Genomic DNA, 141880 nt, shown 5'->3' with positions numbered 1-141880 from the left:
ATTGCTGCTATGAACATTTGGGGTACAGATGGCCCTTCTTTTCACTACATCTATATCTTTGGGGTAAATACCCAGTAGGGCAATTGCAGGCATAAGGAAGCTCTATTTTTAATTTCTTAAGGAATCTCCACACTGTTCTCCAAAGAGGAGAACTTGCATTCCCACTAACAGTGTAAGAGGGTTCCCCTTTCTCCACATCCTCTCCAACACACGTTGTTTACTGTCTTGTTAATTTTGTCCATTCTAACTGGTGTAAGGTGATATTTCAATATGGTTTTAATTTGAATCTCCCTGATGGCCAGTGATAATAAACCTTCTTTCATGTGTCTGATAGCCATTTGTATGTCTTCATTGGGTAAGTGTCTCTTCATGTCTTCTGCCCTTTTTTTTTAAAGATTTTATTTATTTATTTGACAGAGAAATCACAAGCAGGCAGAGAGGCAGGCAGAGAGAGAGAGGAGGAAGCAGGCTCCCCGCCAAGCAGAGAGCCCAATGCTGAACTCTATCCCAGGACCCTGAGACCATAACCTGAGCCAAAGGCAGAGACTGAACCCACGGAGCCACCCAGGCGCCCCTTCTGCCCATTTTTTTATATGATTGTCTGTTTTGTGTGTGATGAGTTTGAGAAGTTCTTTATAGATCCTGGATATCAGCCTTTTGTCTACTATCCTTTGCGAATATCTTCTCCCATTCTTTGGGTTGCCTCTTTGTTTTGTCGACTGTTTCCTTTGCTGTGAAGAAGTTTTGAATCTTGATGAAGTCCCCCAAATTTATTTTTTTTTATTCTTCTATATATTTTTATTTTTATTTTTTATAAACATATAATATATTTTTATCCCCAGGGGTACAGGTCTGTGAATCTCCAGGTTTACACACTTCACAGCACTCACCATAGCACATACCCTCCCCAATGTCCATAACCCCACCCCCCTTCTCCCAACCACCCTCCCCCAAGCAACCCTCAGTTTGTTTTATGAGATTAAGAGTCACTTATGGTTTGTCTCCCTCCCAATCCCATCTTGTTTCATTTATTCTTCTCCTACGCCCTTAACACCCCATGTAGCATCTCCACTTCCTCCAAATTGATTTTTGATTTTGTTTCCTTTGCCTTTGGAGACATATCTTTTTAAAAAAATTTTTTTAATTTGGGCGCCTGGGTGGCTCAGTGGGTTAAGCCGCTGCCTTTGGCTCAGGTCATGATCTCAGGGTCCTGGGATTGAGTCCCACATTGGGCTCTCTGCTCAGCAGGGAGCCTGCTTCCCTCTCTCTCTCTCTCTGCCTGCCTCTCTGCCTACTTGTGATCTCTGTCTGTCAAATAAATAAATAAAACCTTTAAAAAAATAAAATAAAATAAATTTTTTTAATTTCTTTTCAGCATAACAGTATTCATTGTTTTTGCACCACACCCAGTGCTCCATGCAACCCTTGCCCTCTCTAATACCCACCACCTGGTTCCCCCAACCTCCCACCCCCCGGGCCTACAAAACCCTCAGATTGTTTTTCAGAGTCCATGGTCTCTCATAGTTCACTTCCCCTTCCAATTTCCCCCAACTCCCTTCTCCTCTCCATCTCCTCATGTCTTCCATCCTATTTGTTATGCTCCACAAATAAGTGAAACCATATGACAATTGACTCTCTCTGCCTGACTTATTTCAGTCCATGTTGCTACAAAAGTTGGGTATTCATCCTTTCTGATGGAGGCATAATACCCCATAGCGTATATGGACTACATCTTCCTTATCCATTCATCCATTGAAGGGCATCTTGGTTCTTTCCACAGTTTGGTGACTGTGGCCATTGCTGCTATAAAGATTGGGGTACAGATGGCCCTTCTTTTCACGACATCTGTATCTTTGGGGTAAATACCCAATAGGGTGATTGCAGGGTCATAGGGAAGCTCTATTTTTAATTTCTTGAGGAATCTCAACACTGTTCTCCAAAGAGGCTGCACCAACTTACATTCCCACCAACAGTGGAAGACGGTTCCCCTTTCTCCACATCCTCTCCAACATTTGTTTTCTGTCTTGCTAATTTTGGCCATTCTAACTGGTGTAAGGTGGTATCTCAATGTGGTTTTAATTTGAATCTCCCTGAGGGCTAGTGATGATGAACATTTTTTTCATGTGTCTGATAGCCATTTGTATGTCTTCACTGGAGAAGTGTCAGTTCATATCTTCTGCCCATTTTTTTAACATGATTGTCTGTTTTGTGTGTGTTGAGTTTGAGGAGTTCTTTATAGATCCTGGATATCAACCTTTTGTCTCTACTGTCATTTGCAAATATCTTCTCCCATTCTGTGGGTGGCCTCTTTGTTTTGTTGACTTTTTCCTTTGCTGTGCAGAAGCTTTTGATCTTGATGAAGTCCCAAAAGTTCATCTTCGCTTTTGTTTCTTTTGCCTTTGGAGACATATCTTGGAAGAAGTTGCTCTGGATGATATCGAAAAGGTTACTGCCTATGTTCTCCTCTAGGATTCTGATGGATTCCTGTCTCACGTTGAGGTCTTTTATCCATTTTGAGTTTATCTTTGTGTACGGTAAGAGAATGGTGGAGTTCCATTCTTCTACATATATCTGTCCAATTTTCTTAGCACCACTGATTGAAGAGACTGTCTTTTTTCCACTGTATATTTTTCCTGCTTTGTCAAAGATTATTTGGCCATAGAGTTGAGGGTCCATATCTGGGCCCTCTACCTGTTCTGCTGGTTTATGTGTCTGTTTTTATGACAGTTCCATGCTGTCTTGGTGATCACAGCTTTGTAATAAAGCTTGAAATCAGGTAACGTGATGCCCTCTGTTTTGTTTTTCTTTTTCAACATTTCCTTAGCAATTCAGGGTCTCTTCTGATTCCATACAAATTTTAGGATTATTTGCTCCAGCTCTTTGAAGAATACCGGTGGAATTTTGATCGGAATGGCATTAAAAGTATAGATTGCTCTAGGCAGTATAGACATTTTAACAATGTTTATTCTTCTGATCCAAGAGCATGGAATGGTCTTCCATCTTTTTGTGTCTTCTTCAATTTCTTTCATGGGTATTCTGTAGTTCCTCAAGTACAGATCCTTTACCTCTTTTTTTAGGTTTATTCCCAGGTATCTTATGGTTCTTGGTGCTATAGTAAATGGAATCGATTCTCTAATTTCCCTTTCTGTATTTTCATTGTTAGTGTATAAGAAAGCCACTGATTTCTGTACATTGACTTTGTATCCTGCCACATAACTGAATTGCTGTATGAGTTCTAGTAGTTTGGGAGTGGATTCGTTGGGTTTTTCTTAAAAGGTATTATGTCACCTGCGAAGAGAGAGAGTTTGGCTTTTTGATTGCCAATTTGAATACCTTTTATTTCTCTCTTGTCTGATTGCTGTTGCTAGAACTTCTAATACTATGTTGAACAAGAGTGGTAAGAGTGGGCATCCTTGTTGTGTTCCTGATCCCAAAGGGAAGGCTGTCAGCTTTTTCCCATTGAGGATGATATTCACTATGGGTTTCTCATAGATGGATTTTATCAAGTTGAGGAATGTTCCCTCTATCTCCATACTTTGAAGCGTTTTAATCAGGAACGAATGCTAGAATTTGTCAAATGCTTTTTTTGCATCGGTTGAGAGGACCTTGTGGTTCTTCTCTCTTTTCTCATTGATTTGTTCTATCACATTGATTTGGGAATGTTGAACCATCCTTGCAACCCAGGGATGAATCCCACCTGGTCATGGTGGATCATCTTTGTAATATGCTATTAGATCCTATTAGCGAGGATCTTGTTGAGAATCATTGCATCCATATTGGTCTGAAATTCTCCTTTTTGGTGGGGTCTTTGCCTCATTTGGGGATCACTATAATGCTGACTTAATAAAAAGAGTCTTGAAGTTTTCCTTCTGCTTTAATGTTTTGAAACAGCTTCAGGAGAATAGGTGTTATTTTTTCTTTGTAAGTTTGGTAGAATTCCCCAGGCAATCCGTCCTGACCTGGGCTCTTGTTTTGGGGGAGGTTTTTGATTACTGCTTCAATCTCATTACTAGGTATTGGTCTATTCAGGTTGTCAATTTCTTCCTGGTTCAATTTTGAAAGTTTATGGTTTTCCAGGAGTGCATCCATTTCATCTAGGTTGCTTAACTTATTGGCATATAACTGTTGGTAATAATTTCTGATGATTGTTTCTATTTCCTTGGCATTATTTGTGATCTCTCCCTTCATATTCATAATTTTATTAATTTGGGCCTTCTGTCTTTTCTTTTGGATTAGTTTGGCCAATGGTTTCTCGATTTTATTCTTTCAAAACAACAGCTTCTGGGTTCATTGATGTGTTCTACTGTATCTCTAGTTTCTATCTCATTGATCTCTGCTCTAATCTTGATGATTTCCCTTCTTGTGTGTGGAGTTGGCTTAATTTGTTGTTGATTCTCCAGCTCTTTAAGGTGTAGAGACAGCTGGTGTATTCTGGATACAGTGGCCTCCACTGCCCATGGCCTTGGAGGAAGGGATGACGGTCAAGGCCAGTGCCACAAGGGAAGGATGTAATGCAAACATTTCCTGGGAAAGTAAACCCCGCCTTCTCTAGCCCTGAGTTTTCTAGGCTGAGTCCCCCATTGGCTCCAAAGCTGGGCAGAGGAGGCTGTAGACACCCAAGGGGTCGCCCTGTGCCTGACTCCAGGAGGAGCAAGTCACATAGTGTTCTTTGTGGAAAGTGTCCCTGGAGGGTTCACCAGTCAGGTGTGGCCCTCTGAAGGTGAACAGGGGCAGCTCAGCCAATCCATGTGGGGAGATAACACGGGTTGGACTTGATGTTGTCCAGCTCAGGCTCCTGAAGAAAGCGAGGAGGACAGAGGCCCTGGGAGTTCCTCCCATGCCAATAGGGTGGCGCAGCTGGCCCACCATGTGTCCCTGAGGGCATATGGCATCCCGGACTCAAGTCAACAAGGTAGCATCCAACCCCAGCTGGGAGAGGCCCAAGTCCCCGGGGGCCCCTCAGCCTCTGCGGAGACCCATGGACAGCCAGGCTCACCTCATGTCACCATGTCACAGGTTCTATATATTTTCATACATACAGGATAACCAAACAAATCACAAGAATGTGAAGGAAATTGAGTGCAGTGCTCATTTGGAATATGTTAAAGAGTTAGGATTAGAAATTGTGCACAATTCAGGGACACCTGGATGGCTCAGTCAGTTATGCATCTGCCTCCAAATCAGGTCATGATCCCAGGGTCCTGGGATTGAGACCGTGGCAAACCCGGTGTCGGGCTCCTGGCTCTGCAGGGATCCTGCTCTCCCTCTCCCTCTGCCTGCTGTTCCCCCTGCTTGAGCTATCTCTCTGTGTCACATCAATACAATCTTTTTTTTCTAAGATTTTTTATTTATTTATTTGACAGAGAGAGATCAGAAGTATGCAGAGAGGCAGGCAGAGAGAGGAGAGGAGGAAGCAGGCACCCCGCTGAGCAGAGAGCCCGATGCGGGACTCGTTCCCAGGACCCTGAGATCATGACCCGAGCGGAAGGCAGTGGCCTAACCCACTGAGCCACCCAGGCGCCCATCAATACAATCTTTAAAAAAAGAAATTGTGTACATTTCACTTTCCACTTTTGTAAATAAAACAAATATAACTTCTATGATCAGAAGCAATGTCTTCTGTCATATTACATTGTTGGAATATACTAAAGCCATAAAATTAATTATTTTATTAGTTGTTACAAGATTTTCTTTTGACTTATTCATTTGAGAAAGATACAGAGACAGGGACAGAGAGAGAGCACAAGCAGGGGGCGAGGCCAAGGAAACAGAGAAGCAGACTCCCTGCTGAGCTGGGAGTACAACAGGGGGCTCGATCCCAAGACCTGGAGATCACCACCTGAGCCAAAGACAGATGCTTAACCATCTGAACCACCCAGGTCCTCCTCCCATTTCTTTTTAATTTTTAAATTTTTTAATTAACATATAATGTATTATTTGCCACAGGGGTACAGTTCTGTGAATCGTCAGGCTTACACACTTCACAGACTCACCATAGCACGTACACTCCTCAATGTCCATAATCCAACCACATTCTCCATTACCCCACCCCCCGCCATGATCCTGTTTGTTTTGTGAGATTAAGAGTCTCTTAAGCTTTCTTTCCCTCCTGACCCCATCTTGTTTCATTTTTTCCTTCCCTACTCTCTAAACCCCCACTTTGCCTCTCAAATTCCTCATATTAGGGAGATCATATGATAATTGTCTTTCTCTGATTGACTTATATCACTCCACATAATACTCTCTAGTTCTAACCACGTCACTGCGAACTGCAAGATTTTCTTTTGAGGGCTGCATATTATTTCATTGTATATATATACCACATCTTCTTTTAACCTTTCATCTGTTGATGGACATCTAGGTTCTTCCCCTGGTTAGGCTGTTATGCACACTGCTGCTATAAGCATTCGGGTGCACGTGCTCCTTAGGATCACTGCATTTGTATCTTTAGGGTAAACACCCAGTAGTGCCATTGCTGGGTCATAGGGTAGCTCTATTTTCAACTTTTAGAGGAACATCCCTACTGTTTTCCAGAGTGGCTGCACCAGCTTGTATTCCCACCAACAGTGTAGGAGGGTTTGCCTTTCTCCGCATCCTCGCCAGAATTTGTCGATTACTGACTTGTTAATTCTAGCCATTCTGACTGGTGTGAGGTAGTATCTCACTGTGCTTTTGGTTTGTATTTCCCTGATGCCCAGTAAGGTGGAGCAATTTTTTTTTATAATTTTTTTATTTTTTATAAACATATATTTTTATCCCCAGGGGTACAGGTCTGTGAATCGCCAGATTTACACACTTCACAGCACTCACTAAAGCACATACCCTCCCCAATGTCCATAACCCCACCCCCCTTCTCTCAACACCCCTCCCCCCAGCAACGCTCAGTTTGTTTTGTGAGATTAAGAGTCACTTATTGTCTCTTTCCCAATCCCATCATGTTTCATTGATTCTTCTCCTACCCACTTAAGCCCCCATGTTGCATAACCACTTCCTCATATCAGGGAGGTCATATGATAGTTGTCTTTCTTTGCTTGACTTATTTCGCTAAGCATGATACGCTCTAGTTCCATGTTGTTGCAAATGGCAAGATTTCATTTCTTTTGATGGCTGCATAGTATTCCATTGTGTATATATACCAATCTTCTTGATCCATTCATCTGTTGATGGACATCTAGGTTCATTCCATAGTTTGGCTATTGTGGACATTGCTGCTATAAACATTCAGGTGCACATGCCCCTTTGGATCACTACATTTGTATCTTTAGGGTAAATACCCAGTAGTGCAATTGCTGGGTCATAGGGCAGTTCTATTTTCAACATTTTGAGCAATTTTTAATGGGTCTGTTGGCCACCTGGATGTCTTCCTTGGAGAGATGCCTGTTCATGTCCTCTGCCCATTTCTTGATTGGATCAGTTGTTCTTTGGGTGTTGAGTTTGCTAAGATCTTTATAAATTTTTGGATACTAGCCCTTTATCTGACATGGCGTTTGCAAATATCTTCTCCCATCCTGTCAGTTGTCTTTATACCGATTGTCTTTTAACTGAAAGCCATAGGCAGGGTTTGATGGTGTGTTAGGGAGAAGAAGGAATATGAGCAAGGGAATGGGGCAGTTTTGCTCTCTGTCCACTGTTCCAGGGCAGGTGTCACGATGGGTTGTATTGCACGGGGGGCAGGGTCCCCTCCCTTGGCCTCTGTCTTCAGACCTCCCACTCCTCACAGGGCCCAGAGGGTGGGACTTGGCCTTTTCTCCTGCAGTTACTTACATGAATTTCCCCAGTGGCAGCTTTGCATTGAGAGGAGCTTGCCTGCCTTCCCCTGGGGCAGTGCTAAAGCTTTCCTAGCGTGCAGCAAAGTTTCTGCACGGTAAGGTTTGACTGGATGCTGTGTTTCAGCATCTCACTTTGCAGGGCCCAATTCCTTCCTCTTGTCCCTGGGCATGTGTCACAGAACACAGGACAAACCAGTGGCCTCACCCTGGAACTTCGCAACCTGAGTTAAAGTGGAGGAGGGTTCCCGTCAGGCCTCCAGGTCCCTGATCTTGGACACCAGCTCCCCCAGCTGAACACTTGTCTTGATCTCACTCTTCTGAGGGACCACAGAGCAGAACAGACACAATAAACCTTCCCCACCGGGCTGCTTCTGCCCTGAATTGGTGCACTTATGGCAGCAGACAGAAGCACAATTTTGGTACATGGGTTTCTCAAGATAACCCAGGCAGATGAGACATCTACTTCCTTCTTTAAAATGTTCAGCCAGACCCACTCTCTGCAGAAAAATGTGTAGACTGGAGTTTCCTAATGATAAACGACCTTGATTGCTTGGGTTCTTTTTTTTTTTTTTTTTTTACTTTTCTTTTAAATTTTTTTTTCAGCATAACAGTATTCCTTGTTTTTGCACCACACCCACTGCTCCATGCAATCCGTGCCCTCCCTAATACCCACCACCTGTCTTGGGTTCTTAATCTTCTTTGCTTGCATAGACATGTTATGTAGCTACTACATGTCATCCCTCTACTAGGAAATGACACACAATATAGCAACAAGTGAGTGACTCTTGGCCCAAACTTCTAATATTTGAGATGCTAATGAGAATAAAAAACTCGATTGGTCATTCAGCCTTGACCTGAGCTGGTGAATTGAACCAGATCGTGGGTGTCTAATCCTGTAGCCACCAACCACCTGTGGCCATCGAGCACCTGGAGTTCAGCTCCTCTGAGTTGAGATGTGCTCTGAGGATAAAATGCACACTGGATTCTGAAACCGGAAGAAGGAAGAGTTAAATTATCTTATTGAGATCTTTAAAACAATACTCATTAACATAAAAACATGTGGAGGGGATACCATTTTTCCAATTATAATTATTTTGACTTATTTCCTTTTACTGTCTGTAATGTGCCTGCTAGAAAATTTGTAACTGACATGGGCGGGACACATTAGATTTCTGCCAGGCATTGCCAGACTCAACTCCTGAGAGTCTCCAACTTGGGGAACTGGTCCCACTGGCCGCGACTCAGAACCACAGCAGCCACTGAGGGGTGGAATCAGTCAGTCCGGAAACTCAGTGCAGCATCTCGTAGAGCAGTCTGAGCTATGATCTGGTTAAGGAATAGAAAGACTTGGTCCTCTCTCCAGTGTGGGTATTGAAAATCTAGTCCTGCCCACAACTCCTAGAGCAGAGAGCCCGAGTGTACCCATTGTCTCTAGGTGCAGACCCTGTGTTTGGAACTGAGCTGGCCTCCAAAACACTCATTGTATTAGGAAAATACTTCATTCCCCAGACTTGTGGTCTCATATTTGCTTTTGTGAAACCCTGAGGGTTAAATAAAAAAAAAGTTTCACAATCTTGGATGTGTCCTCTATGAGAGTCTTCTCCAGCCTTCCACTCCCTCTGAAGGTGATTCAGTTCTGGAATGAGATTGATCAAGAAGGGATCTCTGTTAAAGGGTTCTTCTCACACTCTACCATAGCAGCAATCGCCTCTTATATTTGAGTCCTTTTAATTTAATTCTAGGAGAAAAGCGATTTACTGATGAAAGAAAGGTGGCCACAAATGTTTGCATTCAACATTCACCCAAAATTGAACAGGGTGCTACACTTTCAAGAAATTTGAAGTCGAGTATTTACAAATCTCAAGAATGGCCCATGGCCATTATAATTTTTCTCATTGTTTAGACAAAGTCAGACATGTGTATTTGACTTCATCAATATTTCTCCATATAGATTCTTCCATATCCATTTGGAAAAAAATCATGCTTCATGTGGAAACCACACCCTCGGAGGTAAAATTCCCATTTCAATTTGACTCCTATTTTCTTAAGATTAAGACCTCAGTTTTACTAACCAATACTCACCCTTCACTAATATCTGTATAAATTATCTTTCACTTTAGCTCAAGTGTTTAGAGAATGTGGGCCAGGGTGATGGCCATACCACCTATTTGGGGAACCAAGCCAAGGGGGATGGCATTTTACTCTGCTTCGTTCCCATCCTATGAGATAGAGGCTTCATGTTTGTTGATTTTATTGCCAATCGGTGACTAGAAGAAGAAATCCCTTATTCCTACCACGTTTTGATGCACAGTGAAATATGAAAATATAGGCATATCAAAACCATGAAGCAAATTTTAAATACATTTGAATTCAAAACACGGGAAGGTCTGATGAACATCTCATGAATTATAACTGTTTTAAATATCCTTGTTAGCAGTCCCTCAGTGAAATTTGAGGTGTTTTGCTGTTGCACCTCCCTTATTTTGCCTTTATTCCTCAAATATGGAAAGTCCTGTGGATTTGATTTCTTGAGTGACTGTGGCAGACACGTGGAACTTTTGGTGAATGGAGCAATGGTAAACGCAGCTGGCCACTAGGTGGAGCGATGTCACCGACTGTGCAAGCTCTTCTGGCTGGTTCCTGTCAGAATTGAATGGAATTGTTGGACAACCTGGAGAGTTGCGGTGGTTGGTGTCAGCAAATAGGACACACCCATGTACTTGAAACAGGAACACATCTGCTACCACCACGGCAGCAACAGCTGCATAAAGAGCCCCATGGGGGTCCTCTGTGCTCTGTGGTCTTGGAAGAATGGAATCAGGTTCATCTGGCAGTGGGGGGAGTTGGTTTCCAAGATCAAGGATCTGGAGCCCTAGGCAAGAGCTATACTCTGGGTGAACCCGTGGATGCTGACATAACCCCCCCCCCGGCCCCCTACCTCACTAAGGACTCAGAAATCATGATATCACTGCTGGTTCTCCAGGAATGGCAGGAATTATCTGATCTTAGGCATTCTATGTGCCTATGCCCCTCAGTCCCGAGTGCACAGTAGAATGACCTGGCAGGTCCCTGATAAAGACTGATGCTTGAGTCCTGCTCTGGACACAAGTGAGTCACCTGACAGAGCCTGTTCTCGCTACAGGTTGGTTTCTTGTGAGACTTCTATGCTTTGGAAGGGTACCCACCCATACACTCTTGCTACCATTGCTTCTCCACTCCTCTAGGCTCTTGATTGGTGCCCTTGTGGAAGGTCTCCTTGTCATGCCAAACCTCAGGGGGAATCTCTATTACACAGAGGAAGCACCTGTCTCAATTCTTGATTTCCCTCACAAGACATGTAACACAATCTTGTCATTGTTGTTAGCTTTGTAGGGGGGAAATGATAATAATAACATGTGTCTTAACTCTTACAGGCTAAAGGATGTGGGTAGCCTAGAGTACAAATTAATGAAGGCTTCAAAAAAATCATAGTGCCAGGGCACCTGGGTGGTTCAGTGGGTTGGGCCTTTGCCTTCAGCTCAGGTCATGATACCAGGGTCCTGGGATTGGGCCGGGCATCGGGCTCTCTGCTCAGTGGGAAGCCTGCTTCCTCCTCTCTCTCTCTGCCTGCCTCTCTCTATGCCTACTATGATCTCTGTCTGTCAAATAAATAAATAAAATCTTTTTTAAAAATTATAGTGCCCCCTCTGTCTAGTATTGCTTATTTCCCTCATTAAATCCTTTTTTTTTAAATAGATCTTATTTATTTAGACACAGAGAGAGAGAGAGAACACAAGCAAGGGGAGTGGAGGGAGCAGGCTCCCCGCTGAGCAGGTAGCCTGGTACAGGACTGGATCCCAGGACCCAGGGAAGATGACCTGAGCTGAAGGCAGATGCTTAACTACTGAGGCACCCAGGTGCCCTCGTTAACCTCTTTTCCTGGTTGCCTGCTTAACGTCCATGAGACAAGATTGGTGTTAATATGCATCCTTAATTTTAGACCTGAGGTGGGAGTTCAGGGAAGATTTCTGTGGAAAGGTTTACTGACTGTGGAAAGAGCAGAGATAAGCCACTTAAATGCAAAAGGAGTATGTGGGCCTCTTCTAGGTTCAGGCTGTGCATTCTGACCAGTTGTTGATTTGGGTTCCTTCTCTCCAATGGCTATGACCTCAGATGTAGATACACCCAAGGAGAACCTCATGACTTCTGCTACTCTGAAGGGTGTCCAACATGGACATTCATTTCAAATAGAATCAGAAAGAGGTTCTGAGAGGTTCAGCAACTCCATCTGCACCCTGGACTCCCCTTGCTTGCCCTCTGGGCACCCTACTGGGAAATAGATGTTGGAACAATCAAAGAATAGGATCTGGGCATTTGCAAAGAATCTCTTCACCAACACAGGAGGCACCCAGTGCCTGCAAAATGTGGATTCTGGACTGTGGATTTGAGAAATGGAAAGCACTCATACATTGATTGGCACTGGGCCTCGGGCTGCTCTCTTCATGGACCCCACATTCTACTTAAAGAGGTTCTCCCTGGGTGTGGATATTTGAAACCTTTCATTTTCTAGCAACAGCACTGTGTCCTGGCTGAATTCCCAACCCCATGACCATGAGCAGAATAATGTGGTTGTTTTATGCCATTCCTTTGGGGGGAATACCTACTCAAAGGAACCCCCCCAGGAATACAAACATGAATGCATAAATGGTTTTTTATTTATCTGTTTTGTACAAAATTCTAATGCTTTTGCATTTTCTCCTCCTATTTGACACGCAGAGGTGTGAACTTGTTTTCCAGTTGTTTCCTATTTCTGTACATATCTACTGATATGTTTAAGAAGTTTCCCATCACAGTGGGGCCAAAATTCTCCATTTTTAATGCTCCAGTGTACCATTGCCTGTTTCCTCCATACTGGTTCAACTACCTGGATATTCTATGGAGAAAATGTGGCCCTAACCATATTAATGCGATTTTTTCTGTCTCCTGAAGAGCTTATTTGATTGACTATGTCTAGAAAGTTGCAGTGAATCAGCAACGATGGGCACTGGTGCCGTGTGGATTTTATCTTCTTCTTTTGAAAGATGTTATTATTTGCAGAGAGAAAGGCCATGGGCATGCACATGAGCGCGTGTGTAATCGTGGCACAGGGAGATGCAGAGAGAGGATTTCAAGTACACCCACACTTAGCGCTAAGCCTCGCGTGGGGTTGGATCTCATGAACCCGAGTCAAGCCCTGAGCTGACATTCAGAGTCCCAGGATAACCAGGCACCTGGAATATACGCAATTTTTTTTTTTTACCATGTATTGCAATTACTTCATTTTAACCATGCCATGTCTCTTGGTTTTGTTCTAAAAGTTTTCCTTGTTTCATGTATTTGGGGGCTGGTTCCTTCCCTTTCCATTGCTCCTTTTCGTAAACAGAACAAGATCATGTATTACCCATCTATGTACCAGAACACACACTGAACCCTACCTTTTGGGGGGTATTTAAAATACATCATTTAGAAAAGTATTCATTGTATGTATTTCCTCCACCCGTCCACTCATACAGAAATGCTGTGTTGAAAATACAGTGATTTGTTTCTCATAATTACTCATGAAGAGCCTGTTTTTTCCACACATAGTGACCAAGAAATTGGTCAGTGAGCTCACAAAGATCAAGAGATAACAAAGTACCTAGCCTTAGCTACACACAGAGAAAAAGCAGATCAAATACATAGATGCTGAGAGAATGACATAATTGGATTAGTTTGTGCATAGAGAAATACGACTCTGGAAAATGGAATTGGGGGTTAACACTGCTTTTGATTTCACCTGGGACCCATGTTAAACTTTGTTCTAGAAATGTCTGGTGACTCTGGATGGTAGAGATGGAGAGGGATGGTGTTTTCAATCAAGAATGGGACCTCTATAAATGGTGCTGGGAAAACTGGGCAGCTATATGTAGAAGAATGAAATTCGACCATTCTCTTACACCGTACACAAAGATAAACTCAAAATGGATAAAAGACCTCAACATGAGGCAGGAATCCATCAGAATCCTAGAGGAGAACATAGGCAGTAATCTCTTCAATATCAGCCACAGCAACTTCTTTCAAGATATGTCTCCAAAGGCAAAGGAAACAAATGCGAAAATAAACTTTTGGGACTTCATCAAAATCAAAAGCTTCTGCACAGCAAAGGAAACAGTCAAGAAAACAGACAACCGATGGAATGGGAGAAGATATTTGCAAATGACAGTACAGACAAAAGGCTGATATCCAGGATCTATAAAGAACTCCTCAAACTCAACACACACACAACAGACAATCATATCAAAAAATGGGCTGAAGATATGAACTGACAAATCTCCAGTGAAGACATACAAATGGCTATCAGACACATGAAAAAAATGTTCATCATCACTAGCCCTCAGGGAGATTCAAATTAAAACCACATTGAGATACCACCTTACACCAGTTAGAATGGCCAAAATGAGCAAGACAGGAAACAACATGTGTTGGAGGGGATGTGGAGAATGGGGAACCGTCTTCCACTGTTGGTGGGAATGTAAGTTGGTGCAGCCTCTTTGGAGAACAGTGTTGAGATTCCTCAAGAAATTAAAAATAGAGCTTCCCTATGACCCTGCCTTTGCACTACTGGGTATTTACCCCAAGGATACAGATGTCGTGAAAAGAAGGGCCATCTGTACCCCAATGTTGATAGCAGCAATGGCCACAGTCGCCAAACTGTGGAGAGAACCAAGATGCCCTTCAACGGACAAATGGATAAGAAAGATGTGGTCCATATACACTATGGAGTATTATGCCTCCATCAGAAAGGATGAATACCCAACTTTTGTAACAACATGGATGGGACTGGAAGAGATTATGCTGAGTGAAATAAGTCAGGCAGAGAGAGTCAATTGTCATATGGTTTCACTTATTTGTGGAGCATAACAAATAGGATGGAAGACATGAGGAGATGGAGAGGAGTTGGGGGAAATTGGAAGGGGAAGTGAACTATGAGAGACCATGGACTCTGAAAAACAATCTGAGGGTTTTTAATGGGCCGGGGGTGGGAGGTCGGGGTACCAGGTGGTGGGTATTATAGAGGGCATGGGTTGCATGGAGCACTGGGTGTGGTGCATAAACAATGAATACTGTTATGCTGAAAATAAACAAAAAATAAATTTAAAAAACATTTTAAAAAAAGAATGGGACCTCTATTCTCAATATGCATTTCTTTTCCTCTCTTTACCCTAAAGATGGGCTAGTGACTCTATTTGGGGGGCATGTCACCTCCCCTCATGTCATTTCTTTTCAAAAACAGAGGGATAATGTGTGAGACCAGACTTCAACTTTGGAAAGGAAGTGTTTCCTCTCACATGAGACCCTGGTCTGTGAAGAGCCACCTGTCTGGACAGCAGGAGTTGGCCGCTGTGCAGCTGCAGTGACTCTGAAAGGTCTATGATGACACTATCACCATGGCGACAAGAGATACACCTCTGCTGTCCTGTCCAACGGCCCCTCTTTGAGCTTAGTGAGTCGGTGAGACAAGTACAGCTCTCAACATGGGAAACAAGATTGGATTATGTGGCTGCTGTTGCGTTATGTTCTTACAGATCTCCTGACTGCTGTTTGCTGCTAACCAGATAGTTCCCCCTTCCTCCAACTATTCTCTCATCATTAAAAATTTTCTCTAACTTGTCATTCAGAGTTATACAAATGTTTTACATTTTAGTTTTATCCCTTGATTTTTATTTTTGGTTATTCTACCAAGCTAGCTGCCTTGACTTTTGTCCTCCGTTGTGAAAAATGTACTCCTCTCTTTGATATCCTGCACCTCACCCTTGACACACTAGGTTCCCCTACGGGAGAAAATACGGCAATGTCTATTTTCATTTACCCTTTTTTAATGTCCAAAATTATACTTTCCCATTTCTTCTTTCTGAAAGTGAGAGTGAACCCAGAAAGGTCGATATGGAGGATATTTATGATTGTTTTATTCGTGTTTTACAATGTCTTCCTGTACCGTTTATCCCAAAATGGGTATGGACTTCAGGATTTGGGGGACATATTGGTTGGTTCCTAGAAACAGGTGCCCCAAAGAGATCCAAAGAATAGGAGAGTCTACATTTCACTTATGACACCCAAGCAGATGTTCCCTTTCTTCTTTGGCTGTTATCCAAAATTACTTTTTCTAGGTGATATGCTGTCTAGGTCATATGCTATCCCCCATCCCTTTCAGTTCCCCAGAAGTAAGTATAGTGAAACTATAAGGACATTTTGTCCTCAGTTACACAATGAATAGCTAGTTTTTCAACATATGGTGAAAGATGGCTAATTGGTTAATGAATTGAGTTAATGAGGGATCGATACCCAAGCACATAGATTGTTAGGAATGCACAAAGAACAATGGGAGATGGAGACCATGAGTAGAGACAAACCATACATGTAAGTGGATAAACATGTACACTTGTCCATAGGATGGTAGCTCGAAAGCAGAGAGAGTCTTCATTAGAGTGGTTTCGATGGAACGTGTTTCTTAGTTCTCTTAACCTTTCCTCCAGATCTCTTTCCAACAGCTAAGCTATGGTTTTCTTCTGTGACAAGGGCCTCAGGAACTCATATGTTGTTTGGAGGCACTTATGTTTGTGTGAGGAATACATAATGCAAGGTGGCATTGTTTCACATGCTTTAAAACACTAGACTTTGCAATAGTGACCCTGCCATCCTTTACCCTGGGATTCCTCTCATTTGGCCTGCGGACCCTGAGTCAGGCAACTGGAACAATCTAGAGAATAATCATGACTATTTCGGACCAAGGGTCCCAGAGAGTGTATTCAGGGAATCAGCAATTGGTTGTTTTTTCCTTATTAACTTCTTGATGCCTCTGACCCATCCAAACGAAATTGTCTTGGGGTAAAACACTTGTATTTAGGCAAAGCAGCTGTGTCATAAAGCAATGAATGTGACCTGGTTCATGATCTCCTATGTAAAGGAGCCAGGAGGTGAATCAAGGCCTGTAGTCCCAGGGCTCATGCTCTAACTACTGAACCGCACTGATTACTCAGACATGGGATCATTAGTGTCTGTGCATAGAGCTGTAGTCTCAGTGTGTACGTCAGGAATTACCTGAGCCAAGGGAAATCCCAAGTGCTGTTTAGCATTATGAGGTCATCTCAGGGGTCACATAGGCCACTGAAACTCCTGAGCCCCACAAGTACAGACCTTGCCATAGTCTACTAGGAAAGGGACATAGAAAGCCTGGTCAGTTCAAAGATTTTGAGGGTTTGGAGGCACCCTTTAGGACAACCCAGTCAAACTCTGTTTTAATGATGGGCTACTCCTAAGTCCAGTCAGAACTGAGGAGAACCTTTCACCGTATTTGATGGCATTGCCAGTATGAGTAAGTCCTAGTAATGCAGAAATGCTGTGAGCCAAGGGACACTCCTGGGACAATGAAAGGGACTCAGAGAACCGGTTCATGATTAGCCTTCTCTCCACCACTCTCATTGCCATTGCCTTGTAGAGCTGAGATAGAGAGTGGTCAGTGTCATGGCATGGTCCCTTTTCAGGGCATGGCACAAATGGAATAAGAATAGGAAGCATAATGGGCGGTTCCTGGCTTGAATCACTCGGGGGAGCATTTGACTCTTGATCTCAGGGTCATGAGTTCATTCCCCATGGACTGGGCATGGAGCCTACTAAAAAAAAGAAAGAAGAACTGGGGACCTAGTATAGTATATTGGATAACATTCTCCCCCATAAGCCTTACAAAAATTCTTGAATGCCGTGAATTACACACTTTAGGGACACTGACCAATAAGAAATCAAACGCTCATAACAGCCTGGTGTCCATCGTCCTTATTTTGACAGGCTTGTCCTGCAGGGTCAGGAAGTGTCCATGCTCCGGTGGGGACCTTGCCTCCTTAAAGAGCTCTCCCGTTGTTGGCTAGTAAGTGCAAGCATGGAGAGAGTCCATGCTCAATAAATATATACACCTGGCATCACACAGCAAGACCAGAAGGAAATCAACATAGAACTAAGAATGGTGTTTGGTTTTCAATGATAGGACTTCATTATTTACAAATTGTCAACAACTGGTGAGCTTCCTCACCAAGGACCAAGAAATTTCATTGCTTCCTAACCAAGCAACAGAATGTCATGCCTAGATTTGATTCTAGTCTCTCAATGAAAGGTCACTCATTATCAGGTGCCAACGAGTATAGAGCAGAGGAGAGATAAATGCAAAACCAGGTCTGGGTGATCCTCAGGGAGTGTCATGAGAGGGGGAGCTTCGCAGGGGGGTGGGTTTAGAAGGGTCCCTCCCTATGGGTCCTTTGTATATTCCCTGCTTTTTTTAAAGGATTTTATTAGAGGGGGAGAGAGAGAGAACCAGAGCACTGAGTATGAGGAAAGTGGGGAGGAGAAGATGGACAAGCAGGCACCAAGCTGAGTGCAGAAGCAGAGGATGGGCTCAATCCCTGCATCCCGAGATCATGACATGACCCTACGTGAGACACTCAACCCACTGAGCCACACAGGTGCCCCAGAGGGGTTCCCCTCAAAGGAGGTAGGACTTGGTCCCCTGCCACTGCAGGGTGTAGAGAAGAATGAGGAGTCTATAGAGACTGGATCTGGGGGATGGAGGAAGGAAGGAACAGGGAAGGTGCGCACTGAGACCCTGTTCACTCTGAACCAGCCAGCCCTTTGTCCAGGCTGTTCGGAGACTTACTCAAATCAATAACCAAGGAGACACTGAAGGTCCCAGGCTTGATTTATTCAACCACCAAAGCACTAAGCCAGGTGGCCATTTTCCCAGTTAACTGGCAGGAACAGCTCAGCCAGGCTGAGTCCTTTGAAGGGAAGCAGATTCTTGGGAGAGCCATATTGGGACAGTTGGTTTGGAATGTCCTGGCTTCTGAATGAGCTTGGGAGCCCAGCAGACAACTGGTCCCTGAGTGTGGTCCACTGGTCACAGGGAAGGCTCCACATGAGAGAGCTAGGAGTATGAATGCTGTGGGTGGATGGCCCTTGGGTTCCCCTGGCCCTTCAGAGGGGTTTCTCACGGGGCCATCTGCATTGTGTTCCAAGTTGGGGATTGAAACTTCAGTGGTGGGGGGGCTGAGTTAGGATTTGGACTGTTCCGTTGGCTCAGGCACCTCCTCCAGGGCATCAAGTGTCTCCCACACCCCACTTGGGGCAGGAGGCTTTGAGAATGAGACTGAACTGAGGAAGCCCTGGTTCAGGACTGCAGGGCATGATCTCAGGTGCCCTGGGCAGATCTCAGGTATTGAGGGACCTCTCTCCCCAAGGATTCGACTCCATTCCTGTCCCAGATTTCCCACTCCCCAGTATAGTCACTCTTGGCAAGTCACCAACCCCACACTCTCAATGACAGTGTCGTTCTGTCTTTCTCTATGGTCTCATGCAGTGTCTGCTAGAGCTTTTCCCCATCTTTTCATGTGGTAGTAAAGGACACTTAAGCTACACTTAACCTACATTCCAACATTTTACTGATTTTCAAGCCTGGAATAGAGTTGTTAATCCCAGGCCCCATGTGGCAAGGTCCATTTCCAGAAATCGTTTCTTCCATACCATTGAAACTTTGTTCTATCATCAACATTCCCCTCTTTGCTCCTCCTCCAAGCCCCTATTCTATTCTCTGCTTCTACGTATTGGACTATTGGAGGTGCCCCATATAAGTGACATGGTGCCATATTTGTCTCACTGGGTCTGGCTTATTTCACTTAAGATGATGTCCTCCAGGGCCAACAGGTTGTCACAAATGTTGACAATTCCTTCCTTTGCAGGTGGAAAATTGACCCAGATATGGGCCCGACGATGGAGATGTCGTACAAAAATAGAACTGTCCAATGGATCCAATCAAGGTACCGTGGGAATTCGTTCATGAAGTGGATTTAAGAATAATTACTCTAGGACACAACCACTGTGTTCCATCTGGTTTCCTAAAGTCATTCAGAGAACTAAAGATCAGTGCAGGCAGACAAGTATACAGCACGACCAGAGCCTCATGGTGTCCTCTTTTCTGTACCTGCAGCCTCAGGAAACATCAGCAACAGAGGGAGGCAGCAACAGAGGGAGGTGGTACGTATTCTGGACTCAGTCTCTTCCTGGGGAAAAACTCTAGCTGGTAAGGCAGGTGGGGCCCCCTTGAAATCTTTAGTCTGGAAAGCCTCTCTGATTGGGGGTTCCTGGTAGGACTCTTGGGGATTTGGGGACAGGCATATTTTCAGGTGACAAAGTATGCTCTTCTGTCTGCAGGACTAGGAAGCCAGTGGGTTCCATGTGTGTGGGTTGAGCTTGTGTGCATGTGGTTTTGGGTTGGGGTGTTTTTTTGTGGCTCTATGTAGTGTGATTGTGAGTGGGTGTTTTTGTGTGGGAGACAGGGAGAGACAGAAAGATACAGAAAGACAGAGAGGGAGGAGGAGAGATGGATAGAGCAAGAGAGAGTGTATATTTCTGCAGGAGATAGATCCTACTGCCACTGCCGCTGGCCAAAGTCAACATTCTCAGAGAAAAGGAAAAAAACCTAATCACAAGGCACACACGTTCTAGCCCTATGACCACAGGAGACCCCACAGGGGCAGTTCAGCCCCTGCCAGCCAACCACATGACCCCACATGATCTAACCCCTGTTCATATCAAGCAATACTCTCCGAGCTATTCATTTTTCTTTTAAGTTTTTGTTTATCTGAGAGAGAGAGAGAGCGAGCCCACAGTCAGGCGGGAGCAGTGGAAGGAGAGAGAGAAGACCCTCGCTGAGCAGGGTGGCCTCCATGTGGGACTCGATCTCACAACCCTGAGATCATAACCTGAGCAGAAGGCTGATGCTGAAAGGATTGAGCCCTCTGGGTGCCCCTCCCCGAATTATCCTTGAGCAGCACCACCAATGTGCTGACAGGTACATTCTTGATGTCCGTCTAGATGTGGACATTAGCTCAGTCTGGGCGTGGCCTCACCAGAGCATGGAACTGCAGAAAGAACACAGTATTGCCAAGGTGAGCATACCTGTCTTTATCCAAGGAACAAGCATTGCTTTCTTGGTTTCTTTCATCAAATTCAGTTGGAAATCAGATAACATACTACATGTTGGTGAATTGAACATAAAAATTCATTTTCCTAATATAAATTCCTTGTATATGGAAATAAAATGTTTAAACTGTATGAGTATGTGAACATGTGTGAATGTGTGTATGTGTATGTATATATATGTGTGTGTGTGTGTGTGTATATCTATATATGTATATATGTATGTATATATCAATATATATTTCAACACATATAAATATATATATTGATATATACATACACACATACACATTTGAGAGGACATATATATAATTACCCTTTTGGGGAGAGTGCTGAGTGGTTGTCTCTTGCCAACCATTATCTGATTCAAGAGGACATTTACCACTGGCAACAGCAAACCTGGTTATAATCACTGTGGTAGGATCCTTTCCCTCAGCAAGAGTTTCTCCTGCTTGGATGAGAATTTTGTAGTCGCCATCCTGAGTGGACAGGGCAGACACATCCCCTAGGAAAAACAATTTCCTACAGGCATCCTGTTCGCTTACTGTGGGGGCCAACCACAGGGTTCCCTCTGGTTTCCTAATGTCACTGAGAGAACTAAAGATCATGCAGACAGACAGTGTACAACATGACCTGAGGCTCATCATGTCCTCTTTTCTGTACCTGCGGGTGCCGCCCAGAACAAGCAAAAGAGGTGTGTATTCTGGAATCAGTCTCTTGCTGTCTGTAGTCAGGGGCACCATCAGATCCCTGGGTTCCCATTGGAATGGGGATCAGAGGTGTGGTGAAACAATGGGTTTTCCACATGGATAACCATGGTCATGTGGCTGTGTAGCATTCACGTAGTGAGTTTGTGTGTGTGGAGGTGGTGTGTCTCTGTGTGAACTGACAAGGTGTGATTCTGAGTGGGCATGTAGTTTTGTGTGTATCTATGTGTGTGTGTGTTTCCCAGAATTTATGTCTCCCTAAATAGCACAGTTACTGATGTGAACTTTGCCATTTAGGAAAAGAAAAAGAAAATCCCATCCCCTTGCCTCATGGGTGTGTATGTTGGTCAGAACTTATGGCACTGTAAGAGTTAAATATCTGTGTAGTGTAACATATGCCAAATAGATCATCTGAAAAAATCCCATTACCACACAGGAAAATGTTCCCAGGGTCCTGAGAGGAAAAATACAGTTTTGGAATCCCCATGAGTCTGTCAGGATGACTTCAGTTAACGATGGGTCTCACCTCTGAGCAGACAGTGGGTCAATCATAACTAAAGAGAAGGACTCCTGTGGTATTCAGTTGGCCTCAGAAAAAAGGGAGGCTGGAGAGGGTGCTGAATGACAGTGGGGTCACAGTGCCTTGTGTTTGGGGAGCCCCACACTGAGATGAAGCCCTTTAACCCCAAATCTCATGAACTGTTTCCCACCTTTCCATTTCCAGGGGAAGACCCTACATTTCTACACTGAATTTGGTATCAGTAATGTAAGGGCCTATTTAGCCAGAATGATGCCATCCGGTTAAACAGTGATTTTGTTGTTTATGCAATAAAACTTAAACTGTCCCTCTCCCCCCTCCCCCCAAGGGACCTACTTAAAAACAAGTCCCAGAAACCAGTCCCAGGTAACAAAGCCCAAATACCAGGGTGGGTCAGGCCAGGTGGAAGTATCCAATCAGTGGGGGCACATACTGTCTCCCTAGCTACCAAGGAGTATGGGCCATGCCCTTTGGGTGCCTTTTGGGTGCCAATTCTGACCAAGGTGATAGGCTAGTTCAAATATCTACTAGGGTAAATTGTAATTCAATTGTCCACCCATGTGTGACCTAGCAGGACTGCGCAGCTTTCTCTGTGTGTTACAATCTCTTTGGCCACCTGTGCGTGGCCAGGCCCAACCACATGGCCCTTGCCCTTTAAAAGTTAGTCGGTAAGGCAGAGAGAAGTCTCCTCTTTGTAAGAGACGGCCCTGACCGGTCAGTTTGATTCTCGATGCTTGGTGCAAAATAAAGCTTTGCTTGACCTTCACTTTGTATCAGTCTCGCTCCTTTGACCATGGACCCAACAGTAATACTTTTACACCTTGTTCCCGATCCTCCTTCTGTGGGGGGCTCGCCAGTCCCGAGACTACAGTGATCCCAGGGTCCTTGCTCTTGTCACATACCTTAGCATTAAAAGGATAATTCCCCCAATGGATTATTCCCTTCTGCCCCTCTTCTGTTCCGACACCCTTTTGATGAAAGGAACCTGAGAAGGAATCCTCCCCCTCTTAGCGGAAGAGCTGGGGAAGGTGGCCCCAAGGGCAGATGGTTGCCACGCCCTGTTCTGAAGGGAATCTGAGAAATGGGAGGCTCCAGGTTCAGGAAATCCTTTTGTCTCTAGACCATGATCTCACGGTAGTGTGGAAGGGAATGCCTGCTGGGCGCGACCCAATAGAGAAGTGAGAGCAGCAGCTAGGCTCTAAGGAGTCCTGGCTCCATCAGATCCTTCCGCTTTGAAGGGTGAGGGCATGATCCAGGGGCTTGGACTAGATCTTCAGAGGGAAGATGTAGAGGGGATGCGGGGGGGGGGGGGGGGAGCAGAGGGACAGCACGAAGGACAGCCAGGCCATGTGAGAGAGGGAGGGGATGCCAAGATTGCAAGGTTAGGTGAATCAGTCCAGCATCAATGCCTGGGCCCAGCCTTGCCCACCCTGAGGATGCCACTCGGGCTCCTCCTGCGCAGGGACGAGGCAGGTCACACTGTCACGGCTGGTGTGAGCACTGTATGGAGGTCTTCCTAAATCCCCAGGGAAGGGGCTTGCTTCTCATTCCATCCTCTTCTCCGGCCACCTGTGCGACAAACCAGGCTCTTTCCATCATGGAAATTAGGGAGAGTCAGAGAATGCAGTCAGGTCTCCTGTTCCCCCACCCGAGACACATCAGTGCAGATGGAACAGGACCAGGCCAGACACACGGAGGTTCCCAGCCTGAACCACCCAGGGCCAGGAGGGACTAATTTTTACTTTTCACCTGCTTCCAGGAGTCACCTGACAACCAGTCCTGTCTACACACTGTTGGCTAAGGGTTATCTGGTCTGCAGACATATTTGTACTGAAGAAATCTCACACCATGTGGCCACAGCAGCTGTAGAACATTCTAGTTGCACAGGAGGTGAGAGGGACACAGACTCCAGTGCACGGTGAGCTTAGCAAAGTGGTTGACTGATCCCACAGTCAAGATGCTCCTTGCTGCTCCCTTTTATGGACCAGAGGACATCAGTTTGAGAGATTCTCTGAAATGGTCTGAGAATTCTCAGACCCAAACTCTGTGTCCTCCCGCTCATGGGGGCGGGAGTCCTGGGCCCCGGTAGTCACTGCAAGGGCACCAACAGCATCTCCCTCATTCCTTCTCCCCCAAATGGTCAGCTCTAAGCTGCCCCTCTTAATACACTCTTGGGCTGATTGGTCTTGCAGAAAAAGGAAAACATTTGGAAATCGAACATGGTTTTTAGGACAGAAATGTAAACATAAAACCCAACGAAGACACCTCAACCATTATAGTTAATATTGGAAATGTAATATCTCTTAGTTTATCTACCTAGTTTATGTGTGTCATACACAAAAGGTTCCATACGCTACTGCTGTAACTCTTTCGTGTGTGTGTACCAAGCAGAAATTATTTTAGCTGTGAGCACATAATGAGGGTCTTTCAATGTTTTTGTGGCCAAAGACCTATCAGCATTGCTCAGGGAAAATCAGCGGTACCCAAGACGACTTCCCTGAACACCACTCATTGGATTTACAGGAGCAAAAAAATGGAAGCGGTGACTCTACAGCAGAAATTTTTAGTGCATGTCAATATATGGGATCCATTGCTAATGTGATGGAGGGAGAGGATTCCCTTATCCATATCCAGGGAAACCCCTGAAAGGCACCTAAGCTGTCTGGTATTTTAGCCACCAAGCCCCCCCACCCCCGACCTGCTACCACCACCACCACCACCCCCACAACCACTCCCCCCACCCTCCAAGCCCCCCCTTGACAATCGAGCGCTTAACATGAGAATGAGCACTATCTCGTTTTAAGCTCTTTTCAATAATAATAACCCTTATCAAAATAACATTTTGCCCATTAAGATTATTTTGACTTGGTTCCTTTTACTGTATTTAATGGGGCTTCTAGAAAATGTACAATCACATTTTCATTTTCATCACGCTATATTTCTCCTGGACCTCACCAGCCTAGACTCTGATACTCTCCAGCTCCCCAGCTGGTCCAGCCTCACCCTGAGCCCTTAGCCACGAGGAAGGAAGCTGGGGGTAGGGGAAGGTTCTCACTTTGGAACTTCGGCCCCTTCACAGCAGCCCCGAGGGGTGGAATAAGCCAATGCCGGAACCTCCAGGCACCATCCCCTAGAATAGTCCAAGCCGTGGTCTAAGAGAAAGGAAGACTATGGCATCTCTCCAGCCTGGATCTTGAAAATCTAGCCCTGCCCACAACTCCTAGAGCAGAGAGCCCAAGTGTATGCTGTGTCTGAACTTGAGCTGATCTCAACAACGCTGTCTGTATGAATAAAGTACTCCGTTCCCAGACTTCACTCTGCCCTATTTACCTTCTGCAGAAACCCAAAAAGTAAAAAAGGAATCATGTAATTGGACTCACCTCTCCTCTACTAGATTCTTCTCTGGCCTCAGCTCCTCCCAACGGTGGCCCAGTTCTGGAGCGAGACTGATGCACCAGGGGCTCATTCTGATAAAGGTTTTTCTTCCCACCCTACCACACCTGGACTCCCCGCTTTAATCCGATTCTATTTTGGCTTAATTTGGGGAGAAATGAGATTTACTAAGGAGAGTTTACTACCAGCGTTTTTATGCAGCGTTTTTATGGCACCAAAATGCCAACAGGAAGAGCACTTTTCATTAATTAAAAACAATTTCATTGTTTGTATTTGATGCTGATTGGGTGGCAAGCCATCCAATGGTGACTAACATTCTCATTTTGACTTACACTTTTTAAAGATTAAAACCTTCAACTTTATTAATTAAAATTCCCCCTTCACCAATAACCAGTATAAATTTTCCCTCACTTCAGCTCAGCTATTTCTGTGAGGCCAAGTTAATGAACACACAGCCTAATTGCTATGGAGTCTTGGGGAGCCAGAGCGAGTAGAGATGGGAAAAGGTCTCATCCCAGGAGACAGATTCTTTACTTTGGTTTTTATTACCAATCAATGACTAGAAAGAAGAAATCTCAAACTGTTATCTTGTGTTACCATGCATTAAAGGATAAAAATAAAACTAACAAAAATCATGAAGCTTATTTCAATACACAGATATATTTTAAAATATGGAATGCTTCCAGAATCCGTGTGTCATCCTTGCACAGGGGAGGGGGGCCACGCTAATCCAGGACTGTCCCAATTTTATTATACGTACTGCCAAAGACAGCACTATTTCAGATGTTTTTAAGTTGAAAAGATGGGAAGGTCATAACACTTCATAAATTATACCTATTTTAAATATTCTTATTAGCGAACCCTCGGTGAGATTTGAGGGGATTTTTGTTGTTGTGCCTCATTCATTTTGGCCTTTAGTCCTCAAATAGAGAAAGTCCTGGTGGATTTTAGTTCTTGAGTGACTGTGGCAGACACTGGAGCTTTTGGTGAATGGAGCGGTCGTAAACGCAGCTGGCCACTAGGTGGAGCTATGTCACAGACTGTGCAAGCTCTTTCCTCTTCCCATCCGGGCTTTCCTCCTCCTCCATTTCACTTCCTGAAATGCCCACCAGAGGGCAAGGACCCATCTGATCCCGCAACTGCTCAGTGTAGTAAACATCGCTGATAACTAGGGGTGATCTTCACTACCTGCTGCTCACAAGACTATTCAAAGTTATAGCAGTTTAAATTCTGTTACGGGTCCCACCACCCTCCCAATTCATCTGCGAAAGTCCTAAGCTCCAGGACCCCAGAGGGAGACTGATTTGGGGATCCGTCCTACATCGTGCCTTCTACACTTCGCGGGTCTCTCAGAAGAATGGCATTGGACCCAGGTGCCAGCCACGGGCAGGTTGATTGTTTATGGCAAGGATCAGAGTCCCAGCTGAGAGAGGTTCTCCTGATGAACCCATGGGTGCTGAAGTTCCAGAGAAAGAGACTTTCCCGCTAAGGACCCAGACGTAATTGACACGGCAGTTCGTTCTTCTTATGATAAGTGGAAATTATCTGAATTGTGACATTTTACCCTCCTGTGCCCTTCCCGCACCCGTGGTCCTTGCAAAGTGAGTGCAAAGCAGACCACGGATATAGGCGCACGCCCAAGTCCCACTCTGGGCACAGGTGAGCCACCTGGCAGAATAGGTCACCAGGGCAGCTTGGTTTCCGCTGAGGCACCTGTTATTTGGGAACGTGATCCAACTCATGAAGCTCTCCCCGCCCAGTGCTCTCGCCCTGCCCCACACCACGACCTCCTCTGGGCTCTAAGTCGCTGCCAAAGCCCAGCATCTCCCCACCAGGCACAGGCCTGAAGTTGAATCGCTTTTAGACAAGGAAAGTGCCTGCCTCTGTTCTCGATTTCTCCACAAGATACTCCACATAAAACAGTCATTTTTCTTAAATTCGAGGAGGGAAAAATTGCAATACTAATGGGGTATCTGTCTGATTTGGGAAAGTACAATTAAAAAAAAGAAAGAAAGGTATTTCAAAATTTACAGTGCAGCATATGTCTTATATTGCTTATTTTGATCTTTCATGACTTTGTTGCAGGTTTATTGATTGGCTAGTTTTAAGAGAGGATCTACTGTAACACCAGTCTTCAGCCGATTCCCTATTCAGATCAGGAAAGATTTGTGTGGAAAAGTTGTATCCACAGTGGAGAGGACAGAAGTAAACCAACTTAAATGCAGAAGGGGGATGTAGGTCTCTTGTAAGACTGGACCATATATTCTGCCCATTCGCTAGTTTATTTTTCTCTCCACCGTGGCTGTGACCACAGACCTGGACACATTCACTAACAACCTGAAGATTTCTGATGACCTGAAGAGTGTCCAATGTCAGCATTTCAAACAGAATCAGAAAGAGAATCAGCTACTGGATTTGGGTCCAGGAGCGCCCCCAGGTTCACTTCGGGCTGTCATTACTGAGAAGTAGGAACATGAAAAGAATGGAATCTGGACATATGCAAAGAATCTGTTCACTGGCTGAGGAAGGTCAGTCTGTCTGCTGAACCTGGCTTAAGGACCATGACTTTGAGAAACAGAAAAGCACTGCTTTCCCAGCACAAGACCCAGGACTTCCCTGTGCATGGATGGACCTCGGATCCCACCTAGGAAGGTTTTAGATATTGGAAGTTGTTCCTTTTTCAATAGTAGCAATACATCTCACATTTTCTGTTCACCAAAATATCCACTTTTGAGCCACTGCATTTTATTCTTTTTTTCCTTTTCTTTTCTTTCGAGATTCACTGGATGCTTACCAAGGATCACTGACTGTCTTTACACTGAAGCATCTACAACAGCAATTTTTCTGGGAATATCCAGGGAGCAAATAGAACTATTTGTGCTAAAAATAATTTTTTTTAGAAAAGAACACATGGGGAAAAGAATGTGTCCTGTGGTGAATGAGATTTCTCTTGTTTTCACGCACTGTAAAATGTAGACGAGGAAAAAAACTGATTCCCTTGGGATCCTAGATCGAAATTTTCATAGTCAAAAGCTAATTTCATAGTCAAAAGCTAATGTGCTTGGTAGTACATATGGCAATAAACCTCTCTTTCAGTCTTTGGTTAATTTTTTTCTTTCTTGGACCTCTTCCTCAAATTTCGAATTAAACTTCTGCAATTTTTACTTCTTTGTTTTGCTCCTGAGTTCCTTAGGCAGTGCTGAGTTGAGGATTGAAAGAAACATTGTTTTTCTATTTAGGGTTTGTTTTTTTTTTAATTGACGAGCAGCAGACACACATGTTCCGTTAGTGTTCCATGAGTTTCAGGTGTGTGACACGGTGGTTTGACAGCTCTGTGCATTTTGGTGCATTCCCGCTGTCACCAAACATCACCACCATGACATCAAGGACTACTCCCCATGCTGTACCTTTCATCCCTACAACTTATTCATTCCTTCATTCCTTAACTAGAAGCCTATACCTCCCCCTCCCCTTCACCCATTTGGCTTCACCTTCCCCTTCCCTCCACCCTTCCCCTCCCCTAACCCCCCAGCAACCACCAGTTCATTTTCTGTGTTTATGGGCCAGTTCCTGCTTTTTTTTGTTTCTTTGCTTGTTTTGTTTTTTAGATTCCACCTACAAGTGAAACCATACATCTGACTTAGTTCATTTCCTGAAATCAAATCAACATGCCGAATGGATCCAACTGATTGTCTTGTTGACTAGACGTTAATAAGAGCGTAAAAAAAAAAAAAAAAAAAAAAAAAAAAAAAAAACGAATGGAAAGCAGAAGACAAATTTGAATGCATGCAACAAAAGATATAACCCAGGATAATTTCTGGAACTGGAATGATGGTGTGCTGTGATCGCTACTGCAAGAGTGTCTTTCCAGACGTCTCCCCCAGCCTGTTTCACCCAGCCTGTGCCTACCTAGGTCATCAACAGTGTGGTAAGTTCTGGCCACCCTTCATCTTCCAACCTCACAGTCACGCTCTTTTCCAAAACCATTTCTTTAGGCCACAGCTATGGTTAAGTCAGGTTGAGGTTTCTGTCACTGCAGGCAGCCTCAAAAGCCATGACATAGTACATACTCTGGAGTCACCCAGTTACTAAAGGAAGAAACATCTAGGGAATGAGAAGGACAGAGCTTTTTTATTTTTCACTGGCTTCGGTCTGGCGAGCCATCCTGATTCCAGCTTCTTGGGGACCAAGAGGACTTGAATGTGGTGAAAGAAATTTCCATTCCAGATAAAGAACTGTTACCATATTCTACAGTTCTGGAAAGAGCTGCGTTCCCTTTCAGTGGTGTGGATAGTGTGTACATAAGGTGGGTCTGGGTGGTGTGCGTGCGTGTGCACCAAGAGATACATCTCACTTATACATCACGTTGTAGTGTTAACTTGCTCAGATAGGTAGGAGGGAAGGAGGGAGGAGGCCAGAGATCACCGCTGCACACCTTACATGCATTAATTCATTCAACGCTCTCCATGCCAGTACATGGGAGATTGGTCCAATATCCCCACGCCTCAAATGGAGAAAGTGTGGCGCAGATTTGGATGAGTCCGAGTCCCAAGCTCTTAAGTGGATGAAACAAAATGTGAACCCGGCGTGTGTCCCCAGGGCTGATGGTCTGGACTACAGAACAGCACCCGTCACTCATCAACGGAACCATCGGTCCCCTTGCCAGAAGTTCCAGCATCTGTGTATGTGCCTACAAGTCCCCAAGCCCACAGAGATCCCAAATACGGTCGCCATTAAAAGGTAACCTCGACAGGTCCCAGGAAAAAAAGCAGCTGTCAAGCAGGAGGGCCCGGCATCCAGTGCCAGTTGAGTATTCCCAGTGCATGCAGGACAGCAAAGATGCTGATGATGCCAACCCCCAGAAGAATGAACCCACACACCTCAGCCCCCCTGAATCTGCTACGGGTTCAGAGTTGTCAAGGAGGCTCAATACACGTGGCATGGGTTAGAACACACTGCATTCACAGGAAGGAAAAGCAACACAACAAGATCAGGGTCTGTAGCATGCACTGGTGTCCTAACAGCCCGTGGGTCCCTCCCCCGAAGACCATCGCAGGGTGGTGGACTGCACACGCCCCATTCACACCACAAGTGCGAGTCCGTTCTCTTCCTGGGGGGGCCACATGTAACTGATGAAACTGACCAGGTACCATATGACCACATACTTCAACACAAGGAAAATCTTGGGGACCCAGGACAGGGGAAAGGTTCTCCGAAGATGGACGAAGAGTCTAGGGCCAAGGGAGAGCTGTGCACATGGCCTCTGTCCAGGAGAATGTTCCAGTCCTGGGGCACCGACTGGGCAATCCCTGAGGCCTCAGGTCTCACCATGTCTGCTTCTCCAACAGTAGCTCTAGGTATGCGTGTTACACATTGGTGTCATGTGTGTGAAAAGGGCGTAGAAAGACCACATGCTCCTGGGGGTCAGCTCACAGACCCTGAGCACTGAAAGCGCTACTTAGGATGACTGGGTCACCTTCTGCCAGGTCTCAGTCACTCCCCAGCAGCTGGCACAAAACCAGTAAGAATGCACGTGTGACTGTAGTGTATCTGGCCGCATCATACCAGGAGCCCTAAAACCCCTGAAATCCCGTGAGAGCTGCACACCCTGGGGATAGTGACAAGAAAGAACCCAGAGTGCCACTTTGGTTTTAGCCCCGTGCCCATCTCCCTCATTGCAGCGCTCATGCAGCAGGCTGAGCACGTCGGCCCTCGCTCCACTCCCTCTGTGCCACCAGAACGAGGACAGCCCTCTCCCCTCAGTGAATGCACACAAGAGGACTGGATGAAGAAAACACCATCTGATTAATAACGGCTATTGTTAAATCCAGGATTTCCACGCTCTCTCATCTTCTCCTCTGTCTCTTCGTGACAGAGGATTGGTAAATGAGTACAATGCAACGTGTGGGCCCATGATTCAATCTCTTCCACCAATACGAGTTTGCTTTTAATCAAGCATGAAATCTCACATGGAGAGGGCTCAGCAGCCTGTTTGCCTCCACAGAGGCTGAAAGGGTCTTGGAAGAGGTCGAGGAGGTAGGGACCACTGAAAGGAGCTGCAGATCGGGCAGGAGGAACACGGGGAAGGGGCCATCAAAACATGGGGCATAGTTTGGTCCTCTGGGTAGACTGGTGGGCCTGGCTTGAGGCTGCCTTCAGCTACAAAGCCAAGGACTCTGTTTCTCATTTCGTTCCATCTCCTCTGCTTTGCCTTCTTTCAACCACCAAGGAGAGTGGCCCAGCAGGAGCTCAGTCCATGCTTGTTACCCACCCACGACCACATGCTCTGGCCCCATGCTCCCATCAAGCGAAGCACCCTGAGTTAGTCCTGAACGACCCTGAAAATGACTGACAGTCCATCTGTGTCCTCCCTGATCCCCCTGAGCGCCTGGCGGGGGAGCAGGCAGCAGGGGAAGAGACCCCTTTGGTCCCTGAAGTGAGGTTGCTTTTCCTACCGTCTTGGTTTCTTTCCTTTATAATCTGATTTTCATATGAAATCTGACTATGTATATGAGGTTATGCATACATGTTCGGGGTATGTACAATTTCCATGGTGGGGAAAGTGTTGAGTGAGAGCCCTTAGCCAAGTGACCTGAGCCAAGAGGCCATTTACCAAGACAGCTTAAGCTGAAGAGTAGGGGGCTTTTACTCCACAGATGTTTTCCTCCTGGGATTAAGAATTTTGTCGTTCCAACCCGGAATAAGACACATCCTTCAGAAAAAGCTCGTGCCTTTCCCACAGGTGTCCTCTGCATGTGCTTTCGAGGCCTCTGAATCAACCACGGTTGCCCATCTGGTTTCCTAAGCTCATCAAGAGAACCAAAGACCTGTGTGACCAGTACACATGGAGATCCGCCCCTCGAAGTGTTTTCTGTAATGCAAATGACCCCTGGAGCAAGTGAAAGTGGGACGTAATCTGGAATCACTCACTTAGGAAAAAATATGCTGACTTTCGCATGGACAGCCACCTGGATTCTGGGTCCTAGTTGGGATTGGCCAAAATGTGGGTCAAAGGGATGAACCATATGGTCAGGCCTGAGAAAAGAAGGTTCCTAATCCTGATACGTGAGATCTAGAAGGACCGACTTATTTTTACTTTTCACCTGCTTCTGGGAGTCACCTGACGAGCCCTTGTCTACACGTTGTTGGCCAAGGGTTGTCTGTCCTTCAGACACATTTACACTGAAGAGATCTCACACCATGTGGCCAGGGAAGCTGTAGAACATTCTAGTTGCACAGGAGGTGAGAGGGGCATGGATTCCAAGCACAGTGAGCTTAGCAAAGTGATGGGAGCTGATCCCACGGTTGTGGTGCTTCCTGCTGCTCACTTTTATGGCCCAGAGGACATCAGTTTGAGGGTTTCTCTGAAATGACCTGAGAATTCTGACACTCAAACTCTGTGTCCTCCCACTCATGGGGACAGGAGCCCTGGCCCTTGGTAGCCACTGCAAGGGCACCAACAGCATCTCCCTCATTCCTCCTCACCCCAGTGCTTAGCCCAGAACAGCCCCTCTTGTAAATCCCGGGGCTGGGGTCCCGATCAGAGCTGGAAAGTTCCCTCATCAGCTTCTCTGGGCCTATTACCGCACCACCTCCCCCCAACCCAACCCACCCTCCCCCACCCCCTGCCAAGCTAGGTGCCTTCCCAGACTCTAGCCTGGATCAGGAATGGAAAGGCAGCCTCCTAAGGACAGTGAGGAGGCCCCCATCTGCTCTGCTGCCCTCAATACATCCAGCACAAATGTATGGGGTCCTGCTCGTCAGCTCTGCTTACAAGGGGGTCCCTGCTGGGATTCCTCTAGAACCTGGGTATTGACCTTCCTGTGTGAGTGTCCCCAGGGCTTCATGTCATGCCTGGCATGGGAGAAGGAGGCCAGGGAGAACCTGCAAAGGAATGATCAGATCAGGCCAGGAAACACCTCTGGAGCAACCCCCAGATCATGGAGGTCACATCTTCCTCATATTTCGATCCTAGAGCTAGGCTATCCAGGGGGCAGCAACTAGCCAGATGTGCATGCTCACGTTCAAATTAAATGAAGTTGAATATTCCCATGCCTCAACACACCAGTCCCATTTCAGGTACTCGTGGAGCATTGTTTACAACACAGAACATTTCCAACTTCACAGAAAGCTCCACTGGGCACCTGTTATGAGTCTGGCAGATGGGCTGCTCACGGACGCCATCTAACCGAGACTGTTTCAACCACAAATTGGGATCTCAGGTTGATCCATGTGCAGGAGACAGCGATCGTGATCCCATGGAGAAAGGGAAAGGTCAAGGGAAGGGGCATCCTTCCTCTCATTGAAGATTAGCAGCTGTGCTCAAGGTCTTGTTGAAGGGCTCTGACTCCAGGGAGTCCAGGGCAGGTCTGAGGATTGGGAGGAAGAGCAGGTGATGCTAGGCGAGCCAGCCTGGCCTCCGCTGGAGCAGCAGGCGCAAGGGAGCCCCTCTCTCTAACAACCCGCTGCTCATGCTTGTGTCTCTATAGAATGGAGCCTGGAGACTATATACGAGGTCAGCTCAGAGGAAGAAGACCCTCCAGGTAGGGAACTACACTCAGGTAGGAACCAAGGGGAGAGGGTTCCTGGGAACAGGCAGGTTACAGCAGCTACTTTGTAGACCGAGAGTGGGAGGTAGGAAATCAAAAAGATGAAGTATATGTATTAGAGGATTTCTTTCTGTTTTCCAGCCTTGGAGAGATTCTATTTTTTAGAAAGAGTGAAGGATTAGTGGGGAGGGGCCTTGGGAGAAAGAGAAGCGACTCCAGGCTGAGCCAGGAGACTAATGCAGGCCTGCAGGCACAAGGGAGACCCTCTCTCTAACAACCCACCACTCATGCTTGTCTCTCAATAGAACAGAGGCTGGAGACCATCTATGAGGTCAGTTCAGAAAGGGAAGACATGCCAGTTTGGGAACTACACTCAGGTAGGAATCAAAGGAATGGGTCCAGGAGCAGTCAGGTTCACTTGCTGCTTTGGAGACCGAGAGTGGGAGGTAGGAAATCAGAAAGATGAAGTATATGTATTAGAGGATTTCTTTCTGTTTTCCAGCCTTGGAGAGATTCTATTTTTTAGAAAGAGTGAAGGATTGGCGGGGAGGGGCCATGGGAGAGGGAGAAGCGACTCCAGGCTGAGCCAGGAGACTAATGCAGGCCTGCTCCCAGGGATCAGAAACCCAGCTGAAGGCAGACATTGAAACGACTGAGCCACCCAGATTCAGTCTCTGTTTTGTTCCTTTCCTGTAATGGTAGGTTCTTTTGAAATAAGAGTAAGTAGTCTGTCTCTGGGCTTTGAAGGTGCTCTGTTTGGAATCCTCTTTTCTGATTCGATATTTAAGATTTTCTTTCCTAAAGAGCAGTGAGGCTGCTCAAGGTCTTGTTGAAGGGCTCTGACTCCAGGGAGCCCAGGGCTGCTATGGGTCTGGAGGAAGAACAGGTGATGGCGGCCGAGCCAGCCTGGCCTCCGCTGGAGCCCCAGGCACAGGGTACCCCCTCTCTCTAACAACCCACTGCTCACGCTTGTGTCTCAATAGAATAGAGCCTGGAGACCATCTATGAGGTCAGTTCAGAGAGGGAAGACTTGCCAGGTTGGGAACTACACTCAGGTAGGAATCAATAGACAACGGTTCCAGGAGCATGGGTTCACTTGCTGCTTTGGAGACTGAGGCGAGGGAGGGGCCTTTGAAATCAGAGAAAAGAAATGAATATGTGTGATGGCTTGGCCTGCTTTCTTAATATCAATGACATAATAGTAGTAGATATTTTGTGGGTGGGTTTCAGTATGCTTTGCTGGTGAAGATTATCTTTCCCCAGACCTGCTCTTTTCTGCTCTGCTTCTGCCAAGCAGCAAAGCCTTGTTTATGTTTGAATCTCATGTGTTGAGAACTGAGCAGGGGAGCTCCTGGGTCAGGTTTGTGGGACCCGAGACAGAGGTGTGTATGATGGCTGTGGGGCTGTGTGCACACAGTGGCTCTCATGGTCTCGCTGAGCTGGCCTCCTGGGACCGACCAGGCCTAGGACAGAGGTTCTGAGCACCAGAGCCAGGGTTCTGAGCACCCTGCTCCTATTAGAACCTGCTGCCCCAGCCAGACAGCGATGGACCCGCTCCCCACATCACGGTCACGGCCCCCTGTGGGACCTTCCCTCAGGCCTGCCGGGGCCTCCCCCAGGCCTTCCAGGGCTCGGGTCTTGGAGCAAATGCTGGCAAGCACTGGTGTTCATATGGCTGCCTCTGCTGTAGATATCCTCTCACTTCACCTGTAGACTGGAGGACCTTGGAAAAGTTAGATGACCTCTAAGCTTGTGTTCATCTTTAGAATGCTATGCGGTTGTTGTGAGATTTAAATGTCTCCCTAGAACCTGGGGTTACCCCAGACATAGGGCGTTGGCTCTCACTGTCTCTATGGGCCCAGCACGACCTTGTGCCCATGGACAGTCCCCTCCTGAGTAGGATCGTGTGGCTGACTGGAGGTTGGCAGTACATCTTCCCATTTTGGAGAATCAGATCGGTGGGGATGGACAAAGAGAAGGGAAATGGGCTTTATTCAAGGGACAAAACAAGCAGGGAAGCTGGGAAGGGGGGGGAGGGGGGGCAATGTCCTGCCCAGAAAGTCATGGGGACAGTAACTGCACCTTGCAGGAATGGGATGACAGGTGCTCCTTGCTGGTCCCAGGTATGAATGTGAGGGCTGGGAAGGGTCCAGAGACCCTAGACTCCCTCCTCATCACAAAGGTGAAGGTCATGGTCCCGGGAGGACCGCAGAGCTGAGGACAGATTTGAGTTCTGGGGTCAGGGACATAATCCCCAGGGCAGTGAACATGAGTTCTCACTTCAGCCCTGACTGTCCCACGTCATTTCCCAAGGCCACCCCCTCTTCTGAGCCACTCCTGTCAAGCTCCATGCAGGGGGTTCCTTTGCAGATTTTGAAGACTGGACAGAGGGAGCAAAACTGAGTGGATAATTTATCTCCTCTGTCATCTCCTGTTCATTTTCTTGATTCCCTACCCATGAGCTCCCTCTGTGACTCTTCCCTGTTCCCTGATTGGATGATTGTCATCCAGAAGGACCTGGTCCTAACCAGGCTCAGAAGGTCCTTGCATCTCCAATGTCTATAAAATCCCCAGCCACTGCCTCCTTCACCTGCTCTCCTGCATCGCCCTGGCTCCTGACCCGGGTCTGTGCCGCTGAATGGTCCTGAGCAGCACCAAGTAGCGGACAGGGAGACAGGAGGGTGCAGTGAGAAGGGCTGGGCCACACACACACACAGCTCCCGGCAGGAGGGGTTCCAGAAGCCTGGCTCTGCCCTGGGCACCCCCCCATCTTTGTGCTCTCCTGTGCCAGGTACGAGGAGGGGGCTCTGAACATCCCCCTTCTTCTCTCCCCACCAGCTGTCAGGTCCTGCGGAAGTCTGGCACCAGAAGTTCTCTTGTCTTGGGCTCAAGAGAGGGGGTGCAGGACGTAAAAGCTGATAAAGTGGCAGAATAGGAGGAAATGTGAGTGTGGAGGAAGCGGGGGGTGGGGGAGAGAAGCAGGAGGCAAACAAGTCCCATGTTCTCCACTGCTTCCCTCACTCTCTCTTTGGCACATCAGGGTGAAAACAGCCCAGAGCGGAGGGCCAAGGTGGACCCTACTGCACGTGACACAGAAGTAGAAATGAGATGGTGGTAAAAATCTGTACAGGGAACTGCAGGATTCCCTGAGCACCTCTTCCGAGGGAGTGGGGACCCCCCCTCCAGCTTCCATAGAGGTCCCACAGTGGCTAGGCGGCAGCCTCCAGTGGCTCCTCATTGGGAGGGGCGTTCCATCAGTGCCCACAGGGCCACCAGGCGCTCAGCCCCAAGAGGTGTGGGTCACGCTGTGTTCTTTGTGAAGGGTGCCCTGGAGGTGTTCAGCATCTCACTCAGGGAGACCCACCCCGCCCTCCCAACTCCCCGAGGTTGATAGGGCGTATCTACAGCTAATCACTGGGGTGTGGGAGAGTCTTGCGGCAGGGGAGGGTGGGGAGTCCTGACTTTCCACAGCTCAGGCTCCCTGGGAACGTGAGGAGGACAGAGGCCCTGGGGCTCCCTCCCATGCCAGCAATGCAGCTCAGCCCAGCCCCACCATGTGTTCCAAGGGCACATGGCAGCTGGGGCTCAAGTAGACAAGGCAACATCCATCCCCAGCTGGGAGAGGTCCGAGCCCTGGGGGTCCCTCAGCCTCTACGGAGACCTGTGGACAGCCAAGATCACCTCATGGCACCGTTTCTCAGGCTGAGGTCCGGTCGATTTTTCGTGCATGTGTAAAAATTGAAAAAACAAAAATCGAAGGAAATTCTGTGCAATGCTAATTTCGGGTGAACTAAAGAGGTAGGATTGCAAGTTACTCGTGTTCTTATTATTATTCTGGCATTGTAATTAAATAGCTTAAATATAGCTGGTTTCATTACACTCCGGAAAAACGGTGTCTTCCATAAGGTTTTCATGTTTAAACATGGTATTACTTCTACTAGGACACTATAATGAAAAAAATGTTTAATTGAAAAGCACAGGCAAGTTTGGTAGGGATGCAACCGAAACACGGAGAAGAAGAGAAGCCTTCCAGATAACTGTCCCCCTTGACAGTGCTGGTGTCACACTGGGTCCTCCCACGGGAAGACAGCGTCAGACCTGTGTCACCAGACCTCCTGTTCTTCACAGGCCCAGGGTGGGACTCCGGCTCTCCACCCTGGAATTGAGAGCCTCCCCTTTCCACTGCTCCAGGTCACTCACTGTCCAGGGGACCAGTGGCTTAAGGGTCGGCTGGTCACAGGCCCAGGTTGAATCTCTCCTGGACGATACTTACAGATACTCTCAGCAGACATACATCACCCTCAGCCTGAGAGCTGCAAACAGACCCGGTGCCCTGTGGATCTGACTGACTGCTGGGGACCTGAGGGCCTAAGGTCACCTGTCTTTTATTTTTTTTTTCTTTTTTTTTTTTTTAATTTGACAGAGAGAGTGAGCACAAGCAGGGGGAATGGCAGGCAGGAGGAAAGGGAGAAGCAGGCTCTCTGCAAAGCAGGGGAAGCCCCCTATGGGACTTGATCCCAGTACTCTCGGATCATGACCTGAGTCACGAAGGCAGTGGCTTAACCAACTGAGCCACCCAGGTGTTAAGATCACCTTTCAAGACCTGAGGAGTCTTCTGGGACCCGCCCACACACCCTAGGCCGCTCTCCTCCCAGCCTCTGTGCTTCCCCGGGGGAGCCCAGCCCCCGTGTTTGTGCTGCAGATGCTGCTGAGATGCCTGGGAAGGAAGTGCCCTGCAGGAGTCAGCTGGGGCCTCAGAGCACCTGGGCTTGGAAAGTGTTTGGAAGCTTAACAGGACAGGAAGCCAAGGACCAAGGTCTGCCTCGCTGCGGCTCCTCTGGTCCCAGCCCGCTAACACAGGGCAGAGATACATTTTATAGTTAATGCTGGAGGTTTTCGCGTGAAGCAGAATTTATATCCTGCTAAAAGCAGAACAGCCCTGGAAGCAAAAGTAGCAGTCACTGAATTCGTGTGTGGGCACTGCACTCTGTTCACTCTGTGAAAGCCCAGATGCTTCGGAGAGGCTTCTCGCAGCTTCCTTGCCCTGCCCCCACACTTCCGCTGTGTGGAAATTGGATTCTCCCAGCTCTCCGCTGCTCCACTGCCATTCCAGTGTGCTGCCCCAAATATTTTTGTGCCAATTACATATAATTGTCATGCTTGGAATATTCATGGAGTGGTTGATTTCACACTTGTGTCCTAATAAATTAGTGACAACCTTGATGTCTTTCTACAGGAGGCTGTCAGGGGGCCAGAGCCGGTCAGCATGGCAGACTGGGGGTTGGCAGCAAGCACGTTTATGGGAAACCGTAAAGTGTACACTAAAGACGGTGCGCTGAACAGTATATAGAGTAAGCAGCAATTCAAAACAGGAAAAATAAAAAATAATCTTCACAGGAAGCAAACTTCAAGCCTCAGGGTGTTTTCTCTGATTTCAACCAAATATTGAAGATGGAAAGGATGCCAGTCTCTTCCACCGTCTCCCAGAGAAGAGACACGGAGGGCACATGCCCACATTGCTTTCATTATATCAGGAGACTCTTGATGCCATCCCAGCATGGACGTGGCAGGATAAGGGGAGAGCACGGGTCAGCTCTTCTGGATGTGGATGGCAAAATCCCAAACCCCATGTGAGCTGTGTAAATCTGGAGGTTTAGAAGTAACCCTGGGATCTCACTGGGTCACTGGCTGTTTGGGGGTTGCCTGGAAGAGCAGTTGAGAAGAGACAGGGCCATTGGGTTGGTGAAATGAGCATTTGGTGACAGAGGGAAGGAGGGTCCGGGTGACTCTCTGGGAGAGTCCTGGGGTGGATGTCACAGGCTATAGCTATGATGGAAACCCTCTAGAACAACATGGCACTCTCTCCTGCCATACAGGATCTAGAGAGGGATGAGGAGTCTGTGGAGACTTTGTCATATTAGGGGTAAGAAAGCACCTACTCAGAGACAGTGCAGCCCCTCTCCATCCTCAACCAGACCTTAAGCCAGGCTCACATAGTTGTTCAAATCAGTAGTGTAGACAAAAGGGGACATGCCAGCTTCCTCCATTAAACCACCAAACACAAGCGCAATGGGTCACTGTCCTCATTAATCAGCACTAACTGTTCATCCACGGTTGGAGGATAAAGGCCACGCTAATTTACTAGAGACCTGCCATGTGGGCAGTTGGCTGGGAAATTTGTGGACTCAGCCACGTGGGGGCCAAGTAGATGCCCAAGAGCTCACTTCGGGCAGCTGATATGTGAAGATGCTGAAGGAGGAGGGAGGGACACAGATTGGAACCCCCCGACCCTTCAGGGGCTTTCTTTCAGGAAAACGTCGGAGCTTTTGGGTCAGGGATTGAAATCTGTGGGAGGTGGCCGAGTCAGACATGTGCCCTTCTTTGTCACGGGCATGTCCTGTGTCCCCGCAGCAGAAAGAGTTTGGGGTACAGAGGGAGGGGAGCCCTTGGTCTGGAGTCCAGGACAGGATCTAGAGGATTTGAGGGGCATGGGGATCTCTGTCCGCAGGGAACCACCTGTATGCCTGTCCCAGATCTATCGACCATCAGTTATGACTCTGGACAAGTTACTTAAAATCTATGAATTCAGTGCCATGAACTAGGAAATACAGGTGTCTGCACCTGCCCTGTGTACCCCATGGGTGGCTGAGGGGACTCACAGGAGATGGTGGCAGAGCGGTAAAGCATCGTGCCCATGCGATGGCTGAAAGGTCACCATCCACCCTCCCCTGTCCCACAGCCATCCATGCTTCCACGCTGGAGGCAGCCACTCCCGCATTTCTTGATTATTCTTCCAGACATGTTCTATCCGATCAGTCATGTAGCCCTTCCGAGGTGCCAGTCATGGTCTTTCAGCATCATCTGGATTTTCTTATACTAAGCTTTCTAAGGTAATACTAGTAAGCAGACCCCATATCACAGAACAGGTAACCGAGGACAGAAGGGTTAAGAAATTTTCCCAGGCATGTGTGGCTTCTAGTATGATTGGATACCAGGCATCAGACACTCCCATTCTCCCGGTCACTGTCCTCTATATTGTCTTTTCTATACTGTCTCATCTCAATAAACTCGCGTCCCGCACATCAGTCTGCTGGAGGTGGTAAACACTCACCACACCACAATCCCCCCCTATGTGAGCCCAGCTTGTTCCCCAGGAACAGGTGATCAAAAACGGGAGTGTGACCTAGGAATGAATGAATGCACTCTCACGGTCTTCTCCCAGCCGCGTATCAACTAGTCTCTCTGTGGTTAGTGTACTTTCCAGGATCATGGCACAGGTTACAAAAAAAGATCATAAAGGATTCACAAGGAAATCATCTGTGCTTAAGAAAATCTAGTGGCCCTCCCCAGCATAGCCCCAGCAGCATCAAAATGGGCTTCCGGCCAAACAACAGGGCAGAGCTACAAATATCACCCCCACTGACCACTCCATTAAAGGTACTGTGGATATAAAATCAGTAAGTAGGTTGTAGAGAGATTGTAGTTTGTATGGCAGAGACTGGATGTTGGGGAGGAAGGAAGGAGCAGGAAAGGAGCTCGCTCAGAACAAGGGAGCCCATGCCTGCTCTCAGCCACGCCTTAGTTCTGGCTGCTCAGATGATGGGTCTGATCCTTGGTCACAGAGATACTCAGGGCTTGTAGACTTCATCCATTAAAGCCACCGGAGCACCAGCCTGGCAGACCCCTCTCTCAGTTAAAATGAACTGCTCATCGCCCAGGTATGGTCAGTTGAAGATGAATTCTTGGCGCAACTGCCAAAGTCGGCAGTTGGTTTAGAATGTCCTGGGTTCTGAGACAGTTGAGAGTCAAGCAGACCAGTGGTCATTCCGGGTGGTCACCTGACCACCAGCAAGGCAGCTGGTAGCATCAAGTGCTGGGGGCTGACGGACGAGGAGATGGAGACATGTTTGAATCACCCCCCCCCCACACACACACACCCTGTCCGTCATGGGGTCAGGGATTGAAACATAGAACCAGGAGTTAGGTCAGGTTTTGAGCCATTCTCTCAGACCAACACCTCCTTAGGGTGCCAGCTGTCTCCTCACAGCAACCTTGGGGCAGGAGGATATGTGCAAGGGAGAAGGAGAAAGGGTTTGGGCATAATCTCATACCCCCCGTGATCATGGATCTCATACCCTGGTGATCAGAGATCTTTATCCCCACGGAGACAACTGCATACCCTGCTTCAGAGCTGTCCCTCGTCAGTGCTGTGACTCTGAGTGAGTCACTTCATTTCTCTAAATGTCATGCACTGAGCCACTAAATATAGACCACAAGTCCCTACTCTGCCCACCCCACAGTGCAGATGTGAGCATCACAAGAAGTCAGACTTTTTCCCACGAGCACTAAAACATGTTCATGTAGTTTCCATTCTACTGTCTTGCAGCCTTCCAGGTGCCCTCTCTAGAGGAGACCAGACATCTATTTGAACACTTATGTCGGGAGAACTTGAAAAAGCATCGATCCTTTTTCTCCAGGTTTCGTATTTCCTTATTTTTGGTTTCATAACATAATACCAATAAACAGATCCTATTAACAGTTCCATATTCCAGAGCAGGAAACTGAGAAACAAACAAACAAACAAAAAAGCTAATAAGCCTCCCCAGACACACGTGTTTTTCAAATGGGATTTGACTTCAGGACATCAGGCCCCCACACCCATGCTCTGTCACTGTATTGTGCTGGCTTGCCACTTGCCTCATCTAAAGAAAGTTATTATTCCCATGTAGATTCAGTCTTTGGGGTATTTTAGGTTCACACCAAATGGCAAGCTCCATCTTCCTGAGACCTACTTGGATTCAGGGGGCTCCCCGGGCAGCTAGTGAAAAGGAGAGCCAAAGTTTGGTCTGGGAGTATGGTATGAATACTTCCGCCGGGAGGACCTAAATAACCATCCCTATTGTGCATACCGTACCTTGCTTTCCCCGTACCTTGCTTCAGGAATACAAAAAGATAATGAATTCAGGGGCGCCTGGGTGGCTCAGTGGGTTAAAGCCTCTGCCTTCGGCTCAACTCATGATCCCAGGGTCCTGGGATCGAGCCCCGCATCGGGCTCTCTGCTCAGCAGGGAGCCTGCTTCCTCCTCTCTCTCTGCCTGCCTCTCCACCTACTTGTGATCTCTGTCTGTCAAATAAATAAATAAAATATTTTAAAAAATGAAAAAGATAATGAATTCAAACAAAAGATACATGTGGGGAGTGATCTTCGGTGAAGAAAATACCTGCGGGCCCCTGTAGGCAAAAGGGCTCTGGCCACACAGGGTCCCCTACAAGCTACCCCACTGACTTCACTGTGGGAATCCCATCATTAAGCTCACTCAAGAAAAATTATTGTATGGTTGGCCATTGAACGACATAAGGGTTAGGGATGCCAAGCTCCCATGCAGTCAACAATCCAAGTGTAACTTTTGACTCTCCCAAAACTTAACTACTAATTAATATCCTACCGTTGCCCAGAAACCTTATCGTTGACATAAACAGTCAACTAAGACCTATTCTGTATGTTATTTGTATTAAATACCATATTCTTACAATAAAGTAAGCTAGAGAAAAAGTGTTCTTGAAAGAAATAAAGAGGAGAAAATATATTTACAGTACTGTACTGTATCAAAACAAAACAAAACTGGGGCACCTGGGTGGCTAAGTTCAGGGTATGATTCCGGAGTCCTGGGATGGAGCCCCACATTGGGCTCCCTACTCAGCAGGGAGGCTGCTTCTCTCTCTCTCTTTCTCTCTCTCTGCCCCTCCCCCTGCTTGTGCTCAAAAAACAAAACAAAATAAAAAAAGAAAACCATGAATAAATGGACCCTCACAGTTCAAATCTGTGTTGTTTAAGGGTCAACTGCAGTTTATTGATGAATCATGTTAAGAGACAAACTATACAAATGTTAAAAAAGAAAAAAAACTAGAAAAATGCTAAGTCCCATTCTTTTTTATCCAGATACAATTCACATCTCATAATTTGATCTTTTTTAATGTGTACAGTTTGGTGGGTATTTAGTATCTTTGGGGGGTTTTTTTAAGATTTTATTTATTTATTTATTTGTCAGAGAGATAGAGTACAGGCAGGCAGAGAAGCAGGCAGAGAGAGGGTTGGGAGGGAAGCAGGCTCCCTGCAGAGCAAGGATCTCAATGTGGGACTCGATCCCAGGACGCTGGGATCATGACCTGAGCCAAAGGAAGGCAGCCTCTCAACCGACTGAGCCACCCAGGCGTCCCAGTATCTTTGGGTTTTGCAATCATGTCTAATCCCAGTACATTTCTATCATCCCAAAAGGGAACCCCATACCTATTATCAGTCAATATCATTTTGTCTCCCCAATATCCCCCCAGCACTAGCTCATTCTGTCTCTGTGGATTTTCCTATTTTGGACATTTTATATAAATGTCATATGATGTGTTGCCTTTTGGGTCTTTTTTCAGTAAGCAAAATGTATCCAAGTTTCATCCAAGTTGTAGCATATATCCATGCTTCACCCTTGAAATGGCTAAATAATATCCACTGTATGGATAGAATACTTCTATTTCCACTCATCAGCTGATGGGCAGTTGGGTTGTTTCCACATTTTGGCTATTACGAGTAGTGCTGCCGTAACGCTCATATACAAGTTCTCTTATTTCTCCCAGGCACACACGCCTTCTGGGTCATATAGTAACTCTGTGTTTAACTCTTTGAGAAACTTGCAAACTATTTTCCTTTTTATATTTGCAAAGGTTTCAATTTTCCACATCATTGCCAAAATTTGGTTGGTTGGTTGGTTGTTTTTAATTACATCCATATTAGTGAGGTGTGTGGTATCTCATGTGTTTTTAATGTGCTTATCGAGAATTGCTCCCGTTTGAAGCAATACCCAAATCTTTCGTTCATTTAAAAAATTTGGTTATTTGACATTTTCTTGTTGAGTTGCCAATGTTCTTTATATATTCTGGGTAATAGGTCTTATCAGATACATGATCGGCAAATATTTCCTTCCATTCTGTAAGCTGTATTAGATCTTTCTTGATGGTATTCTTTGAAGCAAGAAAGAATTTAATTTTGGTAAAGTCCTATTATTTTTCCTTTTGTGGCTTGTGCTTTGGGCACCATATGTAAGAATTCACAGCCAAATCCAAGACCATGAGGATTTTTATCCCCACGAAGATTTATTTAACTCTTTTCTTTAAAGATTTACACAGTTTAGCTCTTACAAGTAAGTCTTTGATCTATTTTTGATCTAAAGTTTATTTGGTCTGATTCCAGCATAGCTATTCTTATTCTTAATATTTGCATAGAGTATCATTTTTCATCCTTTCATTTCAACCTGGATTGAATTCACTGATCCAAAGGCACAGAGTGGATGGATGAATTTAAAAACCAAGACGCAACCATATGCTGCCCAACGAAACACACAGTCTTAAACGAAGGAATGGAAAAAGATAGCCCATGGAAGTGGAAACCAAAAACAGTGGGGAGTGCTATATATTTACCAGACAAAATAGGCTTTAAACTGATGAAAACAGACACTACACTACATTCAGAGCCAAAAGGCTGAGAAGCAATAGACAAAATAAACTTGAAGCCAAAATGTTAACAAGAGACAGAGAGACATTATACAATGAATAAGCATCAATTGATAAAGAATATATAATAGTTCTAAATGTACACACAGACAACATCAGAGCACCTAAATATATTAAGCAAATATTAACAGATCTGAAGGGAGAAATAGACAATAAAAAAACTTCAGCAATGAATAGATTATCCAGACAAAAAAATCAAGGAAAAACTGGACTTGAACATACTTGACTAACAGCCATTTATAGAATATTCCATCCAACAGAAGCCCAATACACATTCTTCCCAAGTGGACACAGAGCATTATCCTAGAAAGACTACGGGATAAGATACAAACCAAGTCTTCAGACCAAAATCATACCAAGTATCCTTTCTGACCACAATGATGCAAAACTAGAAACCAACAAGAAGAAAGCAAGGGAAATCTGCAAATGTGCAGAACTGTAACGACACAGTCCTGAACAACCAATAGGTCAAAGAAGAAAGCAAGGGGTGCCTGGCTGGCTCAGTCTGAAGAGCAAGAAGTTCTTGATCTGAGGGTCATGAGTTTGAGCCCCGCCTTGGGTGTAGAGATTGTTTAAAATGAATAAATAAGGTGCACCTGGGTGGCTCAGTGGGTTAAACCCTCTGCCTTCGGATCCGGCCGTGGTCTCCGGGTCCTGGGACCGAACCCCGCATCCGGCTTTCTGCTTGGCGGTGGCCTGCTTCCTCCTCTCTCTCTCTGACTGCCTCTCTGCCTATTTGTGATCTCTGCCTGTCAAAATAAATAAAATCCTAAATAAATAAATAAATAAAAACCTAAGCACAGAAAATAATTTCAAACAACCTAACTTTATTATCTCAAGTGAACCAAGCCCAAAGTTAGCAGAAGGAAAGAAAGAATAAAGATCATAATGGAAATAAAAGAAATAGAGACCAGAAGAACAATAAAAAAGATCAATGAAACTAAGAGCTGGTTTGTTGAAAAGATAAAACAGGGACACCTGGCTGGCTCAGTCAGTAGAGCATTAGAGTGACTAATGATCTTGGGGTGCTGAGTTTGAGCTATATATGTAGAGATTACATATATAGACAAAGTTAAATATAATATATATATATATATATATATGTGTGTGTGTGTGTATATATGTGTGTGTGTGTGTGTGTGTTGTGTGTTTGTGTGTGTGTACCTCACTATATATATCATCACTGCTCACCCAGCAGTGAGACAGATGTGGTCCCATATACACACACACACATATATATGGAGACCTGGGTGGCACATTCAGTTAAGCATCTAACTCTTGGTTTTCGGCTCAGGTCGTGATCTCAGGGTGATCAGATCAAGCCCTGTGTCAGGCTCTGTGCCAGGCTGAGCTCAGCATAGAGTCTGCTTGAGATTCTCTCTCCCCTCTCTGCCCCTCCCATTTATGCTCTCTCTCTAAAAACAAATCTTTAAAATGTATATATATTTTTAAAAGATAAAACAAAACTGGAAAACCTTTAGCTATGCTGAACCAGATTTTTTTTAAATCTTTTTTTATTAAAAAGATTTCAATAAATAAAATCAGAAAGGAAAGATGAGACATTACAACTGACACTACAGAAATGCACGTGATCGGAAAATACTGCTGTCAACAATTACATGCCACCAAATTGGATAACCTCAAAGAAATAGATAAGTTTCCAGAAGCATACAACCTACCAAGGATGAATCAAAAGGAATAGAAATGGGGCACCTGGATGGCTCAGTGGGTTAAGTCTCTGCCTTTCGGCTCAGGTCATGATCTCAGTGTCCTGGGATCAAGCCCCGCATTGGGCTTTCTGCTCAGCAGGAACCCTGCTTCCCCCTTTCTCTCTCTGCCTGCCTCTCTGCCTACTTGTGATCTCTCTGTCAAATAAATAAAATCTTTAAAAAAAAAAAAAAAGGAATCGAGAAAGTAAATAGGCACCAACATGTTACACACTAATACTCTATAATGAACAGTGGGCACAGGCCCAAATGTCCCATACTGGTTGTCATCTTTGAGTCACTCCACATGTCTTACAGTGTCTGCCACTTCACAGCAATAGGTCTGGGCAAGTTTCTCAGGCTTGTTGATCTCAACTGTCTCACATATGGAATGGGAAACACAATGGTTGTAATGCTTACTTCATAAGGTCATCATGAAGATTAGATGATGTGTGAAAGCATCATATAAACTTTATAAACTGTAAAGTTCTGTGCCCACAGAACTTGTGACCTAAGAAAGTATAAAACAATGGATGCCATGAGGTTAAGACAGGGAGGGAACTTATAAGATAGAAATAACTGGTATGCAAAAATGGTAGATGTGATTTTTGTTCTATATTCTAGTGAGAGAAGCTTTATAAAAGGATAAATGAATTAATAGAGCAAAACTGGGGTAAGGGATAGTAAAGAAGATAATTAAGAATGGGAAGCCTGGACACCTTTGCATCCTCTGAAGTCTGGAGAGAGGAAAGTGCTTGTTTGTTACCCAGCAGAAACAAATTCCTGCAACTGGGCTAGGGCAACTTCTGCTTGACCCAGACAGATTCAAATCTTGCCTCTACCATTTTGACATTAGGACTCCGTTTTCTCACGTGTAAAGTGGGCCCAGGTACCCCTTCCTAAAGATTTCTTAATAACACGGCATTGGATTATAACCAAAGTATGAAATAAATATACATGAGTTTATATTGATATAAATAATGAACAAACATACAAATGAGGGGATAAGAGGCAAATTTTTCTTTAAAAGAATCCCATAGGGGTGCCTGGGAGGCTCAGTGGGTTAAAGCCTCTGCCTTCGGCTCTGGTCATGATCCCAGGGTCCTGGGATGGAGTCCTGCATCGGGCTCTCTGCTCAGCAGGGAGCCTCCTTCCCCTTCTCTCTCTCTGCCTGTCTCTCTGCCTACTTGTGATCTCTGTCCATCAAATAAGTAAATAAAATCTTTATAAAAAAATAATAATGGGGTGCCTGGGTGGTCAGTGGGTTAAGCCTCTGTTTTCGGCTCAGGTCATGATCCCAGGGTCCTGGGATGGAGCCCCATATTGGGCTCTCTGCTCATTGGGGAGCCTGCTTCCCCTGCTCTCTCTGCCTGCCTCTCTGCCTACTTGTGATATCTCTCTGTCAAATAAATAAATAAAATCTTTTTAAAATAAAATAAAATAAAAGAATTCCAGAAAACAGACTCCCCACTTCAGGAGGTGAAGTTGAATCCTTCCCACCCCCTACCTCAAGGGTGGACTGGGTTTAGAACACGCTTCCAAATAACAGAGGGGAACAGTGACTTAGTGCAGCAGACTGGCACCCACAACCTTAACTGAGTAACAAAAGTCAGCAGTAATGTCTTGGGACTCTAGTGCAGTCCTGGCTCTCATGGGATGAGAAGGCACAGAAGCTTTTCACCTTGGTGATATTCTTTCCAAAATCCATACTCCAGCCTCCTCATGAGAAGAACATCAGACAAACCCAAACTGGGCTCATTCTACAAAATGGCTGGCCAGGAAGGGCCCATCAACAAACCTGTCAAGGTCATAAAAAACGGGAGTGAGAAACTGTCCCAGCCCAGAAGACATTGGGCCAGTGGGACAGCTAAATGCAGTGTGGTGTGCTGGGTTGGCTCCTGCACTAGGAAAGGACATGAAAGGGGAAGTTGGCAAAATCAAGTCTGGAGTTTAGTTCCTGGAACTCAAATGACACTGTTTTCTTCATTGTGACCAGTGTCCCAGGGTCATGGGAGGTGATAACAATAGGGGAACCTAGGAAGTGGGTCTACAGGAGCTCCCTGTGCCACTTCTGCAACTCCTCTGCATTTTTTTAAAAGATTTTATTTATTTGACAGACGGTGAGAGAGGGAACACAAGAGGAATGGGAGAGGGAGAAGCAGGCTTCCCGCTGAGCAGGGAGCCCAATGTGGGGCTCAAACCCAGGACCCCGGGATTATGACCTAGCTGAAGGCAGATGCCCAATGACTGAGCCACCCAGGCGCCCTCGAAATTATTTCACAACAGTTTATTTCAAAGAAAATAAAAATAATCTTTCTTGAAAGCACCGTGACGGTGTTGGGGCTGGGGACCCAGCAGTGAGACAGATGTGATCCCTCATCTGGAATCCACAATGAGTGAGGAGGTAGAACAAGTAAGGAAAATGCGATCTATAAAAAGTAAGACGCAGGCACCTCAGTGGCTCAGTCGTTTAAGCGTCTACCTTTGGTTCAGGTCATGATCTCAGGGTCCTGGGATGAAGCCCCATGTCGGGCTCTGTGCTCAGCAGGGAGCCTGATTGTCCTTCTGGCCCTCCCCTCACTCCTGCCCTCTCTCTCTCTCTCAAATAAATAAATAATTTTTTAAATGGTATATTATTCAACTATACGAAAAAAGGAAGTCCTGCATTTATGACAACAAGCAGCAAGCTCAAAGCCATTATGTGAAGTGAAATAAGACAGAGAAAGACACTACGAGCTCATTTACATGTGGAATCACAAGTAAATGAAACAAAATGAAAAGAACTCCCAGAAACAGAGTAGACTGGTGGTTGCCGGAGTTAGGAGGTGGGGGGGAGAGCAATGGATGAAGGTAACCAAAGAGCACAAACTTTGGGTTATAAGATGAATGAATTCCAGGGGCGCCTGGGTGGCTCAGTGGGTTAAGCTTCTGCCTTCGGCTCAGGTCATGATCCCAGGGTCCTGGGATTGAGCCCCACATCAGTCTCTCTGCTCAGGGAGCAGCCTGCTTCCCTGCTTTCTCTGCCTGCCTCTCTGCCTACTTGTGATCTCTCTCTGTGTGTGTCAGATAAATAAATAAAATCTTTAAATTAAAAAAAAAAAGATTATTGAACTCTGGGAATCTGACGTACAACCTGGTGACCACAGCTGTCAACACAGCTGACCCTTGAACAATATGGGTTTGGCCTATGAGGGTCCACCTATATGCAGATTTGTTTAAATACTGTATACAGTACTATAAGTGTATTTTCTCCTCATGATTTTCTCCTTTTTTAAAATTTTATTTGTCAGAGAGAGCACACACAAGAAGGAGAGCAGAGGGAGAGGGAGAAGCAGGCTCCCCAATGAGCAAGGAGCCCAATGTTGACTCCAGCCCAGGACCTGAGCTGAAGACAGGTGCTTAACTCACTGAGCCACCCAGGCACCCCACATGAGCCCCTCTGCTGCAGACTCTGGAGTTGGTAGTTTATGCAAATCTGCTGATTTTATCCCTCCCACCAAACCTGGATTGGCCTGTGCAGCCAGCCATCAGGGCCTCCTGGCCCCTCAGCAAACCTTTCATGTCCCTATTTCCAAAACCCAGTCTCCTCCCCATAGTCGTGGGTCCCCCGCACTTGCTCCAAACCTATGATTTCAACGAGTGGCAAATTTTTGCCATTAACAAAAACGAGAAGAAAACTTCTTTCTGGCATTTTGTTGACGGAGTTGGGATGAGGGCAGCGTAGAATTCCTAACCCCAAGCTCTGCTATTTTTTTGCACCATCGCGGGTAAGGGGAACTTCACCTGGACCTTAGGAACAAAGTAGCAAACTGAAGGTGTGTTTCCCATTGCTCTTAGAAAAGAAAGAGCTCCGCTGGTTCTGGGTCTGGCTCCAGGACTTCCCAGGCTTCAGCACCTCCTTACCCCAGGGGTCCACACAATCCAGCTCCTGTAGCGGGTGGGGGTCTGCTCTGCAAGCAGCAGGAAATGGGGCACGAGGGTGGAGGAAACGCTCACACCGAGACTCAGCGGGTGATCTGCAGAGGGCGCTCGGCCCCACCACACTCAGCCCTTTTCCCTGACAGCCTCGAGTGCCCAGAAAATTGCATTTTCAGGAAGTCACTTTCGGTTTTCAGTTTCGGTTTCCCAAAGACCTGAGCAGGAAGGAGCCGAAGGAACAGCCTTGTGGGCGGCCGAACGCCTGCGGAGGGGGTAGCAGGAGCTCCCCAGCCCTTCAGCCTCTGGGGAAAGCCTAGAGAAGCCCAGAGAATCCAGCCGGGCCGGCCGCCTGGGCTGGTGGAGATGGCGTTCTTTGAGGTCCCGTCTTACACCCCTGCAGACACGCTGTCTGTCTTCGTGGAGCAGAACCTTCAGCCCGATCCGGACTGGAAGGAGGAGCTGAAGGATGCCTGGCAGAGAATAGAGCGTTTCTTTCGGGAACGCTGCTTCCGTGATGAGCTGGTTCTAGACCAGGAAGTCAGGGTGCTGAAGGTGGTGAAGGTGAGCTCCTGGGGACTTAAGATTGACTCTGATTCCCAGCCCGTGTGACCTGGAGACCGTGTGACCTTGGGGGAGGGGTCTTTTCGTCTCTGGGCTGCCCCCTCTTTGATCAGGATTTGTTACAAGGAAGAGACGTGATTAACTGTGGGAAAGTGCCTTTGAACTTTAACAAGTCTGATGGAGGAGGACGATCAGGAGGAGGAAATTATTTGGGATCCAGCTGATTGGGGGCGGGGGGCAGGTGGAATACAAATAATAGGTCTGATAAAGGGGCCGCTTTTGTTTCTTGTTGAAGAAAACCTGTTGGGGTACCTGGGTGGCTCGGAGGGTTAAGCGTGGGACTCTCGGTTGATGCTCAGGTCCTGATCTCAGGAAGGGGGAGATGGGGAGATAAGAGCCCCACCGGGAATCCACTCTCAGCGTGGAATCCTTCCTCCCTCCCCCTCTCATCTCCCTTCATGGTGCTTTCCCTCTGGTGCTCTCTTGCTCTAAAATAAAATCTTCTTATTTTAAACCTACTGTACCCTCCAAGTTATAATCTGTATTTTTCTCCTAAAATGGTACTATATGTACATAGTTATGCTAGAATATACCTAGCAATTGTGAGTACTTCATGGGTTAAAAGGGATTTTTAGGAGCTGACCACATAATTCAACGTTTAACAAATCACCTGTAAAGTTTTGCAGGCGAGGTAAACACAACGCCAGGCCAGGAAGGCACAAGGCAAGGTTTATTAAAGGCACTCTCCAGGGAAGTTTCAAGGCTCAGGAGAAGGGCAGCCAGGAAAGTCCCTCTGGAAGGAGGTGGGCACCCTCGGGCGAGGTTCCGCTACTCTGGAAAGGGGAGTCGGGGAAATCGGTGGGTATCCTTTATCCGGCCAAGGCTGGGCATGGGCTCACATCCATGTATGGTAAGGTATTTGGTGATCGGAGGGTATGGGGTGGGGGCTCCTGATACTCCTGTTTCCTGCATAGGTATTGGGTTACCTATGGAGAAGTGACCTGGGCATACATCCTTTTGGCGGGAGAGTCAAGGGTTAAGGGGGGGGGGCTGGAAGATGGCGGCCCCGGGCGGTCATTTCTATTGTTCCTCCTGCTTTCCTGGAGCCAGAACCCAACATCACCCTAAATCAAAATTGCTTTAATCATCCTCTAGATTTTGCTAATTTTGCTAAATGAAAGATATCTGTTAACCTACAAAAAAAAAATTTAACAACCAGTTACTTTATAACAAAGAATGGCAACTCAGCACAAGCCCCTTAGGGCATGACCGTAGGCAAGTCCAACACACAAAGGAGAGGAATTTAGGGAGAAGGAAGAGGAAGGTGCAGGAGTTGTTTTGAAGGGAAGTCCAGTCAGAGTAATGAGACTTTCTCATTGGCTGAGTTGCAGGGTAAATTTCTTATAGAAAATGCATTGTACATGATTTCCTGTTGGGGCCTGCAATTGATGTTTCTTTCCTGTTTACAGTTCTGTTGTGGTCTGCATGGATAATTCCTATAATTGGCGTTGGTACCTCTCCCCCTGATGACCTCCCCCTCTGGCCTCAGACTCCGTTTTGTGAAGCTTCCCTTAATTTTCATGTATCTAATTACTTTTTAAAAAAACGTTTTGTCATTTATTTGTCAGAGAGAGAGCACATACAAGCAGGGGAACAGCAGGCAGAGGGAGAAGCAGGCTCCCTGCAGAGCAGGGAAGCCCTATTCAGGACTCAATTCCCAGACCCTGGGAATCATGACCTGAGCTGAATGCAGACGCCCAACCGACTGAACCACCCAGGCGTCCCATGAATCTAATCAAGCTTAATCTAAATCAAGCTTCACCTGGGGGTGGTATTGTTAGGAGGAGCTGATTGGACACTTAGGTAATCAGGGCCAGGGTCCCCAACAAGAAAACAGGGAGCGGGGACAGCTAAGACAAAACCCCACCAGCATCCTGTTTCACAGCATAGACAAGACCACAGTGGCATCCTGTCTAGCAGCCTCTGTAGGAGTGACTCTTACAGAATATCCCGAAACAAAACAATTAACCACAAAACGTGGGTCACTATCACAAGCTGAGACAGTTGGTTTTCCAAATGTCAGCCCAAATGAGCAGCAACACGGGAACAATAACCCGATAGGTATGATGAGGGAGCAGGAGGCTGGCTGAGGACAAAGCAAGAGCTGGCGCCTTGCACCCCCCCCTTCATCCGCTCCCCTCCATAGATGTAGCATTCCTCAGGCACCCCTGACTGCCATAAAATGATAGTTAACTTGCTGAGATCACAGTCCTGCAAGACAGGAGTCTCCCTTGGTTTGCAAATGTCCTTGAGATTACAACAAAGAAGTTACCTTATCAATAGCCCAATTTCTAAAGACACAGAACTCAGTTCCTCAAGCCCTAATGTCACCCTCCCCTCCATAAAAAACCGAAGGAGGTGGAAGTAGAAGGAAAAGTAAATAAAGTTAAATTTCTTCTAAACCTAAATCTCATTAACAAGGATGCTTGATAGCAGGAATGTAACATTCCACCAGACTTCCAATTGTCTTTACTTGATAGCAACTAAGCCTTCAATATCCTGATAGTATTCTTTGCCCCAATAGCCCTTCTGAACACCCCTTTGTCCTCACCTACCCAACTCCTGTGTATATAACCAACCACTCCTCACAACCCAGGGCAGCTGCATCTCTGCCTGCCCACGGGCCCTGTCCCCGTGCTTTAATAAATCACCTTTTGCACCAACGACGTCTTAAGAATTCTTTCTTTAGTCGTCGGCTCCGAACCTCCTCACCCCACCGAACCTGACTTGGGTTCTGGGACTTCATCAGGTAGACGGGGGCATGATCAAAGCTTGGACTGGTACACCTCCATAGCCAATCCACAGGGGGCCCACACTCCAGCTGTTCAAGATAGTCCTGTAATAGGGCTCTCTGCTCAGCAAGGAGCCTGCTTCTCCTCATCTCTCTCTCTGTCTGTCTCTCTGCCTATTTGTGATCTCTCTCTCTGTCAAATAAATAAATAAAATTTAAAAAAAAAAAAAAAAAGATAGTCCTGCAAAAGAGTTAATAAAAACCCCTGGATAGGAAAGCCAAAATGGCAACCCTCTGGAGTCCCCTCCATTGCCAGGAGCTTTATTCTAACACTCAATAAACTTTGCTTTGCTGCCCACCACTCTGTCAGGTCTACCTCTTCATTCTTCCAAGCAGCAGGACCAAGAACCGCAGGACTAGGAGGACAAAAATCCTCTAACACTGTGGCTGCCAAAAGAAGGATGTGCAGCCTTAAAGATCTTTAGAGTGTTGTTTTGTTGTTGTTGTTGTTGTTTGTTTTTTAGAGAGAGCAGCAGGGCTCAATCCCATGACCCTGAGATGACCCGAGCCAAAATCAACAGTCAGTTACCCAACTGACTAAGTCACCCAGGCGCCCCCAAAGAATCTTTAAATACAGAGTTGAAGCCAAAGATTCAAGAGTGCGATCAGCAAAGCAGGAGCTTCCAAATGGAATTTCAAGAAATAAAGGCTACTATAGTTGCTTAAAAAATACAAACTTTGCATTTCTGGGCTCTGATTCTTCCAAATATCTGAACTCCCTGGAGTGATTGTGATGCATGCTTTCTGCTGTAGGCCTCCTTGAGCTTCTTTGATTTCAGGACCTAACACCAAAAAAGGAACGTATGTTAAATTTATTCTATGGATTTAAAAGTGTTGTGTTTCCATTGGAGACCTGCCATTTGTGTTACTTCAAATACCCATGACTTGAAGTTCCCATTCTCTCCTTTATGGGTAATGTCAAGTGAAGACTGTTTGGAGAAGAAGAAAAAAAAATCACTTCTCCTTTTCTCTTGTTCTCTCAATGATCTTTATTTCTAGAAGCTTAAATACTCCTGCAGTAGCTATGTCCAACTATTATGAGCAAGATCAACAGTGCCTAGAGCCAATTTTTTTTTAATTTTTTTAGATTTCATTTATTTATTTGAGAGAGAGAGTATGAGAGAACATGAGAAGAGAGAAGGTCAGAGGGAGAAGCAGACTCCCTGTGGAGCAGGGAGCCTGATGCGGGGCTCAATCCTGAGACTCCAGGGCCATGACCTGAGCCAAAGGCAGCTGCCCAACCAACTGAGCCATGCAGGTGTCCCAAGCCAAATATTTAAACACCATATTTGGATAAATATTGGTAAACCAGCAATAGCATAAAGGACACATTTGTAATGAACGTTTCTGTTTCTATATGAGGAGGAAGGAAGAGATTACATTGTGCATTGTACGTAACAGTTCTTTCTCTCTGCCTTTCTGGAACTTGTTAAGTGCTAGATTTTCTAAGTTGCATCTAATTTCCCTGGTTTCATTTATCTCTATTGCGGTGAGAGTTCTGGAATTAATTCTTGAGTTCGATGTACTGATTTCACAGATTTCCTACCATGAGTGGCCTGGAGAGTCTTCTAGGACCAGAAGTAACTTTTGCAAAGACATCTGGCCATGTCTGATCACTGCCACCCCACTGACATCCATATGCTTTCTTTTTCTACTATTGTTTTTCCCCAGGTCAAGGAACCTGGTACCAAAGTTAAGATTACATAGGAATCTGGGGTCCAAATTGCCTCATGATTTTTGAAAATTACACTAGTAATTTCTGGTGCCAGCCAAGAGGAAGTAAGGCTCTTACAAACTGCCTCACAAATTATAGCTGAAACACTAGACAGACATCAGAAAGGATTTGAGAACTCTGTACAGTAAACAATAAGCAGACAGATGGGGGATGGAAGTCAAAACTCAAGGAACAACCTATAACAATGGGGATGATAGTGGAGCAGACTGGTAATATATGGAACAGCATGGTTGGATGTCAAAAGCACTGTGCTAAGGGAACCTGAGTGGCTCAGTTGAGCATCTGACTCTTGATCTCAGCTCAGGTCTTGAACTCAGGGTTGTGAGTTCAGGTCCTGCATTGGGCTCCACACTGGGTATGGAGCCTACTTAAAAGGGTTAGGGTGCCTGGGTGGCTCGGTCCTTAAGAGTATGCTTTTGGCTTGGGCCATGATCCCAAGTTGCTAGGATCGAGCCGCACATCAGGCTCCCTGCTTGGTGGGAAGCTTGCTTCTCCCTCTCCCACTCCCCCTGCTTGTGTTCCCTCTTTCACTCTCTCTGTCAAATAAATAAATAAAATCTTCAAAAAATATATTTATTTTGGGGGCGCCTGGGTGGCTCAGTGGGTTAAGCCGCTGCCTTCGGCTCGGGTCATGATCTCAGGGTCCTAGGATCGAGTCCCGCATCGGGCTCTCTGCTCAGCAGGGAGCCTGCTTCCTCCTCTCTCTCTGCCTGCCTCTCTGCCTGCTTGTGATCTCTGTCTGTCAAATAAATAAATAAAATCTTTAAAAAATATATATATATATTTATTTTGCTTAAGGATTACCTAAAAATAATTTTGTACCCTTCCTGAATACTTTCCTAATGAAGTTTAACATATGAAAAAATGTGTACAAATCATAAAGGTACAGCCTGATGAATTTTCCTAATGAATTCCCAAGTGTAACCAGCATGCATATCAAAAGATGAATGTTCCCCTCTCTTTCTTACCAGAGACAACTGATCATAGCCCAAGTTTTAACAACATAGATTAGTCTCAACTGTTCTTGAATTTTGTATAAATGCAATCATATAGTATGCACTTTTTTGTCCTTTTTTACTCATCTTTTTTTTTTAAGATTTCATGTTTAAGTCACCTCCACACCCAGTGTGGGGCTCGAACTCACAACCCCAAGAACAAGAATTGCATGCTCCACTGACTGAGCCAGCCAGGCCATCCCAGTTTGTCTTGTTTTAATATAACAGTGATCCCTCCTTAATTTTATTAAAGATTTCATGAAATGTTTAAAAATGGGCAGCAGACCCATCCACAAAGATCTGACAGGCCAGAAAGGACTGGCATGATACATTCAGAATACTAATTGGAAAATTAAAAAACAAAAACAAAAACATGCAGCCAAGAGTCCTTTTTCCAGCTAGGATGTCATTCAGAGTGGAAGGAGAGATCAAAGCTTCCAGGATAAACAGAAACTAAAAGAAATTGTGATCACCAAACCAGCCCTACAAGAAATATTAAAAGGGATCCTTTAAGTGATGAGAGAGCACAAAAGTAACACAGACCAGAAAGAAACAGTAACTTTACAGATAATACAATGGCCCTAAATTTGTATCTTTCAATAGTTACTCTGAATATAAATGGGCCAAATAACCCAACCAAAAGACACAGGGTATCAGATTGGGTAAAGAAGTAAGACCCATTGATAGGCTGTCTGCAAGAGAGACATTTTATTGTTTTTAAAGGGTTTTATTTATTTCTTTGACAGCACAAGGGGGAGCAGCAGGCAGAGGGAGAGGGAGAAGCAGACTCCCCACAGAGCAGGGAGCCCAACCCAGGGCTCAATCCCAGAGCTCTGGGATCATGACCTGAGCCAAAGGCAGACACTTAACCGAATGAGCCACTCAAGTACCTCAACAGACTCATTTTAGACCAAAGACACTTCAGACATAAAGTGAGGAGGTGGAAAACCATTTACCATGCTAATGGACGTTAGAAGAAAGCTGGGGTGGCAATCCTTATAACAGACAGATTAGATTTTAAACCAAAGACTATAAAAAGAGATGAGGAAGGACCCTATAACATAAATAAAGGGTCCACCCTACAAGAAGACCTAGTGATTGTAAATATCTATGCCCCTTATCCTGGGAGCAGACTGGTATATAAACCAATTCATAACAAAGTTAAAGAAGCACATTGATGATACAGTAATAGTAGAGGACTTTAACAACCCCCCCACACACACACTGAAATGGACAGATCATCCAAGCAGAAGATCAACCAGGAAACAAGGGCCTTGAGTGGCACACTGGACCTGATGGACTTCACAGATATATCGAGAACATTCCACCCTAAAGCAACAGGATTCTTCTCAAGTGCATATGGAACATTCTCCAGAGTAGATCACATCCTGGGCCACAAATCAGGCCTCAGGACAGTGGATGCATTTCTACACGTTTGAGAAAGAGGAAACAATTTCTGCTTTTCTTGTTGAGATTTCTTTTGACCAAATATTAGGAACATGTAGTTTTCTAGTTCATTCTCTGCAAGTGCATCAGCAGTAAGTGGGGGAAAGGACCAGGCAAGAAGAAGATCATTTGCAAGTGAAGTAAATAAAGGCAGGCAGGACTTTCCATCATTCTCAGTCCCCCTCTAATGGAGAAACTCCATCATCACCTTGCCCATGAATTTGGGTGTTTGTCCGTGACACCTAAATTCCTTTTCCAGCTTTTTTCTTATCCAGGAGGAAAGATTTACGATGTACCTTTCAAGGCTACAGCTGGGCCTCATTCTATGAACACATATGCTACCAATGCACTAGGATTTCCAGCATCCTTCATATATGCACATGTACAGACACAATGTCCAAAAAATATGTTTGTGCCTACACACACAAAATGTATATACAAAATATATATGTTAAAGTCTGTCTGGCTAGGCCAGAGATGTCCAATAGAACTTTCCTAGTGATGGAAATGTTCTCTACATGTACCCCCCATCACTCTCTGTGGGTGGCTATTGAACACTTGGACGGAAGCTAGTATGGCTGAAAGACTGTATTTATAAATTTCGTTTCATTCAAATGTAATTAGCCACATGTGGCTCTTGGCTACCATATTGGACAGCATGGGTTTAGGCATCAAGCATCTCTGGAATAATACAGAAGAAGCTGGTAACTGTGGGTGCCTCTGCAGAAGGAGCTTAGGGCCTGAGGTACAGTGGAGTTTTGCCTTTCATTTATATCTTTGAATAGTTAATCATGCACTTAATTTGTCTAAACTAACAAAGAGATGTGGTCAGCAAAGTCCACCACATATGGAAGAGACCAAGGTCTCCTTTTGGCACCTATGTAAACAGCCTAACATGGGTGCCTCTGGCTTCACCCTGACCTCAAAGCTTCAGGCCCCAAGATAGGCGAAGCTTCAACATTAATTTCCTCCCCAGGGCGGCTCCTCTGGGAAGGGGACAACGCTGAACTACAGCTCTGATGTGGACTTGGTCTTGTTCTTGAGCTGCTTCTCCAGCTTCCAAGACCAGGCAGACCACCGCGAATTTGTCATCAACTTCATTAAGAAGAGACTGACCAAGTACAGCAGGAGCCTAGCCTACAGCATCACCATGGTCCCACGGAAAGAGACCACCAGGGTCCCCCGCTCGCTGTCCTTCCAGGTCCAGCTCAGGAAGAACAGTAAAGCCATTGGAGTGGATGTGCTTCCAGCCTATGATGCTCTGAGTAAAGACAATAATGGTTTGGGGCCCAAGAAACTAGAAGGGAGTCTTCACCAAACTGGTGTTGGGGGAGGTATAGGAAAGTAGAAACCAGGGGAGAGAGAGTAGAGTTCACTTTATCTGGGGGTGCTGCAACTCGAGCTGTATCTTGAAGTTAAGTCGTTCCATAAACGTATGTGCTACCATGCCCCATGCTGGAGAGAGAGGGGACTTTTCCCACCCAGCTCAAGGAGAGACTCCTCTGTGACCCTCTGGGAAACACCAGGATAAGAAAGCACTTCAAGGTCTTTGGAGTTAGGATTAGATTGGAATCATTTTAAAAACCGAACTCTTAATGTCTTTTAATTTTAGCTTAAGACTTACTAACTGTGATCTTGGGCAAGGTATCTAACACCTCTAAGACTCAATGTACCAACCTGTTAAATGGGATAGTATCAGGTTGAACCATAGGAAATTGACAATATTTGACCATGTTTGATCCACAAAGATGGTGCTCTTTATGGTTCCACTTAATTTTACCTACTTCATGGAGCTGTTCTAAGGCTTCGTGAGCTTAGCCCCAGTGCCCAACACAGGGTAAAGTCTTTGGGCATTGTGAGTCATTTAAAATCTCTGTGACTTTTGAGGGGGCTACCAAACTCGGTAAGCCTCTACCTGTTTTGATGTAAAATAGGGGAAAGAATACAGGAGTGGGGATTCTGTGAGATCATTTATGAGTCCTCTCTACCTAGCAGTTTTTTCCCATCTTCTTGTCCTCAGATGGTAGATTTTCTTAAACCAGGTTCTTTTCTCTCCCAGAAAATTTTTGCCGAGACTCTAAACCATCACCGGAAATCTATGAAGACTTAATAACCAGTGGTGCCCCCCCTGGGGAATTCTCGCCCAGCTTCACAGAGTTGCAGCGGCACTTTGTGAAAAGTCGCCCTGTTAAGCTAAAGAACCTCTTGCGGATGGTGAAGTACTGGCACCAGCAGGTATGGGGCTCAGAGCGGGGTTGGGTGTGGGGCTTGGGTGCCAGGGCTGGGCGGCTCGGGCCTGGGAGGTGCTGGACTGGGAGATGCAGAGACAAGAGGGAGGGCAGGCGTATGCTAACTTTTTTTTTTTTTTTTAAGATTTGTTTATTTATTGGGGGAGGTGGAAAGAGAGAGCCGGGTGAAAAGCAGAGGGAGAAATAGACTCCCTACTGAGCAGGGAGCCTGACTTGGGCTCAATCCTGGGACTCCAGGATCATGACCTGAGCTGAAGGCAGAGGTTCAACTGACTGAGCCACCCAAATGCTCCGCCAATGTGATTGTCCACAGACTTCAGACCTCAGGCATTTCATGTAACAGCAATGGGAAGAAAGCTGCTGTTTACTGAGCATTAATTGTCTTCTGAGTGCTCTGCATATTTTTTCTGTCTTTCCAGCAACCCTGTCATGTAGGCATTCTACATTAGCCCCATTTCAGGGATGAGAAAACTGAGGCTCAAGGGCTAAAGTTAGGCTGAGACACCAAGGTGCCTGACTATGCTAGGCTGGTTTTTATAATAATAACATTTAATAATAATAATAGTTTTCATAATAATAATCACTTTTTCTGATTATTTGAGCATTACATTGGACTTGTGAAAAATTCAAGTAATGCACGAAAAGAAGTATAAAAAGGAAGGTAAAATTCAGATGAAATGCCTGAAATGACACCAAAAATGTTTTTGGAGACTGTCCCTTCATTCCTCTCTCTTTGTTCACACTGCTATGCCCAGAGCTCACGTAAGTGGACCCACATGATGCCTTACTCTTTCTGTAGTTCACTCTTTGCAAACATGCATTTGCTTACTGACATTTGGAGTTGAACTTAGGGGAGTTAACGTGTATTTTGCATCGTTTTCCATTGGGTATTTTGGGGTTTTTTTAATAAGTTGTGAGAGCTTTTTGTAAATTATGTAGATATTTACTGCTATTTCTCATGTATTACAATGTTTTCACCAATAGAGCACTCCTCTATGGCCCTTAATTAAAGTATCTCTGACAATATAATTTTTCTAATGTTTAAAATATACAAAGTTGGGGGGGGGGAACCTGGGTGGCTCAGTCAGCTGAAGGACAGACTCCTGGTTTCAGCTCACATCACCATCTTGGCTCCTGGGATCCAGCCCCCAGTGGGACTCCGGGCTCAGCGGGGAGTCTGCTGGAGGATTCTGTCCCCCCTCACACCCCCACCGCTACTCTTCCCCATGCTCAGGCAATCTCTCTCTTTCTAAAATGAATTAAAAAATCATTAAATAAAATAAAATACACAAAGAAAGATGCCTGGTTGGCTCGTTTGGAAGAGTGTGCAACCCTCGATCTTAGGGTCATGGGTTCAAAGCCACACATGATTGTAGAGATTACTTAAAAACAGACACAAAGGGCGCCTGGGTGGCTCAGTGGGTTAAGCCGCTGCCTTCGGCTCAGGTCATGATCTCAGGGTCCTGGGATCGAGGCCCGAGTCAGGCTCTCTGCTCAGCGGGGAGCCTGCTTCCCTCTCTCTCTGCCTGCCTCTCTGTCTACTTGTGATCTCTCTGTCAAATAAATAAATAAATAAAATCCTTAAAAAAAAAAAAACAGACACAAAAATGGGTCTGACTTTTCTGGGTTGTAGGTTTTCTGTCTTGCCCACCGTGTGTAGGTGGTCTTCTAATTTTCTTCTACTATGTTTCACAAATTCTTTCACTCCATTTATAAACTATTTTGGTATTTGTTGCCACCGTGGGATCATCATTATTTTCTTCCAAATGGTGGGAAAATTGTGCTAGCATCATTTGTTGGGTTGTGCATTTTTTCCCATCTTCCATCACCCTTGTCAGTCTTTGTTAAGTTTTTTTAATCTACTGGGAACTAGTTCTGGGCTATCCATTCTGTTACACTTGGCTATTGCTTATTCTGACACCAAAAACATACTTTTTATGAGAAATATCTGAGAAAACAAATCCCAACCTCTCTATTTTTCTTTCTCACAATTTTCTTGGATTTCCTAAGCATTTATTCCTATATTTGAATCTTAAGATCATTTTTCTCCCACTAAAAAACTGGTGGGAGGGGCGCCTGGGTGGCTCAGTGGTTTGGGCTGCTGCCTTCAGCTCGGGTCATGATCTCAGGGTCCTGGGATCGAGCCCCGCATCGGGCTCCCTGCTCCGCAGGAAGCCTGCTTCCCTCTCTCTCTCTCTATCTCTGCCTGCCTCTCTGCCTACTTGTGATCTCTGTCTGTCAAATAAATAAATAAAATCTTTAAAAAAAAAAAAGAATAAAAAACTGGTGGGATTCAAATTGTAATTGCAATAAATTTCTAAATGAATTTTTGAGGAACTAAAAATTTCACACTCTTAACTCTTTTTCCATCTTTCCATTTGTTCTGGTTTTTGTGTTATGTTTTCAGTGTATCTATATGCTTTGTTTTCTTTAATTAGACCCTATATTCACCATACTGCGTTGTCTCCCCCATCCCAACTCAAGAACATAGACTTGTGGGGCCTAAAATGTCCATGAGAGGCTTCAATTTCCCCTTTCATGGAAATTTTGCTGGCCATGGGATGTAATTCTTCTAGAGACCAAGCTTCTAGACCCACTTCAAATTTCATGGACTTGCTACATAGTCCAGATACAAAATGGAGTTGACAAAGTAGTTCTTTTCTTTATTATTTTTATTTATTTATTTTTAAGCAAGCTCTATACATGACAGGGTCTTGAACTTACAACCCTGAGATCAAGAGTACCATGCTCTATCTATTGAGCCAGCCTGGCATTCCTGAAGTTGACAAAATATTACTGGGATCTAGAAACAGAGAGAACTAGAAATTCTCAATTCCCAGGGTAGCATCTCATATTTATTTTCTCTCTCTCTCTCTCTCTCTCTCTCTCTCTCTGTCTCCCTTTCCCCCCAAACCCACAGAAATTGAAACCTAAATATCGAAATGCAGCATTGCCCCCAAAATATGCACTGGAGCTATTGACCATCTATGCCTGGGAAATAGGCACAAACCAAAGCGATAACTTCAGCCTGGATGAAGGGTATAGAGCTGTGATGGAACTCCTCATCAATTATCAAAACATCTGCATATATTGGACCAAGTACTATGATTTCCAAAATGAGACTGTCAGAATGTATGTCAAACAACGTTTGAAGGAACGCAGGTGAGTATATTGGCATTATTTTCAGCTTCAAGGAACAGGAAACCCAACTCACACGCTTTTTTAAACAAAGGGAATTTATTGGTTTCTGTAACTGAGAAGCCCAAGGATAAATGAAGCTTCGGGTATGGTGTGATCCAGATGTTTGCTATTTCATTAGGGTTGCAGTCTGTGAAATCACTCAGCCCTGCCCTTCCCTGTGTTTTGCCTTTGAATTCAGGCGACCATCAGTTCCAGTCTCCTCATCTGCCCTCATCCCTTTCACTACAAGAGAGAGTGCCTTTGCCCTAGCGTTCTAAGCAGAGTCCCCGAGATTCACTCTGACCAGGCCAACTTAGGTTTAGCTTGCAGGGAGGCCTCCCTACAAGGAGGCCTTGCACGTCCTACAGACTTCAGTAACAGAGGCCAGAGTCCTAAGTGTGATGGAGATCTACTTCCCTTTCTCTCTCTCAGGCCAGTTATCCTGGACCCAGCTGATCCTACCAACAACCTGGGAAGCAAAAAGAGATGGGACCTGGAGGCCAGGGAGGCTGTTCGTGAACTGGAACAGGCCTGCTTCAGGACTGAAGACCCCAACCAGGCCTGGTACATACAGGTATGATCATCCCCATGCCAGCCCATGCCTCAGTCATGACCCAGTGCTGACCTCACTTCAGCACCCACCCCTCAGTGAACCCTCTCAGCTTCTGGCCACAGCACCTCTAAGACCCCAGGACAGGTAGCACCCCCCCCCACACCATGGAGATATCCCAGGCAACCAGCAAGTCTTCCCCTTCTGCTCTAAGTGTCTGGCCTCAGTTCTTTCATCTGTAAAATGGGCAGTTTCTTCCCTGCTCTGTAGCCACTGGAAAAATATAATCAAAGCCTTTCACATACATACGCTCTGTAGGGTAACATTTTCCCTATTATGCATTGTTGAAAGCTCAACTTCTTGCTGTCAAAAATGATTTAAGGGACACCTCACTGGCTCAGTCAAAAAGCATGCGACTCTTGATCTTGTGGATTTGAGCCCCATGTTGGGTGTAGAGATTACTAAAAATATTTAAATTAAGTTTTATTTTTAAAAAGAGAGAGATTTCAGAGATGTATCCAGAAACGATCAGTTAGGAGCGCTGGATTCCACTGCAGACAGCAACACCCCTAGTGTGCGACCCCCCCTTCCCCATTCACGGGTTTCCCCCACATAACCATGGCAGTCCTGGGTCTGAACACTATAGGAATCCAGGGTTCAAAGACCAGGAGGTGGCTATCAGCTCAACTGAGAGAGACCTTATTTCCCTAACCTGCTACTCCCCTAGAGATCTCATTGCCAGTCCCACATCTCGTAGCCTGCAGGGAAATCCTGTGGCTGGCCTCGAAGGCAGATCTGCAGCAGTTCCTCAGGCCTGAGAAGGACCTGCCACCCAGCCCTGGCCCACTGACAGGCATGTCCAGTGGACCAGGAGGCTCCCGCGAGGCAAGATTCATGGGACTGTCCTCCAGCTCTTGCTAAGAACCCTCCCCACCACCTTTTTTAATATTATCGTTTTGTGAAAAAGTAACACACATGTTTAGCAAAGAATTTTAAAAATCACACTGTTGAAAAGAACACACAACTAAAGTAAGTTGCCTTCCCATCCCGATTCCCAGGCTCTAGGTACCGCCTTCTCCCCAACATCCATTTATCGATGTCCTGCATCTCCTTCTGTAGATAGATACGCCGCCCGCACACTAGCACGCTCCTGTCTGACCGTAATCTAAATTTTTTGTGTTTTTGCTTTTATTTACTTAGACTATTCGGCTATTTATGTTACTCAATTAAATTATCAGAAAGGCAATTCCATATCCACACCTGTAGACCTAAAAGGGCTTGACCATGTAACACAATGTCCAAAGCAGGATATTTTTGAGCATGAAATGGGGTGATGCTAATTATGCCAGGACAAGGGACACACACTTGGACCAGACTTCGAGTCCCCCTGGATTAACAGCTATATCTTGATCCAATGGAGGAAAGTACCTTCTCTTTTGTGACCACTGCCCCACTGAAAGATTTTTAAGCTGCTTCCAGACTTTTGCTGTTACAGTGAATATCCTTGACCACCTCCATCTGTTAAATGATTTAACCTAGAGTAGCCCAAACACCTGTGTAGGTGTTAATGTTATCCCCATGGGACAGATAGGGACTCTGAACAGTTCCGCATAGGAGGAATGGTTACTTCAAGAACTGCTGCCGGTTGTTACTCTGATCAGGGTGAGTCAGAAGGCAAGTCAGGCGACTCAATGGTCAGGTAAGCCTAGGATGATCAGGTGTTCTGCTCTGCCTGGGACAGTTCCAGTTTATACCTGTTGGCTGAGAAAATTACCAATAGCACTTTCTCCTACTGTAAGTATCTTCGTAGGCAATCAGTCATATTGTCAGTGGGCAGGAAGGGGAGGATTTGGAGACAACAGCCATGACGGTGAGATGTCCTTATCTGGTCCTCCTTCCCTTCCAGCCAGCAAGGGATGTCCAGGTGACGGTGAAAAAGGCAGGAGAGGAGGCCTGGACATTCTCAGTGAACCCCTACAGTCCCATCTGGAAGATGAAAATAGAGATCAGGAGGATATGGGGCTTCGACGGGCAGCAGCGTCTCTCCTTCCAGGAGCCAGGTGGGGAGAGACAAATGCTCAGCAGCCGGAAGACACTAGCAGATTATGGGATCTTCTCTAAAGTGAACATCCGGGTACTGGAGACCTTCCCTCCTGAGATTCAGGTCTTCGTGAAGGACTCTAAAGGCCACAGCAAACCTTACGCCATCCACCCTGAGGACTCCATCCGTGACTTGAAAGAGAAGATTGAGGAAGCTGGGGGACTTTCTGTGGTGGATCAGATACTAAAATTCCAGAGTCGGACTCTGCGGAATCACCGCAGCCTCTCAGACCTGCAGATTAAAGACTGTGACACCATCCTACTCATGAGGAGAACCTGAGTGAGGACAGGATTAAGGTATAGGCAGGGAGAGATGGGGGTCCCTGGCTAGGCTCTGAGACTTGCAGAAGCACCAAGACAGAGTGAACAAGAGATAAGGGAACAGCCCCCTGACCTCAGATGGCCGATGGTCGGCAGTATTTTTCTTTGGTGGCTACAATGTATCATAGAAAATGAACAAACCTCAAAGAAGTATGTCATTAAAGGTGTTATCAATAGCCCATGCTCAAGCCAAGATGGCACCAGAAATTCAAGGCTATAAGTCACCCAGTCACTTCTCAATAAAAGGACAGACTACAAATCAGAGAAAGACAACTATCATATGATCTCCCTGATATGAGGAAGTGGAGATGCAACATTGGGGGCTTGGGGGTAGGAAAAGAATAAATGAAACAAGGTGGGATCCGGAGGGAGACAAACCATAAGAGACTCTTAATCTCACAAGACAAACTGAGGGTGGGCGAGGGGAGGGAGGGAGAGGGAAGGGGGTGGGGTTATGGACACTGGGGAGGGTATGTGCTATGGTGAGTGCTGTGAAGTGTGTAAACCTGGCGATTCACAGACCTGTACCCGTGGGGCTAATAATACATTATATGTTTATTTAAAATTTTTTAAAAGTATATATTAAAAAGAAAAAAAGACAGACTACAAGCCCTCAGTGGCAACCACGTTGGGAGCCCTCACTCCTGAGAGCTTTTTCTGTACCCTTCCTAATAAAACTCTATTGCTTTACTCACCCTCCTTTGTTGGTGAGAGTCATTCTTCGACTTGGTGAGATAAGAACCTAGCTCCTCGATTCAAAGCCACAGGTCCCCAGGTCAGGCTGCACATGATGTAGATTTCTATGGTTCTGTTCCCTCACCTACCCCTTTCCACCCAGACCACTGTGATTTTCAGAAGCATAAGTATGAATGTACCCTTCCCTGCAGGAAGTCCTCCAATGGCTCCTATTACCTATTGAACAAAGTTTAAGTTCTTTGTCTTGGCATTCAAGGTCTTTGACAATTAAGTGATTGCTTGCTTCTCACTCTCTCCTCATCACTCTCAAAACACACCAGGTGAGCCCAAACTCTCGAAGCTCCAGAGCACCAAATTCTGGATCATGACACCGTGACCAATTCAACTATCCCTTTTCCCTCGTGTTTCTATCTGTCAACACTCAAAACTCTAAGTCATCATTCTCCAAGTATGTACCCCAGACCAGCAGAATCAGCACACCACCTGGGAATGTCTTAGAAATGAAAATTCTCAGCAGCTATCCCGGATTTACCTGAGTCAGGTCCTCTGGTGATGGGGTTCAGCAGTCTGTGTCCAAACAAGTCTTCCAAGTAATTCTGGTGCATGCTCCAGTTGAGAACCATTGCTAGAAGCCCCCCACAGCCAACTTGGTCACTTCCTGCCCCCACACCCAATTCAGAATTCCATGAAAACACTTGGGACCCTCGTTGTGTTCTGTTGTTGGATCATTCATCTCTCTGATCTAATGAGACTTGACAAGGGCCTTATTCCTGTGTCCCCATGGTCTAGAATGCTGTCTACCTGGCACACATGTTCAGCACGTGCTTGCTCAATAAACGAATGAACCAAAGAATGACTTTGAATTCTTCCCTCTTATCTTCCTGAGGGTCTCAGCCCAATGCTATTTTAGAAACCACATGGTAACTGCTGTCTCATTCCTTGAAATTGCCCAATCACCCATATGCGCTCCATGCCATAGTGTAAACCATAACAAGCTCCAACCCAATAGCTTCGCTCATCTGTCCAAACCTAATTGGACCCAGAGTGATCAGCTGACCTAGCATAGACTCCCATCTATTGGTTTTACTTAGCCTGATTTTGAGCCCTGGGGGGTGGGACCAAGTACAGCAGTTCCCAGTATAGCTAAATGAGCATGAATGTCTAAGCAGAAATGCAATCAGAACAGAACTTCCCAAGGTCAAGTCTACCTACATATGAGTAAAAAGTCTTCCCTCTGCACAAAGAATGGAGCCATGCATAGCAAGAGAGAATCAAAAGCACTCACAGCCCCAGGGAGAGATGCTGCAGGGTGCTGTTAGACCAGCCTGTTTAAAAAAAAAAAATCAAATCCCCCCCATCATTAACCTAAATTGAGTGAATGTGACTAGGTAGGGTATCTTTTTTGCCCCCAAAGCCTTGACTAAGATCTGCTTCTGCAGCTCAATAAAATTATTTATTTTCTATTACTTAGTAACTTAATAACTCCGTGCCTTTGCCTGGCATTGACACCAGGAGTCTTTATCGACATGATGTCATTAGATTTCTGTCCTCACAACTGCCCGGGAACTTAGGTGGAGGAGTATGCTTAATACCTTCTCTCCCTTTTTACATATAGGAATACTGAGGTTAGGAAGTATTCTACGCTGGCCCTTCCCTGTCTTAACCATCTCACTTAAGGACAATTCCATCCTTCCAGTTGCCAAACCAAAGCCTCGGAATGGTCCTTTGGTCCAGTCTTGGTCTCATACCATATTCTATCCATTAGCAAGATCTGTTTATATTCAAAATAGATGCAGGAACATGATGCAACATCTGGGGTTCATGCTTAAATAACACAGGAGAGGACACGTGGATGCAAGAATCACCGAATGCCATTTTGTTGCAGGATCGGAGGGTTCTTGTCTCACCGGGTTGAAGAATGAATCTTGCCAGACACAAAAGGGTCAAGGGAAGTGAAAGTTTATTAAGTGAAGGTGAGAGCAGAAAGGCAAGAAAAATGCTCTCTAGAGTGAGAGGGGTCCCTCATGGGTTTCCACTGAGGGTTTTCAGGGTGGGTCCTTTATTGAAAACTCAACCAGGAAGCTTGTGACCTTGAGTTTCTCGTGCCATCTTGGTTTGAGCAGGTGTTATTGGTAACACCCTTAATGACTCATTTCTTTGAGGTCTGGTAATTTTTCTGTGATTACACTGTAGCCACCAAAGAAAATGACTCCCTAACATCCGGGGCCGGTGGTCTGGTCTGTTCCCTTATCTCTTGTCCAGCCTCTCTTAGAGCCTCTGCCTGCCAGGAATAGTTTCAGAGCCTAGTCAGGGGCTCCCTATGCCTCCCTCCCTACACCTTAACCCTTTCCTTCCTCAGTTTGATCATTGTGGAAGCTGAATGATGGTTCACAGAGGTTCCTTTTGTTATTTCCACTTTTGTTTATGTTTGAAATTTTCCATAATAAAAAAATTAAATCGGGACGCCTGGGTGGCTCAGTTGGTTAAGCAGCTGCCTTCGGCTCAGGTCATGATCCCAGCGTCCTGGGATCGAGTCCCACTTCGGGCTCCTTGCTTGGCAGGGAGCCTGCTTCTCCCTCTACCTCTGTCTGCCTGTGCTCACTCTCTCCCCCCCCCCCTCTCTCTGATAAATAAATTAAAAAAAATCTTTAAAAAAAAAAAATTAAATCAGGGGCACCTGGGTGGCTCAGTCAGTTAGGTGTCTGCCTTCCTCTCTGGTCATGATCCCAGCATCCTGGGATCAAGTCCTACTCAGTGGGGAGTCTGCTTCTCCTTCTACCACTGCCCCTCCCCCCAGCTCATGCTCTTTCTCTCTCTCTCTCTCCCTCAAATAAATAAATAAAATCTTTTTTAAAAATCATACAACTTCTCCCTACCTTCACTGCTACCATTCTGATCCAAGCAGCCAGATTCCCCTGTTGGGACTTTTTTTTTTTTTTAAGATTTTGATTTATTTATTTGAGAGAGAAGGAGCATGAGGAGACAGGTAGGGGAAGGAGCAGAGAAGCAGATTCCCCCCACTGAGCAGCAAGCCTGACATGGGGTTCGATCTTAGGCTCCGAGATCATGACCTGAGTGGAAGGCAGACACTTAACAGACTGAACCACCCAGGTGCCCTCCTGTTGGGACTATCCCAGTAGCTTTTTAACTGAGCCCCTGCTTCCCCTCTCACCTTCACAGCTACCCTCTGCTTTTAATCTAAACTTCCCCTAGCAGCCAGTGTGATCTCATTAATAAGAAAGTCAGACCATTTCACTCTTCTGCTTGAAACTTTCCAATGGCTCCCCATTTCATTCAGGGTAAAAGTCAGCCTTAATGAATGGTCTTCAAGATCTTACACTATTTGCACCCGAACATTTTGCCACTTAAACCTCATCTCCTCACAGTCTCTCCCTTTGGTCATCCCATTCTAGTCATGCTGTTATTCCTCAAACCCACCAGGCACACTGATGCCACAGGACCTTTGCGCTTGCTGCTCATTCTGCCATGAATCATCCTCTTCCCTCGGGCATACACATGGCTCACTCTGCCTCCTTCATGTCTTTGCTCAAATATCTCCTTTTCAGGCCTTTCCAACCACCTTATTTGAGACTGAACATATAAACAATCCTACACACACACACACACACACACACGCACGCACACACACCCCATATATCTTAACCTCTTGCCCTGCTTTACTTTTTCTGCTTAGCACTTCTCATTGTCTTATTTACTACGATTTGACTTATTTTTCCTGTTTATGGTCAGTCTCCACCATCAGAACGTAAACCCTCTGCAGGCACGGATTTTTGTCTAGTCCCTGCTGTATCCCCAGCACTGGCTTGGCATATAGTAACTACTCAATAAATATTTATTGAATGAATGAATGATGGCATTCCAATTATTCAACCCTGCCCACCTGTCCAGGAACATCTCTCACCTCTTTCCTCCTTACCCTCTGTGCCAAGGCATATTTGACAACTCAATCCCTGGCACACACCAGGACCATTCGGATTTCTACTTTGCCTGTGGTCTGCCCTCCTCTTCCTCCTGGCCAGATCCGTAATCTTTTAAGGGTCACACTGGACTCTCAGAATCTCTTGCCCCTCTCCCCTACAGCTCTGAGAGCCCCTGGGGACAGGAATCCCATCTTATTTTGTCTCTTTAACACTGTTGGCAGCCAACAGGTGCCCAACAGGTACTTAATGAGTGAATAATAATATTTGCATTTACTGAGTGCTTTCTGTGCTCAGTGTTCTCACACTTAATCTGGACAACAACCTATGGGGGAGGGTATGATTACTAACCCCTTTTTTATGGGTCAGTTATGGGAGGGTCAGAGAAGTAGAGTGTGGCAAAGGGCAGACCAGAACTGAAAGTCTGTTCTGCCAGACTCTGGATCTTTGGGCTTCCCCCAGCTCACCCTGACCAACCATGAGCAAGTCCCCATCTTTCTGAGCCTCGGGTTCATATGACAATGTGGGGTGACTGGCTGATAGAGAGCATCCCACTCTGACCTACTGGGAGCATTGGCTCCTCCAGGGCTAAACTCAGCCAATTTCAGTTTCCAAATGTCATCAAAGGGAAACCAAAGCAGCTGAGAATCGAAACTGATAGCAAAAAGATTAGGCTGGAAGTCAAGCTTGCTAAGGTGGCCCCAGAACTCCCAGCGGGAGGGCCCCTGCTGCAGCAAAGGGTCTCCAAGAAGAGAAACTCAGGTCAGCCCAGTCATCTCCTGGTTTCCTCTCCACTCTGGCCCCTCTACCCCGCAGGGTGCTGGCAGTCAACTGAGGAGGAGCCCCCTTAAAGAAGTGGGCGTGCAGGGAGCCGGATAGCTGTGTGGCTATATATCTGAGCAGCGGTGGTCCTCTGGCTCAGAGATGGCACTGACCAGGGAGCTGTATGCCACCCCTGCCTCCAGGCTGGACTCCTTTGTGGCTCAATGGGTGCAGCCCTACCAGGAGCAGAAAGTGGAGGTTCTGGAGGCTGTGCAGACTGTGCAACAATTCCTGAGAGAAGAGCACTTTGAGGGCGACTGCGGACTGGATGAGAAGGTGCGGGTGCTGAAGGTGCTCAAGGTGAGATTGGTCCCCTCCCTCCATAAAGCCAGGGCCTGGCAAAGGCAGCATGAGGGTCCTCATCCCAGAGGATGCTGGGAGCCTCTTGCCTCATTATCCTTAGCCCACGCGGCTGACATGTCAGGGCATCCCACTGAGCTGCCTGCACCCTACCCTGCTTCTGTCTTGAGCAGAACAGGTCTGGTAAGGAAACTCATGACAATAGTTCACTTTTCTGGGATGCACTAGCCTAATCCCTTACAATACACGAGCTCTAATTCATGCACCCTTTGAGGTATACACGATTCTTTTCCCATTTCACAGATGAGCAAAATGGAGGTTCGGACCCTTAAGATTCATAATGACTAAATGCAATGCACGGTCTCTGATTGGATCCTGGTGTGAATAGACCATCCATAAAATACAGTTTGGGGACAAGTAGGGAAATTTTAATATGGCCTGAATATTAGATAATAGAGGCATTGTTGATTGTTTAGGTATAATCCTTTTGTGGTTATGGGCCAGGAGGAAGTGCTCTTTTTGGTTGGATACAAATGCTAAAGCAGGAGTGCCTGGGTGGCTCAGGTGGTTAAGCATCTGTGTTTAAAAGCTCAGGTTATGATATCGGGGTCCTGGGATTTGAGGCCTCTATCGGGCTCCCTGCCAGTGGAGAATCTGCTTCTGCCTCTACCCTTGCTTGTGCTCTCTCTTTCTCTCTCTCTCTCTTACACTCAAATGAATAAATAAAATCTTTTTTAAAAATGCTAAAGTATTCAGAGACAAAGTTCCTCAGTATTTGTAATTGCTCTAACAAGGTTTTAATGCAGCAAATGTGGCAAGGAGTTTAGACTTGCTGGAACTAACTGCCTGGATATGTGAGTGCTCATTGGAGTCTCTTCCTACTTTTCTGTTGTAAGTTTTTGATTAGACGTTTTCTTTAGTGGAAGCTCAGAGAGGTAAGGTGACTTGTCCAAGGTCACACAGCTCCTGGGGGAACTGGGATTTGAACCAGGATCTATCTATTCCACAGCCGGTGCTCTAGGCCAACCCCACTGATTTTTCCCCCCATGCCCTTCCTTCAGCTGCTTCTTGTCCTAGCTAGAATCAAAATTCAAGGGGGTCAAACCTGGAAAGGCCCTGGAGAATCAGTCTCAGCCAACCCTTTGTTTAAACATTAAGGAAACTGAAGCACAGAGATGGTGAGAGATGTCTTAGGTTCACACAGTGAGCTAGCGGCAAAGGCAGGACTAGAATTAGGGTGCCTGACCCCAGCCTAGGGCTCTAGTTCTCACCTCAGTAAAGGATTTAGAAATCTCGGGTCCCCAGCCCTTCCTTACACCCATCTCCAGCACCTAGAGCCTGAGGCCACAGGATTTAGACAGACCACGGTTTGACTCTTGGCTTCCTTTCCTTTCCTTCTTAGACTCCTCTTATCTCTCATACCTTCTGTCTCATCATCATCATCACCAGTTTCCTCCTTGTCCAGCAAAAGCCTCATCAATGTAAACTAAGAGATAAGCACATGGTAAATGCACCAAAACAAAAGCGCCGTTATAAATTCTTGCTCTGAGTCAGGCAGACACCCCCAGCCTGCCCCACCCCTGACAATCTTGAGGGTGAAGTGGATGAAAGGGGGGGGGTAGTCTGGAGACCAACTGAATGAGTTTTGATGACATGAAGTGGAATTTACCCAGCCCTCAAATTCTCCCTGGAAACCCGAGCCACTTCCCCCTCCCACCAAAACCATAAAATAAGAGTGATACCCCCAAAGCAATGGTAGAGGAGAAATAATGCTTTATGCACGTTCTAAACCCTCTTCCCACCCCCCACAAAAATCTGGAGCTTGGTTGGTTCAGATGCTCAGAATGCTCGAATGAGTTGGGTTTAAGAAGACTTGGACTGGAGTAAGTCACGAAGCTTGTTCAAGAATGTCCTTTAGTCTCCACCTGGGTCTTCATTGCAAAAGGCAGGAAGTCTGGGCATAGCTTTCAAGGGAATGTGCCCTTCATCCGCACACAGGGTTCCATTCCCAGCAGAAATGTTCGATCTCAATGAAGGTGCAGAAAGAGAATGCAAAAAAAAAAAAAAAGGAGGAAGAAAAGATGGCAGACTTCTCCTCAGAACTAGGGCCTTGGGGCACAGAGACTTGGGGCACAGGGAAGAAAGAAGTAGAACACCTTGTCAGAACACCTTGTCTTCTGACCCTTTAACTGACCATGACTATGACTCCTGGCCATGAATCCACTGTCTCAGCTTTCTCATCTGTACACTGGGGACAATTACTGGGGTGACTAGTCCCCACCCCAGTCAGTGGGTGTTAAGATTAAATAAAAGATACCATGGGCATAAAGGACCTTCCATAGTGCCAGACACCGTGAAGGTTCAACCCATGACAGTTGCATTACAATCAATCTGTCGTGATTCCACTTGCCAGAAGAGGTAATCACCCTCAGGTCTGAGGGATCTCCCAGCCTGTGGTGAGAAAGACAGGAGGCCAGATATTTGTAGGGCTTTATATACCAGAGGCAGGAGGGGCTGGAGAGCAGGTCTAGACTCTCAGAACATCAAATAGACTGCTTCCAAATCATCCGGCTCAGGCTCCTTCCATCCAGATGGGGAAACTGAACCCCAGGTAGAGAAGGGATGATCTGAGTCAAAACGAGACAAAGAAGAGGATGAGGGCTATACGGCTGACTTCCTGCATGCCGGGCCCATGGCAAGCCCCACACACACACCTTCTCTTATCTAATCCTCCCAGGAACCCATGACTCACGTGCCACGATTACTCTCACTTTGCAGACGAGGAATTAGGGTTCACATTTAGGGACCAGAGATGAGAAACAAGTGCAGGAGTCAAGGTCAAAGTCAGGCTGCCCCTTGGCTCTTACCCACCAGGCAATCCTGCTCCCAACTTTTTAATGTCATGAAAGGCTCAGATGCCCAAATGCTCAGAATACCCTGGGGAGTAGGCCTCAGTGGTCTCTTGGAGGAGGCACCACTCTGCAGCTTAGAACACCCCATCTCAGCAGCAAAACAATGTCTGGGCTCTGGAGTCAGGCTGCCTGGGTTCAAACCCTGGCTCTGCTATGTACTCTGTGACCCTGAGCGAGTGACTTCTCTTGAAATCTCAGTTTCCTCGCCTGTAAGAGGGGATGTTGGTACTACCCGCCCACACTTCTGGGCTGTGGGGAGCCTTGGATATGGGATAATTCACGTAAGGAGCACCAGGGACTGCCTGGCACAGGCAGTGGCAGGTGACGGGGTTCTGTGTTCCGCAGGTAGGCTCCTTCGGGAATGGCACAGCAGTCAGGAACAACTTGGAGGTAGAACTGGTGGCGTTCCTGAGCTGTTTCCACAGCTTCCAGCAAGAGGCCAAGCACCACCAAGACATTCTGAGTCTGATATGGAAGAAGCTGTTGTGTTGCCAGGATCTGCTGGCCCTTGGGCTCAAGGACGTGGAAATCACCCAGGGAGACCCCGATGCTCTTGTCTTCACCATTGAGACCAGGAGGACGGCAGAGCCCATCACTGTCACCATCGTGCCTGCCTATAGGGCCCTGGGTAAGGGGGAGGGGAAGCCCATCAGATGCACACACCTGCCATCTCAGGGAGACCTGAACTCTCACACCTCTCATTCACGGCCAGCTGCAGACACCTGCAATCATCTGTTCAACCTACATCCTGAGCTGGGGGCTCAGTTGGGGCTGGCCCAACTCAGGCCATTGTGTTGATCAGCTTGGGAAACAATTACCAAAGAATCCTGTGGATAAATACATGATTGCAAGAGGAGATGAGAGCGGCAGAGGGGAAGGTGTTAGAAGCAGAAGCTGGGGTCCTCCTGTAGCATTTATCACGGGTGCCAGGGCTTGTCCTTGTTTGGGCTTTTCCAGAAGCAGACCCTAAGACAAAGATGTGAGGATAAGCAGTCCTGGGAACTGCTGAGAGGGAAGTAGGGGAGAGGGATAGGGAAAGGAGGAAGCATCACAAAGTCACCAAACGAGCCTCTGGCTTCATGCCCCTGGAGAACTCTAGGGGACAGCACAGAGTACCCCTCAACCAAATACAGCGTGGGATGTTTATTCCCCAACTTACCATCGCCCTTGTCTGAGTTTGTCCTCAGGCGAAGAGTCCTGGGGTTGGAGTAAACAGTATCAGCTACAACCCCAGGTGAATCAGGTTTCATCCAGATGGGTGGCTGCTAGGATCCACCTTGTAGGGACGGTGTCAGAAATGGGGTCCCACCTGGGCAAGAACAAGAGTGCCGGGATGCATTAGTGATGGCTGCCGCGGAAGCACACCCTTCTGCAAATGCCCTTGAGGCCGCCAGCTCTCTTATCTGACCCTGGTTCTCGATTCTGGTGTCAGGAGGTTGGAATCAGTCACTGAGAAAGAAATCCCAAGCAGACATCAAGGGGACCTGGTGGGTTGGGACCTCGAGAAAGAATAACAGTCTTTGAGTGGTCTGAAGAATGGCAAGCCCATTTTTGGTTCTCCAGAAGGACAATCAAGCAAGGCAAACCTTGATTCTCTTGGGCCTTGAGGAGTCCAGTTTCCCTGGGGAGACACTCCAGGGAAATTAGCAGGCTCAACCCTTTCCTCCCCACTTAACAACCTGGGGTTTCCTAAATCCCGGCTCTCTACCTTTGCTCCCTCTCACCCCAGGGCCTTCTGTTTCCAACACTCAGCCACATCCTGAGGTCTATGTGAGTCTGATTGAGGCCCAGGGTTACCCTGGATATTTCTCCCCATCCTTCAGCGAGCTGCAGAGAAACTTCGTGAAATATCGGCCAACCAAGCTGAAGAGCCTCCTCCGGCTAGTAAAGCACTGGTACCTGCAGGTGAGGAGGCTGCCAGGATGGGGGCACAATAGGGGGAGCCTGTAGAGGGCAGGGAAGAGGAGGCGGGGCCTGCATCAAGGTGGGGGGTAGTAGTGGGGAAGGGGGGGAAATGCTAATCTTTTAAACTGTAAGTTGAAATAGTGATGAAGGTGGAGGAGGAGGAGGAGGAACAGAAGGAAGGAGAAAAGCAAGGAATATACAATATTTTCCAGGACACAAGTGTTTGCGACACCCCAGTTTCAGTCGATACTGGCTAACACTGACTACTTTGAGTTCTCCAGATGTTAGTTAATCTCAGCTAGTTAAGGACGAACAGAAGGAAAGTTTCTGTTAATTGCACCAGTTTCCCCCACAAATACCCGTGTTCCTGTCATGGTCATTACCGAGTGAATACATCTGCAACAGCCAATTTTTAGATTTCACAGATGCTGGCTTGCATGGTACCAGGTACATTTCAAAATATCTCCATGAATAAAGTCAACTAAACTTGTGAAAGGAAGACTCAGAAACAAACCCAAAGTTAGAAAGGGTGGAAGAAAGATGCTTTCTTGTATATATTAAAATACACACACGCAAACACACACACACATACACACACTCCTGGGTAACCCAATCATTCAGGGTCCTGGGGTTAAGCCCCACATAGAGCCCCACACTCAGTGGGAGTCTGCTTGAAGATTTTCTCTCTCACGCTCTCCCTCTGCTCCTCCCCCCACTCACTCGCTTTCTGTCTCTCTAAAATAAATAAAAAAACAGAATCAGAAAATTTCCAAGGTTAGTAAGTTTACAGTTACTCTGTTTATTGGGGGTGGGGGTGAGGGATGGTGAAGCCATTTTCTTCTTACACGATTATCAAGTCAACCAAGGTTGTGGTACATCTTCCGTCATCAGAATGCCCAAAGCCAAGAACAAAGTTGGTTTGGTGTTTAGTCAGTCACTTACAGGAAACGCAAGGTTTTGTGGCTTTGGAGAACTAGAACTCCGCAGAAAGATTCATTTTCTTGCTCTCTAAGAATGCAAAGTGCTTTCTTCCTACATATGATATGCCCTTTTTTCTGGTAATGTCCAGAGAGTATATCAGCTTTGCTTCTAGAAGCCTCCCTTCTGTTTTTGTTCGAGTCTCCTCCTTAAAACAAGGATTTGATCGCATATGGTTTCTCTCTCTTTTTAAAAAAGATTTATTTATTTGAGAGAAAGGGAGAGAGAGTGCATGCACCTGGTTGGGGGGGCGGAGTGCAGAGGGAAAGAATCTCAAACAGATCCCTGCTGAGTGCAGAGTCCCCTGTGGAGCTCAACCTCAGGACCTTGAGGTCACAACCTGAGCCAAAATCAAGAGTCGGCCACTGAACCCACTGACCTACACAGACGCCCCTAGAAAGATTCTTTAGACAGGAAGTGACTGGTATCAGGTAAGACGCTTTCTTTTGCAAGTAGGAGAAAAACCAACTTAAACTGACTTAAACAGGGGTGCCTGGGTGGCTCAGTGGGTTAAGCCTCTGCCTTTGGGACATGATCTCAGGGTCCTAGGATCGAGCCCTGTATTAGGCTCTCTGCTTAGCAGGGAGCCTGCTTCCCGCTCTCTCTCTGCTTGCCTCTCTGCCTACTTGTGATCTCTCTGTCAAATAAATAAAATCTTTAAAAAAAAAAAAAAAAACCTGACTTAAACAATAAGGACAATTATCAGCTCGTAACAGGATTCACCCTGGTGTTGAGGGGAGTGGTAATCCCATCCAAACAGTGTAGGTACTATACAACGGAGAAGAGAGAAATGCTTCCTAGAGCTTTCTGTGTTCCCCCACAGAATCTCGGCTATTGCCAAGATCTGTAGAAACTTCCCTGTTGGGTTGGTGGCTCCGGGAATGCAGGAGGAACAATAGAAATGACCGCCTGGGCCGCCATCTTCCAGCCCCCTCCCCCACCTTCCTCAACCCTTGATTCTCCCGCCAAAAGGCTGTATGCCCAGGTCACATCTCCATAGATAACCTGATACATATGCAGGAAACAGAAGTATCAGGACCCCCCACCCCATACCCTCTGATCACCAAATACCCTATCATATATGGATGTGAGCCCATGCCCTGCCTTGGCCTGATAAAAGATCCCCACCAACTCCAACCCAGTGCGACTTCCCCGACTCCCCTTTCCAGAGTCGAGGAACCTCACCCGAGGGTGCTCACCTCCTCCCAGCGCAACTTTCCTGGCTCCCCTTCTCCTGAGCCCTGAAACTTCGCCAGAGTGCCTTTAATAAATCTTGCCTTTTGCCTTCCTCGCCTGGTGTCGTATTTATCTCGCCTATAAAATCTTACATTTCCACCCCTCTTTTTCTATCAGCAAAGACTTTTCTTTTCTTTTTTTTTTTTAAGAATTTTATTTATTTATTTGACATAGAGACATCACAAGTAGGCAGAGAGGCAGGCAGAGAGAGAGGAAGGGAAGCAGGCCCCTGCTGAGCAGAGAGCCTGATGTGGGACTCGATCCCAGGACCCCGAGATCATGACCTGAGCCGAAGGCAGTGGCTTAACCCACTGAGCCACCCAGGCGCCCCTAGCAAAGACTTTTCTTTAAAGGAAATCTTTCAGAAGAAGCCTAGTACAGTAAAATAGATAGAAATGCAGTTGCTTAGGCTCAGATCTAGAGCCCAACACATTCACTCTTTGGGACACCTCTTCCTAAGTCCATTCCAGGAGTTACATGGGGCACCTGGCTGGCTCAGTCAGTGTCATATACAATTCTTGATCTTGAAGTTGAGGCTTGGAGCCAGAGATTGCAGAGATTGCTTAACACTAAAATATTTTTTAAGGTTTTATTTATCTATTTGACAGACAGAGATCACAAGTAGGCAGAGAGACAGGCAGAGAGAGAGGGGGACACAGGCTCCCTGCTGAGCAGAGAGCCTGATGCGGGGCTCCATCCCAGCACCCTGGGATCATGACCTGAGCTGAAGACAGTGGCTCTAACCCACGGAGCTACCCAGGTGCCCCAAAACTAAAATCTTAAAAAAAAAAAAAAAAGGAATAGTTTGAAATCCACTGGACCAACTGAGCCCCTTAATTCTGAAACAGGGAAACCATTTAGGGCCAGAGTGGGAAAGCGATTGGCCAAGATTACACAGCCAGTAGGTGGCAAAGCTGAGACAAGAAGTTGGAGTTGCCAGTTTCTGGTCCATCTAGAGTGATCCTGACACAAGATCTTGGGGTCTCTCCTGTCTCTTTCAACAACAGTACGTGAAAGCCAAGTGCCCCAGGGCCACGCTGCCCCCTGACTATGCCCTCGAGCTGCTGACCATCTACGCCTGGGAGATGGGTACTCAGGAAAATGAGAATTTCAGGCTGGATAAAGGCTTCACCTCAGTGATGGAACTACTCCAGGAGTTTAAGTTCCTCTGCATCTACTGGACCAAGTACTACACATTCCAGAACCCAGTCATCAAGGATTTTGTCAGAAAACAGCTCAAAAGAGACAGGTACTGGGCCCCTGCGTGTCTGCCACATCTCAGAGAACAGAAAGGAGAGAGGCAAAGGCAGTGTCGCATTGAATGGGAGGGCTGCTTTATCAGGCACTAAAATCACACTGACATCTCAAACCTTTCAAAATGCCCCGGTGGGCAGAGGGGCTGTAAGCCTTCTCCTTGTGCCTCAAGGAACCCCACCCTACTTAGTTCTCTTGCTTCCAAAAGACCATTTCAGGGCATTCTAGCAACAGCATGGAAATGTGGAAAGAATCCGGGCAGCCGGGTTTCATCCCAGTTCTGGCTTTTTCTCACCGCTGTGAGCCTCAGCTCCTCCTCTGTAAAGCAAGAGTAAGTGGCATCTACAATGCAGGCTATTGTAAGGGTTGGGGAAATACCTAAAGGGCCCATGCGGTCTGGTCTATGGTAGATGCCAGAGAGGTGTTCACTCTCATGGCGCATGTAGCTCTACAAAGCACCAGCACCCATCCCTAACCCCGGGATTGTCACCGTTTATGTGAAGGCTGGCTCAGCCTCCAGCCTTTGCCTGGGGCTTTCAGCCTCCCCCAGTGGCCGGTGGAGGCTGGTGGATAAACACCCCAGCTCCCTCCCATCCCAGATGGAAGGACTCTCTTAGGGTCACGTGTGCTACATTGTTTCCCAGAGTCCCTGTGCTGGGACTAACCTCCAGTTGCCCACAGTGGGAATCACCTCAATACAAACCCTTCATGAGTATCCTTCCCTTCCTGTATCACTCTCCCACTCCCGACTGGGGCTTCCTGGCCTGTCCTTCCAAATCAACCATGGGCACTCACATTCTTCTCCTGGGATCTGCTTTTGGAGAAACCCAGCCTGAGACAACTCTTTATATTAGAAGCTCTAGGTCAGTGCGAGCAATATCCCAAGAATGTTTATTGTTCCCTTATGTGAATGTTGGGTCCCTTTAAAAAAAAAAAAAAAAAAAAAAAAACAAGGAAGTAAAACCCAGTCTCCTGATGAAAAGAGGATTCATTCTAAGGATGCCCAGAAATTTGAGGTTAGGAAACCATCAGGACCTGAGGCAAACCTACAGACACCCTCTTTCTCTGCCACTCCCTCTCATGGTCCACATGCCGTCTCTTCCTCTGACAACCTCTGCTTTTTTCCCCATACCTGCCCTACTCCCCTCTTACTTCCATGTGATGAGGGACCTCCCTTATCCTTGGTCCAAACCCCAGAAGGAACCAGTCTATTCACTGGGCCCAAACCCTACATGTCAGGTCACCTGGTGGATCACTTTGGGTCAGGTGATCTTATCCTGTAGGGAAGCCTGGCACTGCTCCCTAGTTCAGGCAGGGCTGGTTTGGGGTGCAGGGATGTTGGGGGTAGCAAACATAGAGCCTGTGGTGTCCAGCACCCTCCCATAGCACACTGTCACATTCTGTCATAGATGAAGTCACAGCTCCCTCCTTAGCCAAAAGCTCCTGGAGTGCAAGAGCCAGAACTTAATCATGGGCTTGGCATCTGCCCCATGTGCTCAACCCAAGCAGCCTAAGGAGACTGTTAGACCCTCTTTGAGCCAATATTCGCTAAGTATTCATTCACCATTTATACAGAAGAGAGATGCTTGGGGGCAGCCCAACCTCTTCTCTGTTGAACCAGAGCAAAGGGATAGGATCACCCATCTGCTGACAGTAAGAACTTAGAGAAGTCTGGGCCTCAGTTTTCTCATCTGTGAAATGGGGATATATAACAGCAATTAAATAGTCTCACCCCGGGGGACTCAATTAAGTAAGCAGCCAACTCTTGATTTCAGCTTGGGTCATGATCTCAAGGTCCTGTGATGGAGCCCCACACCAGGCCACCCCACTCAGCAGGAGTCTGCTTGTCTTCCTCTCCCTCTGCCCCTCCCCCGGCTCATGCATTTTGCGTGCTCTCTCTATCTCTCTCTCTTAAGTAAATAAATCTTAAGGGAAAAAAAAGAAAGAAAGAAAGAAACCGATAGTCTAATAGTCTTTCCCTCCTAGAACTGTTAGAAGGATTAAAATAGGTTAATTCCCATAGGGCTTGACCGAGTGCCTCAGTAACTCTCAGTGGTTATTGCTGATGGTGTTTCTATTATCCAAAGCAATTCAGCAGCCCTAGCCTCAAACTTACCTAAGTAGTAAGTTTGCTCAGCAAAACAAAAGCTCTGATCTTAAGAGGCCCACCGGCCAGAGCCGGCCTCTGTTCTTGCTACAGCATACCTTTGGGGATCTCAACACTCCACACCCTAAAAAGGACTTCTTGGAAATATAATCAACCCTGATCTGTTCCTTTCCAGTGATGTTCCCGGACCCTTCGGGACCAATGGCCCCCCCCCCCAGGCTCCACACCCAGCACATGCTCAGTGGTTTTGATTAAATGTTTCCTTGAACAGGCTTCTTTCTGGCCTGCAAACCAGAAAAAGCCTGGGAACCCTCTCCCTGTGCTGCAGGCCCATCATCTTGGATCCGGCCGATCCCACCCACAATGTGGCAGAAGGATACAGATGGGACATAGTCGCGGAGAGGGCCTCCCAGTGCCTGAAACAGAACTGTTGCTATGACAACAAGGAGAACCCAGTCCCCAGCTGGAATGTGAAGGTAATGGCTCTTCTGTGGGGCTGTCAGGGGCTTGAAGCTCAGAAGGAGGTAACTGCGGAGAATTTACCTATTTACTTACTTTCTGTGTCGATGGCACCAACAAGGCTTTAGAACCAGACAAGCCTGGCACCCGGCAGCTCTGTGAAATTGGGAACATTTTTCAACCTGCTGAGCCTCAGATTGCTTCCTTTAAATTCATGTTCTCTTTTTCTTTCTCTTTGCCATAACCGGAAGAGAAAGCTGTCATGCTCCCGATCACTGTGGGCAGGAATTGAGGCCACGCAAGTGAATTCAGCAGCTGTTTCGTGCCAGCACTTGGGGCTGGTGGGGACAACAGTGGGGTAGAAATCAAACATGGCTCCTACTCTCAAAGAACTCACTGGATTTGGGTGGGAAGCAAGCCCATGAAAACAACCTTGCACAAAACTGCTGGAAAGAAAAGAACTGCGAGGGAAGTTACTCAATGAACAAAAAATGCCAAGTAATATTATTATGCAATGGCAAACCTGCTGTACAGGCAAAGATCATAATAATCACTTTGATTCTATTCCTCTTGTACTTAATAACTTGCCAAGCACTTGTCCTGGGACAAATCTGTCAAATAGAGAGGTCAAACATTATTATCACTATCTTGAACACTGTTATCCCCATTTTACAGATGAAGAAACTGAGACTCAGAGAGGTTAAGTAAATAACCAACATCACACTGCTAGGAGCAGAGCCAGGATTTATGCCCAGGTCTTTGTGGGAGCCACCAGCCAAGTGAGGCCCACAGACAGACTGAATCGATATGCCTCTGGATTTTTCCGGAGTATAAAAATCATTTTGCAAAGATGTTTAATCTTGAAAATCAGAGGACGTGGGGATTCTGGGCCTATATTCCTTCTTAAAAAGATCAGCTAGCAGTCCAGCCCCACCCAGCGCCTGCCAGGTGCTGTTCTCCAGCCACCGGGGACTCCCAGAACCTTGAGCATGACCTCCAGTGGTGGTGAAGAACAGACTTTGGAGTCTGACCTTGGTTAAAATACCTGCTATGTTCCTCGCTACCTCTGTGATGATCACTAAGTCACTTAACCCTACTCAACCACAGTTTCCTCATCTGTACAAGGGGATGATAGGAACCAACTTCATGAGGCTGCTGTTGTACAGGACCCGGACTGGATCCTAGCCAAAGAACCCTGTGGCACTCAGAGACCTTGGAGGATCCAAGGTTTATTTAATGCCAGAGGGCTCAGAGGAGAGTAATCTCTCAAGGTCTGAGCCCGGAGCACAAAGGGGGGCACTTTATACACTTTTACTTCTGTACTGTGCCACGCTTACAGCTACTGCCAGTGGGAGAGGGGGAAAACCCGGAATGGCCCTGGGATTGGGACTGGGATCTCCTGCTGGATTGGTTGGCCACGTTAGAACACAGATTTCCCTTATCACTGTGAAAATAAAACGCATTCAGAAGAGTGCAGGCACCCAGCACAGGGCCTAGGAGGTGGTTGGCACAGCCCAAGTGTGTTGCTACTACTGCTGCTGTTGGAAACTTAGGAACAGGTAAGGAGAACTTCTGCATGTCAGGCAGAGGAGCGTGGAACTGACCCCCTCTCCCTCTTCTCTCCCTTCCAGAGGACACGAGACATCCAAGTGACAGTGGGACAGTGGGGTTACTCAGATTTGATTCTTACGGTGAACCCTTATGAGCCCATAAGGAAGATCCAAGAGAAGATCTGGGAGAGCCAGGGGACCTTGGCCCTGAAGCGTCTGTCCTTCCAGGAGCCCGGTGGCAAGCGACAGCTCCTCAGTAACCAGTGCTCCTTGGCCTATTACGGCATCTTCTCCAACATTCGTCTCTGTCTGGTGGAGGCCACCTCCCACGAGATCCAGGTATTTGTGAAGAATCCTGATGGGGGGAGCCATGCCTATGGCATTGATCCCAAAAGCTTCATCCTAGGCCTGAAGCACCAGATTGAAGACCAGCAGGGGCTGCCCAGAAAAAAGCAGCAGCTGCAGTTCCAAGGTCAAGTTCTGCAGGATTGGTCATCTTTGTGCAGCTATGGGATCCAGGACGGTGACACCCTTATCCTCTCCAAGAAGAAAGCTGAAAGCTTTCCATTTCTGCCCCACTAATCTGGGACTCAGCATATCAGCCACTTCCTCCAGCTCTCACCTGGGGAGGTGCCATGTCTTCACCAGCTTTGTAAATAGTTAGCTTAGCCCTGCAAGTGGGGGAATGAGGAGGGATGTGAAACATTTCGTATACAATGGACAATGGCCAGACCACATATGACGATAGGATTCTGACCCACACAACCTCTGCAGTCCCCAGCCCAGGAAGCCAAACCACCACCTTCGCAGCAATCTACCCCCAGTCATCAGGACTTGGTCACTAACTGCCTAATTCCACTGCACTTCCAACATAGAGCCAATCAGAAAAAGGCAAATAAGTTCCCTAACCAATCACAGAGGACAGCCTGCTTCTAGTTAGCCACCTACTGCTTCCCCATGCCAACAGCTTCAATCAAGAAGTGAAGAGAAACCTCCTCTTTTTTCCACTATAAAGCTTTCTCTGTCTTGGAGTCTCTGCCAATTTTCAGGGAACAGTGGCTGGCTCCCTTGTAATAGAAAGCTAGAAATAAATAACCTTTGTTTAATCTCTTTTTGGGTGTTCTTCATCTCTTTCCACGCATGCTAACATCTGGGACAGTGAGTATGATGAAGTGTAAAACAATTCTCTCAACTCCTGATGCACACACACAAATGGTATGTAATAGTCCAAAGGCTTTTGGAAAAGAACAGTATCTCTATCATCAGAGGAGTTCATGTGATCAGGTTACTCCAATAACCCAATAAAATGTTTCATTTCCCCCCTCGCCTTTGCCCTGATTCCTTTTTTGTTTATTTATATATATATATATATATATATATATATATATATATATATTATATTTAGATTTTATTTATTTATTAGAGAGAGAGAGAGCACAAGCATGGCTAAGAGCAGAGGGAGAAGCAGGATCCCTGGGGGCAAGGAACGAGATGCCCACCATTCCAGAACCCTGGGATCATGACCTGAGCCAAAGGCAGATGCTTAACTGAATGAGCCACCCAGGCGCCCTCCTTTGGTTAATTTTTGTTGGACACAACAATCTGAGTTTTAATAAGTTCCCTATGGTGTTTCTGATGCCTAGAAGAATTTGGGAATTACTGGAATAAATGGATAATATTGAAATTACATTAGATCAAAGCCTAAGAACCAATGCTGGTTTTGTAATTAACTCCCCGTAAGACCTTGGGCAATTCCTTCTCCTCTGTGGATCTCATTTGCCTCATCAAGAAAAGGATGGACATCTAGCTCTCACGTATGAGAAAACTCTCAGGGTAGTTCGTGTCCCAGGGGGCCGCCGTCGAAGAACTACAATCCCCACAAAACCTTGCGTTCCCCCGCCCTCCTGTGGGTGCAGAGAAGGTTCGCCAGTAGAAGCGCTCCCCACAATCCTTTGCGGTAGTTCAAGATGGCGGCGCCCCGTGCCAACCTGAGCGATTTGGAGAGCAGCAACAGCAGCGGCAGCGATGCGGAGGAGCTGGCACGGTGCCGGGAGGCAGCGATGCCAGCCTGGGGCTTGGAGCTGCACCAGAGAGGGCCGGAGAAGTCAAGAGCCGGTAGGACACTGTGCTCTGGGAGTCTGGCGGAAAGGCGTGGGATCTTATCCCGGGGTCTCAGCGGATAGATGGTTAGGAGGGTGTTATCCGGACTCCACTCTCTCCCTGAGAAAGCTTCAGGGACTGGGTGGAACCCCTATTCAAAGAGTGGGCAGCACGAGGGAGGGTTGTTTCATTATCCCAGTCAGGGAAACTGAAGCACCTGAATGTCTCTTGACTCTGTTTCCTTTGGTCCATCGTCACTGCTGCACTCTGGTAGCCCGCCACCTCTTCCAAGATGACTGCAACAGCCCCCTTTCTGTAAACCGATCTCCAGCCTTATCCCCGCGTCCAGCTCATTCTCAGACCTTGATGCTGCCAGCGAGCTTAGTCCTACACGTGTCTGACCGTGACTACAACCCTGAGAATAAATCCAAAGCCCTTCAACTTAGGGATTCCTAGTCATGGGTAGAATCTAGAAGATCCGTGACGTTGGAATCGGAAAAATATTTTACCTTTACTTTCATTAACCTGCATTTGAAATTTAGCATCCCTTTCTGTCATGCATGTGAGCAAAACAACTACAGTCGTTTGGGCAACACCTGTTACTTTGTCCTGATAAAATCACAGATTTTCATATCCCATTGCAGTATGCATATGTATCAAAACACCATTGCATTCACAAGAAAATATTAGGAAAAGATAATTTACACTCGTCCCTGCTTTAAAATTGCAGTCATTTTTAGACCCATCTGTAGATCTTACTTAATGCCTTAATAAAGACAGTGCATTAATAAAGAAGCACATGTAGTAATGTTGCCGGGTTCTTTTCTCACAAAGTCAAAAAATGGATCTGGCAGACAAAGGGTGAAATGAAGTGAAGAATTATTTTTTTTTTTAAAGATTTTATTTATTTGTCAGAGAAAGAGAGAGCGCGCAAGCACAGGCAGAGAGAATGGCAGGCAGAGTCAGAGGGAGAAGCAGGCTCCCTGCGGAGCAAGGAGCCCGATGTGGGACTCCATCCCAGGACGCTGGGATCATGACCTGAGCCACCCAGGCGTCCCGAAGTGAAGAATTATTAAGGGAAGGTGAGAACAGGGGGGAAATCTTTCTAGAGTGAGAGGGATCTGGGATGGGTTGCCACTGAGGGCTTTTATTGGTAAATATTTTTTGTAGAACATTTAAGGGAAACGATGGATTTGTAAATATTTTGAAAATATCTTGTCTATATTTACAAACAAGGTGGGTTTGTTTTGTTCCCTGCTCTCTGGTTAATATCTATAACATTTCTCCACTTCTGGGATTTCTGTGAGCCTGGTTGCATAGTCCCCTGCATGAGCCTGGTCACATAGCCCCCTACCTGTCTCTCCCTACCTAGCCTCACCTGTCCCTTACTCCGTAATTTTTTTTTTAACTAATTTTTTTTTAATTAATTTTTTTAAATAATAATGGTAACTGGATTTCTGTATCATTGGTTTTCTTTGTAATCATATGTGTTGTGTTTTATGCATTTCAAACATTATTCTGAGGAGGATCAAGGCTTTACCAGACTGCCAAAGCAGGCCATAGCAAAGCAAGGTTAAGAACCCCCACATTTGTTTAAAAGGACTTACAAGCCCTTTGGTAGTCTTCAATCCATTCCCTGCCTCTCTCTTCCTCCTGTCCTGCCACATTGCATTTCCCATAGGTAGACTCCAAACCATATTATATCCTCTCATCTCTGGACACCATAACTCAGCACTTTTCTCTTCAGCTCTGCATATAGGTCTGCCTTGCCAACTCCATCATTCACTAGCAGTGAGACTATGGGCAAGGTACTTGTAAGGCACTTGTAAGGGTAATGGTGGTCCCTCCCCTCCCCAAAGAGATGATACCTCTACAATGCTTGGCACATATTAAAGACCCAATCAGTGGTAGTAGTTTTGTGATTGCTTTCTCTACGTGGACTGCTTTCTCTCTCCTACTTAACTCTTGCTTACCCTGTGATATAGCTGAGTTAACCACCTCTTCAGAAAAGCTGGTTCTATGTCTTCACAGTGTCACCATCATACCTTGTGTGATTCCCTTCATAAATGGTGCTTCCTTTTCCCCTACTCTTGCCACTTATCTCTTTTTCCTTCCATCCCTGCATCCCTAGCATTTGTGGGTGAGTTAACCCTGGCCCGACTTGCTCCACAAATAGTTTAGTGAGAGGTTATGTGACGTGAACTTAACAAAGGCTGGGATCTGGCCTGTCCCTCACCATGGTATCCCCAGGGCTTAGCACAGCGTTCAGGAAAATAGTTCTTACATGAATGAACTTGCCAGAGAGGCACTTCTCTGATGAGTGAGGGACTGACATCCAACCAGACTTCCGGTCCAGTTGTTTCTGCCTTGACAGAATGGATTTCTTTGTGAAGCTGTGAAGCTGACCCCAGACAAGTAAAATAATTTCTGAGAGCCACAGTTTCCTCATGTGTGAAATGCCTAAGTCGGGGCGCCTGGGTGCCTCAGAGGGTTAAGCCTCTGCCTTCGGCTTAGGTCATGATCTCAAGCTCTTGGGATCGAGCCCCACATTGGGCTCTCTGCTCAGCAGGGAGCCTGCTTCCTCCTCCTCTCTCTCTGCCTGCCTCTCTGCCTACTTGTGATCTCTGTCTATCAAATAAATAAATAAAATCTTAAAAAAAAAAAAAAAAAGAAATGCCTAAGTCCTAGGATTGTTGGGAGTCTCAAACATGAACAGCTTTGACCAGCTAGTGAAGAGGTGTACATGGGAAAAGAGGCATCTAAGATATCTGCTTTATGACTCACTGTTTTTGTGAAACTGTAAACCTTCTGCTAACCAAAGTAGATGTAGCTGCTCATAATAAGCCCTGTTACTTATTGAGCGCCTTCTGTGTGCCAGGAAGAATACTGAACACTTAACATACATTCTGGGGCCATTCTAATAGTAGCCACCACGAGTTGAGAGTTTACTGTGTGCCCTGTTCTTTTTTCATTTTTATTTTTAAAGATTTTATTTATTTATTTATTTATTTGAGAGAGAGCTGGAAGGAGGGCACTTGTGTGGGGGCGGGGGAGGGAAAGGAGCAGAGGAAGAGAGAAACTCAAGCAAGCCTCCGAGCTAAGCCAACATCTCACAACACTGAGCCAAAATCAAGAGTTGAACACTTAACCCACTGAGCCACCCAGGTGCCCCGTGTACCCTGTTCTAAACACTTCATGTTCATTGTCTAGTTTAATTCTTCCAGTAATCCATTCTAGCAATTATTAGCCCCATTTTACAGATGAGAAAGTGAATGCTCAGAAAGGTCATCCAGCTTGTAGGTGGCAGAGTCTTTGTGACTCTAAGCCTGTGCTATTAACTGCTGTTCTTGTCACTCCCTGCCACAGACAAGTGCCTCTTGTGGGCAAAACTCCCACCCTTTGTTCCATGACCATGTGGAAATGTAGGTCACTGTAGTATTAAGATTTTTTTTTTTTTTTTTGAAAGAGAGAGTGTGTGCGCACAAGTTGGTGGGGAGATAAAGGGAGAGAGAGAATCTTAAATGGGCTCTATGCCCAGCCCAGAGCCTGACACCAGGCTCAATTCCACAACACTGAGATTGTGATGAGCAGAAATAGAGTCGGATACTTAACTGACTGAGCCACCCAGGCACCCCAAAGTGACTATGTTATTAATGTGACCCCTGATACAGCTTTTTAATCCAGTAATGAGCTCTTTAACCCAGTAATGATCACACATACCACATTTGGGGCAGCATACACTTTGATTACTTTATGCAACCTTTTTTCACACCAAGGCACTACACCCAGAGCTGGAGATGTAAAGATAACAAGAGGCGGACCATGTGCTCCAGCGGCTTACAAATCCAGGGAGGAGATAGACATGCAAACAAAGTGTCCGAGGGGTGCCTGGGTGTCTAAGTGGGTTAAAACCTCTGCTTTGGGCTCAGGTCACGATTCCAGGGTCCTGGGATCAAGCCCCACATCTGGCTCTCTGCTCAGCGGGGAGCCTGCTTCCTCCTCTCTCTCTCTGCCTGCCTCTCTGCCTACTTGTGATCTGTCTGTCAAATAAATAAACAAAATCTTTATAAAAAAAATAGTTTCTGAAACAGTGTAAAACTTTACTATGTCCTCACACTAACTCTGGGAAGTTGGTGGTCTTCTCCCCATTTTATAGATGACAAAAACGAAGGCTCAGGGAAATAAAGTAACATGTCTGGAGTCACAGTGGAAGAACCAGAACTGAACCCTGTCTTCTGGGGCCTCATACTGTTGCTGTTCCAGGACATTAGCCATCACTGCCCTTGCTCTGTAGTCATGCCGGATAAAATACTCCTCCTCCTTGTGAGTGTGTGCTCAGAAGGCAGGACTGGGTCCATCCCAGGCTTGCAGGTTCCCCAACTGCAGGAGCATCAGGCACTCTGCATTCTGGGCTGTTCTCCAGAACTTGTTTGACACAGAACACCTGTGAACTGCATGCCCTGGATTGATTCAAGACCATGAGGCCTTGCTTGGGGCCCAGAATTACCACGTGATCATTTTGTCCAATTGGCTTCCTAAAGACACAAGCACATTTTGTTCCATTATTCAAGTCAGAGACCTGAGAACCATCTTTCATTCATCTCTCACACCATCTAGTCTGTCAGCAAAATCCTGCTGACTTCTTCAAAATACATGCATCCAGAGCCCTAACCCTTCTCCCTGATTGCCGCGGCCCCCTCCTGCCCTCACCCCACCACGGCCTGTGTCCACACCACAGCCAGAGACATGCTGGAAAATTCCAAATCCGTTTATGTCCTTCCTCTGTGCAGAATCCTCCAGGGGCTCCTTACCTCCCTCAAAGCCCAGGTACTCACACTGGCCCACCAGGCCCATCCTGCTCTGACCCCCACAAGGTCCCCATTTCTGCTGCTCCACCAACTCACTGGGCTGCAGCCACAGCAGCTTCTTGGCTGGTTCTGAAGTATTGCCTCAGGGCCTTTGCAGGTGCTCTTCCCTCTACCTGGAAGACTCTTCCCAGGTATGCACTTGACTCACTCCCTCACGTCTCTGAAAACTCTGTTCGTGTGTCACCTATCATGAAGTCCTCCCTGACCACCTTTACAAAATGATCCCCCAACTTGTCCCTCCCCCATATCCTTCCCCTGCTTTGTTTTTTCCCCTAGATTTATCATTACCTAACTTCATATTTTAATTGTGTGGTTTTTGTCATCCATATCCACCAACTAGAACGGAAGTTCCATGAGGGCTGGGATCTGTGTCTAAATTGTTCATCAGCTGCATCACCACCTGGGTGATATTAGAGCTTCAGGATCTGATTGAGCGAATGACCACCAGGCATCCCCAGCATCTTGGCTTGAAAAACGCAGCCTATGTAACCGAGCTACCTTCTCTCTCCTCCACAGCACTTAGCACACAGCCAGGCCCACAGTAGGTGTGCAGTAAACACTGGAATCAAACACACTTAGACTTTATTGTTCAGTATGGTGGTTCAGAGGGGGCTCTGGAGTCAGATGACCTGAATCCTGTCCCAACTCTGTTGCTTACTAGCTGCCTGACTCTGGCCAAGTTAGTTTACATCTCCTTGCCCCTGCTTCCTCTTCTGCCAAATGGATAATAACTCCTTTAACAAGGTTGTTGGGAGCATTCAGTGTGTTATACATGTAAGTCATGCCCAATGGGTATTATTGTCATTTCCTCTATAAATGCCTCAATTTTCCTTATTTCTATAGGTGCTGGAAATAATCAGGGGCCAGCCACCCAGCCGAGCCTCAGGTACTGTGCACACTGTATTCAAATTTAATCCACCCTTTTAACAAGTAGTGGTCCCCTGCCATGTACCAGACGTGAGGTTAGACCCTGGGATGTCAGGGTGAACAAGACACATGGAATCCCTGCCCTCGTGGACAGGGAGCAGCTGCTGAGCTGGTGGGAAATGAGGTCCTTTCATGTGTGTTGTAGGCATAGAGTGGACGACCATGAACAAGATGGCAATGAACTTCAGACCACCCCCGAATTCCGAGCCCACGTAGCCAAGAAACTGGGAGCCCTGCTGGACAGGTAACCAAAGATGGCCCTTCTCTTCTGCATCCTTTAATACAAACAGGGATGGCTCACATCGGCTAGGACCTCAGGGTGTGCAAACAGGAGCTGGGCAAGCATGTGGCATATGTCCCCTTGTGACATTCGTAACCAGGTCCTATCATTGTCCTTATTCTGTAGATGAGGAAGCAGGGTCTCTGGGAGAAGGAGCATTTGCTTGAAGGCACAGACTGTAAGGCCCAGGCTGGGACTCAAACCCAAGTGTGTTTGGCCCTAAAGGCCATACTCTTAAGCACTGCATTATCCGGCTACCATGAAAGTCAGAGGAACGCAAGAAGCGAGAGCTCATTCTCACCACAAGAGGGTAGAGACAGCCAAAACTACTATTTTGGGGGTACTTTCTTTATGCCCTGTGCCGTGCTGGTTCTCTGTCTTGCATTTAAGAATATGATCTATACAGATCGCAGTCAGTGTTCCTCAAGTCAGTGCCAGGTCCAAAGCATGGCTCTCAAAAGAAGGGGTCCAACAGCAAAGAAGTTGGGAAACACTGCAATCTGTGTACCTCCTTATGCCTTTGGAGACTTAAGATTCATAATGGGATATTCAAGGCTTTGAGAATCCTGCAGTCAAGAGACTTGTGTGGTTTTGCTTGGCCTGGCAGTTTCCCCAAACTCATCTGGCCACAGTGACTTTGTTTCAGGGAAGACTGATAAGTGTAGCATGGAACACATTTCCGGATAAGCTGGTCTACATCCGTTCCTGATTGGCAGAGCCCCACCAGATTTTTCAAAGGGAGATGAAGATGTTTAGGCCATCGTCCTTCAATTTATCAAAAAGACAAATGTGTCCTCCCAAAGTATAAACCAGCTGTTCTTCTGAGACTAACAGAATGTTGGGCCAGACCTTCGCAGCCTGAGCCACCGCAGCGTCAGTACCAGTCCCCCAACTCGAGAATGTGGTGAACACGCGTGGGGAGGTCCAGTGGCATTTCAACACACGGGAGCAGTTTTTCTTCATGACCCTTTGGCTTTGGGGTGAACAAGGCCTGGCTGGCATTATGGTGATTCACATCGGATGTTTCCCCAGGTGGAAATCACGCAGGATACAGGTCAACCACAGTCAACATGCTCCCTGTGGTGTTTCTGCGTCTCTCTGAAAAGAGACTTAAATGATACTCTAATTGGTTCCTTGTGTTAGATCGAGGTTCCTCAGCCTTGTCACTCCTGACATTTTAGACTCCTGGACTGGATCTTTCTTGCCTGTGGGGAGCCACCCTGTGCCTCATAGAGCAGTGAGCAGCATCCCTGGCCTTGACCTACTATGTCCTAATAGCATTCTCGTGTCCCCTGCAGACTGACATTGAACCACTGTGTCAGATGCTTGGGTCAGAGTTAGGCACCTGGGCAGCAGCGGCTCTGTGCCTGCTCCCTGCTTTCCTGCATGGTGCTCCAAGGGATGCCTTTGGCATATAGGGAAGAAACAGTCAGGAGAATGTACCCAGTACGTTCCTGTGTTCGCCGCCAAGACATTGTGCGAGCGTTGTTCTCTGCCGTGCATGGTGACCTCATCAGCACTCACCAGAACGATGCTTCCTGATCTCAGTACTTCTTCCTGCTCATCTTGATGTCAGGGACCATCTTCATCATCATCAGAGCTACCATTTACTGAGCACCTACTTGTGGCCAAGCTCTATGCTAAGTGCTTGATATCAACTATTATTTCATCCCATGACAACTCTAAGATGTAGGGTTACTATTCTCCGTGTGGCAGGTAAGTTAACAGAGGCTCAGAGAGATGAAGTCAGTTGCCGGAGGGGACACCACAGGAAAGCAACGAAGCCAGGATTCAAAGCCAGGTCTCTGAAGTGTAAATAGAGTCAGTGGGTTGTATCAGTGTCCGTTTCCTGGTTGGAACCTGTACTCTAGTTATGCACATGTTACCATAGGGAGGAAAGGGAAGGGTATATGGGATCTCTGTTTTATTTCAACAGCTGTATGTCAACGCATGATTAACTCAAATTTTTTTAAAAAATTAAAAATTAAGAAAGGAAAAAACAGGGCTGCCCTGTTCTAGAGGCTGACCTCTGAACCATTCTCCAGATTGGTCTTATTTCCCTTTTCATGCTTGCTTCCAGGAAGCTCAAAGCAAACCATGCCCCCTCTCTCCAGCATTGTCTGTCCCTCCTGGCCTGTTTTTGCTTTGTTCTATTTGAAATTGAATTTTGTTATACTGTGGGTATCTTTAAAACTTCTTCAGCACTTTCTGGAATAGAATGGGATTCAAACAAAGGAAGGGCTGCCATTTGCCCCTAAAGGGGAGCGTTCACCATGTTACGTCTATAGGTGTTACTGCCCTTAATCAGGCCCGCATGCTTGCTGCTGTAGCATTTAACATCATATTCCCCTGTCCCTTCTACTTAAAAAAAAATTGTTTTAGTTTTTTTTTTTTTTTACTTTTTCCCTATTACTCCAGACCTCATCCTAAATCAACCATTTCCTCCTTCCATAGTTCGATTACCATCTCAGAAGTAGTGGAGAAGCCAGCAAAGCCTAAGGTACAGCAAGTCCCCGCAGAGGACGACGGTGAGCAGTCATACTGTTAGCACCTGGTGTTGTTTCCTTACACACCCCCGATGTGTGTCCCAGCTGGCAAACTGTTTCCATACACTCTCTGATCCACACAGCCCTCTCTGAAATAGGCTCGTTGATGCTTTCCCTGTTTACAGGGGAAGCCATAGGGGAAGCTGAGGTTCTGAGAGATGAAGGTGTCAAAGCCCGAGCGGGGGCCTCTTACCAACCGCACTCCCCAGCTGTCCCTGGCCGAGTCTGTCTGTCCTGTGCCCAGCCCACTTGCCACTGCGGAAACTTCCTGAGGCAGAAGGTTCACCTGCAGGTTTCCAGTTCCCCTTAGGGCTTGCTGACCTGTTGGGGCAGCTGGCGTCCCCTGACTCTGGCAGGCATCATGCGTGCCTCTCCACACACAAGACACCTTTTTGTCACCAACCAACACTGATTCCTGGGTCTCTGCCTCTGGACTCGGAGCTCCCTGAGGGCTGGGCGGGGCAGCGTTGGCCCCTAGGAGGAGGGCCCCTGGCAGTGCTGACCCCACCCCTTTGGATTTTAGGCTTCCGCCTCTTCTTCACATCCATCCCGGGAGGCTTCGAGAAGAAAGCTGCTCCCCAGCCTGGCCGAAAGCGATTACATTCTGGCTCCAGGTGAGGTCTCATACCCTCTCCTCGTGTTCCCCTCTTTCTGCCCATTGTCTGTGTTTGCCAGTCCTCTGGAATAGCCAAGCAGAATCTGATCAGATCCAGGCCAAGAAGGAACCTGTCAGGTAGCTAGAGAAATGGTGCCATCAGGGCGAGGGGGAAGAGGTTCTGTTGGGCATTGGCTTTGGAGTTTTACTGCTTCTTGGGCATCATCAACTGCCAGACACCTCACTCCTGGGGCATCCCTGTGAGGCCTGGGCTCTGGTAAGATCCTCATTTTGTAGATGAAGACACTGAGGGTTGAAGAGGTGAAGTCACTTATTGAGGTTACACAGCTGGGAAGCAGAAAAGCCAGGGCTGGAACCTAGGTAAGCCTCACTCTGAGGCCGGAGCTCTCTAGCCACCTCCCACTGTGAACTCTTCCCTGTGGCTGAAACGGAGGGCTGTAAGGGGCAGCTCCGGGCCCTGTGCCCACTCTGTGCTCTTCCCTTGTAGCAGTGAGGACAGCGAGGAGGAATGGCAGCGGTGCCGGGAGGCAGCTGTGTCGGCCTCCGACATCCTCCAGGAATCTGCTATCCATGGCCCTATAAGAGTGGACGGAGAGGCAAAGAAAAAGAAAAAGAAGTTTAAAAAGAAAGCCAAGAAGGAGGCCAGTGCCAACTTGGACGCTGCCACCGCCGTCATAAGCGAAACTGCAGTTAGGAAGCAGGAAAAGCAGTCACCCAAGCTCAATGGAGACCAGCCATCACTTGGGACCAAAAAGAAGAGAAGGAAGAAAAAAGCCAAGAAGACCAGTGAGGCTTCCCCATTCCCATCAACAAAGAGTACAGTGGCCACGCCTGCAAGCTGACCTCGGCATACGGGCCCAAGGCTCAGCCAGTCTGGAGGACAAGGTGCCCTTTGGGGACAAGTCATTTCCAAGCCCCATCTCCCTTTCCAAGTCCAAGAACTTGGATAGGAAGTCCATTCCTGGACCATGATTGGGGCTTGCCCAAGGGTCAGGACAAAGACAGCTGTAGAGTGAGAAGCCTAATTAAGGCCTGCCCATTGGTGCTCCCCCTGGGGGCTGGGGCAGACCTGTGGTACCAGAACATTCCATGGCTTCAGGAAAAAGGAGCCATCCACCTATTCAAGATTGTTGACCAGGTGGTAAAGCTTGTCTTCCCTGTACTGTCTGAGGAGAGTGAGTGAAGGGAGAGCTTTTCCTTCCTTCCACCTTCTCAACCTGGTGTGGCAGAAAACCATAAGAAACTGAGGGAAGGGCTGCTCGGCCCAGAAGGAGTTTTTTCTGCCTCCAGGCCACACAGACTTTATACAACATTGTCTGAGAGCTTTTCTCCCCCACTAGGTTTCCAGAATTTTTTTCCTCCACGTTTGTGAATGTACCATGCATGATCATGTGTCTGAGCCAACCAGATGATTGAAAATAAATTGTCAAGAGACCCCCAAACTTAACAAAATAGTTGGGGTTCTGCCTGTGTATCGATGCTGAATCTTGATGAGACAGTTTCAATAAACATCACTCAGGTAGAATCCTCCTGCCTATACCCCAAGATGTGTCCCCGCACCCTAGCCTCAAGACTTCAGGAAGTATCACAGCACTCGTAAGTGGGATTTCACACACCAGGAGTGTTCCACAGGGAAGAGGAGCAGCCCAGGGTTAAGGTGAAATTCTGGCTTTGCCTTTAAGCTTCCGCAGAGTGAGACAGAGGTGGGACATGAGAGTGTGTGCGCTGACCCATCTCCCCTCAGGCCCCTGGCCCACCTCCACCTCCCTCTGCCCGCCCAACCCCATGTGGGCAATGTGTGGACAAGCAAGAAGTTTCCAGTACTCATTTCCTCTACTCCGTTCCTCATTTCCTTTACTAAAAGTTAAATAAATGTACAGGTTCGCCCTTAGCTAGCTATAAGCTGCAGGGGGCACTGGTTCTTCCCTGGCCCTGTCCTCAGTCCCAGGGTGGGAGCTATCTGCAAGGCCAGGTGAGGGGTGGCAGCCCCAGGGGGAGGGGGTCATGGGGCCCTGGGTTTACACAGCTGCCTTGCCTCTCCTGGTGGCACTCGGGACCTCAGGCTCCTGGGTGTGGCTGTGAACTGCCTAGACCTTCCCCTCCTCCCTCTGGGCACCTCAGCTCTGCCACGTGCTCAGGCGTTGGTGCCCTCCGAGCTTAGCGGCTTCTCCCCCAAACCAGGGAGGTGCTGCAGGGCCCCACAGACCAGAATCCTGACAGCACCAGGCGCAATCGCAAGGCTCCCATGGGGCAGGGATGACTTCCTAACCCGGAGGGGGACTTTCCCATAGAGGCAAGATGCCAGGCTGGCATTAGAAGGTGTAATACCCAAGGGAAAGAACAGCCAAGAAAACTGGCTATCTTGGAGGCCAGGGAGAGGGATGGTCCAGGAGAAGAGAAGCTGGAGAGCTGTGCATGCTTTCACTGCTAGCTTGAGCTCTCCCGGCGGTGGACATCAGAGTAGCCACTTGGGGAAAGCTCATGTGATTGGGGGACTGGGTTGGTACAAATGGGCATGTGAGCCTACAGCTGGAAGGGGAGCAGGGTGAGGGGACTGATCGGGACACAGAAGACAGAGTGGGGCCACATTGACCCTAAGCTTCTCGGAGCTCAGTGAGTCACAGCTGCACAGCCTCATGTTCTGAGAAGTGTGGTTCCCTTGGGAGTTCCAGGGCTCTCCACAGGTACAGGCTGGGGGCACCAGAGTCCAAAGGCTGCCCCCTTCTGTTCCAAGTGACAGATTTGACCCTGAGCATCAGGAACAGTCCCTCCTGTGTCTTGCTCTGCTTCCCAGCTCTCCACAGTCCCCTCTTGTGGACGGAATTAGCCCTCCTGGGGTCAGGGAACCCTGGAACCCCTTCTGACGCTGACAGAGCAAAGTAGGGACCAAGGCACAATTTTCCAGGGCACACTGCTGTCCTGTGGCAGTGAAAGTTTCACAGGCACAGATGTCCCTATCACCCCCCCAAGCAGGCCTTGCAGGCTCCAGGCAGGGCCCAGCCCCTGGGAGGCGGTCGCCATGGTTACTGGGAGGACGAAGCCATCTGCGTGGAAATGAAGGTCTCGATGACACTGTGGTTGGATGGCAGCAGGTGGCTGTGGCCATTGCTGGAGTCGGAGCTCTGGTACAGCACCAGGCTGCTGGAGGACACTGCAGGGGCAAGTGAGACAGCTGGCTGCCGGCCAAGCCCTTCCTGAACCCACCTCGCCCACCCATTCCCCATCCCAAGGGGCACTTGGCACAGAGGACATGGGGCCTCACCACCTTCTGAACTGCTGCAGATAACCAGACCCCAAAACTAAACCTCTGTGCTTGGGTCTCATCAACCCCCAACCAGTCTCTGGGGCCCCCCAGGGAGTGGCCACCTCAGGACATTTTAGTGGAAACATTTGAGAAGCCCTGGTGAGATGGTGTGGTTAGTTGCTAGGCTACGATACAGTCACCGAGCCAAACATTGAAGTGTTGCAGTGGTGATGTTTTGTAACTGTGGCTAACACCTATAATCCATTGCGTGGAAGTGACGGAGATTTCTCTTGATGACATGAGTGGGTCTCATGTAATCAGTTGAAAGCTTTAGGAGCCAAAGCTGAGGTTTCCTAGAGAAAAAGGAATCCTGCCTCAAGACTGCAGCACGGACTCCTGTCTCTCTTGCCAGCCTGCTGGCCTGCCCTACAGATTCCCAACGGCCAGTCCCACAGGCATGTGAACCAGTTACTTAAATATATGTGTACATATGTCTTTGACCCTCAAATAGTGTGGAGGGAGCTAGGGCCACTGACCACCTGCACAGTCATAGATATGCAACTGACCTTTGACTCCCCAAAAACTGAATTACTGACAGCCTACTGTTGACCCAGAGCTGTACCAATAACCTGAACAACCATCAGCACATATCTTGTACCCTCTAGATATTATATACCGTATTCTTAAAACAAAGTAAACTAGAGAAAAGAAAAAGTTATCAAGAACATTGTAAGGAAGAGAAAGGACATTTACCATCCTGTGCTATACTGAAAAAAAACTGGCGTATAAGTGGACCCGTGCTGTTCAAACCCTGGGTCATTCAGGGCCCAGCTGTATTCCTCTTGGTTCTGTGTCTCACCAGAACCCTGACTAAATCCGGTGGCTAAGAGAATGGGCTTTGATTTTGGACCCGGATGCAAATCCTGGCCCTGCCACCTAGGCAGTGTCAGAGGCAAGGCCAAGTCCTTCACCTCCTGAGCGGTGCTTCTCATTTGTAAAATGGGGATGATGACTCGTGCCCGGTGGATAAAGCATGGAGCCTGACCCATGGAGCCCTGAGTACCTGTCAGTGCAGCCACAAGGACTGGATGGGGGAACCTGAGGCCCCCAGAGGAGGAGCGGCCGCCCACAGTCACACACTTAGCAAGTGATGACCCATGGCCCCAGAGCCCAGCAGCCTGACTCCCAAGTGCCCACTGTTCATTATTGCAGACGTCGGGCATCGGAGATGGAAGTGAATGGGTCAAGGGGGATGTGACGACCTGGAGAGCCCACACTCTATCGTTGCTACGTGGGAACACGAGTCTCCCAATTTTCCAAGAAAAGCCAGAAACCACGATTTCTTTGTGAAAGCTAATTTTTAAAAAGTGGGCAACATACTCAAACAGTGCCAAGCCCTGAGCCCAACCAGCACGCCCATGAGCTGCTTCTGGTCCACGGCACGCCCAGCGTTCTGCTCCTTAGTACCCTCTACTGTCTCTTGCGATTACTTAATCTCTTTCCTCAACTGAGTCAGTGTGATAGTCACGTAAGATACGCCCATTTTCCTGTGGTTTCATACCCCTCTTGGCTCACTTCAGGGGAGCACAGGGTGCCCTCCCCTTTGCTGCATACACCTTCCTCCCCAGCTGAGGGAGCAGGGAAAGGCTGCTCACCGGTGGGGCTGGCACTGAGCCGGTGGGCTGGCTGCAGGTGCTGGATGCCAGCGGGGTCCTGGCTGGGGATGTGGATGGTGGTGGTCTGAGACGCTGGCGTATGCAGCCCGGACTCACTGGAGGCCTCGGTGTCCGAGGCGAAGACCTGGGGGAACACAGCAGCCTCCTGAGCCCCGCAGAGGTGCCCTCTGGGAGGGGCCTGAGCAAGGGGCCAGGAGGGCCTGAGCCTTACCTGCTTGGTGGGCGTGAGGCTGGCCAGGGCGCTTAGGTTGGTGGTGTCGGTGATGAGCATGGTCTGCGGAAGCAGGCCTGTGTGGGTGTACTGGGCCACCTCAGGCTTGTGGCTGTAGAGTGCTGGCCAGGAGGGAGAAGAGAGAGGAGGATAAATACGTGGCACCCTGGGCCACACTAGACCCCTCTGAAGGGGGCCTCAAAGCTGGGACCTCTGGGGGAAGTGGGGCATGGGGCCTGGTAAATGGCCCAATGGAGCAGTGGTTAAGGACTCAGGAAAGATTTCCAAAACTGAGGGGCTAGATCCTTTCCCCAACTACAAGACCCTGCAGAGACTGGCTTGGTGGAAGGTTGGGGAGGCCCAGAACCCTCAACCCACACCCACCACCCAGGGACGACAAGTGTGAAGGGCAGTAGGAGGCACAGTGCAGCTGTACTAAGTACAGGCCGTGGTGGGGAAGGCTGGCAGCCCCCTTAGGGGGTCAGCAGAGCGGGGGGCAGCATCACTCCACCTCCAGGACACCTCTCCAAAATGTAACCCAGAGTTCCGCCTACAGCCTGGCCCCATGACTAGGCACAGCAGAAAAGCACTTGAACTACATATTCTCACATTGACTCAGATGAAACCATACACACACGAGTATGTGCCCTCAACCAAACCCACACAGAGACACAGGCCCACAGGCCCTTATCCCTAGTTCCAAATTCCAGAAAGTTCTGAAAACCAACAGGTTTTTGTAAAGCCATCAGTTGAGCTCATCTGGTGGCAAACTCTGACCCGAACCCAGTGGGAGGTTCTGTTAAGTCTTTGTTAACCCGCTGGTGGCTTTCTCCCTTCTGCAGAAGTCACAGGGCTTAGAAGACAGGACATTGCCCCAAGGCCTCCCGGGAGTGTGGTGGTATGTACGGTGGACACTCTGTGTCTCCTTTCTAAAGTCAGAGAAGTACTGAGTTCTGAGATACATGTGGCCCTGCGCGTTTCAGAGAGAGGACTCAGACCTTTCTCCTACACATGGGTGTGCATCCACAAACACCGATAGACACCCACATGCACACTCACTCACAGAAACTCGTGTGCACACACAACCAATGCTCATTCACACCCTGACACATATTCAGGCCCCCAGACACGCATCTGAACCCCTGCAGGCCACCTCGTTACCAAAACACACACCAAAGCATGTGCCCCCCAACATACACACACACACAAACTGCTAAGCCGCCCTGTCGCCTCATCTGCTCGTAGACACCTGGCCTCTCCCACCACTTCCCCCAGCATGGTTCTCGGGGTGCTTACCGTGGGGGCTCTGCAGCTGGGCCATAGTGGCCATGAAGGGGCTCTGGGCCACGTGGCTCTGCATGGGGGGCATGAGTGGCTGCTGGTAGGAAGGGTGCAGCGGCTGGGAGAACTGGACGGGCTGCAGGGTGGTGAGACTGCTGCCCATGCTGTTGATGACTGGTACACTCTGTGCCTGAGTGGAGGCCAGGCCTGCAGCGGGAGGAACAGGAGTTAGCCTGGCCTCCTACTGCCTCCATGGCCTTCACTGCCTCCACTGCCTCCACTGGCCCAGCACTGACCCCCGGACACTGTCCCTCCCTCCAGAGCCAGTGGGGCGGGGGAGGAAGGGGAAAGGCGACCAGGAGACAGCTTCACTAGGACCTGGCGCTAAATTACATGGTCTTAGCAAGCCACTCCCCGCCTCTGAGCCTCTAATTCATCTTATGGGCAGGGGGTGTGACCAGTTAGGTTCCCCGGAGACCTGGGGTTCCACAGCAGTGCATAGGCCCTGCAGCTTAACTCTGTCCCCCTCTCCCGGTAGCTCCCTGTCAAATATATTCAGCCTCAGTATTATGGTTCTTGCAAAGAAAGTCTTTCTGGGCTTAAGAAAACTAACCAAACAAAAAACACCCCAAAACCTACAAGATTTTGATCTCCTTTTCTGTGCCCAGTTTTCCCAAAGACATTTTGCCTTCCGAGACACTATATAATGTTGTACTGTGTGTGCTGTCTGCCTCCCCACCCGGAGTCATTGCGATTTTGGTCTGTTTGGCTCCCTTATGTGTCACTCAGGTGGCACTGTGCCTGGCACAGCACATGTACTCGGTAAGTCTATGAATGAATGAATGAGTCCCAGTGGCTCCTCTGGCTCCTCTGGCTCCTTCTGGATCCTGTGGGGTCCCTGTGAGCCCTCCCACCCGGGTGCCCCCCCATGCCCACCAACTTACCAATAACCAGGGTGGAGGCACCCGTGTTGGTGAATGTGGGGGCCAGAGAGGCAGGCTCACCAGGCCCAATGGCCATGACCCCAGGAAGTGACGCCATGATGAGATTCTGGGGCTGTTGGTTGAGGCCTGGGGAGGTCTGCTCCAAGCTGTGCAGGGCTGTCAGGGTGCTGACAGGGGGCAGGGGACCCCCAGTAGCTGAGACCTTAGAGGGGAAACCAAGCTGAGCCTGAGTGAGGCCCCACACTGTCTCCCTGGGGACCACTCCAGAATCTCCCAGCCAGGGGAAGGTGGAAGATGGGTCTGGACGGGTCTTCCTCCCCGTGGGGTGTGGGGACACTCACCAGTTTGGCATCGGTGCTCAGCAGGCTGTGGCTGGGCTCCAGGCCCGTGGGGGACACTTGGTGCAGGGAAGCAGACACTGTCACCAAGGGACCACCGCTGCTTGAGGGCACTTCCGCCCCCTCGCTGGTTGCTGGCTGTCCATAGCGCACACCTGGAACTGGAGCCGCAGCCAGCATCAGCACCCCACCTCCGTGGCCTTCATTGCTCCAAACTGCCCTAATTACTGACTCCCCCCATCTTTCTGTGTGCAGCCAACAAACCTCACTTGAACCTCCCCCTGCCAGGTCCTGGGCTGGCTGCTTCCAACTCCCCGAAGGCAAGACCTGCATCTCACTAGCTCTATGGCCCCCGTGGGCCGGAGCTATGCGTGATAGGCAGGAGGTGTGCAATGAAAGACATTTGGGTCAAAATGAACGGAAATTGATGAACTGAAACTGCGGTGAATAGAGTTTAATAGAAGGAACCGGAATTAGTTCAATGAACTGGAATCTGGTTGAACTGAACCCAAAATAAATTGAAGTAGATTGAGCATGTTGGAGTTGAACCGAACCAGATCAAATCAAATTGGATTGAACTGAACTGAGCTGTACAAAATTAACTTAATTTCCCTGGATTATATTTAGCTGGACGGAGTGGAATAGAAGGGAACTCAGTTGGATTATAGTGAGTTAAACAGAATGGAATTGAATCGAATTGAACTGAACTGAAAGGAATTGAGTTGAGTTGATCTTAAATGAATGACCTGAATGAAAGTGACCCGAGTCAAGTTCAGCCAGATCGAATGGCATGGTCTGGTCACTGGGGTGGGTAGGAGGGGACCAGATAGAGGATGGAGGGTAACGAGTAGAGGGGGGTGATAAGGAACCAAGTTGAAGTGCGAAGGGGTTTGGGTGGTTATTGCCGCTGGCGTGGTGCTCCCTAGCTCACCAGCCTGCCATCTGTCCCCTCTACCCACTATTTCATGCCCCCGCACACAAAGCACTCACCGTGGACCTTACTGGGGGAGAGGGCAGGTGGGGGCAAGCCCGGGGAACTGTGGGCAGGCAGTGTGGGGCCCGGGCCTGGCCCTGGGGGCGGCCCACTGTATGTGTCCATGGCCAGCTTGTGACGGAAAGCTTCTTCCTTGCGCCGATTGGCAAACCAGTTGTAGACGCGCACCTCCGTGACGAGGTTGGAGCCCAGTCCCTGGGCCTGCGATGGGGACACCCCCCTCTGGATGCACTCCGCCCTGCAGAAATGGCCACTCGTGAGCCTCCAGGCTAGGCTCAGAGGAACCCTCCTCTCCTGAGACTGGAGGTAGGGGAGAGAGTCCCAAGATGTAGGCTTCTCCCTTAGTATTGAGAGCTGGCATGTGACCCTAAGCAAGGGTCTTAACCTCTCTTAGTATCTCCATTCATAAGTGAGCAAAATAGCCATAGGGTCATAATGAGGGTGAATGAAATAGCAACCCCTCAAGGACTGCTAGGATGGGTGGGGAGTGGGTGCTAGGAATGGAGCTAGGTTCCAGACACTGAGCGGGATCTGAGTGCTCCTGGGCCAACAGCAAGAGCGCTCAAGGACTGGGGAGCCTCAGAACTCAGAGCCACCCTCCCCCAATCTCTCCCCCGCCCTGCCCCAGCCCAAACCGAGCCAGCCCTGCCGACCCACCAGACATCCTACCTGTTGCACTCCTCCACCAATGCCTCTCTCTCCTCCTTGCTGGGGTTCTTTTGCCTCTCGTAGGCCTGGAACAGGATCTGCTGGGAGGCCGGACCCCACTTGAAACGGTTCCTCCGCCCCTTCTTGGTTGGCAACTCGTCACCTGTGGGCTCTTCAATCAGCCCACCTTGCCCTGCGTGGGTGAACTCTGTAGGCACACACACAGCCATAAGCAGGGTGCTGGCCACTCCCACCTGGCCACCTCAATTCCTCCAACCACACTTCTGATTCTTTCTCATTCCTAAGATCTTGAGCCAAGGGAGCTTACAGCTAGAATGTAAAAATCCAATCCAGTGATAACAAACAGCACGCGTGCCACCTGTCTCAACCCGTGCCCCAGGCAGACATCACTAATCAACCCTTGCACAGTAGATTGAGTAGATTCAGAGCTATTTTAAACTCCTCAGATCTGGAAATCACACTTAACATGCAAGTGTTAGCCAGGAAAGGGGAGACCCAGCCAGCCCTCATCAGCTGGTTCCAACTTAATGGAAATGCTTAGATTCTCCCTGAGCAAGGAACCGAGAGACTAGAATGGATAAATGCAAAGCCATCTTTGGGGGAGGGGAGGCAGGGAGAGTGAGTCAGGGAGGGCAGACGCTGTGCCTTCACCATCCAAGTGGATGGGACCCTGGATAAGAAAGACATTAGGGGACAGCTGAGGCACTCTGAACAATAAAGTAAGTATGGACTTTAACGATAGTGTGACAGTGCTGGTTTGTTAATCGTCCCAAATGTCCCCTACTCGTGTTAATAATAGGGAAAACTGGGTCTGGGGTAAACTAGATTCCTCTGTACTGCCTGCCCAGAAGGTCTACACTTGTCCTAAATTAAGAGTTTGTTATGTGTGGGGGCCTAGGTGGCTCAGTCGTTAAGCATCTGTCTGCCTTCAGCTCAGGTCATGATCCCGGGGTCCTGGGTTCGAGCCCTGCATCAGGCTCCCTGCTAGGTGGGAAGCCTGCTTCTCCCTCTCCCACTCCCCCTGCCTGTGCTCCCTCTCTCACTGTGTCTCTATCAAATAAATAAATAAAATCTTTTTTAAAAAAAGAGTTTGTTATGTTAAAGTTTTACCTGCTAAGAAGGGTAAATTAAAGCCATGCTTGTTTTCTAAAAACACTTAGTGATAGTGCCTTCAAAGTACGTCATATACAATTCCAGCCACCTGAGACCCAAAGGATGCCCCTGTTGGGTACAGGTGTCAGGAACACTGGGTCCTAGGGCATCAGTATGTGTTGCTATTTCTGCACAAATAAGGAATCAGTGATCATTTTTGTAAGGATATATTAAAATTTTACCATAGTGGTTGCTCAGTAAATGTTCAATAACCTAATGTAAAGTAACCTAATGTTACTTAACCTAATTAACCTAACTTTTTGGTATTTTCAGTTTAAGATTTTATTCATTTATTTATTTTAGAGAGAGAGGGAGAGAGCGTGTGCAAGCAGGGGGAGGGGCACGGGGAAATCCCAAGCAGACTTCTCACTGGGGCTTGATCCCAGGACCCTGAGATCAGGACCTGAGCTGAAAACATGAGTCGGACACTTAACTGACTGATCCACCCTAACACCCCAACTAACTTAAATGTTTTAGTCAGCCCCTTGATAAAACCAATATCATAGTTTGGGGAGGGTTGGGCAGAGGGAGAAAAAAAGGATGTTAAGTAGGTCCCACGCCCAGTGCGGAGCCTTACAAGGGGCTCGATCTCGTGACCTCTAGATCGTGACCTGAGCCAAAGTCAAGAGTCAGATGCTTAACCACCTGAACCACCCAGGTACCCCTACCAATATCATCGTTTTAAAAAATAAGTTATATAAATGATCATCACAGCTTTAAAAAGTGGTGGGTTTTTTTGTTCAACAAAAATGGTAAATAGTAGATACTCAATAGATATAAACTGAGGTGGGACACCTGGCTGACTCGGTCAGTGGAATGTGTGACTCTTGATCTCAGGATTGTGAGTTCGAGCCCCATGTTGGGTATGGAGAGGACTTAAAAATAAAATCTTTTAAAAAGGATAAATAAGGGGCACTTGGGTGGTTCAGTGGGTTAAAGCCTCTGCCTTCGGCTCAGGTCATGATCCCAGGGCTCTCTGCTCAGCAGGGAGCTTCCTCCCTGCTCTGCTTCCTCCTCTCTCTCTGCCTGCCTCTCTGCCTACTTGTGATCTCTGTCTGTCAAATAAATAAATAAAATCTTTTTTTAAAAAAAATTTTAAAATTTAAAATAAATAAATAAATATTAAATGAAGTATAGCTTGCTCTCTTTCTCTCTCTTTTTTTTTTTTTTAAGACTTTATTTGTTTTTTTGACAGACAGAGATCACAAGTAGGCAGAGAGGCAGGCAGAGAGAGAGGAGGAAGCAGGCTCCCTACTGAGCAGAGAGCCTGATGCGGCGCTTGATCCCAGCACCCTGGGATCATGACCTGAGCTGAGGCAGAGGCTTTAACCCACTGAGCCACCCAGGCGCCCCGCTCTCTCTCTCTCCTGAGCTCACCTGCTCTCCTATCTTGAGAGTGTACTTTTCACTTTAATAAACTTTCCAGCTTGAAAAAACTTTTCACCTTGTAAAAAATAGATAAATAAGTAAATAAATAAGTGAATATTAAATGAGTGAGCAAATTAATATGTGAATTTGAGGACTTTTAACATTTTAATAAATGTTTAGGAAGCATGGGAGCAAATAGTTGATTTTTTTAATTTCCATACATGCAAATTGTCACCATGTCTTCATAAGGAGCTATGGGAATATCTATCAAAGATTTTCAAGTACATACTCCCTCACCCAGAATCCCACTCCTAGGAATTACTTCCACAGACAGAGTCTTGTGTAAGCACGTCTTCTTTGAAGCAGTTGGTTATAGCAGCATGTTGGAAAAACCCTAAAAGTCTAAAAGTCTTTGGTAGGGAGTCAGTTAAACAAATAACAGTGCCTCCAAATAATAATAGCCAGCAGCTCTTCAAAGAGCACAGGGGGAAAAAAAGAAAAATATATATGTATGTATGTGTGTATTATATATTATTATACATTACATATTGTGTAGTATATGCATAAAATATCTCTGGAAGGATGCATGAGACCAGGAATGTCCATTAGGAGGACACCTAATTTTTATTGTAAACTCTTTATTTTCCCCTATTTTTTAAAACTAATATGTAGTACCCTTTTTTAAAAACGTGGGTAATTAATAAAAGAAATTTTTAAAAAAAAATTTTTTAGGGACACCTGGGTAGCTCAGTTGGTTAAGCATCTGCCTTCAGCTCAGGTCATGATCCCAGAGTCTTGGGATCATCTGGCTCTCTGCTCCTTGGGGAGCCTCCTGCTCCCTCTTCCTCTGCCTGCCTCTCCCCTTGCTTGTGTGCTTGCTTGCTCGCTCGCACTCTCTCTCTCTCTCTGACAAATAAATAAGTAAAATCTTTTTTTAAAAGTTTTTTACACATAGGCTCAAAAGTACGAGTGCACTTGGGATTTTGTGGAGAGTGATATCTGAGTAAGGAAACGCAGCATTCCCTGAACAACAGTGTGGCTGATCTTCCCGAGCATACACCTTGTCTCTGAGCCTTTACTCGGGCCACTCCTTCTGCCCAAAACACCTTTCCCTGTGTCTCCGCGGGCCAACATCTCACTCAGACTTCAAGACTTAGTCTGAAAGTTCTCCTTCTGGTGTGGTCCTTCCTGATGCCCTCGCCTCCCTGTGGAAGAACAGATTACTCTCTGGTCCTCTGTCAGCTTAATATCTCGAAAATCTTTATGTAGTACTATGCTCCCTGGGCCTGGCATATGGTGATCACTCCATAAACCCTTGCTGTTACTGTTGTTTTTATCGTATTGTAAAATATGTCTCGTTGCATCGTAACGATCTATTCTACACAGAGCTCCTAGAAGACAGGGACTCAATTCATCCATCCTCAGATTCCCGGGACCAGCCTACCCCCTCCCCCAGAGCGCCTTGTGCAGAACAAGTCATATGTGCCCAGTGAATCCTGCTGACTTCTTCTCAGCTGCCCAGTCCCGGTAACACAGGGGAGAAGCTCCCGGCCCCCACCCCCAAGCGGCAAAGAGTCCCGGGTCCTGCCAGGGAGGACGGGGCTGTGCTCATTACTTACGCTGGGCCACCTCTCGCTGCTTGCGGACGTACCAGGTGTACAAGGCGGCTCGCTTCTGCGTCTTCATGGGGGTGCCCTTGTTCAGGTGCTGGGACAGGTGCGACTGGTTGAGGCCGGTGGTGTCGACCACCTCCCTCTGTGGGATGTTGTGCTGCTGCAGGTAGGACTTGACCATCTTGGCCACGCGCCACGGGTCCTCCCTAGGAGGAGGACAAGGACAGAGCCTGCTCAGTCTGGGGGTGCAGGGGTGCAGGCAGGGCTGGGGGTTCTGTCAGCCCTAAGAGTGGGGATTGTGGACCGAAGCAGGTGCGGAGCCCCAGACCTACACTCAGACTCCAGGACAGCAAGGTAAGGGCACTCATGACGGGTCATAGGGACAGAGGTGGAGATACGAACAGACTCCTGCCGGAAGCTGTACGAGCCAGAGAGAGAAGGCCCTCACCTTTATGCCTCCTTTAAAGATCCTCCCCCCCATCCTACCTAGAAATGTTATCTGTGGTTATGTCTTATCCACTGTGAGAGAGCTGTACACACTGTGAGGGCAGGAGCCGTCTGATTCTCAGCCCCGAAACTCGACCTGGCAGGACGTATGCCCGTGGTGAATGCAGGAGTGAATGAAGGGTGCGTGGGTGGAGGTCGGGTAAACAGGATGCGGGAGAATGAGTGAACCGGAGGGTAGATGGGTGGGTTATTAGGGGGATGGATGTATGGACGGTTGAAGGAGACCTCCTGGGGAAAAAATGGGTCTGAAAACAAGGAGAGAAACATGATTCTCTCACGTTATAGCTAGGGCCACTGAGGCTAACAGGGCTTGCGTTCTATCTTTTGCCCAAGGTCCCAGAGCCAGCCCAGCAGAGTCCCCTCGCGCCTGAAGGGATTCCGTTCTGAGTCAGCCTATCAGGTAAAAATCACAGAAAGTCAAAACACCTTCTGAAGGACCCCTGGGTGGCTCAGGAGGTTGAGCCTCTGCCTTCAGCTCAAGTCATAATCCCAGGGTCCTGGGATCGAGCCCCATATCGGGCTCTCTGCTCGGCAGGGAGCCTGCTTGCCCCTCTCTCTCTGCCTGCCTCTCTGCCTACTTGTGATCTCTCTCTTTCTGTCAAATAAATAAACAAAATCTTTCAAAACAAAACAAACAACAACAACAAAACCCACCTTCTGATAATCAATACTAAAACCTAGACTGTGCCCTGGCCAGTTTCCCCACAGCATGGTGGGGGCTGGGGGAATAGTTCCTGATGAAGGAGTTACCGATTGGTATTCAGAGCCTCCCTGCAAAAAATACATATATTGTGTGCGTTTGAGCCCCTGAATCTCACTCTGTGGGCTAAGTCTCTCTCACCAAGAGACTCAAGGGACCTGCAACCACCCACGATTCGTGTTCCCGTCTGCTGCCCGCTGTGCGGAGTGGGGGTAGGGTGTCTGATTCTCTCCCTCTGCTGTTCCGTTCCAACCCTCCTCTCCGGAGCTTGTGTTACAAATACGGGCAAAGAAAAACAGCTGAGTGCAGCAGTGCTGGAAATGGGCAGAGCTGGGGTTTGACCCCAGCTCTGTGTGGCTCCAAAGCCTGAGGTCCTCTCCTCTTTGACTGAGCACTTTGCCTCTAAGAATTTGAGCTTTCCAACATCTGCCTGTGTGACGAGTGGCCCATGTAGGGCACTGCTCGTTGCTGTGTTGCTTGCCACAGCAAAATAGCGGAAATGAGCTGCATGTCCGGCAGAAAGGGTACTGCTGGCGGTGCTTCAAGTGGATGCTCCCATAAACACGCCCTGAGGAAGCCCCGCCGGCCCCCCCAAGATGGGAGAGAGTCTGGCTCTGCTATGCTGTTGCTGTAAAATCTGAAATGGCACAAAAGAGTCCAGCGTGTTTGCTTGGGTCTGCGTGAGATCCCAGAACACAGAAGAGACTAGCGACATCCACGGACTCCAGACAGGAATGCGGTGCTGGGGACAGGGGCAGAGGGACAGCGTCCTCTGCTGCTTTTCTGTGCTTTTCAAATAATGTAATATAATGTTAGACAATAGGCGATACATGCATATAGAACATTTAAAACTCAACTGTGAAAAAAACAGAAAGCAAACAAACCCCCAGCACTCTGAAGCCCACCCCGTAGCGCCTCTCCGCTCTGTCCCAAGCCGCCAGCCTGGCCTCCCTGACACCACCCTTCTCAGGCGGGAGAGCCCAGAGCCTTTCAGCAGCCCTGCCCTGTGACTCCCTCTTTTTTATCAGCAGTTCCCATACACGTGGGTAGGGAAGGGAGACCGGGAGGGTCGGATTTGAATTGGTCAGCGATCGGTACCGCAAAATCCCAGTTGTGTAGAAATGATAGGTGTGAGAATCCTTGTTTCTTGAGTATTTCCCATGAACCAGGCATTGTGCTAACGGCGGGTCGTGTAAATCTTACCATAACCCTGGGAGGTAGGGACTACTTGTGTGCCTGTTTCATAGATGGGAAAACTGAGCCTCAGAAAGCCCACCTAGCTGGGACTCCAGAATCTTTGGCTTTGCCCAGATCCACCCCCCCCCCCAGCTCTCCCTCTTCCTCTCTGCATTCAGGGGCTCCCAGGATCCTCTTGCTCCACCCCTCCCCTGCTCCCCGGGTGCCAGTCAGAGCCTGAAGGGAAGGGCAGTACAAAGTCCGGCCTTTGCTTCCAGGCAAACATGTTTATCTGATTCTGGAGCCAGACGGACTGCTGATGGCCTCCCTCCTCCCCCTAGCCGCAGGCATCACCCTCCTGAGCAATCCTCCCTCCCTCCCCTCCCCCTTCCCCCTAGAGAGAGAATGAGCTCAGTCTCCCTCTCAGCCTGGCCTCCCTGGCTCCAACTGAAGACTTACTGTCTCATCACTGTCCGTTTGACACTGTGTGTGTGTGTGTGTGTCCTACTTTTTCTCTGCCTGGCTCTCTCCCTCTCCGCCTCTCCTGTCTGTGTGTCTATCTCTGCTGTTCGCTCTGTCCCTTCCTCCCACCCACTCCCCACCACACACACTCACTCAGTCACCCTCAGTCTCCAGACTCCTGACTTTCCAGGACAGTTTTCTGAACCCAGAACTAACAGGCCACGTCTCCAGGTAGCTCCTGCTTTCCCTCTAAGGGGTCTAAGAGTCTAGCCAACCTGGCTTCCCATCCCAGCATGGCGCCCTAGCATGTCCTGCGTGTGTGCCCCGCACACTCACGGTGCCCGTGGGAGGACCGACTGAGTTTCAGATAGGAGTGAACCACATAGAGCAGGGCCTGGGACATAGTAAGTGCTCAGTAAATACAACAATTGGTCACCACCATCATCATCACGGATGATGTGGCCATGGGACCCCCCCAGCCCTGCCGCAGAGGGAAGAGGGCCCAGAAGAGGTAAAGATCGGCCCACATCTCCTCCTCCCACCTCCGATGGGTTCTGGGAAGGGTCAGGCAGAGTTTCAAGACTCTGGGCCTTTGGCTTGCTGGCCCCTGGGGTTTCAGAGGGTCCGAGGCTACGGAGCTCGGAGACCAGCCAGAATGGCCACACATCTGGAGGGACAGTGGAGTTCTCAGTGCTTGGAGGGGGGTGGTACAAAGAAGCTTCGGGTTGAACTGGAGCTCTGCTACTCACTCTCCATGCAGTTAGGACCTTGGCAAATTGCTTCACCTCTGCATGCCTCAGTTTCCCCAACTATGATACAGGGCTAAAAAAACTTCATAGGTTGCCAGGAGAAGAAAACAAGTTTAGCGCATTTGTAAGCAGTCTCATGAGCTCTAGAGCACCGCGTGGAAGGGAGTGGATGTGAGGTTAACAGGGAGAATGACTCCAGAGGAGAAAAAGGGAAATAAACCTATCAAGGATGGCAGGCAGCCTCAAGGACGCTGCAGAGTGGGGGACTAGGAGGACCCGGGTCCGAGTCCCCGCCTTACCACTTTGTAAATTACCTTGGGCAAGTCACTTTGCCTCTCTAAGCCTTAGTTTGCTTATCTGCAAAATGGGACTATTGCTCATAGCAACAGTTTACCCCACTTACATGCTATTTAACCCTGTGGGTGTTATACCGCCTCTGCCTTGCAGATGAAACAAGGGCTCAAAGATGTGAAATCAGGTGTTGGAATGAGGGTGGGGCTGAGTTGGGATTTGAACCCAGGGAGGTTGGCCTCAGTCACGGATGTTAAGACTGTCCCACCTTGCCCACTGTCTTCCTGGGTCTCAGTGCCCTGGTGCTGCCTGTTGGAGAGGATCAGAGTCCCTCAGGTTGAGGTTTGAGCTGCTCAGGGGCAGGGAGGACCCAGGAGGACACCAAGGAAGGAGCCCTGGGTACAGGATGCTCCCTCGGCCATAAGAGCAGATGTCCCTAGGGCTTCAGGGAATCCTAGCCACTGTTAATTCATGCTGTGTTTTAGCCACTGGGCTGCATATCAGGGGTAAGAGTGGTGAACAGGGACACACTGGCCTTCCCTTTGAAAAACTGATGTCATGGCAGGAGACAGAAAACAGGTGAAAACAGATCATCTTAAGTACCGTTAAGGGACAAGAGAAAGTAACAGAAGATAGTGGAAGAGGGAGTGTAGTGGGAACTACATTTACATGCCGGTAGTGAGGGAGGGAGCAAAAGGAGGAGAGGGAATCGGTCATGGGAAGATCTAGAAAGAAGTGTCCAGGTAGAAGGAGTAGCACACACAAAGGCCCTGTGGTGGGAATCAGCAAATTCCATGTAACTAGAGGAAAGTGAGTAAGGGGCAGAGGGCCTGCAAGAAGAGATCAGGGAATCAGGGCAGGGAATTTGAGTTTCAGTCATTGGCCAGCTAGGGAAACTAAGGCAGGAGAAGAGACTTGCCCAAGGTCACACACTGAACGAAGAGTGGAAGTCTGAGGGAAGAGCTCGGTTCCCACTGTGACCTCAGGCATGAAGCACCCCAGTGGGGAGGCCCCCAGGACCCACCCAGCCTCCTCCCACGGTCTTCTCCAAAGAAATGGCGTCCACGGGAAACCCTGCCCCTGCAGCATCCTTTCTAGCCTGAACCTCCCCAACCCAGGGCTGTCCAGGACTTCATCAGGGGTGCCCACCCCCAACTCCCTCCTGTGCCCCGAGGGTAGAGCCCCGTTTTTTTTTCTCCTCGGGGCGTTTTCAGATCCCTTTTGTTACCTGAACAATAAGTAACCCAGGTAGTTAGTTATAAACTCCACAGGAACAAGGAGCTGGTTGATAATTTATAGCAACATCTCAAATTTAAATGGAAAGTAAATAGCATGCTGTTAGCATTAAAGAAAACCCAATCAGGGCAGGCGGGAAGCACTCTAGCCTTACTGCAGCTTGGGGTGCCTCACTCTCTCCCCTGCCCCTTCTCCCAGCTGGGAGAGAGCCCCTCTGCCCTCCAGGCTCTCCTGCTCCCCTGGGCTTCTCCAGGCCTCTCCATCTCTCCCCATGCCCCCCTCTCTCTCTCCCTCCATGGCTCCTTGCTCTCCCTCAGCTTCCAGGTCTCTGCTGGTCCCCAGGGAGCACTTTGACCTCTGCTCCCCCCTCAGGTGCTGTGGATGAAGCCTCACCCCCAACCCACCATTCCACCAAAGGGGCTGATGATCCAGAGGCCCCACCCAGCCAGGTAAGAAAGGCCCTTGGTACCCCCTGCCCCCACTCCCACTGGAAAGCCCCCAGTCCCATCTGGGGCCCGGAGCAAGTCTGGCGCAGCCCCACCCTGTCCTTGTGGCCCTGGCTCTGGGTCTGGCAAGAACTGACTCTCTGCCCCTCCCCTGCAGCCCAGTAGGGCCCTTTGCCCTCTTCTTCCTGCCAAGTCTGGGGGCCCTGGCTGCTCCCCTGCCCCCTGCCCAGGCTCTCACAAGTCCGGACAGACCCTGAGGCCTCCCCCCACCCCAAGCTGGGATCAGGACCTTGGACAGAAAAGAGATGGTCCCTAGAGAGCCTCTTTGGGGCTCTTCCACTGCCCAGTCACGGCAATTGAGAGACCAAACAGAGTGGCTGTGGAGTCCCAGCTGGGTGGCTGTAGTCAAGCTACCTCCCCTCTCTGGGCCTCAGTTTCCTCATCTGTGAGGCAGTTATCCCCCGCTGCTTTCCAGCATTCATCGTCACATTCTCAGACCATTTGCATGTGAAACCCCAGCACAACAGGGTCGGACTGTTAGAATTCCAGCTTAGGAGCCTTTGGGGAGGGTGGTCCCTGCAGCCCCTAGACCCCTACCCCTCCCACTCCTGCTGGGTAAGAGGTTGGTTGGCCCAGGCCTCCCCAGGTCACCATCTTTACAAGTTAATGATCACAGGCCTTATCAGAGCCTTTTACCGTTTATAAATTTATAAAACAAAAGAGAAATAATAAAGCTCGTGGGTAATTAGTAACCAGGTGAGCTTTGCTGAGGAGAGGGGAGGCAGCGGGCTCAGACCCACCCAGTTCTCCGGGAGGGGACTTGGGGAGCCAGCCAGTGGATGGGGGTGCACAATGGGGAGACCTCTCATGGTGTGTGCCAGTGAGGTTGGGGGGGGGTGCTGAGGCTGTGTAGGAAAGGGGAACAGGTCCTGCCCCGAGACTCCATCTCCCTCAGGTAAGATCTGGGCTTTCCTGGCTTAATGCTTGGGTCCCTGGGTGGCGGAAGGAGCCCCTAAAACTCCAGCCTCGGCCCTCCTTCTCACTAACCATGCTTCCTGGCCCCAGAGCCTATAATCTTGAGTGCTTAGCAGGGAGGTTAGGGTTTGGGGAGTGGAAAGGGCCATGGTGGCTAACAATTCCCACCCACCCTCCAGTTCTCCAGGCACATAAAATCTAGACATGCCTGCTTTTCCCTGATCTCTCAAAGCTCCCCTGGGGAATACCCTTACTTCCCCAGCCCTGGGCTGAAAGCCTTGGCTCGTGGGGCCTTGGGACGTTGCAGAGGGCCAGGCTGGGGGGCTGAGAGGCTCTGGGCTGGGAGCAGGGATTCCCCTGAGCTCTCGTGGGCCCCATCCCCAAGAGCCAGGCTAAAACCTGCAGGTTAGGGAACTCTGGACTCAGAAGAAAGGCTAGTCAGGAGCTGGGGTGGGGGTGGGGGTCCTGCCTGGGTTCCTTGGATGCTGGGACAGGGGAGGGGTCCTTACTGCAGCAAGGTCTCCACCACGGCTTTCTGGTGGGCTGCTTCCTCAGGGCTGAGGTTCTCCAGCTCTTTGAGGATGGGCGGCGTGAAGTCTTCCCCATCGTCGTCCGTCTCGTCCTCGGAGCCCCTTGCTTCCCCCAGCCCATTGGGCAGCTCAGCCAGTTCCCCCCGACTGCCGCCGCAGGATTCCCCCTTGTCCAGGGAGCCATCTCCAGCCAGCAGGCAGGGCCCCGGCTCACCCAACGCCTGGATCAGGGCCTCCTTACTCAGGCCAGACTCGAGCAAGGCCACCAGGAGCTCCGTCTGCAGCTGGCTCAGTTTAGAAACCATGGCTCCGCCACCGCTGGGGCCACAAGGCCTAGGGCCACCAAACCGGCAGCCTTCCCCACTGAGTGGGCCGGCTCCTTGCTGGCCGACCAGCAGGCAGGCACAAACCAGGCTTTCACCTACTGCCCCCCCAAACCCCACAAACCAAGCCCTGTGGGCACCCCCAACCCCCAACCCTGGCCCCAGCGGCCAGTGAATCAGGGCCCCTGCCCGCTCTGTTTACATTGGAGCTGGGGAAATTCTCCAAGGTTCATATTTATCCGTGTGCTTAGCGAAGGGACTGAACTTTGGACTTCAGCCCTGCAAAGTGCGGGCCTCATGGCAGTGCAGAGGGACGGGGGAGCCTAGGCCTTCAACGGGAGTGGGCAGAGAGGAGGGTGGGGGAGGTAGGAGGTGGGGGAGAGGGCAGCCAGAATGGAAGGAGCTGAGGGGGCGCCACGGAGGGTTTTAGGTGAACAGCTTTGGGTCCTGTCCCTGAGGACTTTTGTAGGGGGCTCAGGCTGAGACACGACATCGAAAAGAGCAGCTTTCCCTTGGGAACTAAAGCCAGAAAGGGTTTTAGGCAGATGGGCCATCTCTCCTCAAGGTCAGGGCTAGGTCACATCCATTTTGGGTGTGGGATTCACCTCCAGGCGTCCCCGTAAGAAAGACATGTTGACCTAAGTCTAGGCTCATCTATAAAATAGGACATTGCCTCATTGCCTCACAGCCCCTAAGAGCTGTGAGTAGGTACAGGGATTATCCCCATTTTACAGACCAGAAAACCAAAGGCTCTGAGAGGTGAAACAACTTGCCCAAAGCCTCAGAGCTAGCAAGGGACCAAACTTGGAAGGTGGGAACAAGGCAAAGCCGGGTAGGAACTTGACTCATGTGTAAATTTTAAGGGGGCATCAGAAAACTCAGTAATTAAGGGAGCGCCTGGGCCTCCGCCTTCAGCTCAGGTCACGATCCCACGATCCTGGGATCGGGCCCCACACTGGGCTCTCTGCCCACCGGGAAGCCTGCTTCCCCCTCTCTGCCTACTTATGATCTCTCTTTCTGTCAAATAAAATCTTTTAAAAAAGATTTTTTCTCAGTAATTGAGGAAAACTGCATTTTTATACAATATAATAAAAACGAAAATTAATGCAAACCTCAAAAAATAATTAAAAACATACCCACATAAGAGCCTGCATGTGAATGTTCATAGCGGCATTACTCCCCATAACCAAAATGGGGAGAAAACATAAATATCTACCAATGGACAATTGTGTGAGTAAGATACAGTGCATCCATGGTGTGTTATGGTATGTTACGGTATGTTATTTGGCCATAAAAAGGAAGGAAAGGCAGATACTCGCTAAAGCATAAGTGGTCCTTGAAAGTATTGTGCGCAGTGAAAGAAGCCGGTTGCAAAAGGCCGCCTATACAAAGTCTATACAAAGTCAATGACTGGTTGGAGGTGGGGTTTGGGGCATTGTTGGGGAGGGGGAGGGACTGCTTCATGGGTATCAGGATTTCTGTCGGGATGATGAAAACATTCTAGAATTGACTAGGTGTTATTATTATGTTATTATGTCTCACAACTCTTGAGAATAACTAAAAACCGATGAATTGAGCACTTTACAGGGTGGATTTCATGATACAAGAGTCAGTAGAATATGATTTTTAAATTCAGGCAAAAATATCTGATAGGGACGCCTGGGTGGCCTAGTCGGTTGAGCATCTGCCTTCTGCTCCGGTCTTGGTTCCCGGGTCCTGGGATTGAGTCGCTTATCCAGCTCCTTGCTCAGCGCGAAGCCGCTTCTCCCTCTGCTTGCAGCTCTCCCTGCTTGTGCCCTCCCTTCCTCTCTCTGGCAAATCAATCAATCAATCTTTTTTTTTAAAAAGTCTCTGATGGGGGCGCCTGGGTGGCTCAGTGGGTTAGGCCGCTGCCTTCGGCTCAGGTCATGATCTCAGCGTCCTGGGATCAAGCCCCGCATCGGGCTCTCTGCTCCACAGGGAGCCTGCTTCCCTTTCTCTCTCTCTCTCTGCCTGCCTCTCTGCCTACTTGTGATCTCTGTCTGTCAAATAAATAAATAAAATCTTTAAAAAAATAAAAAAATAAATTAAAAAAAATAATAAAATAAAATAAAAAATAAAAAGTCTCTGATGGGGGCGCCTGGGTGGCTCAGTGGGTTAAAGACTCTGCCTTCGGCTCAGGTCATGATCCCAGGGTCCTGGGATGGAGCCCCGCACCCGCATCCGGCACTGTGCTCAGCAGGGAGCCTGCTTCCCTTCCTTTCTCTTTCTGCCTACTTGTGATCTCTGTCAAATAAATAAATAAAATCTTAAGTCTCTGATGAACAAAATACTACAATTTTATTTTTTTAAGTAAGCTCTATGCCTAACCTCTGACTCCCTAAGATCGAGAGTTCCATGCTCTATCAACTGAGCCAGCCAAGTGCCCCTAAAATACAATTTTTTTTTTACATAGCTTTGGCTTTATTGAGGTATAACTGACAGATAAAATTGCAATATATTTGAAGTGTATAATGTGATAATTTGATATATGCATAAAGTCCCAGTAATTTTAGGAGCAATTGACTTTTTTCATTAACATAAAATGTAGTAATTGTTTCAGAGGTACAGGTCTGTGAATCCTCAGTCTTCTTACACAATTCACAGCACTCAGCACAGCACATACCCTCCCCAGTGTCCATCACCCAGCCACACCATCTCTCCCCTCCACTCCCCAGCAACCCTCAGTCTGTTTTCTGAGATTAAGAGTCTCTTACAGTTTGTCTCCCTCTCTTGTCCTCTTGTTTCATTTTTCCCTCCGTTTCCCATGATACTCTGTCTTGTTTTTCAGATTCCACATATGAGTGAGATCATACGACAATTGTCTTTCTCTTACTGACTTTGCTTAGCATAATAATACTAGTTCCATCCATGCACGCCCATTGCAAATGGCAGGATTTCATAAAATAGCAGAATTTTAAAATAAGGACAGGCTGCAACCCTCACTCGCCTTGCCCCTAATCCCAGCCCTGTGCAAGAACGCCTCCCACCCACCCACATACACACACCCACCTCTTCCCTGTTCCAGTAAGATCCTTGACAAAATTCCTGAAATTTGTCCCCTGTGGTGGCCCTCAGTGCCCAGAAGGAGGAGTGCCACCATTTCCGGGAGTAAGCAGGGTGGTGGTGAGGGCGTCCAACTCACAGCTCTGCAGAACTCGGGTCATGACTTGGCAGCAGAAGAGGAAAATGTGCCCTTGGCCAGAAAAGGCTCCCTGCGGAGCCAGGCCAGGCCAGCACAGACCAAGGGGCTGTAACCAAGGGGCTTCACTGCGGTAACTGCTTTCCCTGTCTGTCGTCTGCCACCCCCCCTTACCTGGGGCTCCATTCCTGCTTTCCCTGGATTATGCCTTTATTGTGCTACTCCCCTTCTTTTTTTTTTTTTTAATAGATTGATTGATTTGATTTAGAGATGAGGGTGCAGAGGGAGAGAAACTGAAGCCGACTTCCCACTGAGCGCAGAGCCACAGATGGGGCTTGATCTGACGACCCAGAGATCATGATCTGAGCCAAAACTGAGACTCGAGAGTCCATTGTTAACTGACTGAGGCACCCAGGTGCCCCTTCCTTCCACCTTCTAACACGGTCCGCAGTATGTGGCTACTGAGTACTTAAAATGTGGCTAATGCCTCTGGGTGAAACCATGTTTTGGGTGTATTGAGAGAGAAGGAACTTTTTTAAAACGGTGGCTCAGTGGGTTAAGCCGCTGTCTTCGGTTCAGATCGTGATCTCAGGGTTCTGGAATTGAGTCCCATGTCGAGCTCTCTGCCAGCAGGGAGCCTGCTTCCTCCTCTCTCTCTCTGCCTGCCTCTCTGCCTACGTGATTTCTCTCTCTCTCTGTCAAATAAATAAATAAATAAAAATCTTTTGAAAAGGAATTCATCTCCCCAGTTTCTTTTTACTTTTGTAACAGTACTGCTGGGAAATTGTAAATTACATTATGTGGCTCCTCCTATTTCTGTCTGATGTAGGCTCTGTAATTGACTTCTGTGTTGTGTGTGTTACTTAGGGTCAGTTTCCCTCTGCTACAGTGTATAAGCCTCCTGAGGGCAGGGCTTTTTCCTCTGTCTTGTTCACTGCTGTATTCCCAGGGGTTAGAATATTGCCTCGTATATACATAGGGGGTGGCCAATGATTATTTGTTGAAAATGAATAGACAGCTAAATTTCACTGCAAACAGACCATGCATACTGAGCCATTCACTAAGTATAAGCGTTGGTGATGTTTTAAATTCTCAGAACAACTCCACCTAGTAGGTACTGCTGTTCCATCTGCGGGGAGTGGGGAGGTGGGAACAGAGGCTCCAAGGGGTTAAATGACTTCCCCAAAGTCCCCGAGAGTCAATAGTCTGCCTCTCACCCCCAGTGCTTTTCCTCTGACACAAGTTGCTCTGAGGAGCAACTCTGAGGAGCTCAGTGGCGGTCCCTTCACGGTCTCACTGGTTTCTAACCTGGTATACCCTGCCAGGAGGCTGCTTGCTGCCCAGAGTGGTCCGCGGTTACGTTTCACCTAGAAAAGGGAACCCGAGGGCGGAGCAAAGGGAGGGGCCTGGATTCTTCCTCTGCCTCCTTTTGAAATCTAACTGCTAAACCCTCCCGCAGCCCCGTGGCGGAGCCTGGGACTCCAGACTGAAGATGCAATTGCCTGGGGATTAGGGGATTAGCGCCCTAATGGGCGCTTCTGCTCCCACTACGCTCAGAGGCTGCTGTCTTGGGTCCCCTGAGTAGGGGCCCTCCCTAGGATATGAATAAGAAGAGACACAACAAGAACATGACCCTACTTCTCCGCAAGCAGAAGAGGCTGCGCGTCCCCCAGTCAGGAGACAAATCTAAACAGGAGCCGTTTGCCTTCTAGAGAATGACACAGACCCTAGTTTGAATGTCACGGTCCCCATACACCACCCCCAGCCCCGCTCCTAGGGGGCCTCAGGCACTTGAGCTAGCTTTTCTTGACTCGTCTATAAAACAGAGGTAGGGTTGCTTAAGACAACTTTTTGTAACAAGCATGATGCAGATCCTAAACTTACTTGGTCCAAGGCACCCGATGTTTCTAAAGTACCTCGTGCTCCCACCTGAGCAACAAACAGTCCCCCCAATAAAACCTAACAGGTTTAGTAGGTATTTAGATCAAAACAACTCTTAAACATTTATGTCCTAACAGCTTAGAGGCCACTTGAAAAAATACACATAAATGGAAAGAAAAAGGTGTTTTAGTTCCTTCTTGAATAATCGTTAACTACTATTAATGGAATGAGATCTTGCTGGACTCTACACAACTCAACCCTTGGGATTAGATTGGGCATTACCACCCTCATTTCCTGTTCCACACTAATTTTCGTATGATACTTGGCTTTTTATCAGAACTGCCATAAACCACATCCTCCAAAGGAACGAAGCTCCCAACATTAAAACTGAGATCTTGAGCTAGCAGTTTCGCACGGTGTCCGGCAGGTGTCGCTGTGGACCGCTCAAAAAATCCTCCGCAGCCCGAATCCTCGCGCAGTGGGGACGGTAGATAATTCAGTACGTGGTGGCTGTGAGCTTTATTGCTATGCTTTCCTGGGCGAGCAGCGATTTGCAAAGGCAGAGTTCAGGTAAGGCATAGGCTTCCCCGTTGGCCATCGGAGACAGCATAGGAGGGATGCCCTTAACAGCCAGTCCCCACTCCCCTTTCACTTATGTGGCTGGTATATATGCGTTGTTCATCCGTTTTCTCATTTAACTCCTCAACAGCCTCACGTTGAGTACTCAGGTACTTTTTAAAAAAGATTTTATCTATTCCGCAGAGAGAGCACAAGTGGAAGGAATGGTGGAGGGAGAGGAAGAAGCAGGCTCCCCACTGAGCCGGGAGCCCATGCGGAACTCGAACTCATTCCCAGGACTCTGATACTAGGACCTGGGCGGAAGATAGAGGCATAACGGACAGAGCCACCCAGGCACCCTGAGGTAGGTACTTTTATCCCATTTTACAGCTGAGAAAACTGAGGCTGTAAGAGGATATATAAGCAGCCCAGCTGGTGCATAGCAAAGCTAGGATTTGAACCCAAATTCCTCTGATGTCAGACTCAAAGCCCTGAGCACTATTCCATGCTTCCTCTTTTTTTTTTTTTTTTTTTTTTTTAAGGCAGTTGGCTCTCTCTAAATACTTGTCACTTTTGAGCTGGTTTTGTAGATTAAGAGACTACGATGCCCAGGAACAACAAAAGACAGGTCAGGAGCATAGACTTTGGCAGTGACTGCCTGAATTTGAGCCTGGCTCAACCATTTACCAGCTGTGTGACCTTGGGCAACATGCTTAACAGCTCTGTGCCTCGGTTTCCTCTTCACTGGAATGGGCCTGAAAGTGCCATCTGCGCCGTGAGTTGTTAGGGGGATTGATGAGGTGACAACACGCACGCACTGTGCCTGGCGTACTGTAAGCACAGCCCAGCACTGAACGATTGTCATTACGTCGTTATTAACATGAGTGCCCCACTCCCCTCGGCCAGGCTGAGTTCTCTCCTTTTGCAGAAGTTCCATAAGAGTCCCTGCCACCCACCCCATTTGACCAATAGGCCCTGATTCTGCCATTCAAGGCCATCAGGACCTCAGGCCCACCCCCTTCCCAGCCCCACTGTGAGCCATCTCCAGAGCACACCTGGAACTCCCTCACACCCATGCTTTTGCACAAGTTCTTTTCTCTACCTGGACGCTTCCACCTGTTCGCCTGTGCCGAAGATCCTCCATGGTCTCCTCCTGACCCCAACTATTGTCTGGCAGCCACCGGAGCCTTCACCTCTCTCCCCGGAGCAGGACCAGAAGCAGCAGGAAGCCCTAGACTACGGGTTAGAAACACAGGTTCGTGTCTCCTCACTCAGAGGGTTTGATTTCGTAGATCCCAAGTGAGGCCCAAATATGCAAGCTCTTTCCATCAAAGGGCAAAGAACTCTGGTGTTCTCTGTATAAGAGTGTTTGAGAAAGATGTGGAAGGACCCGCCCTAAGCTGTCAGCCTCAGTTACCTGGGCTGGAAAGGTGTCCACAAGCAAACAAACCAACAGTACGGTTAGGGAAAGAAAAGAAAACTCAAAAAAAAAAAAAATCGTAGCTGTGTGAGGTGATGGATTTTAGCTAAAATTATTGTGGTGATCATTCTGCAATATGTACATATACTAAATCATTATGTTGTATGCCTTCAATGAGTTCAGTGTTTCATGTCAGTTACAGCTCTACAGAGCTGGGGGTGGGAAGTAGATTGTAGGGACAGTTGCACAATTTTGTTGCAGTATCTTAAAACCATTAAATTGATACTTTAAATGGGTGAGTATATGAAAATATTATATGGTATGGTATGTGAAAATATTTCAGGAAAGCTTTTAATAATTAAAAAAAAAGAAAGAAAGAAAAGAAGGAGGGAGGGGGTCGAAAGGAAGAGGGAGACTCCTGACTGGCTCAGTCGGTTAAGTGTCTGCCTTTGGCTCAGGTCATGATGTCAGGGTCCTGGGATCTGGTCCTGTGTGGGTCTCCTTGCTCAGCGGGGAGCCGCCTTCTCTCTCTCACTCTGCCATTCCCCCTACTTGTAGTCTCTCACTTCTGCTCTCTCTCTCTCTCAAATTAATAAAATTATTATTATTAATTTTCCTTTATTTAAGAGAGCATGAGAGGAGAGAGCATCAGAGGAGAGAGAGTCAGAGGGAGAAGCCGACTCCCTGCTGAGCAGAGAGCCCCCATGCAGGGCTGGATCCTGGGGATCCTCGGGACTTCGGGATCATGACCTGAGCCACTCAGGTGCACCAATAAATAAAACCTTTTTTTTAAAAAAATTAAAAAGAAAAGGAGTCTGTGAAAGATACTGCGTGTATAATGAAGTGACTTGGTGTCTGTAGGTATGTCAGGATAAACCACAGTGAGCCCGATGGAAAGATGGTCTCCAAAGAGATATCCGCAGTTACCTTGAAATAGTGGGATTTCAGGTAATTTTTACTTTCATGCTTATTCTTTTCTATAAGATTGGAATAGTTTAACTTGAATACTTAATTTTTATGTCAAAATGAGGTGTTTTTTTTTTTTTTCGTTTTTAAGTAATCTCTATGTCCAACATGGGGCTTGAACTCAGGACACCCCAGATCAAGAGCTGCATGCTCTACTGACTAAGCCGGCCAGGCACCCTAAGATAAAATTATTTTTATTTGAGTGGTAACTCCTCCCTGCCCCCCTCCCCAAGAGCCAGGCTCCCCAGGCTATGCTAGCACCTACCGTCTGTTCCCCATCTCAAGTGTTCATCTGTGGACCCTCACCTGGTGGCAAAACCCACGATATGTCTATTCCTGGGCACGTGGAGTTTGTAAATGCTGACCCTATGCTCCTGGAGTCTGCACAGCACATGCCCAGGAAATTCTTGTAGGATGGAGCCTAGTCCACGCTTTCTGAACCTGTTTCTTACAATTTTCTTGTTGTCAGTAAAACTAGATTGTAAAATCCGTGAGAGCAGGAGGACCCTGCCTTCTTTTTATTCTCCTTACCCCTGCCCAGTTCTGATACAGGCGCATAGTGACCCTCAAGGGTAGAACAAAGACAAGAGGCAGAAAAGTACCCATGGAAGAGAGGGACCAGCCCCCGGCGTGCCTTCCTTGGTTTTGATGTCATCCTCTTCCTGGACAGCAGAGGGCGCTCTATTTCCACCCCCCCACACACACACCCCACACCTCCCCACCCCACCCCCACCCCCCCACCCCCCCCCCACCCCGCCAAAAAAAGCCACCTCTGCCTCATCCTAGGAACTCACAGCACTGAAAAACTTTAGGATTCCAAGGCCCCGCCCTCATTGTTCCGGAATCAGACTGGCAGAAATTGACAGAGAATCTCTTCTTTGAACAAGACCTTGGGTAGTTTTCTCAGGATCAAGCAAATTGCAGAAAGGATCTCACACAGCTCCTTGGATGTGTTCCATGTGGCTTCCGTGCATTAAGAAGCAAAAGCCAGAGCCCAGGGAGACTTCCTATAAAACAAGGACCAGGAATCAAAGAGAACAGATAAATATGTTAGCCTGGACTGAATGGGTCAGTCCCAGAGCGAGGCTGTACTGCTGCCCACAGACCGAACTTGCCAGCTCTGTTATGTAGGAGCCGCGTGCCTGGCAAATCCGGGAAGCATTTGCTGTCCTCACCTGGTGGTTGTATCGATCCTTCAGTGAGATACACTGCTGTTGTGTCTCTGCAGCAAGCAGACATCGATGGAATGTTAGTTTTCAGTCTAATATAAAAATACCTGGTGTTTTGGGGCACCTGGATGTCTCAGTGGGTTAAAGCCTCTGCCTTCAGCTCAGTCATGATCACAGGGTGCTGGGATCGAGCCCCACATCGGGCGGGCTCTCTGCTCGGCAGGGAGCTTGCTCCCCACCCCACCCCACCCCTCCGCCTGCCTCTCTGCCTACTTGTGATCTCTGTCTGTCAAATAAACAAATAAAATTTAAAAAAAAATAAAAATACCTGGTGTTTTGAACACACACTCTGCGCGGAGCTTCACATTAACTCTCTTGGCTCCTTCAACCCTCACAATAATCCTCAGGGGTATTATCCCCGTTTCACAGGTGAGGAAATAGGCAAAGAGAGGTGTCCCAGCTAGGGAGTGTCAGAACTGGAGTCAGAGCCAGGAAGCTGTCACACTGAGGGACAAATGCCCATCAGGGACAGCCTCCATCTAGGACATTAACCACTCCAGAGAGCATGGCTTCCTGAGTGTCGTGTCCGCCCCCCAACCCCTGGCCCTGAGACAAGGCCTTTTTGAGGAAACGAAGGGACAAGAGGGAAATCAAGCTAAACTGGGGGTCCTCGGGGCCTAGCATTGGGGTCACGTCCATTCACAGGCATCCGTGGGCCTCGAGATTCACGGATTCACGGACAATCCAAAACAGATCGGCAAGCAGGAACCATATGATCGTGTTTCTAGATGGATAGATACAAATGAGCCTGGGAACATTGTTTGTTTCTGGGGAGAGGAGGGGACCCCAGAGACAGGAGGACAGAGTGGAATGAAGGCTTCTCTTTTGCACTACTTCATTTTTACATGGTCCTGGTGGGATACAGCAGGCACTCTCGGATGAGATGGTGTGGGGGAGGCTTTCCATAAAGGGGCTCTTTACCTAAGTGGGAGCAGATGTAGAAAAACCCAAGGGATGGAGTATTGGGGCAGGGGCTGGGGCTGGTCAGCAGGCTCAGACTGGTGAGCGGTGGGAATGGCCTCCAGCGCTTTGGAGAGGGCTGTCCTGAGGGGCCAGAACCACGTGACTCCAAGCCAGGAGGTAGGAGGTAGTAAATGCCTCCACCACTACCATGCTCCTATCTCCTGCTGGTCTCTCCACTTACCAAAGGCAACCACCAGACAGACTCCCGGGGCATGGGGCAGGCTACAGACAGAAGAGCACCCCTGCAGGGCAGACCTGACCACCACACAGTGGAGGTTTCCATGATACTGATGAGCTAAGGAGTATATATTTGGACTTCATCCCTGGGTCTTGGCACAGAGCACCTGAACCCTTGTAAAATGGATGACAGAGGTGACAGGGGCATCTTTTGTTCCACTATTTGAACTTAGTCCCCATTCTAGATTTAAGACCTTCCAAGATCTTGGGAATCTCTGGAGGGATGAAATTGTCTTTTTGTATGTTAATGAGATGGCTGATGGCTGGTGGGGCAAGGGCGGGGAGCTCACCACCCACAAGACCTGGACCAGATTAGAGGATTAGAAATTTCAGGTCTCGAGTTTAAGTGTCTTCCTTCAACTCAGGTCATGATTCCAGGGTTCTGGGATCCACCCCTGCATCAGGGTCCCTGCTCAGCAAATAAATAAATAAAATCTTAAAAAAAAAGAAAGAAAGAAAGTTCAGGCCCTCCCACCCACACCTGACCTCTAAGGGGGGAGGAGGGGCTGCCGACCAAATTAATCAATGGCCAGTGATTTTAATCAACACCACCTATGTCACAAAACCTCCATTAGGATCCTAAAGAAGAGAGTTGGGAGAGCTTGCAGGTTGGTGAACACACGCTTGTGCTGGGAGAGTGGTGCCCCCCTACTCCACGGGGACAGAGCTCCTGTGGTAGGGACCCTTTCTTATTTTTTTTTACAAGATTTTATTTATTTATTTGACAGACAGAGATCACAGTAGGCAGAGAAGCAGGCAAGAGAGAGAGGAGGATGCAGGCTCCCTGCCGAGCAGAAAGCCTGATTCGAGGCCCAATTCCAGGACCCTGAGATCATGTCCTGAGCTGAAGGCAGAGGCTTTAACCCACTGAGCCACCCAGGCGCCCCTCCTGCGGTAGGGACCCTTTCAAATCCCACCCTAGCTACCTCTTCCTCCGACTGTCATTTGCATTCTTTATCATACTACTTTCTAATAAACCAGTTATTACTGTGTGTCCCTGAATCCTGGGAGCTATCATAACAGATTATAGAAACTGAGGATGGGGTCATGCATGGGAGCTTCTGATGGGAAGCCAAGTCAGAAGTGGGGGTACCCTGGGACCCCAATACCTGTGAGTGGCATCTGAGATGGGGGCCGTCTTGAGGGACTAAGCCCTTAACCTATGGGGTCTGCAATAAGCCCGCGTAGTTAGTGTCAGAGCTGAGCTAAAAGCTGAGTCTTTTTTTTTTTTTTTTTTTTTTAAGATTTATTTACGTATTAGAGCAAGAAAGCGTGAGTAAGAGATGAGCAGACTCCCCAGTGCAGGGCTCCATCCCAGGACCCTGAGACCAGGACATGAGCTGAAATCAAGAGTGGGATGCTTACCTGATGCAGGTTTCCCAGGCTCCAAGAGGCCTGTACAGTATTTCTACCTACCATTCAGGGAACAAAATGCAGTCACACGGCCACCCCTAGTTGCAAGAGAAATGAGGAAATACCTTTATTCTAGACAAGATCAAGATTCTGTTGCTAAGGAAAAATGGGAAGAATGTCTGTTAGATGTGTAATTAGCTGCAAATAATCGTAGCATCTCCAGTCATTAGGCCCTTACTATGCGCCGGTACAGTGTATCTGTGGTCAAACAGGATTGACCGCTGCCCCTTCCGTAGCCAGGGACACACACACACACACACACACAAGCCATTTGCCCCTTCACTGTGAGCTGCCCATGTGAGACGTCTTTGTAATGTGATCCCAAGCAGGGAGGGGAAATGTTCCCTTAATGTTCCCTCAGCATAATAAGGTCAGGGTTACTGGTTCTCATGAAATTCAGTCAAAACGCTGTGACTTGGAGAAATATTAATTTCCCATGCAGATAGGGGGGAATGTTTTCAGAAGGAAATTAATCTTGGTGGCTGGAGATAACGTTTGATTTCATATATACTGATACAAGTCCAGCGCTGTCTGGCATGGAAACCCCCCACTGTTCCAGCCAACCCCAGCCTCCCGCTCCTGCCCCCAGAGGAGTCAACAAATGGTGAGACCAAAGTCCCTCTGTTCCCCTCTGCGAGTCAGCAGAAACTCCGGAGAAGAAAGGCTTTTGATAGTCAGCGGACTCTGGGAACTGTGTACTTAGCAATTTACAAAAAGGGGCTTCAGTGGGGACTCTGACATTTTTACAGAGATGGGTGATGGCTGGAGAGTCAGGAGGAAGGGAGGGCATGAGGCATGCGAAGGTAGGAGAGAGAAGTAGGCGGTGCAGAGAGGAAGGGAACATCACAGGGCTGCCATTTTGTACAACTCCAGGGTCACACCCACCCACAGAGAAGAGAGGCCAGCACTGTTTCTAAAGGGCCTGTAGAAAGGAGATGACCTTCGACCTTCTGGGAGCGCTGGTGGAGGAAGGAGCTCGAAAGGGGGAGGTGGCAGCCGTGACCATCCCCTGGGAAATGAAGCTACCCCAAGACTGGAGACATGGTTTGGGGTTCCTGAGGATTGGTGATTTGGGCAAAACCCAGGAAGGATGGATCCTGGCTATGGAGCAGCCAGTCTGAACCAAGACACCCGCACTGAAGCCTGGCACAGAAATGGTGGTCTTGCCAGCCTTGGGGGGTGGTTCCACAGTCTTGGACCGAGGGCATAGATGAAAGGCCAGAAGGCCCCCTCAAACATATTTTCCTGTAGAGGACTCCCATGACCTTTGTACAAGACTAAAAATAAGAAGCTGAGTTATGACCGAACATGAGTGCCACCCTCCCTGAACACGAGGAAGCCTTGGGTCAGGAGTAGTTGGATTTCAGATAAATAAAGTACTGTTCCCTTAGTATCTGTGGTGGAAATTCATATCCCCCCTTGCAACCTGCAAGGAAATGGTGTTATTTTAGGCAGATGGCCAGACCCTTCTGCAATGAGTTGGCAAAACTTGAGGAGAGGGACATGACCTTCCACAAGACTGCCCTCACCTCACCTCAGACACCAACTGCAAGATTGGGGTGTCCCTGGGCCACCCTCACATTTCCCTTTTTATATTTTGGGAATGAGTTGGGGAATGGAAAAAAAGAAAAGGTCAAGACTGATCAAAAGTGTAGTTCTTGAGACAAGGGAAACAAAATGAAAGCTATTAAGCCTTGATTAAAATTCTCCCATCTTCTCCCTAGAAACCGTATGCACCCACAGCCTTCCCCTAGTCAGTTAAGGACAACTCTGTGGCATCATTAGGAGTCCGGGTTCTTTTCATTTTCCTTCTCAGCAGTCTACAGCATCAGCTTCACTGAGTTGTGACTCCCCTCGTGGTCACAAAGTGGCTGCCACCACGCACTGAGGCATCTTGGCTTCCTAGGGGGAGAAACAGAGGGGGAGTGGCTTCCATGCAGTAGTCTAGCCAGATCTGAATCAACCAGGGGCCAAAGAAGAAGGAATTACCACACTTGATTTAATCTGGTGGTGATTCTCTCGGAAGTGCAGTCCTAGGACCAGCAACAACTGCCTCCCCTGAGAACATTTTAGAAAGGAAAACCCGAGGGCACCTGGTGGCTCAGTCGGTTAAGCCTTAGGCTTAGGTCATGATCCCAGATCCTGGGATGGAACCCCACATTGGGCTCCCTGCTCAGTGGGGAGTCTGCTTCTCCCTCTCCCCTGCTTGTGCTCTCTCTTTCTGGAAAAAAAAAAAAAAATGCAAATCTTCCAGCAGACCCAGGGAGCCAGTGTTTCCTAAGCCCTGCGGGGGATTCTGATACCCTGATGGAGAACCACTGCCTTAAGTAAAAGTCTTCATAAACCACCTTCAAGGTCCAGGTGTGAGGGTGATGTTGGAGAAAGGTAGGTGAGTTGGCAGGAGGGCCATGAGGGAAAGAATGCCCTCCCCAGTGGGCACTGCAAATCCTGCTGTGGATAATGAGATGACAGGGACAATGTGGGCTCAGGAGTCCCCATCTGCAGCAAGGAGACTGTAAGACTGAGGTCTCTTCTGTTACAACCCTCAAGGGAACGGGATCTACCCACTGGACAGAATAAGCGCCTACACATCCATCATCAATGGATCTCACAGTGGTCCTTTAAGAGATGTTACAAAATTTCTATTGTAGCCATGATGAAACTGAGGTTCAGAAAATTCAAGGCTACACAGGTATACACAGCCACCCATCTGGGTCCTACCCTCTACGCCATGGGAGACAGTCAGTCTCCCGTCCACATGACCAGTGATGATGTACCAGTCAACAGCAGAGTGATGGGAAAAGCTAGCTTCCGATCGGAACAACTAGTAACAAAGGGGAATGAACATTTCATGTAGAGAATTTTAACCTAATGGTAAAACCAGCTAAAAGTTAGTTTTATCAAAATGTAATAGCACTTCTTACCAATGTCAGTTACAAAATACTCTCGCCCTCCATCCCCAGTTGGTTTAAGTTCTGAAAGAACTCCTGTACTGTTGGGTTTTAGTAATATAAATGACTCTATAATAAGTATATAATTAAATTAAAATAGAACACAAGTAATATAAATGTAAAACTGGTACTTTGTAATATCTTTGGGGTGTTTTTGTTTTGTTTTTAGTAATCATTGTAGTCTACTTATAGGGAAGTTAATTCGGAGAATTCCCAGTGATATGGCTACTCCCCGGGCAGCTGGTCTCAGCTATCTTGGTTTTAAGAGTAGGTTTTTAATGATATAAAATCACTGGGGGTGGTCATAACACCAGCCCCAATGGCACTACGTGTTCCTCCTTCAAACAGTAGATTTCGGGTGCCTGGTGGGCTCAGTTGGTTAAGCGATTGCCTTTGACTCAGGTCATGATCCTGGAGTCCTGTGATCAAGTCCTGCTTCAGGCTCCCAGCACCATGGGGAGTCTGCTTCTCCCTCTGACCTTCTCCCCTCTCATGTTCTCTCCTCACTCTCTCTCTCTCGAGAGTGAGGAGAGAATCTTTAAACAGAATCTTAAAAAAATAAATAAATAAACAGTAGATTTAAAAACAAAACAACACAGAGATAGTACAGTGATTAAAAAGATGAAGAAACAGAACCTAACCTACCTCTAATTTGGTCATTTTAGAAGGCCACTGGGAGTAATAAAATTTAAAAAGATGAAACACAGTGTGAACAGCAAGATGTAATACTTCTGTTTGTTTGGTCAGTGCTAATTTTAGTTCCTGCATGATATTTTTACTGAATTCACTAATAAGTTTAAAATTGAAATGTATTCCTACTTCTTTTTTTTAAAAAGATTTTATTTATTTATTTGACAGAGAGAAATCACAAGTAGATGGAAAGGCAGGCAGAGAGAGAGAGAGGGAAGCAGGCTCCCCGCTGAGCAGAGAGCTCGATGCGGGACTCGATCCCAGGACCCTGAGACCATGACCCAAGCCGAAGGCAGCGGCTTAACCCACTGAGCCACCCAGGCGCCCCCAATGTATTCCTACTTCTTAACCATTAATTGTTTTAAAAGGAAAGAATGGGAGTGCCTGGGTGTCTCAGTAGATTAAGCATCTGATTTTGGCTCAGGTCATGATCTTGGTGGGGGGGGAGTCCTGGAATGGGGCCCCCTGGGGTCCCGTCTGAGTTCAGTGGCCTGTTTGCTGAGCCTCTCCCTCTGCCCCCTCCCCCGCTCTGGTGCTTGCTCTCACTTTCTCTCTCTCTCTCAAATAAATAAATAAAAATCTTTAAAAAATAAATGAAATGAAATGAAACCATGACTCAAGAAAATAATAATCTTTATTGGTTACCAAATGATTAATACTGAAAATGATTTTATCCTCTCGAGGAAGGGAAGGTTGAGAAATGATGTGTTGGGGGTCAAATACAGTCCTTCAAATGTCTGAAGGCTGTTTTCATGCCACCATTGCTAGTTCTCTCTTCCTGGCTAAATGGCCCTAATTTTTTTTTTCCTCACCTGTCTTACCACTAGAGCTTGGTGGGACTCTTCTGTGATTGTGGCAACTCGAAGAGTAGGGTCTGCAGAACAGAAGAGCAGACAAGTTTTTTTGTTGTTTGTTTTGTTTTTTTAAAGATTTTATTTATTTATTTGACAGAGAGATCACAAGTAGGCAGAGAGGCAGGCAGAGAGAGAGGGGGAAGCAGGCTCCCCGCTGAGCAGAGAGACCGATGCGGGGCTCAATCCCTGGACCCTGAGATCATGACCTGAGCCGAAGGCAGAGGTTTTAACCCACTGAGCCACCCAGGTGTCCCCAAACCACACCTATTTGCATGGCTAAAATGAAAAAGCCTGACCACAGAGAGCGGGTGAGGATCTGGAGCTGTAAGGACCTATTTAGCTAGAGCGACTCCATCTTGGTTAAAAGCGATTTTGTTGTTTGTGCAGCCAACTTAAACTGACCCTGCCCCCCTCCCCGCAGAGAAACTTACTTAGAAGCAAGTCTGGGAAACCAGTAAAATATGGTCGGCTATTTCCTAATAACAGAGCCCAGAATACAAGGCCAAGTCGGCCAGTTCCTGATAACAGAGCCCAGAATACAAGGACGAGTCGGGCCAGGTGGAGACATCCTATCAGTAAGAAACACACATACTTTCCCCCTAACCACCAAAGAATGTAAACCCCGCTGTTTGGGCACCAACCTTGAGCACCAATTCTGATCAGAGTAATAGGTTAGGTCAAACAGCTACTATAGGGTAAATTGTAATTCAATTGGCCACCTGTGTGTGACCCAACATGACTACAATCTCATTGGCCACCTATGTGTGGCCAGACTTTTGCTCTATAAAAGGTAGTCAGTAAGATGGGGAGGGGTCGCCCTCTTCAAAGGCGGCCCTGACCGGTCAGTCAGTCAATTCTTGAGCCTGTAAGCTGGGGGTGATCGCTCTCTTTGGTCTGTCTGACTTCTAAGGATTAGCATAGAATAGAGCTTTGCATAACTTCCACCTTGTCTCAGTCTCGTTCCCCTGACCAATCAGTCTAACAGTCTAACTTCTAATACTTATCATAAAATAAAGCTTTAAATAACTTTCACTTTGTCTCAGTCTTGTTTCATTTAATAACGGACCTAACAGAGCCGCTAGAACTGCCCAGCGCAACTGTTAGAACTGTCAAGTGGTATAACCACTTTGGAAAAGAGTTTGCAGTTTCTTAAAAAGTTAAATATACAATTAACATAAGATCCAGCCATTCTACTTCTCGGTGTTTACCGAGGACAAATGCAAACATCTGCCCACGAGTAACCATGTGCCACGCGAGTTCACAGCAGCTTTATCCGTAGTAGCCGAAAGCCAGAGACAGACCGAATGACGGTCAGCCAGGAGACGGATCAACAAAGCATGTCCTCTCCGTACAATCAAAGAGAAACTGAGCGACAACAGAGCCAAAGATTCATTCACGCACCACTACACAAATGAATCTCACAGTAATGGTGCTGAGTGAAAAAGAAGCCAGGCAAGACTGGGAACGTACGGTACGAGTTCAGTTCCATGGAAGCAATCTCCAGTGATGGAAAGCAGACTGGTGGTTCCTGGGGTCTGGAGGGCAGGCAGGCCAGGGAAGGTGGGGGGATTACAAAGCACACAAGGAAATTTACAGAGGTTCTAGGTGTGTTCATTATTGTGATGGCGATGATGGTTTCACTGATGTGCCCTGAACGCCAACGCTTATCAAATTACACACCTGAGACATGGGCAAGTTTGTGGTCAGTCCATTATACTGCGACAAACTCTTTTCACAGTCTACTCACCCCTTTACATTTTTTCAAGGGTTTGGGAGAAGATTTGAATTGCTTCCAATTACATTTTTTCTGCCAAGTCAGTCACCACGCAGAGACTTGGCATCCAGAAGTTCTGGCTATATTTGGCTTCTGTATGTTATGCATACAGCTTGGGGCCCGCCTCAGTAAATAGCAGTGGTTGGGATTAATAATGCTGTATTTCAGGTATCACCTGACGGGCACAGAACTTTCTATTTATTTATTTATTTATTTATTTATTTATTTATTTATTTTTAAAGATTGTATTTATTTATTTGACAGAGAGAGATCACAAGAGAGGCAGGCAGAGAGAGGGGGAAGCAGTCTCCCTGCTGAGCAGAGAGCCGGACCCAGGGACACCGGGCTCTATCTGAGGACGCTGAGATCATGACCTGAGCCGAAGGTAGCGGCTTAACCCACTGAGCCACCCAGGCACCCCAGAACTTTCTATTTAGACCAGATGTTGCAAACCCAAAAGAGGCCGTGAGGGGCCAGGTTGGTAAACAAGGTAAGATAAGCATTTACGATAGGCTGTGGCAAAGAAGATGTCAAGAAGAATTTACATCTGGTCTGAATGCATTCAAATTAGTGCGGGAATCCTTTCGTACATTGAGATCCTTCATCCATTTTGAGTCTATTTTTGTGTGTGGTGTAAGGAAATGGTCCAATTTCATTTTTCTGCATGTGGCTGTCCAATTTTCCCAGCACCCTTTATTGAAAAGGCTGTCTTTTTTCCATTGGACATTCTTTCCTGCTTTGTCGAAGATTAGTTGACCATAGATTTGAGGGTCTATTTCTGGGCTCTCTATTCTGTTCCATTGATCTATGTGTCTGTTTTTGTGCCAGTACCATGCTGTCTTGATGATGACAGCTTTGTAATAGAGCTTGAAGTCCGGAATTGTGATGCCACCAACGTTGGCTTTCTTTTTCAATATCCCTTTGGCTATTCGAGGTCTTTTCTGGTTCCATATAAATTTTAGAATTATTTGTTCCATTTCTTTGAAAAAGATGGATGGTACTTTGATAGGAATTGCATTAAATGTGTAGATTGCTTTAGGTAGCATAGACATTTTCACAATATTTATTCTTCCAATCCAGGAGCATGGAACATTTTTCCATTTCTTTGTGTCTTCCTCAATTTCTTTCATGAGTACTTTATAGTTTTCTGAGTATAGATTCTGTGTCTCTTTGGTTAGGTTTATTCCTAGGTATCTTATGGTTTTGGATGCAATTGTAAATGGGATTGACTCCTTAATATCTCTTTCTTCTGTCTTGCTGTTGGTGTAGAGAAATGCAACTGATTTCTGTGCATTGATTTTATATCCTGACACTTTACTGAATTCCTGTATAAGTTCTAGCAGTTTTGGAGTGCATTCTTTTGGGTTTTCCACATATAGTATCATATCATCTGCGAAGAGTGATAATTTGACTTCTTCTTTGCCGATTTGGATGCCTTTAATTTCCTTTTGTTGTCTGATTGCTGAGGCTAGGACCTCTAGTACGATGTTGAATAGCAGTGGTGATAATGGACATCCCTGCCGTGTTCCTGACCTTAGCGGAAAAGCTTTCAGTTTTTCCATTGAGAATGATATTTGCGGTGGGTTTTTCATAGATGGCTTTGATGATATTGAGGTATGTGCCCTCTATCCCTACACTTTGAAGAGTTTTGATCAGGAAGGGATGTTGTACTTTGTCAAATGCTTTTTTCAGCATCTATTGAGAGTATCATATGGTTCTTGTTCTTACTTTTATTGATGTGTTGTATCACATTGACTGATTTGCGGATGTTGAACCAACCTTGCAGCCCTGGAATAAATCCCACTTGGTCGTGGTGAATAATCCTTTTAATGTACTGTTGAATCCTATTGGCTAGTATTTTGTTGAGTATTTTCGCATCTGTGTTCATCAAGGATATCGGTCTATAGCTCTCTTTTTTGGTGGGATCCTTGTCTGGTTTTGGGATCAAGGTGATGCTGGCCTCATAAAATGAGTTTGGAAGTTTTCCTTCCATTTCTATTTTTTGGAACAGTTTCAGGAGAATAGGAATTAGTTCTTCTTTAAATGTTTGGTAGAATTCCCCCGGGAAGCCGTCTGGCCCTGGGCTTTTGTTTGTTTGGAGATTTTTAATGACTGTTTCAATCTCCTTACTGGTTATGGGTCTGTTCAGGCTTTCTATTTCTTCCTGGTTCAGTTGTGGTAGTTTATATGTTTCTAGGGATGAATCCATCAAAATCCTTGAGGAGAACACGGGCAGCAACCTCTTCGACCTCTGCCGCAGCAACATCTTCCTAGGAACAACGCAAAAGGCAAGGGAAGCAAGGGCAAAAATGAACTATTGGGATTTCATCAAGATCAAAAGCTTTTGCACAGCAAAGGAAACAGTTAACAAAATCAAAAGACAACTGACAGAATGGGAGAAGATATTTGCAAACGACATATCAGATAAAGGACTAGTGTCCAGAATCTATAAAGAACTTAGCAAACTCAACACCCAAAGAACAAATAATCCAATCAAGAAATGGGCAGAAGACATGAACAGACATTTCTGCAAAGAAGACATCCAGATGGCCAACAGACACATGAAAAAGTGCTCCATATCACTCGGCATCAGGGAAATACAAATCAAAACCACAATGAGATATCACCTCACACCAGTCAGAATGGCTAAAATCAACAAGTCAGGAAATGACAGATGCTGGCGAGGATGCGGAGAAAGGGGAACCCTCCTACACTGTTGGTGGGAATGCAAGCTGGTGCAGCCACTCTGGAAAACAGCATGGAGGTTCCTCAAAATGTTGAAAATAGAACTGCCCTATGACCCAGCAATTGCACTATTGGGTATTTACCCTAAAGATACAAATGTAGTGATCCAAAGGGACACATGCACCCGAATGTTTATAGCAGCAATGTCCACAATAGCCAAACTATGGAAAGAACCTAGATGTCCATCAACAGATGAATGGATCAAGAAGATGTGGTATATATACACAATGGAATACTATGCAGCCATCAAAAGAAATGAAATCTTGCCATTTGCGACAACATGGATGGAACTAGAGCATATCATGCTTAGCGAAATAAGTCAAGCAGAGAAAGACAACTATCATATGATCTCCCTGATATGAGGAAGTGGTGATGCAACATGGAGGCTTAAGTGGGTAGAAGAATAAATGAAACAAGATGGGATTGGGAGGGAGACAAACCATAAGTGACTCTTAATCTCACAAAACAAACTGAGGGTTGCCGGGGGGAGGGGGTTTGGGAGAAGGGGGTGGGATTATGGACATTGGGGAGGGTATGTGATTTGAAAATTAAAAAAAAAAAAAAAAAAAAAAAAAATTAGTGCGGGAAAATAGACGTTGGTTGACTGTGTGGGGCAGGTCTCCAGGAGTGGGGCGCGGGGACCCCCGCACTGTCACGTTAGCAGGATAACTGTAAAAGAGGTCCTTGCAACTTAGTGATTCCATAGTAACCGCTAACATTTCCACAGAAGACTTTTACTTGGTCCTCCCTACAATTCCGCGTGCTAAGTAAGATTATCTCGGCTCTCTATAAAGGAGGAGACTTAAGTTTCAGAGGTTCACTAGCCCAGGGCCAGCGAAACCAAGATTCCACCTTGCTTCTTTTCAGCCCTGCCTCAGTTTTTGCCCCTACCCGGCTACACCTATGATTGTATGAGCTTTGTTTACCCCCCGTGGAGTAAACCCAGGGAGAAAACTCAGCTTTCTCTTCTTTATCCCCAGAGTGGTCACTTCCCCGGGGGCCAACCTTGGTTTGGAAGGAGAAAGACAACAGGGGGCCCTCTGGTGGGCGTTCTAGGGAAAAAAACTTGGAGATGGGAACCTTCTCTTTCAACTCCGTTTCTTTGTTTATGAATTTTCTTTTCAAGGAGTTCGTCTGTGTCGGATATCCTGGGATAAAAATGCAGTTAAGGGAGTCCTTCAAATGTCTGAAGGCTATTTTCACTTCAGTTAAGTTCACTTCAAGGAGACCATTGCATAAGAACTCAAACTTGTAAAATGGATCCATTTATTCACTCCACAAATTCTTATACATCTGATATGTGACCAGCTTAACAGTTAGTGGGACTAACTGGATGCCAGGCACAGTTTTAAGTGCTTTGCAGGTATTAACAATTAGTCCTGAAAGAACAACAATTCAGATGGGTTCTGTGACGTCTTGGTCCACCCAAACTGCCCTGAGTGGCTTAAGCAACAGAAATACTATTTCTCAATTTTGGAGGCTGATAGTCCAAGATCAAGGTGCCAGCAAGGTAAGTTCCCTTCTTTCTTCTCCTCCTTCTCCTCCTCCTCCTCCTTTTTCTTCTTCTTCTTCTTTTTAAAGGTTTTATTTATTTATTTGACAGAGATCACAGAGAGGCAAAGAAGCAGGCAGAGAGGGAAGGGGAAGCAGGCTCCCCGCTGAGCAGGGAGCCCGATGCTCAATCCTAGGGCTCTAGGACCATGACCTGAGCTGAAGGCAGATGCTTGACCAATTGAGCGACCCAGGCACCCCTTCTTTTTTCTTTTTTCCCCCCCAGATTTTATGTTTAAGTAATCTCTACACCCAATGTGGGACTCAAACTCACAACCCCAAGATCAAGAGTCGCACACTCTACTGCCTGAGCCAGCCAGGTGTCCCTACATAGGTAGGTTTCTTTCTGTGGACTCTTTTCTAAGCTTGCAGGTAGGCCCCCCCCCCTTTTTTTTAAGATTACTTATTTATTTATTTGGGAGAGACAGAGATAGTGAGAGAGAAGGAAAGGGAGAAGCAGGCTCCCCACTGAGCAGGGAGCCCGACGGAGGGCTCATCACCTGATGGAGGCATCACCATGGAGGAGAAGCCGAGAGAGTTACATGAGGGTACAGCAGTGGCCCCTTGTCTAAACCAGGGAGTTAGAGAGAGGGACTTTCCTGAGGACGTGCTGGGTGGGCCTCTTGTGGCATGGAAAGCAATGTGGAACAAGGCACATTCTAGAAATTAAAGAAGTGTGGGCAGGATGAAGAAAGCCACAAAAGGTGTGGAGGCTGGAGAGAAGAGCTGGGGCTAGACTTCACCCGCGGCAGAGAGGAGGAGGAGAAAGAGAAACATCGTGGGACTCATTTTTTTTTTTTTTTTTGGAGAATAAACTGAGTGGGACGCAGGTAGGTGGGATGACTTCTCTAGGGCTCCTCTAAGTGGACCCCCTGCCCCCCAGTTTACCCCACCCTCTTCTGCTCCCTACCCCAAAGCATAAACATCTTGCCTCAATTTACACAAAACTTTTCAGGAGGCAGGGCAGTCACACATAGGATCAGTCATAAAGGAAAGGGAATGAGAAAAAGCCTGGCATATTGGAGTCCCTACTTTGGGCCACTTCATTCATTCAGAGGAGTCCCCAGGAGGCGTGGATCAGAAACAAAGCCAAGAGTTCCCTGAACCCATTTCCCCTTCCCAGGCACTGACTAGGCAGTGTTCCCAAGCGCCCTTGCATCTAGGGAGGACTGTTGCCTTTGCTGCCAATAGGGTGTGGACGGAGGGATGTACTCTCCACCACGCCTGGCCAGGAAGGAACCCATCCAGTCTTTCACGTTCTCTGTCCTGTCCAGTGGGAAAGGGAACAAAGGAATTTAAGATGGTAGGAGCCTTATGATAGGAAGGAACCTGATCCTGAGTCTGTGGGTCAGCAGAAGGCTGTGTGCCTCTGCATCAGACCTAGCATGAGAGAGAAATAAACCTTTGTGGGGTTACGCCAGTGATGTTGTGTAGTGCTTTGTTTGGCAGTGAGCCAATGCTGATTCATGCAAGGTGACTGATAGTGTACTCCTAGTTTGGATGAGGAAACAGAGGTCCAGGGACGCTGATTAAGTAAATTCAGGTCACACTCCTCAAAGAGTACAGCAAGTATTTGAATCAAGCTCTGCCTGACACTTGGCATCTCTCTCTCGTTCGCTAGTTTCTGTCTTCAACTCCTTAGAAACTGTGTAAAGAATGCACGCAGGGTTTAGTGTGAACGCAGCCTAATTCACTTACCAGTTCCCCACCAGTGAGAGGTGCTGCCATTTCCCCCCTCACTGTCCTAAGTAATCCTTCAGTGACTATGCTTCTACTAGACCTTGATGTGTAATCCTCGATTGTTCCTTTAGGATAAATTCTTAGTGATGGAATTTCTAGGTCATGGTGTTCATATGTATGTATACAGGCTTTGGAAAGCCAAATTTGGTAGCCAAATAAGTCCCACCACGCCCTGCCTTCTGCCCCTTTCTGGCTCCCGAGTAGGTGGCTGATGACTGGAAGGCGC

General features: G+C 47.5%; 4 protein-coding genes and 1 long non-coding RNA gene across 12 annotated transcripts; 4 read left to right on the top strand and 1 right to left on the bottom strand.

The window, feature by feature from the left end:
* Positions 1 to 51287: 51287 nt before the first annotated feature.
* On the top strand, positions 51288 to 67319 carry LOC101685500 (2'-5'-oligoadenylate synthase-like protein 2). Its single transcript, XM_004753387.3, has 6 exons — positions 51288 to 51716; positions 59720 to 60008; positions 60803 to 60978; positions 63913 to 64154; positions 64605 to 64746; positions 66629 to 67319. The coding sequence occupies exons 1-6, from the start codon at positions 51519 to 51521 to the stop codon at positions 67100 to 67102; spliced, it is 1521 nt and encodes a 506-aa protein (XP_004753444.1). The 5' UTR covers positions 51288 to 51518; the 3' UTR covers positions 67103 to 67319.
* A 5113-nt stretch (positions 67320 to 72432) lies between these two features.
* On the top strand, positions 72433 to 86410 carry OASL (2'-5'-oligoadenylate synthetase like). 2 transcript variants are annotated; one of them, XM_004753384.3, is made up of 6 exons: positions 72434 to 72899; positions 76157 to 76439; positions 77541 to 77716; positions 80938 to 81179; positions 83620 to 83767; positions 85382 to 86410. In XM_004753384.3, exons 1-6 carry the CDS (start codon positions 72702 to 72704, stop codon positions 85880 to 85882), a joined length of 1548 nt encoding a protein of 515 aa, XP_004753441.1. In that variant the 5' UTR covers positions 72434 to 72701; the 3' UTR covers positions 85883 to 86410. The 2 variants fall into 2 exon arrangements, with proteins under 2 accessions (XP_004753443.1, XP_004753441.1); XM_004753386.3 differs by lacking the exon at positions 80938 to 81179 and having other exon boundaries at positions 72433 to 72899; positions 85382 to 85469.
* A 502-nt stretch (positions 86411 to 86912) lies between these two features.
* CUNH12orf43 (chromosome unknown C12orf43 homolog) lies at positions 86913 to 98115 on the top strand. Of its 2 annotated transcripts, none has more exons than XM_004753381.3 (6): positions 86913 to 87415; positions 93112 to 93154; positions 93341 to 93439; positions 95930 to 96003; positions 96545 to 96635; positions 97128 to 98115. In XM_004753381.3, exons 1-6 carry the CDS (start codon positions 87268 to 87270, stop codon positions 97477 to 97479), a joined length of 807 nt encoding a protein of 268 aa, XP_004753438.1. In that variant the 5' UTR covers positions 86913 to 87267; the 3' UTR covers positions 97480 to 98115. The 2 variants fall into 2 exon arrangements, with proteins under 2 accessions (XP_004753438.1, XP_004753437.1); XM_004753380.3 differs by having other exon boundaries at positions 86920 to 87415; positions 97125 to 98115.
* A 174-nt stretch (positions 98116 to 98289) lies between these two features.
* Positions 98290 to 117741, bottom strand: HNF1A (HNF1 homeobox A). 3 transcript variants are annotated; one of them, XM_013056633.2, is made up of 10 exons: positions 117179 to 117737; positions 110134 to 110333; positions 105995 to 106181; positions 105322 to 105563; positions 104335 to 104492; positions 103994 to 104195; positions 103065 to 103256; positions 101769 to 101890; positions 101537 to 101681; positions 98290 to 99788 (listed from the first exon to the last, which is right to left on the bottom strand). In XM_013056633.2, exons 1-10 carry the CDS (start codon positions 117502 to 117504, stop codon positions 99661 to 99663), a joined length of 1902 nt encoding a protein of 633 aa, XP_012912087.1. In that variant the 5' UTR covers positions 117505 to 117737; the 3' UTR covers positions 98290 to 99660. The 3 variants fall into 3 exon arrangements, with proteins under 3 accessions (XP_012912087.1, XP_012912086.1, XP_004753439.1); XM_013056632.2 differs by having other exon boundaries at positions 101537 to 101890; positions 117179 to 117741; XM_004753382.3 differs by lacking the exon at positions 98290 to 99788 and having other exon boundaries at positions 100675 to 101681.
* Positions 115348 to 126914, top strand: LOC106005866. 4 transcript variants are annotated; one of them, XR_006604768.1, is made up of 6 exons: positions 115348 to 115697; positions 122901 to 123133; positions 123326 to 123485; positions 124299 to 124376; positions 125403 to 125489; positions 126294 to 126914. It is a non-coding gene; the product is annotated as an uncharacterized LOC106005866 (long non-coding RNA). The 4 variants fall into 4 exon arrangements; XR_006604767.1 differs by lacking the exon at positions 115348 to 115697 and adding an exon at positions 115712 to 116649; XR_006604766.1 differs by lacking the exon at positions 122901 to 123133 and having other exon boundaries at positions 115350 to 115697.
* The last annotated feature ends 14966 nt before the right edge of the window (positions 126915 to 141880 follow it).

The sequence above is a fragment of the Mustela putorius genome, unplaced genomic scaffold (assembly GCF_011764305.1).
Source record: "Mustela putorius furo isolate JIRA1106 unplaced genomic scaffold, ASM1176430v1.1 tig00537248_pilon_pilon_pilon, whole genome shotgun sequence".
NCBI lineage: Eukaryota > Metazoa > Chordata > Mammalia > Carnivora > Mustelidae > Mustela > Mustela putorius.
The sequence above is the reverse complement of the archived record's forward strand: the minus strand, read 5'-3'. Positions and strand labels throughout refer to the sequence as shown.

Coding starts and splice junctions, on each gene's coding strand:
- HNF1A (XM_013056632.2), bottom strand. CDS start 117,504: ATGGTTTCTAAACTGAGCCAGCTGCAGACGGAGCTCCTGGTGGCCTTG. Junction 110,334..117,178: donor GTGGTGGAGACCTTGCTGCA/GTAAGGACCCCT, acceptor TCCTCCTCCTAG/GGAGGACCCGTGGCGCGTGG. Junction 101,891..103,064: donor CCAGCTGCAGAGCCCCCACG/GTAAGCACCCCG, acceptor CCTCCTGGCCAG/CACTCTACAGCCACAAGCCT.
- OASL (XM_004753384.3), top strand. CDS start 72,702: ATGGCACTGACCAGGGAGCTGTATGCCACCCCTGCCTCCAGGCTGGAC. Junction 72,900..76,156: donor GGGTGCTGAAGGTGCTCAAG/GTGAGATTGGTC, acceptor TGTGTTCCGCAG/GTAGGCTCCTTCGGGAATGG. Junction 76,440..77,540: donor GCCTGCCTATAGGGCCCTGG/GTAAGGGGGAGG, acceptor CTCTCACCCCAG/GGCCTTCTGTTTCCAACACT.
- CUNH12orf43 (XM_004753380.3), top strand. CDS start 87,268: ATGGCGGCGCCCCGTGCCAACCTGAGCGATTTGGAGAGCAGCAACAGC. Junction 87,416..93,111: donor GCCGGAGAAGTCAAGAGCCG/GTAGGACACTGT, acceptor TTATTTCTATAG/GTGCTGGAAATAATCAGGGG. Junction 96,004..96,544: donor AGTCCCCGCAGAGGACGACG/GTGAGCAGTCAT, acceptor TTTGGATTTTAG/GCTTCCGCCTCTTCTTCACA.
- LOC101685500 (XM_004753387.3), top strand. CDS start 51,519: ATGGCGTTCTTTGAGGTCCCGTCTTACACCCCTGCAGACACGCTGTCT. Junction 51,717..59,719: donor GGGTGCTGAAGGTGGTGAAG/GTGAGCTCCTGG, acceptor TTTCCTCCCCAG/GGCGGCTCCTCTGGGAAGGG. Junction 60,979..63,912: donor TGAAGTACTGGCACCAGCAG/GTATGGGGCTCA, acceptor CCAAACCCACAG/AAATTGAAACCTAAATATCG.